Raw genomic sequence first — 144,179 nt, forward strand, 5'->3', positions numbered from 1 at the left:
GTGGCACCGGAGCAATCCTGGAAGTGGAACGTTGTGGATATAGACTAGTAGCGCCTAAACTATATAATACTCTGCCTCTTCCGTTACGCTCTGCTGTTTCTCTGGATTCTTTTAAAAATTAGATAAAGACACACGTTTTGACAGGCATTTGGTTAACGCCTTGTGTGTAATATTGATTATGTATTGTGTCTTTATTATCTATTGTGTTCTCGTGTATGCTGTTTTATGCCCTTGTGAAGCACTTTGTGATATCTGTCTGAAATGCACTCCACAAATACATTTTACTTTAGAATGACTGAGGCTCTGTTGTCTCTGATTAGCTGTTTGTGCTGTGGGAGTGGTGGGAGGCTTGGAAGGGGTTGGTCCCCCCCCGGGACCACCGGCCACCATCTGCTGGTAAGGTAACACCAGCGGCGGGGGCCAAGTGTCCAGCTGGGGGGACACTGGAGAGGACAGAAAGCCATTACACTTCATCAATAAAAGCCTGCACACTTCCAGCAGTGTGATTCAAAGGATAATTGAAAAGTAAATTACTGCTTGGGTTTATTATATATTTTTATTTTAAGTTATCAGGTTAATTTGAGTGTAAAAGCTAAAAAAAGGTCAAAAGAGATTAATAAATGAATGATTTGTGGAGAATTTGCTCTTGCAAAAATTCAAATAAATCCAATTTATTCATTTCACTTCTACAAGCTGTTGAAAGCTGATAGAGCTGATCGTTTCAGCTGATCTCTAAATGTCTCTAAAACCACTTTACACATTTCTCACACTTTGTTTGTGTGAGTGTTAGAAAAAGGGGCTAAAGGAATTCATTGCTGCAGATGTGACTAAAAGGTCTTTAGGGTTTTAGCCACTATAAATCAGCATTGTGTAAACCAAGCATCTGAACAGAAATGAATGTGCGGCTTATTCCCTGGAGATAATAAATGTGCATGTTGTAAAAACCAAGGTAAATCAGTATACACAAACTCTCTGTCTCTTGGTGCTCAGCAGTATGTTTGTCATAACTTAGGGTTGGTATGTTTATGCCCTTTATATTCATATTAAAATGTGTTTTGATATATAGGATCTTTGCATAACTTTCTTTTTTATTGGCACATAGACATCAGTGTATGTGTGGTACTCTGTTATGACTTTAATTTCCTGTAATACCACATCAGGGTTTAGGTAGTCTATATCGACAACGTTCCACTTCCAGGATTGCTGTGGTCCCGCCGGAAATTCCGCTGGATGTCCCTCATTTATGGCCGGATGTCCGTCCCCTTCCTCTTTCTTTGTGTTGGCGTTCTAAACTCTGGTGGATTTATGAGGATAAATCTGAGTTTTCTGTTGCATGACTAAAACTACTTTTGAACATACACATGTTCCACCAAAACAAGTTCCTTCCAGAGACTATTCAGCAGAGCACGTTTTTCTCCCATCCCAGAATGCTGTGTGGACTAGCCAGACCTTCCTCCGCAGCGCTGTGAAAGAAGGTCCATTTACCTTGGAACTCAGAAGCCAGAGCTGGGAATGACGTCACTCCCGAGATGAATGCGGTCCATTTACAAGTCAGATTTTTCATTGTGGGTTACCCCTAGCCAGGTTAGCCTTTGTTAGCAATGCCAGTTGATAACAAGGCATTAGGCTTTTTTTTTTTTTTTTTTGGTTTTGTGCATACAAACAGCGTAGCAACATTGTCCACAGATAGAAGATGAACAGGACTGTATGTATGACTGATTCAGTAAGACACAAGTGCCTATAACTGTATGTTACTAAAGCTTTCACTGCTGTTGATGCACAGAGCAGCCATGTTGGATTTTGAGCTCGGAGTACTCGTGGTTGTCCGACAGCAACTGTGTGGAGGAGGGCTCGGGATGAAGCGCGATCATGTAAGGCTTGTGTCATGTGGATGCGCTTACAGTTTTGTTGTCATTACTTTGAATTCTTCATGGGAGAGACAGAAACTACGCACTATAGCTTTAAGGTTTTCTTTCAGTTTAGCTCCCCCTGTGCAGGTGGTAGGGTCCAGTTAGTTGAGGTTGAGGGATTAAAAGTGCCTTCAGAAGAAGGGCAAGAGAGAAAGGACTTGGATGCTTGCTGTGAGGTTGCCGTTTGGTTTGTTTGATGTTATTTTGCCTTAGTTTAATTTAGTTTTTGTATTTCTCTGGGTTCCGTTTGTACGGAGCCCCAGACATGACATCCGGAAAAAATAAAATAAATCGTGGCCACAATCTACTAACTTGTTACCACTAAAAACTAATTTGTTTGTTCAAAATAGATGTAGCCTAACTATAATTTGGGCATGTTCTGGATATTTTGGCCTACTTCCCAGTAAGCACATTGCCTCGACGTGTGCTTATTGGCGATATAATCAAATCAAATCCAATCAAAAGAGAAAATGCAAATAACACATTAATATTAGAAATGATAGACATTTTAGTGCTCTTAGCACAAGTTGTCTGAGAAAATCTGCAGCTTCCTACTGTGGGACAGTCTATCATAATAGGTCAAAATCACCTTGAGTAATGCAGAATAGTAAAAAAAAGTTAGTTAGGTCTATAGCGGATGTCTGGATGATGTATAAATATGAGTATAGCATCTACACGATGTATAGCAGATGTCTGGATGATGTATAAATATGTTACACTTCTTAGAATGAAGGGACGTTCACTCTGGAGCAACACATTTATTTCTGTAAAACCGACAATACGGTCAGGATCGCTCTCTCTAGCGTACACACTTAAACTCGTTCATCATGTACTGACGATTACTTCTACTGCCCATGCACATTATATGTTACCTTGTACTCCTATACACCATAACCCAGTACCACATACTAGTGCCCCTGCCCAAATTAATGGAAACTCATACACAATGCCACAGACACACATTCATCTCTGTACCACTTTTCATCCTCTTTTCACAGATTTCCAAATTTACATTTCTCTCTTATGCTCACAGGGTTTACATGTAAGTAACAGTAAGTAACATTAACTGTAGAATCCCCCTTTAGCATCTAATTACTCTCTTTTGAAACACAAACATGCAAGTAATGCATAAACTTAGATTACATGAAAAACACCAGGAAAAATAACAAGTATCTTAATCTTACTCCAGTCGATACTTGTATGAACTAAACTTATCACTGTTCCTAAACCCCAACGATTTATGTTTATGAGCTGACTTAATGTAATGAAGGTGTTTTAAATCACAAATTCCGTCACTGTTATTCTCTCATTGCTCACACACAAACTTCAATAAAACACATTTAAACATACAAGACTTATGCAAACTCATTACCAAATTATCAGAAATGATCCTTTAAACAATCTGACTTGACCATGATAACACAGGCTACAGCATTAGCATATCAGCTGTAGTTAGCATTGGTATGTCGACTCTTATACGTTTTTATCTGAGTTCTACCACATTCTTGGAACCAATGCCTTGCGATGAATGCCTTGCGACATGAAAAGATAACATAAAAGTACACTGTATAATTAGTGTAAGCGCACTAGCAATGATTAGCTTTATAATCATCGTGATAGCAGGCAAGAAGAATATCCTTCAGGCAAGTGTTATTTAAATATACTTCTGGTGTAGTTACAAACGTTCTAATGCCTCGTACAGAAACTATTTGTACTATTGTAGAAGTTTGGTATCATTCAGGGCATTATTAGTGGGGTAATTTACGAGATACAAACGTGGGTCCATTAGCGCCTGCATTAAGCTAACCAGCTGATAACTCTAACTCGACCAACGTTATAACAAGCTTCTGGGGGGTTGTTTGGCTCGAGGTCATGGTGCAAAGCAGCCTAGGGTGAAATTACTCCAAACCATCACTTTAAACTCATTCATCACTTACTGACAATTACTTCTACTGCCAGCGTCAGCTACGGCTGCGCAGTGTAATGTAAAGCCTAGAGCGCCCTCTGCTGACAATGCTTAGCAGGAACAACCTCACCCATTCAAACACATTTACTCAGAATGTGACAGACACTGATAAAGATAAGTGATGTAGTAGTTTTATGTTTTCAGTCCTTAGCTTCTACGCAAATTTGCTGTCTTGTAAGACACACCTTGCCACATATAGCATCTACAGGACGTATAGCAGATGTCTGGACGATGTATAAATATGAGTATAGCATCTACAGGACGTACAGCAGACGTCTGGACAATATATAAATATGCATAGCATCTACAGGACGTATAGCATCTGGATGATGTATAAATATGAGTATAGCATCTACAGTGAAGGTAAGGTACTTTATTTGTCACATACACGTACATGTAGCGAAATTCATTCTCAGCATTTAACCCATCCCTCAAGGGAGCAGTGGGCAGCCAATGCGCCTGGGGACCAACTCCAGATCTGAGCCAGTGCTTTGATCAAGGGCACTGACTGGAGAACCTAGTACATGTTTTTGACGGTGGGTGAAACCGGAGCACCCGGAGGAAACCCATGCAAACATGGGAAGAACATGCAAACTCCACACAGAAAGGCCCCGGAACAACCTGGATTCAAACACGCAACCTTATTGCTGTGAGGCCACAGTGCTAACCATTGGGCCACCATGCTGCCCAATTAGGACTGGATGAAGTATAAATATGAGTATAGCATCTACAGGACGTATAGCAGATGTCTGGACGATGTATAAATATGAGTATAGCATCTACTGGACGTACAGCAGACGTCTGGACAATATATAAATATGAGTATAGCATCTACAGGACGTATAGCATCTGGATGATGTATAAATATGAGTATAGCATCTACAGTGAAGGTAAGGTACTTTATTTGTCACATACACGAACCTGGACGATGTTTAGGCCGGAGCGACGTCTTGGGGACGTTGTTCCAAGGGGGTAAGCTTCGCTTCAGAACGCGAACCTCCGATGGCGCCATTTTGTTGCTACGAAGCGATCACCTCTTGTTAGCATTACACTGACCGCCATTTTTTTTTTACTTCACTTGACTGCAAATAACTTTACATCTGAAGCGTTTAAAGACTCTATTTGTCCATTGTTTATTTATAAAGAAACACGACAATGTATAAAAGGCTCCATTACCTTGTACCTCACGTTATAATAATAATAATAATATAATAATATAATAAGCTAACGATTGTGTCATAACCACGAGACTTACTGTCACACAGTAGAGGAATTACCGTATAGTACAGGAGAAGCTCGCAGGCAGTTTCGACTTACATTAGCTGTTTAGGTTTAATTACTAATGTTAACTAGCATGTTAGTTAGCAATAATTAGCCTGTGCTTATGTTATCTCCTTACATATACCTACGCTCTCCGTCTCTGTAAGATTGGAAATGATTGAGATTTCTCTTGTCACAGTTACCAGAAGACTTACAACTTTCAGACACGTTGCTCACGTCACATTTACGTTGTCTCTGTCAGTTGGAGGCTGCGCAGTAAAGGAAGAGATCACCGGAAAAGTGCTTCTAATAGCCTTCACTGGTCTCCGTCCAGAGCAACGGGGTCTATTGATCCATTGTATATATGTCAATGCGTTGTTCCAGTGAGCAAACGATCCATATACAACATCCTCCCAACGCATTTTGATTACGTCGCCAATAAGCCTACGTCGAGGCTTACTGGAAAGTAGGCCAAAATAGCCAGAACATGCCCACATTATAGTTAGGCTACTTTGTTGCCACAAAATACTATTTTGTGTAAACAAATTATCATTTCGTGGCCACAAATTAGTGTATTGCGGCCACAATTTCTTTGATGTTTTTTGGATGTCATGTCTGGTGTTCTGTACGTTTGTGCCCTTTGTTTGAGTATGTTTCTTTGTTGTTTTGTTAATAAACGCCACAGTTTTTGCACGTATCCAGCTCCCTGTCCGGCATGTTAAAAATCACTTCTTAAAAGTTCCCGGGCACCCCAGCACTTCGTCCTTGGAGGTGGGGGTTTGACAGTCCCTTTGAATGACAAACTTGAATCTGTCCCATGTGACTAAATGTGTGAAAGTGCAATGCTAAATCACTGGAGTGACCCTTTAAAGTCCGCAGTTTAAAACGATTTACAAGTTTGTATTGGGCTATGATCATCATTGCCGTTTTCCTTCATAGCAGTCATTAAATAACATTACAATAAAGTACAATGAATTAGAAAAAAAAGCAATTGTTTACTCCCATACTGACCGCACCATATGCATCTTTGTTTTTCAATAGTAGGCCTATGTCTAATGTCGTAAATTGCAATGCTATCACAGTACATTACAACATAGGGTAGGCTATAGTGTTTATTTGTGGCGACCGTCCTTTGTGATAAAGGAGAGAGAAAGGGGGTAGCCTATTGCTGCTCCCCCCCTCTCAATAGTCGCTTCACCAACAAGGAAGCGCACAGTCAACGCTTTTTATGATCCGCGCGCACCGACGGACCGGCCCCCATGCTCTCTCTCTCTCTCTCTCTCTCTCTCTCTCTCTCTTTCTCTCTCTTTCTCCGTATTCATCATTCGGTACCGGCTCTGCTGTGGTTAGATGTAGCCGGTAACCGGAGCTCACAGCGGGAGACTCTGTTGTCGCCGTTGCGCCATGGAGGACTGCTGTTCCCCGGAAAGCGAGAGGATGGAAGCGTGGCTGGACGACCACTTGGAGTTCACCCACTCCTACTTTACCAGGAAGGCGTCAAGGTATAAAGATGGGAGGGGGGGTCATTAAACCTGATTTACTTTGTTTCTGTTCAGCCTATAGCGGAGGTGAATGTGATTGTAGTTTCCAGTGGGAATCTGTACAACAAAACCCCTCACTTTGCTTTTGTGTGCAGCCCCACAGTTTCATTTCCTCTGTTAGTTCAAATTGTTTTGTTAGTAATCACTTTACCTCTGTATTACAGTAAAAACAGGAGAGCTATATGAGCCTGCCTTGATCATATCTAACAGGAAACCTCCTCTCAAGGGATTGTGGGTCTTTCAGGTGCATTGTGTCCCTGCTCAGGTAGTGTACCTGCACAGCTGCTGGAATGCACTCTGCTGGATTCACTGAGCGTCTCTCTGCGCTGCCAGTTCCTCTCACAGCTCAGCTCCTTTTCATTTCACCATTCACTCCACAATCAGTAACAGCTCTGAGAGTTGCACAGGGCCCTTAAATGATTAACTTTTACTGCTGCCAATTATTCTGTTTAATTCTCAGCGTGTACTGTTGTATACTGGGTCCTTGGTGATAATTATACAAGCCGTCCACATAGGTGCCTTGAATTAAATTACTTTTTTTTCTGTGGCAGCCTCATTTTAGACCCCAGAGAGCGTGACTCAGAGCAAATTAGCCATCTAATTTGTTACGCAAACACAGATTCTAAATCAGCCTTTCTCAGGCTACTGCAGCTTTACTGTATAAGGCTTTTTTTTTTTTTTTTTTTTGCAGTAGGCATATCTGTGAATTTCATCAGCCTGGCACTTCATCTGAATCAAACGGTCAAATCGGAACATTGCTCTGTGTTTGTTGGTTTGTGAGTGTATCACTGCGAGAGGTTTGCACACATCAGCCTTTATGGTTGAGAGGCATTTCTTCGAGAAGTATTGATTCAGCCACACCTCCCCTGGATACATTAGGGTCGGCTCTGTGGGGAGGCAGGCAGTTCGAAGCCTCTTACACACTGTAGTCAGATAACAGCCACAACCATTCTCTGTGGCTTTCCAAGTTTTATTTGCCTGGCTCGGGGCCCAAGGAACCATGGCTATTTTCTTCCCTTACACTCAGGTGAACAGTTCCTCTGGCTGCGGTGTAAGAAGAATGACTCACATGACCCTTAGCGTGTTTGAAAACTAGAGCCGAAGCAGAGAAGAGCATGCTTGAACACTTGTGTGTATGTGTGTGTGTGTGTGTGTATGTGCGCACGTTTGCATTGTTGAATTTGATTGGGCAAGCAATGAAAAACGAACTAGAGTTTGGTCCACATGAACTGCTGCTGTGCAGACTGTGGTTAGAGTTTTGCACGTTACTCCAGTTGTGCCGTCTGTCATTTAGCAATCGAAAACTGTAATATATTGGCTCATCCAGCCACCACTTGCTATTCATGTCAGTCTTCTCCACCTAATCCTTTCCTCTGAAGAAACAGATTTGTCTTTGCCTTACTTGTTCTGCACATTTTATGCGTCATAAGGATTTTACAAAATCACCACAGAACAGAACAGTAAGCTGTAAGCAATATTGACAGCAAGAACACAGTAAATGTGGGCACTGATAACACATTTTTGTAGATGAATTATGAGTGAGCATGGATAACAGAAAGTGAATGCAGGCGTAGTGGATATCAAGTGATGAACTGTTTCATTTAGCCTGTGTACACTGAGGTGTCTAATGTGGACATTTGCTGGAACAAATCTAATGTGAGCATGTGTGTGTGTATGTGTGTGTGTGTGTGTGTGAGCGTGTGTTTGTGTGTGTGTGTGTGTGTGTGTGTGTGTGTGTGTGTGTGTGTGTGTGTGTGTGAGTGAGCATGTGTGTGAGCTTGTGTGTGTGTGTGTGTGTGTGTGTGTGTGTTTGCATTGTTGAAGTTGATTGGGCTATGTGTTGGCTCATTAGAGAGCATCTCATGGCAACCGTATTGTCAATTTTGGCAACCAAAAGCTGATGCCTGGTGGCCAAGCCGGCTACCACTTTAAAAAGTTAGCGTTGAGCTCTGCTTAAGGTCATTTTGTTATTCCCTAACCATGGGTAGGCCTATATCTTTGGCCTAAGCCCCAGATGCAGTGACGGAGCCCTTGCAAAATAGATAGCGGAGATAACAGAAGGGGAGGGACAGATGTCAGGCTTTATTCCAACACTATACATCTGCTGAACTGGTCTGGTGTGACCCGTAGCTTATGGTGGCTTATGTTTGCAAACTTAAGATAGCTATTGCTGTGTGACTGACACAGCACTGTGTTTATCGGTGTTTTTTGCCCCCAACGGTCAGGCGGTGCCTTCCAGGCAGCGCTGCCTGGAAGGCACTGTTGGGAGGCACTGGTTATGGTTAGGGTTAGGGTTAGGGTTAAGGTTAAGGTTAGGGTTAGGTGCCTTGAAGGCAGCGGTTGCAGTGCTGCCTGTAAGGACTAGTTGGGGGCAAAAAACACCATAGAGCGACATTAGTGTTTGTAGTAGCCTTTAATTGCCAGCTCTATCTCCACAGAGCTGTGGAGTAAGGTCTGGCTACACCCCAGATGCATTCTAGGATAGGAGAAAAAAACACTCTGAGTTGTTTGCATTTCTTTAAACCAATGACAATCGTCTTGGGCAGCACTAAGCTCCAGACGCAGCGACAGTGGCTCTGCAGAATAGTCTCAGGAAGGAACTTGTTTCGGTGGAACACAAAAAATGCCACATGCAATATTAAATGACGTTAACTGTTGACACAATACAGTAACGTGAGCTATTTAAATTTGCTGGATACATAGTTAAATCTCATTGGCTCTTACCAGTGTATCTCCGTGTGTACTTCGTCCACAGCAATCCCACCAATCGGTCCCAAAACGTCCCAGTTAGAGAGGAAATGCCATAAACATATTCTTTGTAAATCTTTACAATCGTTCACAGAAAGATCCAAGCAGGCCTGCCCTGTTGCACCATCCAAATTTTCTTTTCAGCGCGTAGCTTGTTAGTTTGTTGTTTCACAAAGTGCAAGGTGAAGGACAAATGTACTTCCGTTGATCCAGACTTGTTTATAGTGATAATAGTGTTTGCTGACTTTATTACTCTTCTTTTCTTCTGATGCTGTTACACTGTGTCACATAATACATTTCAGTGGTTTAACACAAACAAGTAAACACTCTATTAGAGACATGCTTATTGTTTCCTGCTTTTGGCTACTTTGGGGGAGTGCAACAAGCTGTAAACTCAATATTGACCCTGGCAAACATGGGAGCATTAGCAGCTATTTGTCATGTACCCTAAACCCTATTGCTGACCTCATCAAACTACTTTCAAAGCCAAATCACATTGAAAACCTTTACAATTTAGAAAGTATTGAAACACCCTTTTCCGGATGCACCTGGTCTGGTTGGTTTTGGTTGGGTACAAACATAATCTACGCATGGACTGTGTCCAGGTAATTCTACTGTCACATGGCTCTTTCCTTTTTGCAATAAGGATCGGACATGCATTAGGATTGCTGTGCTGAATATAGTTAACTGTAGTTGAAATGACTGATTGGACCAAGTGGCCATTGTTAGAATGAATTGTTAAGAATTGTAACCCACTTGTTTGCTGTTGGAGTCATTCTCATTAAGATTCATTTTAAGTATGTGAAATATTTACAACTGGATTAGGGACCATTGACATCAAGTGTGTAAGCATGGAAAAAATAGATTTTTGAAAATGAAAATGGCAAGCAGGCAGAAAAAACAATTATTTCATAATCCAGTCATCCACAGCTGATTTGCCCCCTGCTGTCTCTACAGTGGTTACACATGTCTCTCTAGCCACCATCTCATCCAAATGTGTAATTTTCCCCTGTGTTTTTTGTGCGCATTGCAGCATAAATTAGCTACACAAATGGTTTTGGATATCCATCCATCCATCTTCATCCGCTTATCCGGTGTCGGGTCGCGGGGGGAGCAGCTCCAGCAGGGGACCCCAAACTTCCCTTTCCCGAGCCACATTAACCAGCTCTGACTGGGGGATTCCAAGGCGTTCCCAGGCCAGGTTGGAGATATAATCCCTCCACCTAGTCCTGGGTCTTCCCCGAGGCCTCCTCCCAGCTGGACGTGCCTGGAACACCTCCCTAGGGAGGCTCCCAGGGGGCATCCTTACCAGATGCCCGAACCACCTCACCTTGCTCCTTTTGACGTGAAGGAGCAGCAGCTCTACTCCGAGCTCCTCACGGATGACTGAGCTTCTCACCCTATCTCTAAGGGAGAGGCCAGCCACCCTCCTGAGGAAACCCATTTCGGCCATTTCGGTCATGACCCAGCCTTCATGACCATAGGTGAGGGTAGGAACGAAAACTAACTGGTAGATCGAGAGCTTTGCCTTCTGGCTCAGCTCTCTTTTCATCACAACGGTGCAATAGATTGAATGTAATACCGCACCCGACCAATCTCCCGCTCCATTGTCCCCTCACTCGCGAACAAAACCCCAAGGTACTTGAACTCCTTCACTTGGGGTAAGGACTCATTCCCTACCTGGAGAAGGCATTCCATCGGTTTCCTGCTGAGAACCATGGCCTCAGATTTAGAGGTGCTGATCCTCATCCCAGCCGCTTCACACTCGGCTGCGAACCGATCCAGTGAGTGCTGAAGGTCACAGGCCGATGATGCCATCAGGACCACGTCATCTGCAAAGAGCAGCGATAAGATCCCCAGCCCACCAAACTGCAACCCCTCCCCACCCCTACTACGCCTTGATATCCTGTCCATAAATACTACAAACAGGATTGGTGACAAAACGCAGCCCTGGCTGAGACCAACCCTCACCTGAAACGAGTCTGACTTACTGCCAAGAACCCGGACACAGCTCTCACTTTGGTTGTACAGAGATTGGATAGCCCTGAGAAGAGACCCCCTCACCCCATACTCCCGCAGCACCTCCCACAGTATCTCCCGGGGAACCCGTTCATACGCCTTCTCCAGATCCATAAAACACATGTAGGCTGGTTGGGCATACTCCCGGGCTCCCTCCAGGATCCTTGCGAGAGTAAAGATCTGGTCCGTTGTTCCACGACCAGGACGGATACCCCTGTAATTTGCACACACCCTCTGGTCCCCCTTTTTAAAAAGGGGAACCACCACCCCAGTCTGCCACTCCTTTGGCACTGTCCCAGACTTCCACACAATCTTGAAGAGATGTGTCAACCAGGACAGCCCCTCCACACCCAGAGCCTTGAGCATTTCTGGACGGATCTCATCAATCCCCGGGGCTTTGCCACTGTGGAGTTGTTTGACTACATCAGTGACTTCCGCCTGGGAAATTGACGACAATCCCCCATCATCCTCCAGCTGTGCCTCTAACATGGAGGGCGTATTAGTCAGATTCAGGAGTTCCTCAAAGTGCTCCTTCCACCGCCCTATTACCTCCTCAGTTGACGTCAACAGTGTCCCCTCCTTCCTGTACACAGCTTGGATGGTTCCCCGCTTCCCCCTCCTGAGGTGGCGAACAGTTTTCCAGAAGCACAGCTCAGATCAGATGAAACGATTATAAAATCGATCATTGACCGTTGACCTAGGGTGCTCTGGCACCAAGTACACTTATGAGCATCCCTATGTTCAAACATGGTGTTTGTTATAGACAATCCATGACTAGCACAGAAGTCCAACAACAAACAACCACTCTGGTTTAGATCAGGGAGGCCGTTCCTCCCAATCACGCCTCTCCATGTGTCTCCATCATTGTCCACGTGTGCGTTGAAGTCCCCCAGCAGAACAGTGGAGTCCCCCACTGGAGCCCCATGCAGCACTCCACTCAAGGTCTCCAAGAAGGCCGAATACTCCGAACTCCTGTTTGCTGCATATGCACAAACAACAGTCAGAGTTTTCCCCCCCACCATCCACAGGCGTAGGGAGGCGACCCTCTCGTCCACCGGAGTAAACTCCAACTTAGTGGCGCTCAGCCAGGGGGCTTGTGAGTATCCCCACACTCGCCCGGGGCCTCACACCCTGGGCAACTCCGGATAAGAAAAGAGTCCAACTCCTATCCAGGAGTATGGTTGCAGAACTGAGACTGTGCGTAGAGGTAAGCCCCACCAGATCTAACCGGTAGCGCTCCACCTCCCGCACCAGTTCCGGTGCCTTCGCTCCACAGAGAGGTGACGTTCCACGTCCCCAGAGCCAACATCTGCTGTCCGGGTCTGGTCAGTCTCATCTTTATCCAATTCAGTTTAATTATAATTCATCATAATATTTTCTATTATTAATCTGACTCTACAAAGTAACTAAAATTATAAAATGAATAGTGAAATAAAAAGTACAATATGCCTACTTGACTCTGAATTGTAGTGGAGTAAAAGTATAAAGTAGAAGAAAATGGAGGTAAGTATGGTATAGTTACTTTCCACTGCTGATAAAATGTAATCCTATTATTTACGTGTAGCAAGCCTAAACGTTAATTCCTGACATATTTATATTTATATCTACATACATGTCTATATACATTTATATCTATCAGATGCTCGGAGACACTGCTGTCCTTGCTGACGTACCATTACCTGTTGGGACACAGATGTTGTCCATACCATTACCTGTTGGAACACAGATGTTGTCCGTATGTTACCTGCTGGGACACAGATGTTGTCCGTACAATTACCTGCTGTGACACAGATGTTGTCTGTATGTTACCTGCTGTGACACAGATGTTGTCCGTAAGTTACCTGCTGGGACACAGATGTTGTCCGTACCGTTACCTGTAGGGACACAGATGTTGTCTGTACTGATACCTGCTGGGATACAGATGTTTTCCGTACCATTACCTGTTGTAACACAGATGTAGTGCATACCGTTACCTGTTGGGACACAGATGTTGTCTGAACCGTTACCTGTTGGGACACAGATGTTGTCTGTTACGTTACCTGTCGGGACACAGATGTTGTCCCTAACATTACCTCTAGGAACACAGACGTTGTCTGTACCGTTACCTGTTGGGACACAGATGTTGTTCCTTATTTACCTGTTGGGACATAGATGTTGTCCGTACTGATACCTGTTGGGACACAGCTGTTGTTCCTAAGTTACCTGTCGGGACATAGATGTTGTCCGTACCTTTACCTGTTGAAACACAGATGTTGACCTTGCTTCAATGCAATGTAATAACTCTTGAAAATAATAATGGGAGTATGTCCATCCCGCAAATGTAGAATCAGTCTCAGCAGTCATCTCAACCATCGAATTCCAGCAACAGGAAATAACAGTACCCTTTTACTCAAAACATTTTTTTCTCTATCCCTCCCGTTAACCTCAAATTTATAAACATTTACTAACTTTTATGTTGATAGCCTAAACTGGCAACTGGAAAATGTTGACATTTATCATCTCAAGTATATCTTTTTCAACTGATGGTGTCATGACAAGCTCAAATGCTAATTTTATGTCATGGACATGGCTGACAGCATATCTGGTGGGGCCTGGAATCACATTAGCAGCACTAAGTCTACCCTGTCGTTCAAGTGGGAAGAGGGACCATAATAATTTTCCATTTTTGGAAAGTAATGTGTCTGTTGGTAGTTGAGAGACAACAGAAGGGTCAACCCCAAGAGTCTCATTTTCTTCAGAGGAGGATGCCTCATAATCAGGGTCTTCCTCAACATTATCCTCAGTCTCGGATACATTCTCCTCTATGTCACTTTCAGTGTTAAAGAGCTGTGACAAAACTTCACTGACAGAAAACCTTTTCTTGTAGGCCATTTTCAAATGAGAGTGAGTGTACAGAGAGAGCACATCGAGCACCAAGAGAAATGGTTTAGAAGGCCGCGGTGCCTGCGTGTGAGCTTTTATATGTTTGCCCCTCCCCTGTGTATCATGTGATGCAAACCATCCATGCAAGAAACATATTTTCCCTCCCTCAGAGTGCGGGAACAATATTTTCCCTTTCTCAGAGTGCGGGAATCATATTTTCCCTCTCTCAGAGTGCGGGGACAATATTTCCCTCCCTCACAGAGGGTGGATGCGTGTGTGGGATTGGGGGAGTGGAATTGAAGATTGTGAAATTGCAACAACCTACATGTAAAAGTGACCTCAATATCAGCCAAAACAATCTCAGCAAATTTGTGTAAATTTTCACATTTTCTATGTTTTATACAGCTAAAACAACCTGGGGTCAAATTGACCCCAAGGAACACCGAAGCGTACAAAATGCATACAGGACATTGAAAATATATCATTATGTTAATTCTATGTTTACCCATTTGTCCCCATTAAATTAGGAGCAAATATGAAGCAAAAAAAATGATGTCAAGCAATTTTTTAGAGATGTTAAACATTGAATGGGGTCAAATTGACCCCAAGGATAACAGTGCCAAAATGTTTTGCCGTGTTGCTAATTTCTTAAAAAACACTTAATTTTGGGTTAAAATGCATTACACCTTGCTTTACTAAGATTGTAACAGGTATAATATTACCAACATTTTATTAGTAATGCATTATGTTACTGCGTTACATGAAAAAGCAATACACTACTGTAATTGTGCTACTTTTGTAACGCGTTTGTCCCAACACTACCTCTCAACAGTGTGTGGTCTTGTGTATTTACTCATACTTTCCATATGTGCTCTCTTCCGACTGTCAGGAATGTAGTTCTGTGTATGTTTGCTTAAAAAGTAATTATGTAAGGAGTGTCAAGTCTTAAATAATATGGTCTGTTCGTCTTCCAGGTGGTATTATCATTCCTGACACTTTAACCTACGGTTAGTCCTCTTGGCCCCATTGGAAGCATAGGGCGTCCGCCATGGATCTCCACCTCACTCTCCTCTGCGCTAAGGTCTTTACTTCTTGCCAGGAGGTCCCCGTCTTGGACAGTTCATCAAGTGTGGTCTGCCTCCAGTTGGATTTAGGTCTCCCTAGCTTCCTCTTGCCTTGGGGATTATAGTCCAAAGCTTGTCTTGCTATGTTCCTCGGATCCTTCCTAAGTGTATGACCAATCAATCCCCACTTTCTGGATTTGATTTCAACGTGGATTTGCTCCTGGTTCATGCGTCTCCACAGGTCTACATTTGATATCTTGTTGGGCCGCCAAATCCTCAGTATGTATCTGAGACAGTTGTTTATGAACACTTGTAGTTTATTGATGATTGATTTGGTGGTTTTCCAGGTTTCACAGTCATATAGAAGGACAGATTTTATGTTTGTATTGGAGATTCTGATTTTGGTGTTTCTAGAGAGCTGGGAAAAGAGCCATACTGGTCGGAGTGTTCTAAAGGCATGTCTTGCGTTGCTGATGCGCAGCTCGACATCTTTATCAGCTCCTCCATCTGTGCTGATGTTGCTGGGTATACTTTAACCTACAGTAAATCTAAAAGAGACTCTGAAAGAGTTACTGTAGCAGCTGTACGGATACAGTACCTTCTGTTACAATACGGCAAAGTGTCTAATCCACTTTCTTCTCTATTTCTGCAGGGAGATGGTGAATGCCTGGTTTGCTGAGCGTGTCCACTCCATCCAGACATCTGCCTCTAAAGAAAATCCTGCACAGCAGCGAGCCCCCCAGTCCTCCACAGACTCCAGCCCCCAATCTGCCTCAACTATCCTCCCACCTAACATAAGCCACCTGGATAACTGCTGCCCATCCCCAGTCCCCAGCCCAGCCCCCGGCACCCCGACTCGCAAAATCTCTGCATCCGAGTTCGACCGCCCACTCAGACCCATCGTGGTTAAAGACTCTGAGGGCTCTCTGACATTTCTGAGCGACGCTGACCGTGAAAGTGTCCCTCTGCGGGGCTCAGTGATGGGTGACGGTACTGTTGGTGAGGGAGGTAATGGAGGTGGCAGTGGCAGCGGGGGGGGACCGCTGCGCCAGGCTGCTGGAGCTGGTGAAGGACGTGTCAAGTCATCTGGATGTGACAGCACTCTGCCACAAGATCTTTCTCCACATCAATGAGCTGATCGCTGCAGACCGCTACTCACTCTTCCTGGTAGGAACGCAAAGGGCTGTGGCTCAAACTATCATTCTAACTGCTTCACCTGGAGCAGCCACAGCAGCAGGAAGTAGGGCTGTGCAATATATCAATGTTATATCGACATCGATATACAAGTATGAGGCTAGATATCATCTTAGATTTTAGATATTGTAATATCGTGGGGTACACAAGTAAAACAAGACATGACACATCTGACTTTTAATTCAGAATCCTGACTTTAAAGTCAGAACTCAAATATATTTCTTCACATGTGGCCCTAATCCTCTTCCGTAGATGAGAGCAGATTTGGCGGGTCAGAAAACCAAAGCAGTTAAAAAGTTCAAAGAAACTAAAAACGTTCCATGGAGCTGAGGAGAACTGCAGAGTTGGGTGATAGTGTCCTGTGGATTTGTCACTATGCGTGATCCCCTTTACATAACTCATAGTCATTTGATCCATTGTCAATATAACAATATGGATTAGTGCAGCTTTAATTTACTTTATACTACTTTTACTACTACTTATTTCTGTACAAAGGAATAACAAATTCTCTAGTTCTAGTTCCATTAGATTTGTTGTGAATAGTACTATTCTGGATTATCAACTTATTCTCTATTTTTTCATCTATTTTCTTTTTTTAAATCCTTTGTGTGAGCCCATCCTGTGTGTGTTTGGTCCCAGGTAGGCGAGGACAGCTCCAACAGGAAGTTCTTGGTCAGCCGTCTGTTTGACGTTGCGGAGGGATCCACGCTGGAGGAGTCCTCCAGTAGCTGCATTCGGCTGGAGTGGAACAAAGGCATTGTGGGACATGTAGCCGCCACGGGACAACCGCTCAATATCAGGAACGCTTACGAGGTTAGGATTTCACACAATTTTGTCTCTTTTTTTTTTTACTTTACAGGGTCAGCGTGGATACTGGGGAAGCCTGTAAAGTGATGGTTTTCCGTCTGGCCTGTGTTTGCTTTGGGCTTCCTGTGATGGTTCCTTCTGACAGAGCAAGGGGGGGGGTGAAGAAGGGCAAGTAGGTCTTCTGGAGGATTAATCTTCACCACACACACACACACACACACACACACACACACACACACACACACACACACACACACACACACACACACACACAAACACAGTTTCCGTGTACTGACCTTATGTGTGATCACGTTTCAACTCAATATCACTTTCCCACTTCAATCAATGATCAAACTGACCTGACTTTGAAATCCCTCACCAGTGATATGGTTTATACTCTGTAGGAGCCACATACTGTTGGTTGTTTATGGTCTCATTTATATTATTCATTGATTATTATATTGTGCACTTATATTGTAGGTGGTGGGTGTGTTCATCGCGACTTGAGCGGAAGTGATAACATTATATTTGTGAGCCTGGGAGCGAACACTTTCTGTTGACCGCCGCACTACCGCACCTATTTCGACTCACAAAGTAACTTTTACATTTGGTAACTGCAGTACTAGTTGTATTTTACGTGTGGAGGAATAAATCATTGCGATACAATCTTGAGCTTGTCACAGTGTGTTCTGGTGACGGTCAAATGAAGCTTCGTGAACCATTTGCTCACTAGATGGCGCTCTCTGTTCAAAGAAAAAGGTTAAAGTTAAAAGGTTAAAAGTGTGATTTCAACCCTTTGTTGAAGGGAGAGCCCCATCTAATGGGCTCAGAAAAAAGGTTCACGAAGCTTCATTTGGCCATCACTAGTGTGTTTATGCATCGCTCAGTGTTTAGTCCCACGCGGCAGCGCTTTGTTGGACTGCTTACAGCCGCAACGTACCCCTGTTCTACGGGGACTTGTGTGCCAGAACTATGTCTTGGAGAACGACAGCAGGGCGGATGAGTTACTGTTCACAATATTTATTAAAGGCATATTATGTTGTTAAACCATTCTGAATTAAGTATTATGGTGCTGCAGAGACGTCCCAGCCTACAAGTCTTAAGAAGAATCTTTCAAAATATTTGTTTTGTACAGATCCCATTATAATCATTTAAATCTTTTACATTTTAATATTTTTCAATGAAAATGGGAATATCAGTACAAACATGATCAATATTGAGAATCATATTGCAATCGCAATATCAGTCAAAGAATCACATTTAGATATGTTTCTCATGTTGTGCAGCCCTAGTTTAAATGAATGTGCATCTGATTTCTTTGAAGATGGGATGGAATGGACAGGAATGTATGTAATGCATGTGTGTGTGTGTGTGTGTGTGTGTGTGTGTGTGTGTGTGTGTGTGTGTGTGTGTGTGTGTGTGTGCCTTCCTCTGAAAGAGTTATGAGTGTCTTAAAAAAGAAACAGATGTGTGTGTAATGTTTGTGTGTGTGGGTGGTAGAGAGAGAGAGAGAGAGAGAGAGAGAGAGAGAGAGAGAAATATAGGACTGTGATTTAATGCATAGGTTGTGTGTGTACTTGCATAAGTGACCTCATCTGAACTGTCAAATATGTCTTTCTCTACAATGAATTTCAATGTAAATGGCCTATCCTCAGCAGAGAACACTGCCAAAGATCAATCAAGACTCATTCTACCATAGCCTTATAGATGTATATATCTCCTATTATAAGATATATCTATCTTATAATATTTCAAACTAAGTTTCTTTGGACAAAGGAATTTCACAGTTCCACTTTTCCAGTGTAAATCAACTCAGTGAAAAAGGGGTTTTCTGTTCTGTTTTTGAACTTGACTGTGCAGAAGTGCACAAGTAGCAGTTACGGTGCATTCAGACCAAAAAAAGCAATCCGGTGATTCGCTGCAGGGTGGTGCGGTGGGGGAGTATCCCATCTGTGTTACGTCCTGTTGTGTCCTTTAACCCCCCAATGTAGCACTATTACTGTTTTCCGTCAGATGTTTTTTAGATCTCGGTTTTTCCGAGAGCACATGAAGGCAGCTTCATTTCCCGGAGAAAGAGAGAAAGAAAAGAGACGGAGGGAGTGAGGAAACAGTCAGCTGTTCCACAAACTCCCGGGCAGTTCAGAGCTTGTGTTTGGTGTTTTAAAACTTTCTCATGGCAGAGATAGAGGCAGTGCTGTTTCCTGTTTCCTGTAGGGGACTCTCACACCGCCTCAAAACACACCCACAAGTCTGATCCACGCTTACATGACTGGCCACCGCAGCGAGACGTGGGGTTGCGTTTCTCCAAAAGTTGAGTCGGTCTCAGCTTTTTGCCCCACCACAGCCTAAACACACTACCCCCATTCAACATGGATGGAAAGTGCTGCGTTTCTGCTGGACCGTCTGACGGCTGATGCAGGCCGTCTGAATGACAGTCTTTCCAGAAAAATACAGAAGATGATGATTTCTTAAAAAATGTGATGGAATATGCATAAGATTGCATAATTTAATTTATGCAATCTTATGCGATGAAATTGCGGGAACTTGCAAAAACTGCGGTTTGATGAAAAAGAAAAAAAGAAGTGATTTGATGACATAATTACTTCACTTCATAACGTTCCCATGGCAACAGGGGGAAATGGCTGCTCTTGTGTGAAGTAAACACAACATTTTTCAACTTTCTGCTAAGATATATATGACTTTTTTGCAACAAAAATGCGGGGATTATGAAATCATGCAAGCCCCGCATACTTAGCGCGGAAATCGGCAATTTATGCGGCGAAAGTGCGACGTATTTGAAAAAATGCGGCCCCCGCATAAATATGCGGACTTTGGCTGATTATGTATTGAATTATGCGATCGCATAATTGCGTTTTTCTGGAGGGACTGGAATGAGCCCTTTAATGTCATTTCTCAATCCTATGAGCACGTTAAATGAAATTCTGTTCACCTTCATCGTATTGGGGTGAAGGCAAAAATCAGAGACACAATTTCAGATTTTTACCACATTTTATCTCTTAGTAACTTTGTCATATTACACAATGCATTTTGCATTATACATTGTTATAAGTAGGACAAATATTCAGTCATCTTTAACCTTCATATCAACTATAAAAATTACAAACAGTTATAACAAGATTCATTATACGTGACAAGGATTTAGTTTCTACACAAAGATTTTTCGTTTTGACAAGAATATTTTTTTATCAATTATATAATTTATACTCCTATTTAAAAAAAACATTTTTTCAATACCTTTGCCAATTGGACTTTGATATGAATTGCTCTTTGTAAATGAGTATGTTTAAATACAATAAATAAATACTTCACTGTTAGGAAAAACAGAGGAACAATGATCGCAGAGCGCTACCCAACATGACAGAATTTTCTGTTGTTATTTAGATCTCATAACAGTATCATGATTTCTGAATCAGGGTATGGTGTTCTGGTGTGGTGTAAAATGTTATGGTCCCTTATGCTCCTGTACTTCTGTGTGACACAGGTCACAAAAAATAGACCAGTGGTTCTCAAATACTTTTTAATAATGTACCCCCTAAAGTACCCTTGACCAGCTCAAAAAAATGTTGGTAGAAAAAAGCCTAGGAATAATAGTGGAATATTGGTGTGTATGTAAATGTACTGAATTAGATTACATTTTCTAATTCTGTACATGAAGAATCATCCAGATGTTTGACTCTCTGTGGTCTGTACATGAAGAATCATACAGATGTTTGACTATCTGTGGTCTGTACATGAAGAATCATCCAGATGTTTGACTATCTGTGCTCTGTACATGAAGAATCATCCAGATGTTTGACTATCTGTGGTCTGTACATGAAGAATCATACAGATGTTTGACTATCTGTGGTCTGTACATGAAGAATCATACAGATGTTTGACTCTATGTCGTCTGTACATGAAGAATCATACAGATGTTTGACTCCCTGTGGTCTGTACATGAAGAATCATCCAGATGTTTGACCATCTGTGGTCTGTACATGAAGAATCATCCAGATGTTTGACTCTCTGTGGTCTGTACATGAAGAATCATCCAGATGTTTGACTCTCTGTGGTCTGTACATGAAGAATCATACAGATGTTTGACTCTCTGTGGTCTGTACATGAAGAATCATACAGATGTTTGACCATCTGTGGTCTGTACATGAAGAATCATCCAGATGTTTGACTCTCTGTGGTCTGTACATGAAGAATCATCCAGATGTTTGACTCTCTGTGGTCTGTACATGAAGAATCATACAGATGTTTGACTCTCTGTGGTCTGTAGATGAAGAATCATACAGATGTTTGACTCTCTGTGGTCTGTAGATGAAGAATCATACAGATGTTTTTACAGATGAACCTGCTCTTCCCAGCCGACCATGTTGAACTGAAAGCGCAGCGCGTACAGTGGGCGTGTAGTTCCAAAAATTCAGAGGTGCACGACCACGCCCCGCAACAGCTGCGGAGCCTTTGCGCTGGAAATGACAGCCGGGGGGTGACATTGTGTTTTATGGCGCACGCACCTTGCGCCCGGAACATCACCGCTGCCATAAACATAGCTTGATGTGGCCCAGGAAGAGGGAAGTTTGGGGTCCCCTGCTGGAGCTGCTGCCCCCGCGACCTGACCCTGGATAATCTCATGTACCCCTGCAGTACTCCAAAGTACCCCTAGGGCTAAGCGTACCCCCATTTGAGAAACACTGAAATATGTAGACCTTTCATTGAATCAAAACTAATTGATTTTTGTCATGGAAATGTAATCTAAATAGCTTTAAAACTTATTGTGAAACATCATTCAGTACATTTTCATGCATACCAATATTCCACTATTATTCCGAATAAAACAATATTCAGAATTTGATACAGGTCATGTAAACAGCATATTCCGGTTGGATATTCAGAATAAGGCCTTTTTCCGAACATAGCATTTTCCGATTAAGACATGTGGGATATTCCGCTATTATTCAGATTTAGAAGAATTCTTTGGACATGTACATTCGGATAATGCGTCTCAATCGGGGTTTTTACTGCAGCTCTGTGCGTTGCTATGGTTTCTGTACACAAACCAACCAGAGAGAGAAAGGTAGAGTGAGATTCATAGACAGTATATAATGGACCAATAGACCCCGTGTCTCTGGACGGAGACCAGTGAAGGCTATTAGAAGCACTTTTCCGGTGATCTCTTCCTTTACTGCGCAGCCTCCAACTGACAGAGACAACGTAAATGTGACGTGAGCAACGTGTCTGAAAGTGTGAAGTCTTCTGGTAACTGTGCCAAGAGAAATCTCAATCATTCCCAATCTTACAGAGACGGAGAGCGTAGGTATATGTAAGGAGATAACATAAGCACAGGCTAATTATTGCTAACTAACATGCTAGTTAACATTAGTAATTAAACCTAAACAGCTAATGTAAGTCGAAACTGCCTGCGAGCTTCTCCTGTACTATACGGTAATTCCTCTACTATGTGACAGTAAGTCACTTGGTTATGACACAATCGTTAGCCTATTTTTACAAAAACGTTTGCTACGGAGCCATAACGTGAGGTACAAGGTAATGGAGCCTTTTATACATTGTCGTGTTTCTTTAGAAATAAACAATGGACAAATAGAGTCTTTAAACGCTTCAGATGTAAAGTTATTCGCAGTCAAGTGACGTAAAAAAAAAATGGCGGTCAGTGTAATGCTAACAAGAGGTGATCGCTTCGTAGCAACAAAATGGCGCCATCGGAGGTTCGCGTTCTGAAGCGAAGCTTACCCCCTTGGTGAGATTTCCTACCTTCCTCCTTTGATAGCTGTCATCTGGTTGCCTGCCAACCACAAGACACAGATGATGATGATGACGATGATGTGTGTGTGTGAGAGAGAGAGAGATTGTGAAATGACAAATAGAGAACAAGTGTGGCTGATGGGATGGTCCACCTGCATCCAATTAGCTTGCTGTGTGTGTGTGTGTGTGTGTGTATGTGTGTGTATGAGCGAGTGCCCTTGAGGTGGTTCAAGTGTGGTTGAGAGCAAATGTCTTTGTGCATGAAGGTGTGTAATTAATACTTGTAAGTACATATGAATATAAATATAAAGTTTGAGTGTGTGTGTGTGTGCGTATAATTCTGTTTGTGTGCTTAGTGGTGTGTGTGCACATAAAAATGCATGTGTATGAGTGTGTGTGTGTGTATGTGTGTATCATGATGTGCACTAGCCAATTTATAGACAATGTTACTTCAGATAATCTCAACATGCTGTATTTTGTGTGTTTGTGTGTGTTTGTGTGTGTGTGTGTGTGTGTGTGTGTGTGTGTGTGTGTGTGTGTGTGTTTGTGTGTGTGTGTGTGTGTGTGTGTGTGTGTGTGTGTGTGCGTGTGCTACTTCAACCTGATACTGCTTCCAGGAAGTTAATCTGCAGCATCTGAGGGACTCCCAAGCTCTCTGATTGGATCTTTAACTTCCCATTAGTCTGCTCAGGATTACAATCATTTCAGCAGTGCGATGAGAAAACAAACCCTCGTCTCCCTGTTTACATTACGACAACCTGGGCCAAACCAATCTACAGAGAGGCTGGGGGGCGTGGGTGGGTGGTGGAGCCAGGATGGATTCCTCAATGCCTGCACTGTGCTGTATCCAAAATGTAATCTTCGGTGGAAAGCCTGCAAGATTTTCTTTATTTTAATTTATTTTTGAAAGTAACACACACACACATTTAAACAAAAGATTGGAAGAATGATAAAATAATTAAATATGATTACAAACTAGGACTATACAAGAAATAAATAGCATTATAGCAATTTATTTTTTTTGTCTATTAAACCAAAGACAAGGAAGTCAGAGTCTCTGCAGGAAGGAATGCAACAGTCTCCAAAGTCTCCAGAATTTTCCCGAATTTTGATTGAGGTCATAAGTCAGTTTTTCCAAAGGGAGAAGAGTTAAAATCTGGGATCAACCCTGACAGCTTGCAGCGGATCCCGTTCTTGCTTTAAAGAGATTACACAAAATGGCCAATTTGGAGAAATTTGAAAAAGTCCTTAACCTGCACGATGGATCTCTTATTCACTGAGTTTTGTCTCGATTTCAGTTGATCCTGTTACATTTCTTGGATTTCAAATGATAATTCTTCATGTAAACATTGTGGGCAGATAGTTTTCTTGCTCTGGAGTAACTTTGCTTCATTGAAAGGCTTTTGTGGCTTGCAGTGGTGGAAGAAGTATTCAGATCCTTTACTTAAGTAAAAATACTAATACCACACTGTAAAAGTCCTGCATTGAAAATGTTACTAACTGTATGTAAGTATCATCAGGAAAAGTATTACAAGTAAAAGTACTCAATGCAGAAAAAGTCCTTCCATTTTAGAAAATGTAAAGGATCCAAACAGTTGTGTGTTTAATGGTCTACTCATTTCATTTATTGTTAGCTAATTTCATGTAACACATCAGATTTCTTTTTTAAGATTTTTTTGGGCTTTTTCTTTTTTGGTGTCACCATTAGACTGGGCTAAAGGTGCATTGCTCTCTGTAATTCTTTCAATGCACTAGTAAAGGAAGCCCGTACTTGAGTAAATGTACTTAGTTACATTCCACCACTGGTGGCTTGTGTCAAAGTGAGTCATCTTGAAACAGGAAGTAGTAGGTGTAGGTTGTACGGCTGCCCCCTCTGAGTCAATTAAATGACTAACTGGTCGTTGTGGTCTTAGTCGACAAAGATTTCCTTTATGCCCATTAGTCATTTTCATGCTTTTTTCATTTTAAATGAATAAAAGAAATGTATGAGTGCATCTTCACTAAACACAATATTTAAATTGATGCTTTTGCATGATTCATTGTGTGAAACTCAGTTTTACAGATCTATTGATTAAGTCAACTAATCAATTAGCCGTCAAAAGCGTATGAGTGTAACGCTGTGGCTGCACTGCACTGCACGCATAACGTATGCGGACCGTTTGCAGAGTGGATGGGCCGCGTAATGTATCTTTTACCCATCTACACCTGCAGTACACACACTGTGTAGGTCACAGGCGAGACTGCCTGTGACTGGCAGCGCTGCCTGGAAGGCACCGTTGGGAGGCACTGGTTATGGTTAGGTTTGGGTTAAAACGCAAAAAGGGGGTTAGGGTTAAGGTTAAGGTTAGGGTTAGGGTTAGGTGTCTTGAAGGCAGTGGTCGCAGCGCTGCCTGGAAGGAGCAGTTGGGGGCAAAAAACACCTTAGAGCGTGGTTGAATTACAGTATATTTTAGGATTTATGAGGATTTGAATACAGATGAGGTATGTACTGAAGCTGCGGATGGTCAAATGTTTAGTCTCTCTTAATTGACAGTTTGTGCAAATGCTACGCCTGCTTCCTGCACATATGCAGTTTACAATGATAATAGTAGCAGTTTTACCATTCAAAATCTGATAGTCATTTTTTAACCAATTCGCCTTGATTTCAGACAAAGGAAGATTTCTAGCTGTCCATTTTGTCAAACCATCTCTGCAGCCCTGCGCAGAAGTATAAATTAGGCATTAGACAACTCTGTAATAATCCCACAACTGAGGTGCTGACGGATAACATGGTATCCATGCCATTCAACATTTCAAGATGTTGTCGACAGGGTTCCCCTCTTCCCCTTTTTTTGCAATGGCAGTTTAAAAGGCGTATAGGTCTGTCTGGTATTACAATTGGTCAAGTGGAACATAGAATGGCTTCATTTGCAGATGATATTATCCTTTGTCTGAAACATCTCGATACATCTATACCTGCTTTACTGGAGTTTACCCAGTATACATTTGGGAAAATCTCTGCTGACAAGGTCAATCATTTGTAATGCAGTCTTAATTTACTTAATATGTCACACAGATAACAGTCACTAGAGCTATTGAGAACATTGTAATATGCACAAAAATCATGTTGTGATAAAAACATAAGGAGTCATGTTATCATACCACACCAAACCTGTTGGTGTAGTTACCTTGTGTAGTTCTATTCTGAAATTGGGGTTCTTCCTCTTTACACACGCACACACACACACACACACACACACACACACACACACACACACACACAGCCACCTTGAGTTTAGAGGATAATGGTTTTGACAGAGAGAAGCCGAGTGTTTAAAGGTCAGCGGTGGGTGGGAGAGTTTCCAACAAGAGAATAGTCCTCTAAACAAAACATCTCTCAATCCAATGGTCCTTAACATGCCTTCAGAAGCCACTTCTCTCTGTTGAACTCCACATGTACACACCAAAGAAGGTTTTTGCCTCCTTATGATTGAAACCAAGCACTAACAAAGCTATTTATGTGGGGCCTTTGTTTTGGAGAAGAATTTTGTGTTGCATAATGCTGACAGCTGCATGTGTGCAGCTCCTACAGAAAATATTTTTTTTTAATGCAAATTGTTGCTGTAGTTCCTACAAGTGTAGCTGGTTGAATTTATTTTAGGATTTGATTACAGATATCATTTAATTTAATAAAACCAGATATCAGTCCCAATATGTAAGTCAGACCCAATTGTAAACAGTATTGCTTTAAAGATGGGATCAAATTCTCTTCATATGCTTTGCCTCCCCAGGACCCAAGGTTCAATGCTGAGGTGGACCTGGTCACAGGTTACAAAACCCAGAGTATCCTTTGCCTTCCCATCAAGAACCACAGAGATGAGGTAAGACAATACACACAAAAGCTGTACATACTGCATACAGTACAGCTTGTGTTTAACTACCTAACTACTAGAAGTTAACCATAAACCAGAAGGATAGAGGTCCACCTAAGGGTCGAGTCCATCTGCATTTTTGTCCAGGTTTTTCTATTGGAAACGCTACCTCAAAAAGCAATGACGGATGTTACCATAGTACGCTAATCAATAAGGTTATGAATAATGTGAATACTAGCACTGCCTGAGTCAACTTTACCCATGCTAAGTTTGGAATTGGAATTAACGGCACAGAAGCTATGCAATGTAAGGTTACTGCTGTGGCTGACATGTTAGGCACTTTTTTTAATAGAACTGTGTTTGACCCTGCTGCACAACTTTACTTTCTGATGTGAAGCTGGGACAACTTGACTTTAAATGTATTTTTGGCAACACAGATTTCCAAAAAACAAGTCAAAAAAAGTTATGTTCCTAAGTCCTTTTTTCACTACGGTAGGGAACTAATTCTCCTTGTCAACTTTTTCTGTTGTGTTTTCTCCATTCTATCTATCACAGGTAGTTGGAGTGGCTCAGGCTATTAATAAAAAATGTGGGGAGGACAGTGCCTTCACTGAACAGGATGAAAAGGTTAGTAAAATTCAATTGTGGCAGGATATTTTGCTGATGAAGAAGGTGTTGGGCACATTATCAGGGTTCCCACATGACCTGGAAAACCTGGACATTTAGAAGAGTAGTTTTTCAGTCATGGAAACTTGATAGAAATGACCAGATATATATACGTGCGTATTTTGTTTGAAACACGACTGTTAGTAGAATAAGCTGCCTGATATGAAACTTAAAAGCAGGTTTATTGGACCCAAAGTGTAGCGCTCCCTTTTCATTTTGGTTCCCATGTCAGTCAATCTAGCTGTTTACCAAACCTTGTTTACACCCCCACCTCCGGTCTTACCAGAGTCATCAGCTGTTCTATCAGCTGATGATAAAGCTTGAACCACTGAGCTTCCGATTGGTAGCCGACCATTCTACCCTGGACTGTTAACAGAAGCTGTCCTGACCTGTGTCAAAAGGTCTCCCGGATACAGTGAATATAAAAATGTCCAGTTCCTCAGTCCATCTTTCTCCACCTGTGTGTGTCCTTCCTTATATCATCATTTTGCATTATGTCATTTTCCTTTGTCCTCTCCAACAGGACTTCTCAGCTTATTTGGCCTTTTCAGGCATTGTCCTGCACAACGCTCAGCTCTATGAGACATCGCAGCTGGAAAACAGACGCAATCAGGTGGGTGTCAAAGTGCGCCTCTGAAAGTGTGAGTATGCATAGACACAACTCTGAACATGATGAATATTTCTGTGTGTGAAGGTGCTGTTGGACCTGGCCAGTCTGATATTTGAGGAGCAGCAATGTCTGGAGGTTTTACTGAGAAAGATAGCAGGAACTATGCTGTCCTTTATGCAGGCCCAGGCCTGTACAGTCTTCATCGCTGATGACGACTCCATGGTCAGTACACACACACACACACACACACACACACACACACACACACACACACACACACACACACACACACAAACACACACACACACGCAATTTTAACAACTTTAGTCCACTTGAAATGAATGATATACAGGGATATAAATATTATAGATGCAGTTAAATATATATGCAGTACAGGCCAAAAGTTTGGACACACCTTCTCATTCAATGTGTTTCTTTATTTTCATGACTATTTACATTGTAGATTCTCACTGAAGACATCAAAACTATGAATGAACACATATGGAATGATGTACTTAACAAAAAAGTGTGAAATAACTGAAAACATGTCTTATATTTTAGATTCCTCAAAGTAGCCACCCATAGGTATAAGTAACAGCGTCTTTGCCATATACTGTATGGCGGCTGCCTGTGATAGCCAAATAGCCAAATATGAAAACAAATAGTCAGCACCCATAGCCTAGCTCTGAGATGGTATTTAGGAGTGGTTGGTATTTAATGACCTTGGTCTAAAAAGCTTCCTCCATGCTAGGATCAAAGGTGCATGCAACCTCTATAATGAACACCTCACTGGACTCCTCATTGATCACAACAACATCTGGTGTATTAGCAAGCAGCTGTGAGAAGGTACCAGAGTTACTATTGCAGTGCTAAAACATTAATGGTTTTACCTGAGAATTTTTGCACATTCTTACTGAAGGTGAGAAATGGTTTGTTCAGTATTTCAGTATTAGCTCCACTATTCTGTTATGACGTGCTATGTACATTCCCCTGTAAGCATGGCAGCCTTTCAGGATGTGTGCTAATGTTTCAGTGATCTGTTCTGTAGTGTGATGCAAACAATGAGTGACCTGAGTTGTGGGAAACCAGATAGAAAGGTTGAGTCTAGTAGGAAGAACTTGTAATCTGGCTTTTACTGTGTAATATGACAATGTCCTCGCAGAGTGCAGTATTCTTAAGAAATGAGTGAGAAATGAAAGAAGCAGAGGGAAGACATGCAAGTTTTCCCTGAAGTTGACACATCCACTTTAGCCATTGGTTGATGGCAATTATAAAATGAATTGCACTCCAAGGACAGCCAGTTAACACAGAAACACACACACACACACACACACACACACACACACACACACACACACACACACACACACACACACGATTGTTTGTAACTAATTTAGTTGAACTAAGTGAATTTCAAGTTTCATTCATTCGTTGATAACTTGTAAATTCAGCCAGTTTTACTACAAGAAATTTGGGGATTGATTGATAACTTGCAAACATTGCACCAGGTTACTGTAATGCTAAGTATATCTTTATAATGTTCAGTTCTCTACTTGATTCCAACAGCCTATGTTGAACATGTCCTGGCTGCTTACAGTGGAGTCAATGTGTTGCTTCTGACATCTCATAGTGGCGTTTTCATTGGTTTAGTTCACGTGATGGATTAACCAGTGGCTATACAAACACTTGGTCACAGGATGAATTTTACAAAATGTAGTTTATATCCATGACCTTCCACTTTCTTTGTGTTGGCGTTCTAAACTCCGGTGGGTTTATGAGGACTATGGTTAACTGCTCCTCAGATCTCTGCAGGGCAAATCATTGGTTTATATAAATATCCATCCATCCATCTTCTTCGTCCGCTTATCCGGTGTCGGGTCGCGGGGGGAGCAGCTCCAGCAGGGGACCCCAAACTTCCCTTTCCCGAGCAACATTAACCAGCTCCGACTGGGGATCGAGGCGTTCCCAGGCCAGGTTGGAGATATAATCCCTCCACCTAGTCCTGGGTCTTCCCGAGGCCTCCTCCCAGCTGGACGTGCCTGGAACACCTCCCTAGGGGAGGCGCCCAGGGGCATCCTTACCAGATGCCCGAACCACCTCAACTGGCTCCTTTCGGCGCAAAGGAGCAGCGGCTCTACTCCGAGCTCCTCACGGATGACTGAGCTTCTCACCCTATCTCTAAGGGAGACGCCAGCCACCCTCCTGAGGAAACCCATTTCGGCCGCTTGTACCCTGGATCTCGTTCTTTCGGTCATGACCCAGCCTTCATGACCATAGGTGAGGGTAGGAACGAAAACTGACCGGTAGATCGAGAGCTTTGCCTTCTGGCTCAGCTCTCTTTTCGTCCTGGCGGTGCGATAGATTGAATGCAATACCGCACCCGCTGCCCGATTCTCCGACCAATCTCCGCTCCATCGTCCCCTCACTCGCGAACAAAACCCCAAGGTACTTGAACTCCTTCACTTGGGGTAAGGACTCATTCCCTACCTGGAGAAGGCATTCCATCGGTTTCCTGCTGAGAACCATGGCCTCAGATTTAGAGGTGCTGATCCTCATCCCAGCCGCTTCACACTCGGCTGCGAACCGATCCAGTGAGTGCTGAAGGTCACAGGCCGATGATGCCATCAGGACCACGTCATCTGCAAAGAGCAGCGATAAGATCCCCAGCCCACCAAACTGCAACCCCTCCCCACCCCTACTACGCCTTGATATCCTGTCCATAAATACTACAAACAGGATTGGTGACAAAACGCAGCCCTGGCTGAGACCAACCCTCACCTGAAACGAGTCTGACTTACTGCCAAGAACCCGGACACAGCTCTCACTTTGGTTGTACAGAGATTGGATAGCCCTGAGAAGAGACCCCCTCACCCCATACTCCCGCAGCTCCTTCCACAGTATTTCCCGGGGAACCCGTTCATACGCCTTCTCCAGATCCATAAAACACATGTAGGCTGGTTGGGCATACTCCCAGGCTCCCTCCAGGATCCTTGCGAGAGTAAAGATCTGGTCCGTTGTTCCACGACCAGGACGGAATCCGCATTGTTCCTCTTCAACCCGAGGTTTGACTATAGGCCGAACCCTCTTTTCCAGCACCTTGGAGTACACTTTACCAGGGAGGCTGAGAAGCATGATACCCCTGTAATTTGCACACACCCTCTGGTCCCCCTTTTTAAAAAGGGGAACCACCACCCCAGTCTGCCACTCCTTTGGCACCGTCCCAGACTTCCACGCAATGTTGAAGAGGCGTGTCAACCAGGACAGCCCCTCCACACCCAGAGCCTTGAGCATTTCTGGACGGATCTCATCAATCCCCGGGGCTTTGCCACTGTGTAGTTGTTTGACTACATCAGTGACTTCCGCCTGGGAAATCGACGACAATCCCCGTTATCCTCCAGCTCTGCCTCTAACATAGAGGGGTGTATTAGTCGGATTCAGGAGTTCCTCAAAGTGCTCCTTCCACCGCCCTATTACCTCCTCAGTTGAGGTCAACAGTGTCCCATCCTTACTGTACACAGCTTGGATGGTTCCCCCCCCCCCTCCTGAGGTGGCGAACAGTTTTCCAGAAGCACTTTGGTGCCGACCGAAAAGTCCTTCTCCATGTCTTCTCCAAACTTCTCCCACACCCGCTGCTTTGCCTCTTTCACGGCAGAGGCTGCAGCCCTTCGCCCCGCCGGTACCCTGCAACTGCCTCCCGAGTCCTCCGGGATAACATATCCCGGAAAGACTCCTTCTTCAGTCGGACGGCTTCCCTGACCACGGTGTCCACCACGGTGTTCGTGGGTTACCGCCCCTTGAGGCACCTAAGACCCTAAGACCACAGCTCCTCGCCGCAGCTTCAGCAATGGAAACTTTGAACATTGTCCACTCGGGTTCAATGCCCCAGCCTCCACAGGGATGCACGAAAAGCTCCGCCCGGAGGTGTGAGTTGAAAGTCTGTCGGACAGGGGCCTCCTCCAGACGCGTTCCCAATTTACCCGCACTACACGTTTGGGCTTACCAGGTCTGTCCAGAGTCTTCCCCCACCCCTGACCCAACTCACCACCAGATGGTGATCGGTTGACAGCTCTGCCCCTCTCTTCACCCGAGTGTCCAAAACATACAGCCTCAGATCAGATGAAACGATTATGAAATCGATCATTGACCTTCGGCCTAGGGTGCTCTGGTACCAGGTACACTTATGAGCATCCCTATGTTCGAACATGGTGTTCGTTATAGACAATCCATGACTAGCACAGAAGTCCAACAACAAACAACCACTCTGGTTTAGATCAGGAGGCCGTTCCTCCCAATCACGCCTCCAGGTGTCTCCATCATTGCCCACGTGTGCGTTGAAGTCCCCCAGCAGAACAATGGAGTCCCCCACTGGAGCCCCATGCAGGACTCAGTCAAGGTCTCAAGAAGGCCGAATACTCCGAACTCCTGTTTGGTGCATATGCACAAACAACAGTCAGAGTTTTCCCCCCACAACCCGCAGGCGTGGGGAGGCGACCCTCTCGTCCACGGGGTAAACTCCAACACAGCGGGCGCTCAGCCGGGGCTTGTGAGTATCCCCACACCCGCCCGGCGCCTCACACCCTGGGCAACTCCGGAGAAGAAAAGAGTCCAACCCCTATCCAGGAGTATGGTTCCAGAACCGAGACTGTGCGTAGAGGTAAGCCCCACCAGATCTAACCGGTAGCGCTCCACCACCCGCACCAGTTCCGGCTCCTTCCCCCACAGAGAGGTGACGTTCCACGTCCCCAGAGCCAGCGTCTGCCGCCCGGGTCTGGTCCGTCGAGGCCCCTGACCTTCACTGCCACCCATGTGGCATTGCACCCGACCCCAACGGTTTATATAAAATGCAACAGTCCTCCAGTTATAATGTTATACATTAATTGGTTGAAAACATAAGCTCCTCCAGTTTGAATGATATGAAATTGCCAGACTAGAAGGTTTTAAATCCTCCTTGTTTCCAATTTGTTTGTTTTTTTACGCTTCTGGGCTTCCTCAGCTAATCCCCTGTTTTAACATTGTAATACTATGAATTATGGGAATTTGTCTCAGCCAAAGACTGCAGAAATGCGGATCAATGGAAAGTGTTCAGAAAGGGCTCAAAATGTCTGCGAGAGTGCTTTCATGCACTTGATTTTTTGACAGTCCAGAACCCTCACAGTCTTGCCGCGAATGCGCCTCAAAGTCTGTGAGTGCGTAACTGGGAAGATTGGGATTTACAGTTTTTTCCAACTGCTTACACACGTTTTCAAAACTATGTCTCCTTTTTTCAAAACTCTACACACAATTCCTAAAACTGCACACACAAAATGCTAAATGCCTCACATCTCCTTCAAAATGAAACACTGCATTCAAAATACCATAAACACATCTCAAAATGAAGCATTTGCATCAAATGGCAAACACTTTTTTCATAATAGTAAATATATGGATATACCATGTACACACTGTTGTTCTAAATCTACAGCTCTTTTGTCTTTCATAGGTTTATATCTACATTTACAATGTTCTTGAGTGAAAGTAAATCAGCTGAAAGTGGTTGAAAAGTGCACCTGTAAAAAACAATGTAATGTTACAGTAAAAGCATTGTATGCACTTTGTGCAAAACAAAGTCTGATTGATTTGTAATGCTGAAATAGTCATTAGATAGTTGCATGCAGTATGGACGCCACCTTAAAGCTACTCAAGATGGGCTTCTCTCCCTGATCTCATCAGGCTCTCCTTCTTCCTCTTCTTCCCTCCTCCTCCTCTTCATTGTTATCCCCTGTCTCTCCCTCCTACTCCCCTTGCTCTCTGTCTATTGTTGGCATCCATTGTTCAAAACAGGTAATCTGACCTTTGACCTTTGTATAGGCCATACTGTAATGTGTTTGCAAATTTGAGGAGTGTGTGTGTGCCCTGGTAAATATGTGTAGCATTTTGATTGGTTGTGTTTATAAATGGATAGCAAGTCACTTCCTGTTAGATTTTTGTGTTTTAGGTAGAGAATTGTGTGTAATGTTTTGAAAAAAGTGTTTTATGCAATTGAAAGCTGAGTGAAAGGCTGAGAAATAGCTTATGGTTTTGGAGATTTTCTGGGTAGTTTTGCACTTTGAGTGAGAAGTTTCAAAAATCGTGTGACGTGAAAAGATTTTGTGTGTAAGCAGTTGGAAAAAACTGTAATATTAGGGACTCCTACATGTAAAAGTCCTGGATTCTAACAATGTCATTGTGTTTAACCTCACGTGCTGGAAAATAAAGGCTCACAAAAACATCCCCTTCTAAGTGGGATCAAAATAAAAAATAAATTCATACAAACAATAAAGTGTGAGAGAAACTGTGATTGCTCAATGTGCAACGTAAGGCACCTGCTCCAACAGGAGAGTCCTGGCCGCTGCAGTCATGCTGCGTGCTCTGATCTGTGGTCGGTGGGCTGACTTTGTTATCCCACTGACTGGCTACTTGCAGAAAGTGCTCAGTGCACACATCGGCTAAATACCTCTCTTTCTTCATAACAGTCAAAGCATGCGACAGAAGTTCTCACTGTGGGTCAAAATAATGTGCTTTGACCCCGAGGTAACTGGGATTACTGATTGCTGCATCACTTCTGGATTTCCCAGACTCCAGATCGGTGGGAGGCCCAAATCACAGAATGTCGGTGCGTCAAATAAATTACTGCTGTTGAAAGGAAATTGCGTTAACTCGTTATTATCTTGTTTATTTTGACAGCCCTCGTTGAAACTAGTTAGTTTGATACTAAAGAGACGTAAGGTTCATCTTAGTTACTCTGGCGTTAAAGTCCACACAAACCAAAATATTGTTCCAGAACATGACGTTTCGCTTCTGTGGCCAATCAGTGAAGAACACTACTACTGTTATAATATAATTATTATTACAAGGTTGTCTCTTGCCGAATGGTCTTTGAGCATTTTGCTTAGCAATACATGGCTAACATTGGTAACGTTAATCAGCACACAAAAGAAAGGAACATAAACTAGTAGAAAGCATTATGATTAGGTGATAATGTACAACCATAACCTACAGCTAGTGCAAAATAACAATTGGGACATTGAGTGTTTAGATGTCAAACATAACATGGGGTAATATAACGGTACCCTATTATTGTTAGGAAGATGAAATTGTAACAGTATAACAATAGTGCTGCACGATATGAGGAAAATATGCGATATACGATATTACCTGCGATAAATTAACAAATATTAAAGTGTTCTCAGTTCTTCTGCTTTCAGTATTTTGCTAAAATACAACAAACTGCTTGTTGAATTTAAAACAAATAAAGGAAATCATTTCCAACATTCTTTTATTGAACAAATTAGACTGAAAATAACCCTTTTTTGCATTTGTAGAAATTTCACATATTGTGCAAAAACATTCACATTTTTTTATAATCAGCATTATTTATTTGATTTACCACCCAGCCCTATATTTACTGTTGTACAACGGAATATGCAGAAAACAACATTACACTTTCAACTGTGAAGACATTTCAGTGAGGACAACCTGGCTGGCAACCTTGGCCAAAAATACGTTAAAAGAGTGCTGAAAATATTATATAAAAGGCAGTTTGTTTAAACACAATGAATACATCTGTCACAATTCCACAGGAAAATGACAAGATCCTGTCTGGTGTGGAATTTTCCAGCTCATGCTATGTAAGTTGAGACAGATACCCATGTGTGGGACTGGGTATCATTCAAAAATTGATACCTATGCAGTGACTTTGATACCGGTTCCTAAACCAGGTGAGCTACCCAGGCGCTGCCTGCCTAAATTCTTTCCTTGATTGAGTGTTCATTAAATGCTCCTCAAGGTCTCCCGAACATTCTTCACACATTTGAGAAGAGTTGTGTGCCCTGTGTTTTTCCTTAACACTGTCCAGTCCAATACATTTGATCATCTTTTGACTTATTTTCTTACCTTTTTATGTGCTTTACAGTAAAACAGTGGAAAAGACATGAAGCCGTTGTTACCGAGGTAACCATCATCATGTTCAAATAAGCATCTGCTCAAAAAGCTTTAGAGCGGATGAGTACGAGGCTTTTTTGTTTCCCTTGAAATAATGATGCATAATGAGTTATGTCAGACAGACCTCTGACTCTTCTGACAGCAAGTGGGAACGTAGAGTTTCTGTTCTGCAAATCAAGACGTTTCATATACAGAGCAGATAGAACAGTAGCGCGCCAGGTTTTAATGTAAATGCGGTCTCTTTCACTTTACTGAATCACACACACACACACACCAAACACACACACACATACTGAACACTATGATAGTCCTCTGTGGGCTTTAACATTTGTTTTGGCTTGTCCTCTCAGGGGTGTCCAGTGCCTGAAAAACACACTGACACGCTTCACACTTGCACACGGAAAACAAGCGCCAGAGGAAAAGGAAGCAAATTAACTGTCAGACACTGAGGGAGATTGATAGACGAGCTTGATTACAGTATTCCCACGTCTCTATAGGTGCAAGGACTCTAAAAACCCGTGCCTGCGCAGCAACTCTAATCTACAGTTTATATTGAGCCAGTATTTTGATCCAAACATTACGAACTATCTAAAAAGTATGTAACAATACACGTGCAGTACCTAGATGCAACTCGGCTATTAAGTTGTGGGGTGTCCGACTGTTTTGACTTCTTAGTCGGTGACAATGCTCTAATACAAAGTTCTAGGTGTTCGGCTACACCAGGTAAACAAATTAGGAAGAGAGGGAAACGGGGCGGAGTGCGGCAACGTTTAAGGAAATTAATGAAAAAGAAACGTCTTCCCTTACCATCGATACTGCTGGCTAATGTTCAGTCCTTAAGGAATAAAACTGATGAACTGCAAACGTGTGTGGCCTTTTGCGCGAGTTTAGGGATACTTGTGTGATGGCTTTCACCGAGACGTGGCTGACTGACACTGACCTTGATTCTACTGTGGACATTGATGGATTTGGGGTTCCGATTCGCTTGGATTGTGACCCGGAGGTGACGGGGAAGCACCACGGCGGGGGTGTCTGCCCCTGTACATCAATCCAAAGTGGTGCAACGGCGCTACTGTGCGCGAACGGATTTGTTTACCGGACATCGAGCTGTTGTCGGTGTCTGTTAGACCATTTTATCTGCCTAGGGAATTCCCCCAAATATTTTTAACAGTAGTGTACATCCATCCCAGAGCAGATATAAAATCTGCTTCTGATGTCATCTTTTCAGTAGCTCAAAGACTACAATCAATCTCTCCCGATGCCCCGTGCTTCTTCCTGGGTGATTTTAATCATGTCAGCTGTAAAAAATCGCTGAGCAGTTTCACCCAGTACGTCACTTGTCCCACTCGGGGGAACAGAATATTGGATCTCTGCTATGGCTCTATCAACGGAGCCTATAAGTCCGTTGCAGGTCCTCCTACAGGATTTTCTGACCATAATGTGGTGCATCTTCTCCCCACATACAGACCTGTGCTGCATAGAGGCAAAGTGCAGGCGTGTGTGGTCCAGGTGTGGAATGAGGAGAGCACTTTGGCCTTGCAGGGCTGTTTTGACTGTACTGACTGGTCCGTTTTTCAAGATTCATCCAACAGCATTGATGAACTGACTGATGCAGTATGCAGTTACATCTCTTTCTGTGTGGACAGTGTGATCCCAACTAAGACCTTTGTTTCCTATCCTAACAACAAGCCCTGGATATCTAAAAAACTGAAACATATGTTAAGGGAAAAGAGGACTGTTTTTAATAGTGGTGACAAAAGTGCATATGCTGAAATTAGGAATGTTGTTCGAGTTGAAATAGTAAAGGCTAAACTTCAGTATAAAAGAAAAATTGAGTCCAAATTTAGTGAGTCTGATCTCAGATCTGTGTGGAATGGTATGAAAATAATGACAGGACTACGCAAAGGCACTAGTACAGTTTCCTTAAATGGTTTTGATTCTGATGAGCAGTTAGCAAATGAATTAAATAGTTTTTATATGAGATTTTCTAATAATGATTTTAGTGCGGTCACATGAGAGAGGATTTGGTCAGTGATTCCTCTGTTTTTGATTTTGATATTGATGAAAACATTATTTAAACAAACTAAGGTTAGGAAAAGTCCTGACCCTGACAACATCAGTGGTCGAGTCCTTAAGTCTTGTGCTGGTCAGTTAAGTGAGATTTTTAAAGTGATTTTTACTCAATCACTCCAGACGCAAACAGTGCCAAAGATTTGGAAACATTCTACAATCATTCCTGTGGCTAAGTGTAAGAATCCCAAGGTCTTAAATGACTTTCGGCCTGTTGCTCTCACCTCATTGGTGATGAAGACTTTTGAGAAGCTGGTTAAGCAGGAGGTACTGAAGCAGGTGTAAGAACAGCTAGACCCTCTTCAGTTTGCTTATAGGGCTAGCAGAGGTGTTGAGGATGTAATACTTACATTGCTAAATTCCCTTTATCAACATCTGGAAACCTCAAAGACTCATGCAAGGCTCCTTTTTATAGACTTCTCTTCAGCATTCAATACTATTCAGCCGTACTTGTTGGCTGAGAAACTTCAGTCTATTTTTAACTTGAACCCTAACTTAAATGGCTGGATACTGGATTTTTTGTTGAACAGGTCGCAGTGTGTAAGGGTCAATGGTGTTTTATCCTCAAAAGTCCTTACTTCCACAGGCTCTCCTCAGGGCTGTGTTCTTTCTCCATTGCTTTTCATTTTATACACAAATGACTGTAGGAGTAAGTATGAGAAAAGGCACTGTGTGAAATTGGCAGATGACACTGTTATAGTGAGCCTTTTGAATAATGATGAGGTGGGGCATGGCCCTGTAGTTGATGGTTTCATTGCGTGGTGTGAAAACTCCTATTTGTCTATTAACGTTTCTAAGACCAAGGATATGATTATTGATTTCTGTAGATCACAGCATAATGTTTCACAAACTGTTATCCAGAACATGAACGTTGAGACAGTAGACAAATATAAATATTTAGGAACCATCATTGACAGTAAATTATCCTTTGAGAGCAACACAGATGCAGCCTGTAAAAAGGCCCAACAAAGACTTTTCTTCTTGAGGAAGAAGAAATCATTTAGCGTGTGCAGGACTCTGATGACTTTGTTTTACCAGTGTTTTATTGAATCAGTCTTGACATTTTGTATCGTGGTGTGGTACAGTGGTCTTCCGATGACCAATAAGCGTAAGCTAACAAAGCTGGTAAATGTAGCGTCTAAGGTGGTTGGGGTACAGTTATCACAGCTGCAACACATATATGATAGACGGGTCAGGGGTAAGGCTAACCACATTTTAAAATGCCCTGATCACCCACTCTTTGGGGAGTTTAATTTGCTCCCCTCAGGTCGCCGTTTTAGGCTGCCTATGTTAAGAACTAAACGAGCCAGGAATTCTTTTATTCCTGTGGCTATTAGGAACCTGAATTCACTTGAATGACATCATTGAATTTTTTATATAGAAATGTTCTTATTTATTATCTTATTTTCATTACTGTTCATTATGACATATTGACCTGTGTACTGTCCAATTGGATCTTGTCACTGGTTTTGGGGAAGGTGTCTCTATTGAAGGTGTTGATGTGTGTCCTGTGCTGTGTTTATAATGTTGCTTACACATGTATGTGTGTGTTTTTGAATATCCTGCTGCAAATCAAATTTCCTTTTCTAAGGATAAATAAAGTGGAACTTGAACTTGAACTTGAGTACACATGTAGACAGAAAGCATTGAAATACCACAGCGAGTAAACATTTTTCTGTCAGTAAGCATTTCAAGACTAAAGTATATTGGGCAACACTTTATTTAAATGGGGTGTTCATAAGAGTGACATGACACTGTCATTATTATGACATGACATCTGTCATGAACATAAAGTAGTCATTTTGAATAGAGGTCGACCGATAGTGGATTTTACCGATACCGATAGTTAGGTTTGGCCGTATTTGCCGATTACCGATTAATCGACCGATAGTATTTAGAATTGATACTGGATAAAACAGTTGACAAAATACATACATTTTTTCAAAAAAAGTCCAGACACTTTTGCCAATAATCAAAATAATAATGTCATATTTATTGATATTACACCCACGTCAATGCTACACAAGCATGTGTGTTGTCTAAAACAGTTCTCCTACATATTTGGAGTCATCCAGTGCAAAAATAAACATAATGAGCATTATAATTCATATAAAGGACAAACTATTTACATTTCTTCAAAAAAGGCCCAAATGTATGCCAAATCTCAAAACAGTGACGCCATTCTTCTCTGTAGACCTAGCTTGACGTGGTCCTACTCAGATTCTAGTCAGAATGTGAGTCTGAAACCGATCCATTGGGCTGTCATAATGCTTCTGCATTCATTGGATAGACCTACAACCAATCAGAGCAATGGAACTCAAAACTGTGTATTGTCTCCATAGCAACCACTCTTTGCACAATGCATTCATTCTAACTTCCGACTTTTAGACTTTTTTGAAGCTGGATATATCATTTGTTGCGTGTAAATATAAATGTGGATAACGTTAATGATAGTGACATGTTTGCTACAGTCACATTTCTAGAGATGAATCGGCGAAAACACGTTTTATTTCTCTGATTCACGGCTTTGTTCTAGCGCCGGCGCTCCCTCTCTTCAGTCTCTCTCTATGTCTCTCCACCATATAACGCTCTCTCTCTCCAGTCTCTCTCTATCTCGCTCCACCATATAACGCTCCCTCACTTCTGTCTCTCTCTATGTCTCTCCACCATATAACGCTCCCTCACTTCAGTCTCTCTCTATGTCTCTCCACCATATAACGCTCTCTCTCTCCAGTCTCTTTCGGGCAGTTGTTGATGCTCCTCCTCTGAGGATTTTAAAATGAATGCGCTGTCGATTCTACACATCTCAATTCTCCGGCGGCAGCCACTAGACGGATCGTGGACGATTTGGGTCGGACTTGCGTTCATTTTTGTCAGTGTTTTAACCGCTTGAGGTTAGTTAGCCTACTGCTAATGTTTAGCATCATCTCAGCCTCGAAAGCAAACAAACAAACAAACATACTGTTGTGCTGTTCTTTCTCTACTAATGCAGCATCTATTCAACAAATGAATACCTTTATAATGATATAACAAACCTTTTTGCTGTCGATGCTTTAAACGCGCATCTGATGTCAGCCTTCTCCACACAGCGTGTGCTCTCCGTGCAGCGCGCAGTAACACGTGTCGAAAATAAACAACACGAGGCATCAGTGATAGTTTTTATTTCGCCTCTAGAGGAGCTATTGTAATGCATGATGCCAGCAGACCCTTCTCAGCTCTGTGTACTGTGGAATGAATGACAGCGTGCGCTTCTCAGCCGCTCCAGCAACGGACGCAACCAGAAAAAACTATCGGCATGGATTTTTGCCGATAACGTTAATTCCACCAATCAACTATCGGTGCCGATTAATCGGCAAAACCGATGAATCGGTCGACCTCTAATTTTTAGTGTTCATGACTGTCATTAAGTGTAATTCGGTAAATTATGACACTTTTAATGCAAAGTAAGCATTGTCCGAGATGTCTTTGTCATGACAACTTGACATTAACCTAGACAACATAACCTGCCATAAATATGTCATGACAGGCCCAATTATTAAACTTTAATAAACACTTTAGCTTCATGTGTTAACATTACATTAAAATGTCATTAAGAGGTTGGTTTTTACATTGGCTGTCATAGAGCATTATAATAGTGTTATGAATATTTTTCATTGACCTCAAGTAAAGTCAAACAATTTGGACCTGTCATGAAGTTTGATTTCATCATCAAATGCTTAGCTATATGACGATGTCATGAATGATATCCATAACCTTAAGTAAAGTGGAACCATTTGGACTTGTCATTAAGATGTCTTAAAAGTTATAAGACCAGTTTGACGACAGGGAATGCAGTACCGACGTGATTCAATGAATTTTGAACAGATAACGTTAGCTTTAGGCTAACATTTCTTGTTGCTAAAACTATCTTACAGCAGCTTAATAAAGTAACCGCTAACTGTAGTTAGCTGCCGTTAGCTAGTAAATTCAGTTAGCTGTACAGCTGTTAAATTAGCTGACTCAGCCCAGGGCTGCTAAGAGCCAAACCTGGAAGGAAAACCCTCTCGGTAGTGTATTCTCAGTCGAAAAACCGGTCTCTGCTGTGTTTAGTCCGATCCATCTAGCCGACATCAAAAGCTCTGTTAACGGCTAATGCCGAGCAAATTTGATGGGGAAGACATGTTCCGCCCTACTCTGCCTCGAGTGGCCAACCCTGGTATTCTTACCCTAACCAGTGCCTAAACCTAACCAATCAAACCAACAAAGGCAATAAAGGCATTTGAGGCCTTTATTTTTATAGGACAGATGGAGACATAAAAGGGGAGAGAGAGGGGGAAATGACATGCAGCCACAGGTCGAATCCACAGCCGCTGTGTCGAGGAGTAAACCTCTATATATGGGCGCATGCTCTACCAGGTGAGCTACCCAGGCGCTGCCTGCCTAAATTCTTTCCTCGATTGAGTGTTCATTAAATGCTCCTCAAGGTCTCCCGAACATTCTTCACACATTTGAGAAGAGTTGTGTGCCCTGTGTTTTTCCTTAACACTGTCCAGTCCAATACATTTGATCATCTTTTGACTTATTTTCTTACCTTTTTATGTGCTTTACAGTAAAACATTTGAAAAGACATGAAGCCGTTGTTACCGAGGTAACCATCATCATGTTCAAATAAGCATCTGCTCAAAAAGCTTTAGAGCGGATGGGTACGAGGCTTTTTTGTTTCCCTTGAAATTCACTGAAATGAAGTTTGACTAAACTTTAAATGAATAGCCGCTTTCAAGAGCATAATGAGTTATGTCAGACAGACTTCTGACAGCAAGTAGAGTTTCTGTTCTGCAAGTCAAGACGTTTCATATACAGAGCAGATAGAACAGTAGCACGCCAGGTTTTAATGCAAATGCGGTCTCTTTCACTTTACTGAATCACACACACACACACACACACACACACACACACACACACACACACACACACACACACACACACACACACACACCAAACACACACACACATAAAGAACACTATTAGAGTCCTCTGTGGGCTTTAACATTTGTTTTGGCTTGTCCTCTCAGGGGTGTCCAGTGCCTGAAAAACACACTGACACGCTTCACACTTGCACACGGAAAACAAGCGCCAGAGGAAAAGGAAGCAAATTAACTGTCATACACTGAGGGAGATTGATAGACGAGCTTGATTACAGTATTCCCACGTCTCTATAGGTGGAAAAACTTGTGCCTGCAAAGCAACTCCAATCCACAGTTTATATTGAGCCAGTATTTTGATCCAAACATTATGAAATATCTAAAAAGTATGTACCAATACACATGCAGTACACATGTAGACAGAAAGCATTGAAATACCACAGCGAATAAACATGTTTCTGTCAGTAAGCATTTCAAGACTAAAGTATATTGTAACAGTGTGTCTCAGGGAGCACCCTAGCTGTTTCTAGCTTATGTTGGTTATGATCAATGATACAGCTCCTTCTGGTTTTCAAAGCTCTCTGTTTTCCCATGCTAAAACAGGCCACATGAGCAAAACATCAGATTAGGCTTTTGGTGGGGCAGCAGATTTTGACTTTCTGCATTTTCTGGGTGGGTATAGGAGGTTTATTCATAATCTGTCTTAAATTAGGTACCTACTAGAGCGAGTGAGCAGCTATTTTAGTGAAATGTTAGCTCTACTGTTGTCTCTCTACATACTACTCTCTACCGTTGTCTCTCTACATACTACTCTCTACTGTTGTCTCTCTACATACTACTCTCTACTGTTGTCTCTCTACATACTACTCTCTACTGTTGTCTCTCTACATACTATTCTCTACCGTTGTCTCTCTACATACTACTCTCTACTGTTGTCTCTCTACATACTACTCTCTACCGTTGTCTCTCTACATACTACTCTCTACCGTTGTCTCTCTACATACTACTCTCTACCGTTGTCTCTCTACATACTACTCTCTACCGTTGTCTCTCTACATACTACTCTCTACCGTTGTCTCTCTACATACTACTCTCTACCGTTGTCTCTCTACATACTACTCTCTACTGTTGTCTCTCTACATACTACTCTCTACTGTTGTCTCTCTACATACTACTCTCTACCGTTGTCTCTCTACATACTACTCTCTACTGTTGTCTCTCTACATACTACTCTCTACTGATGTCTCTCTACATACTACTCTCTACCGTTGTCTCTCTACATACTACTCTCTACTGTTGTCTCTCTACATACTGCTCTCTACCGTTGTCTATCTACATACTACTCTCTACTGTTGTCTCTCTACATACTGCTCTCTACCGTTGTCTCTCTACATACTGCTCTCTACCGTTGTCTATCTACATACTACTCTCTACCGTTGTCTATCTACATACTACTCTCTACCGTTGTCTCTCTACATACTACTCTCTACCGTTGTCTCTCTACATACTACTCTCTACTGTTGTCTCTCTACATACTACTCTCTACTGTTGTCTCTCTACATACTACTCTCTACTGTTGTCTCTCTACATACTGCTCTCTACCGTTGTCTATCTACATACTACTCTCTACTGTTGTCTATCTACATACTACTCTCTACTGTGGTCTATCTACATACTACATCATCTTACAGTGCAGTGGTCGAGCTGCTGCTCTGCCTGCTAAAGGGGGATTTTTGCGCCAGTATCTGACACTGAGTGACACTGTGTCAGTATTTTATGAGTTGGGAGAGAGAACTGGTTGGTTTTCCGAGGATCTCCCAGCCGAATCATCGATGCTGCTTGGATTCTTTGAGATCTTCCCCACAGAGCACAGTCTTTCCCACCAAATCTGTAAAACCATTTGCTATAAATTGTCTGAAGAAAGTGTCTTTGACTGAAATGCAGCTTTTGCAGGTTCAGACGACACCTTGACACCCCATGCTAACACCTCCGGTTTTTAATGACATGTAGCTCTTGTTCAAGGTTAATTTAGTACCTTCTCCCATGAGCTTTCAACCACATCTCACAGACTACATCAGCAAATTATGACAACTGCACCATGTTTCAGTCTTCTCATTTCTGTTAAAGGGTTATTTTGTCAAATGCTTTTAGTTGTTGGCAGGGCTTGACATTAAAATGTTTGCTCACACTGTGGCTAGTGGTTTTCCAAAGCTACTAGCCATTCAGCATTTTCAGTAGCCGCTATTTTGTGGCAAATTAGGTTTTATGCAGGCTTTATGCCCTGGTTGTTGGTTGTTTCCCATTCTTGGAAAAACTCAAAAATCTGTTTTTTCACTGACTAATTTTTTAATTAGTCAGTCTGCGGAGGAATGTCTGACTATAGTCCACATAGCATTCTGGGATGGGAGAAAAATGTGCTCTGGTTTATTGGCATTTCTTTAAACCAATCACAATCATAATGGGCGGCGCTAAGCTCAGCCCGGAGCCGCTGCCAAATAGTCTCAGGAAGGAACTTGTTTTGGTGGAACATGTACGTTCAAAAGTAGTTTTAATCATGCAACAGAAAACTCAGATTGGACAGATAGTCTAGCTAGCTGTCTCAATTTACCCTGCAGAGATCTGAGGAGCAGTTAACAATAGTCCTCAAATTAATCCACTGGAGTTTAATATTCCAACACAAAGAAAGAGGAAGGAAATGGACATCGGCAAAAAGACATGCATTCGACCTTTCTTGGTCATACATTGGTGGGTCCAAAGACCCAACAATGATGGTGTTCAATATTTGAATATGCTATTATTAAACAGCGTTTTAAAAATGTTATGGATGACTAATGATCTTATAAAGAATGGGTGTGGCCTTGGATTTGGAAAGAGGCACACCAACTGAGGCTTACCGCGAGGGTTTGGACTGGGACGACTAGGGTTTTCGGCTGCTCTCAAGTAGAGACCCACGACCATGAGCCTTTTATCAAAAAATTATGCATGTGACTGGTCTGGTGTTGTGACGCTCAAGTTACTCCCAATACTTTTAGTAAATGTTATGTTACTGTATATACTTTAAGGCACATAATTGCCCATTTAGCAGCTGATGTGTGGGTGCTGGGTAGACATGCTATGTAGTTAAAATCATTTTAAAATTCAGGAATTTAACTTTATCAATCTTTTATCCAGTAAAGATCCAAACATGCAGGATGCCTTACTTCTCTCCCATTAGTCATATTTTCCAAGAAACATTTCAGATCACTTCCAACCTCCCCACCAATCCCAACAACAGGGTTTCAGTTGTATAATGCATTTCACTGGGCTGATGGCTAACTGTACTGACATGTGTCAAGTTATTCTAAATATTGTTTCACAAAGTATCAACTACATAGCCACTTCACCATTCAGTATAAATGTTTAGGTGTGGGGTAACTGGATGGGGAAGTTCATTAGCATGCATTGCTGTTTAACGTTCTCTGGTTTTTATTATGACCAGTAGGGGTGGGAATCACCAGAGGTACCACGATACGATATTATCACGATACTTAGGTCACGATACGATATTATTGCGATTTTAAACATATTGCGATATTCTGCAATATATTGCAATTTATTACCTTTTTTCCAACTTCATTATTATGTCCCCAAAGGAAAACTTTGTCAACATCTGTTTGTTCATCTCACATGAATTTTATTGCTGTAAAATGTGACTGTCAAGCTGACTAACTAACCAGCACTTTAATGAATATGTTATAAATGTTGTATACACCTGGCAAACTGAACTGTTTGCATTTTTAATTAAGGTGGACTAGACTGTAATACCAACAGGTATGCACTGCTGTGCTACTACAGGTATTTTTTACAATTAAAATGAGTACAAAAGCGGCGCGACGGAGTCACGTACCTCGGTTCGGTGTTTTTAGCAAGTGACAAAATCCTTCATTTTCCACAACGTTGTATGGACGCAGGTCTTTGCACATGAAGTAGGCGATGGCTTGAGTTATTTTCTTAGCTCGCTCTGAATTGGGAGGTAGCTTTGTCAAGCTAAGTGTGTCCAGTGTTGGTTGGTTTTTCGGCGGAGCTGGTTTAGCATTAGCTTTACCGTCCTCGGCTAACGCTAACTCTGGATGGTGGCGTGTGAGATGAGCCCTCATGTTTGTGGTATTCCCTGAGTATTTTATTTGCATACGACACTCCTTGCAAATCCCATGTCTCATGTCCATCTCAGTTGTCCCCTCCTTGTTAAAAAATCCGAAAAAAGTCCAAACACTTGATTTAAACGCAGATGGTGCATTTCTGATTTCTTTCTCTGACGCTGCCATGTTTATTTTATCTACATCCTCCTGCACGCTGACAGTCACCCCGCTGACCTCACCAGAAAACAAACAGCGCCATCTGGTGGACTGAATAAGCAATTGATTTCATTATTATACTACCAAAAAGTTAAATTCTGATGTGCAATTTAAATAATAAAAGATCGATACTTGGCGCCTGTGTATCGATACAGTATTGCCACGAGAAATATCGCGATACTATGCTGTATCGATTTTTTCCCCCACCCCTAATGACCAGGTTATGAAGGTGAATGTAGATGTTTCTGTGTGTGGTTGTGTTTGGCCTTCTGCATGACTCTTCTGCAAATATTAGCTACTTTATGAGAGCTGCAATGGCGATTGTGTAAGCCCGGCCTGTTGGCTGGTATTTAAAAAATGTGTGCGGTAGGCTAATCAGAGTTTCATGGTGGTGTTGTATAGGTTAACGTTAGTGCAAAAAACATCTCTCCCTCTCTTTTGCTTGCTCGATTAGTGGACTGTGTATGTGTGTGGGTGGAAACCTAACCCTAACCTACTAGTGTTCGGGCAGTTTTTGTAATAGAATATTGCCGGCGTCACTGCATGTGTGTCTGTGTGTCTGTGTGTGTGTGTTTGTCCCTATCATGACCTCAGAGATGCCAGACCTGCTGTCTCCCTTTCTTTTATATCCCTCCATCCTTCTCTCTCTTTCCTTACTAAACATTTACTCTGAGATTAAGGACTTTTACCGGCCTTTTACTGGCCTTATCTGCCAGATGGACAACTGTATGTATATAGGTGTCAGTGTCAGATGTCTGTTGTTTCTCAGGCAGGAACCACAGCTCTTTGGATTTTGCTGTAACCTGTCCTTTCAGAAAAGGAGCTTTCCTGTAGGATGTCCAATAAATGAGAGTGCTGGTCTTGAACGCTCAACCATACCAACATAACAGAGGAGTTTTCGAATGTTGGCCTGAGTTGGCTCAGTATATTTTACTGCATTGTGTGGCACCGTTTTAAAAACAGTGGTGTGAGTGTGTGTTGCATGTGTGTGCTTGTCAAGTCAAGTTCATTGTATTCAAATAGCATCAATTATAACAGAAGTTATAATAAGACACTTTTCATATAGAGCAGGTCTAGACCATACTCTTTATATCATAGAGACCCAACATTCCCCCATGAGCAACAGGCGCAGAGAACACAGAAATAGCATAAGTAAATATAATAGAATATTATTGGAAGCAATAATATCAGTAATCATACTAGAAATATGACTAATAATAATAATAATAATAATAATAATAATAATAATAGTAGCAGTCGGTGTCAAGCAGGTTTCAAGCATGTTCAGAAGGACCTGGAATTGTCAGAGTGGATTATTATGGGGGAATTCAAACAATGCATTCTCATGATATTGTACGAAAACTTGTCCTACAAAATTAAGCAACCGATGGCTGGTCACCTGATGGCCGGTGACATGATAGTTAAGTTTAGGGGTGCCCTGGTTGCACACCTGGTTGAGCGATAGCCCTGTTTTCTAAGACTCTGTCCTTACCGTAGCCGGCCAAGTTCGATTCCGACTTGCAGTCCTTTGCTGCATGTCGTCCCCCTCTCTTAGCCCTTTCCTGTCTTCAGCTGTCATATCGAATAGAAGACCAAAACATTTCTAAAGGAAAAAAAAAAAAAAAAAAAGCATTTTTTCAGCGGTCTTTAAAGTTAACTGACTGACTGACCTGCCTGTTCTGCCTACACTGTACAAACACTACAGATCTTGCATCCATACATGGCCCCCCTATATTGTATCAAGTTCACATTATTGGCTATATATATATATACATACATACAAAAAAATAAATAAAAATAGACCACACTCTATAATTTACAAAGGCCCAACAATTTCCCACGAGCAAGCATTCATGGTGTGATGGGATGATCCTAATGACTTCCCAGATTCACTGACTTTCATTTAGCGCCACCAGCAGGTCAAACTTATCCAGTGAAATATCTCAACATCTGCCAGATGATTTGGAGCAGACATTCACAGTTCCCAGACAATTAATCATACTGCCTTTGGTGATCCCCTGACTAGTGTCACCATATGGGTCACATTTGTTGTTTTGAGGGAAATGTCTCCACTATCAGACAGATTACCATACAATTTGGTACACGTTGTAATAACTCTACCATCATCATGAGTTAAAATTTTGAATTTGTCTAATACTGTAGTTAAGGACCAAATATTTGCAAACTAGTCTCGTTTTGCCAGCTCTACATCCACTGCGCTGTGGAGGAGGAACTGGCTAGTCCACACAGCATTCCTGGATGGGAGAAAAACGTGCTCTGGTTTATTGGCATTTATTTAAACCAATCACAATCGTCTTGCTAACGGTGCCTCTGCAAAATAGCCTCGGGAAGAAACTGGTTTTGGAACAACGTTCAAAAGTTGTTTTAGTCGTGCAACAGAAAACTCAGATTGGACAGATAGTCTAGCTAGCTGTCTGGATTTACCCTGCAGAGATCTGAGGAGTAGTTAACCATAGTCACACTGCTACGTTTTCATTTTTAAGTGGCGCTTTGAGACAAAAACGATCTCCGTCTAGACGGAACAGTTTTAGCTCCAGTAGCAGAACTAATCTTCGTCCATATTAACACGTCTGACAATGCATGTCACATGACCATTCACCATAGACTGGGCATGTGCGTGCCGGTGTAAACGTGATGTTACTCTGCGGTTGAAAATACAGAAAATCCTTTGGATCAAGAACAACAATGGTGAAAAATAAGAGCAGGGGTTTATTATCTTCGAGTTAGGACGACGGTGGAACTTTTACTGAAAGGTAAGTAAGCCTACCAAACCAATAAGACTCTCAGTCTGGGTTCAGTGGCAAAGAGGATGATGGGTAAAATTAAAGCCATCCTAGACCCGGCCCCTGTACTTGGCTCAAAGTCACCTTTTGCCAGCTAAACTCAACTAGCAATGACCTATGAAACGACCAACAGCTCACAGTGCTCTGTACCCGGCTCCCAGTAACCTTTTCTTGGCTATAACAGTTACTTTATTTTGTAAATAAATCACGTAACACTGATATATGTAACTAATTACTCCCCAACACTGCTACTTCCATATATAAGACGTTTTGTTTTCTCCTGGAAATACGTCTGAAAAAAATGGGGTCGTCTAATAATCGGGGTCTAGACTTTCAGCTGTTCAAGTCGCAGAGGCTGGTTTTAGAAAGTAGAAGAAATCTCCTGTTTCAACAGCCAATAGAGAAGTCAGCTGGTAAAGTCAGTTATAAACTATAGAAATGAAATGAACCATTATCAATTTTATTTTTATGTTTCAAACAGCTGGTCGAAATAGTTTTAGATGGAGCCTCAAAGCACGGTAAGGTTATATGGTGGAGAGAGATAGAGACTGACTGAAGAGAGGGAGCACCCAGCGTTGTTAGAACAAAGCCGTGACTCAGAGAAATAAAACGTGTTTTTGCTGATTCATCACTAGAAACTGTAGCAAGCATCTCACTATCACTAATGTTATCCACATTCATATTTAGACGCAACAAATGATATATCCAGCTACAAAATCGGGATCGTCTTATAATGAGGGTCCTCTTATATTCGGACCAATACAGTATATTGCAGGAGGTCACTTGTTGACAGTCTCAGATTTCTTTCTTTTTGTTTTCATTCTCCAATGCTCGGCTCCACTATGAAACACATAAATCACACAGTGATGTGTTGTGGTATGGATTGAGAAAATGGCTGGAGGTCCATGGTATAACATGAGCATACTGCATGAGATTGATGTATCTGCCACTGCTGATAATTGCATGTGAAAACCCTCACAGGCATGACCAAGGAACCATTCCTTTGCCTTTCCCTTGTCATGTAAATTCTTGACTGGTTGAAGAATAAAAGAAGACAAGCTTGATTTATTTCAATATTCCTACATGTAGGGGGAAAAAATCCATTATCCTGTGTCATAAATGTTCCAGCTTGCCAGAGACCCCAGTAAATGTCATAACATTGCCAGGTCCTTTTTCTGTTTAAAACAGCTTTATTACCCTCACCTATACAGATCAGTGTGAACTAATGCCACAGCGGGAAGGTGTGTGTATGTGAACGCAAGGGTAGGGGGGCACATTTTTCCGAAACCAAGAAGCCTTGTCTATTTTTAACATCCTGTCCCCACCTCTTAGAAATGGAAACATTATCCTTTGCGAGGGTTTTGGAGTGCAGGTTAAGCAAAAAGAAGTCCCTATAAGGTGGGGAAAGGCGAAAGGAGCACTGGAATGTCGGAATAAAATCTCCTCCTGGCAAGGCTGATGGGTAATAGATCAAAGTCCCTTTTTTCATCCTCAGAGATGTTATTTGGATGTTGAGTTTAGCCTTAATGGCTTAATTGGAGGGAATGAGGAAGTTGATATGGCTAGAATACACACAGGATGGACCTGCAGCAAAGCACGTAAGACCTTTTTTAAAGGTAAGAATCTTGACTAAACTAAGACTCTGTATGTATTTGTGTTGTCACCTGATCCTAATGACATTATGCCAAGCACATGTCACCCCCAGCAAGTCCTAGCCACGTCACTCAGACAAATAAACATATTTTTATTCTTTTTGCAGAACTCCTTCTCCAGTGTCTTTCACATGGAATATGAAGAGCTGGGGGAAGTCCTAGACACCCCCAAAAGGTAAGGTGATTGCCCTCAACTGAAACCTGTTATTTAGTTAAAAGTCCTGCAGATTTGCCTTGAGGCTACTCCAGCTGTTTCCACCAGTTATTGCCGCTAATGTTTCCTTGAATTTGCAAACTACCTTTTTCCTTACCATAGAGGCCCTGATGTTTGTGTAACAGGCACTTGCACGAGGATTCATTATCAACATATAGTACACGTTCACAGAAGGAAAAGCAGAAAAATAGCGATGTTAAGGCAAGTATTTGGCAGTAGTTAAAGTCTCATTGTGACGAATCAGTCACTTTGAATTCCAATTCCTATAATCGTCTGTCGAGGTCGGTGACTTAAGTCTGTTCGGTGTGTTCCGTACCGACATCAGTCGTTGGCCTTCATTTGGGTCGATTTGACATGATTGGTGGAATGCTAACCCGGAAATAATGAGCGGGATGAGCCTGACTAACGGCTCTCAAAATCTGACCTTTGTCGATCTGACTTGAAGACAGATTCAGCAACTGCATGGCCGATTTCTTGCTTAAAATGTTTTCAGAAACACGTTTCGGTGAACTATCTTCGTAAAATATTAGAGTGTATTCCGAACAAAGCCACCATTATGCTCGGTTGTTAAATCCGGGAGCAGCCAGACCAATGTGACGCGTTCCTCCAATCAGCTGCCGGTTTTCATTTTTTGGGCGACAATACAGATAAGTGCCACCTGCTGTTATGGAGACGCAGAACGTATGCTCAAGTCGACGTCGCTTTGGTGTGTTCCGAGGCACTTTTTTGACCAACTCGGGGAGGCAGTCAGTCTTTTCTGCTGAAGGTCGTCCGTCGGGTTGGTGTGTCAGAGCCTGGAGTCCAATAATCATAGGTTTGCAGAGCTGATTTGCAGCCCCATGGGAGCTTCTTAAGGTAATCAGCCTTCTTCACCTGTCAAATACCCAGAAATTTGATCGCCGGCTTCGGCTCACAGCTCTTGTTCTCATTAGCCGGGCTCTTCTGGCCTGTCTTCAGGGTTGATTTGACAGCTCCTCCATCACCCTTTTACTGTCTTGGAAGCGGTCCAAAGCCTTTCCTCGACGGTCTAAAAATCAACCGTCACACAAACAGCGGTTTTGAGGTCAACATGAAATCTTATTGCATGTGGCAGCTATACTAGTTGTATATGTGGTGTAGTAGTTCTACTACAGTGGATGGAGATGTGAGGCAAAACAGTGTTACCTGTTTGTATGTTTTCAAGAAAAGATAAGATAAACCTAGGCTGGAAATTCAGTTGTTGCAGCAGCACAAGAACAGTAATATGTACAGATTAATAGAGAATGTAAAAGTAATAAATACTGTATATTTCAGCTGACAAAGCCAATTAAAGTAGCTGTGTGTGAAGGATCAATGAAACATTGTCACATTATAGTGCTACCTTTATGTCATGCCCATTAACAAATGAGACCATTGTGGCATTGACAGTGCATTTTTCCAAATTAAGGCCACATTTCCAGTAAACTTTCTTAAATCTTTCTTGTTCTGGAACAATGCTTCTCCTACCCCAGCTAAGTTTTTCATCTCTTTCTTCACACCGATATAGTTATAGATTATTGTGACTACATTTTTTTCTGTTGTTTCATCAACCCCCACTAACTATGTTGATATACCCATCCTTACCAGTGGAAGGTTTTTTGTAAATGTAATAGGTTACCGATTACAAGTTACCCTTTTTAAAATGTAATAGTAGTGTAACTATTTCAATTACTTTATCAAAAGTATAGAAGTGTTAAGGAATGTAACTTGTTACATTTAATTACTTTTAATTACTTTTTTAAATTTCCAACTGTTAACCAACTAACTGTTAACCTGGCAGTGTTAACCTTACAGCAGTACTCAACACTGACTACTGTCAAACTTCTTTTTAAAATCCTTCATCACATGAATTAAGACATTGTCTAACAACAGGACCCGCTAAACCAACTGAAGCCTTTCAATTTAAATGTCATGGTCAACGGTGTCAAAGACAGCAGTGATATCAAGCAGTATTAAAATCAAAATTCTCTGTGAGTCACTTTTGATCTAAAGATCATTAATTACTCTTATGAGAGCTGTTTCTGGGCTCTAATTGGCTCTGAATCAGAGGTATCATGCATATTGTGAATTAAAAGATTTTCATCTGGTTGTTTGTATACAATTTTTTTTTAAGTATTTTGCTTGTGAAATGGAGATCTGAAATTGGTCTGTAGTAGTAATAACTATACCGGGATCTAATGTATATTATTTTTCTTCAGCACGCCTGAGAGAAGCAGGGAAAATGCCAGTCCATTGTATTTATAAAGCAATAAAAGACAGATATGAACAGTTTGGTAGGGATGGAATTAAGAGAACAAGTGCAATACTTTAGGCACTCATTTACTCTCTCCAGATCTGTGGAGTTGACAAGGGGAGAATGTCGAAAAAAGGACACAGCGAAATGAAAAAAATGAGCGGCAGGATGATTAGATGGTCAGGATGAGAAGAAAATGATTGGAGGAGGCTACAGCTGCAGAGCTTCCTGACATCAACTCGCGCTCCAGCCAGGAGGAGCGAATAAGATGTAATCTAATTTAAGATGCAATGAGATAGAACCCCACCCCCCTCCAGCCCCCCTCATCTCCAGGGTGGCCTGGCCTCCCCAGTTGCTACGCAGCATCTAAAATTCAATCTTAATCTCAGTCAAGCAACAGAACTGGACTGTGTATGTGTACAGTTGTGTTTGCTGTATACTGTAACTCACCAATATATGGGGCCGGTATTAGTACAGTATTTTATTAGGTTTTAGGCATCAGTATGGTCTACCTGGAAGAATAGATAGGCTACATCTTGATATATTACATAATTATACTAGAATTAATGAAGAATATGCCATGTGTGCCACAACCCCTCAACCTGTTTTTTTAAAGTGCCCAAATTATGAAAAAAAATCACTTTTTCTGGGATTTGGGGTGTTATTTTGTGTCTCTGGTGCTTCCACACGCATACAAAAAAACAAACATCCATGCTGTTTTGAGTGAAATATGGGTTTCTGAATGTATCCTGCCTTCAGTCTCCAGGTGAGCTGGTAAAAATCGGCAGGACCGTCTACGTCCGAAACCACTTTAGCTAATACCACATTAGCTAGCTGTTTCTCCAACTTCGGTCAGTACAAGGCAGGATTAGCCGGGAGACTTCTTCTAAACGATTGCGCACTTCCAACTTTGCGTGGCATACCTGCAGACGAGGGATATGTAGGTAGTTCTATACAATTTATTTTGTAGATTAGGGTGTGTTGTAGCAGTGTTTTGCCATTGAGAACGAGGTGGCTAACCGCTAGCAGCGCTAGTGTCTAGCTAGTAGTCCTTACCTACCTGCACATGTGACTCCTAACAAAGATGGGATGGAAGTGTGATGCCTCACTCTGTAGCTAAAACAGAGAGCTCAACACACAGGGTCAAAAAATTAGCTGCAGCAATGTGCAGTACAAGCAAAATATGGTGTTTTTTGAAAATTAAACCATGTAAACTTATTCTTACAACCTCAAAATACAATTATATTAGGCATTTTAATACCAGATCAGATTTCACTTTAGTATGCATGCGCTTCAGCTACAATTGCTATGTAGGTTTCCGAGACTGTCCTCCCCCAAAAATCAACCCACATAGGTTGTTTGTTCGAGCATCAATTTCAAGCTATATTTAGGTTTCTAGTGACAGGGCCCTCTAGTGGCTTTAGTAGTTTTGAAAGGGAGCAAAGCAGGAAGTAAGGTGAGAAAGTTTAAGAGTGCCAAATGGAGACAGGTTGGGGAAGTGGATGGCTCAAACAAACACAGGACTTTCACCCAGGAGACCGGGGTCATGTCCCATTTGAAAAGTCAATATGTTTGTTTTTTTTACTTTACTTTACAAAAGCTGCGTCACATTCTTCTTCATGTGTGTAACCGGAAGTGAAGTAGCATAATTCAATTCAATTTTATTTATAGTATCAAATCATAACAGAGTTATTCAGAGTTATCTTATCTGACACTACAGATAGAGTAGGTCTAGACCACACTCAAAGAAGACCAACAATTCCAATAATTCCCCCAAGAGCAAGCATTTGGTGCAACAGTGGCGATGAAAAACTTCCTTTTAGGAAGAAACCTCGGGTGGTGAGGAAAATTTCCTTTTAATGAGAAACCTCGGACAGACCCAGGATCTTGGTGTGCGGTTGTCTGACGGTTCCGGTTGGGGGTGTGATGAACAAAGGCAGTTATAGTCACAATATAGATAATGGCCCTCATTTACGAAACAAAAGTACACCAGAAAACAAGCATAAAACCGGCGTACGGTCATTTCCATGCAAAGCTCGGCATTTATCAATATGGACGTGAGCGGAGGTTACGATCAAATCTCACGTCAAGTTTACACTCGGTAAGCAAGTTTTTGAGTCAGTGTGGACTTGCGGTGCAGCATATAATCAGTTTAACAGGAGAAGGAGAAGTCATCAGTTGATCACTTATCAGCAATGGCAGATCTGGTACAACAGTGCACATGTACGCACATGGGCCAGGTGGAGCGCTGCATCGGATTGATTAAGGGCAGATGTCTTGCATCATACACGCCAGAAAAAGTCTGCACAACATCTTGCAGGAAAACAGGGTGCCATAAATGTAGAGATGGAGCCAGATGAGTCGATGCCCAGAGAGCAGTGTCCAGCACAGCCCCAACTGGGGCTTTACCAAGGAGAAAGGATATTATTCCTCGCTTTTAAAAGGTATAATGTTATGTTTGGCAATGATATTCAGTATAGGAAACATGACAATGCACGACACTTTTATTTATTCTTCAGGTTTTCGTCTCTCTTTTAAAGTGTCATTAATGGCCACAAGTGAAGGATTTATTTCTGCCATTGACCGAGGTATTTCGGCTTGTTATTCCAGCCCCTCTGCTGTCAGGAGACAGGGTCGGGGTGGTGGTCAAGCACGGGGGGGCGGAGGACACGCGCTCTCCCTCACAGCTCACAGTTGCCTGGCTCTGACTCATGAAAAAAACACGAGTAAAATAAAAGACACTGCATGAACTCCGCTACTGTGTGATTATTTAAATATAGGTACACCATGTAGGCCTAAGAGATTGCAATATAAGCCTGTATAGTACTGTTAGGACTATAGCACATATACATACATATGTCAAGGATGTATTTGTATGATTTACTACGGCAACACTGTTGACCACATCAGTGATCTCTTTCCGTTCCGCATTCTTTCTCCAGCCTTTAATATCAGTTTTCAGGCTGCCAATTAGTACACACGTTAGTGCAAATGAACCTGAGATATCAGGGCTTCAATCTCCACCTCTTGAAAGTGCTCCTTCTTAGCCGGGGCATAGCAGGACGTACGTAGCAGGGCACTGCAAGGCATAGCAGGACGTATGAACTACTACAACTACTATTTATAGTCATAGTTCCATTATCTTTATTGTGACTATAATTGCCACTGTTCATCACACCCCCAACCGGCACCGTCACACACCGCCTACCAAGAGCCTGGGTCTGTCCATGGTTTCTCCCTAAAAGGGAGTTTTTCCTCACCAATGTCACACTAAATGCTTGCTCTTTGGGAAATTACTGGAATTGTTGACAGCTAGGGCGCGTTCAGACCAAAGAAAGCGATCTGGTGATTCGCCACAGAGTGGTGCGGTGGCGGGAGTGTCACTTAAAAAGCTAATTTGTGTGACATCCTGTTTTGTTCTTTCACCCCCCAATGTACCACAAGTAGACTTATATTTCATAGTTATTGTTTTTAGTCTTTTTAGACCGCGAGCCCACTAGCGTGCAATACTGGGGAAGCGGGGCGATCCCTGCCGTGAAAACAACACGTATATGGACACATACCATTATACTTGGTACTAAAAACAGGGTCACAAACGTTCAGGTTTTATTGAAAGCAAATTTTCGCACCAATACCTGCTCCTGGCCAGAGATATAGTAAGGACAATAAATAAAACTTGTTTAACAAACCTTTCAACAAAAGATAGACTTGTCAGCTTTCTGTTTGGAAATGGAGATTTAATACAGTTGGGTGAGTGGTTATTCTCCAAATCAAAGCGCTTATATCTGTGTGTGCAAACAGAGCTCAGTATGTAGGTGACCAAGGAAAAGAAAGGGAAAATGGGCAGTTGTGAAAATCCCAACACTGTCAGGGATGACACAAACCAGATGTCCCATCTCGTCTTGTCTTCCATAACGTCTCGTTTTTTAGTTTTTAGTTTTGTATAACTTGCTCTCATGGCTGTCTGTCCACTGTTTAGATCTGATAACGTCCTTTAAATACGCCTGTGTGTTTGTGCTGGATTTCCTCTGGGAGGACTGTGATGTTGCAAACGGGGCAGCTCCAACTGGGCCAACGCGTTAGGGGAGGGGCCCTGCAGCTTTTTGCTTTGACCAGCTGGAACCAGGAGGCTTTTTATAGTGACATTAACCCGGAGCTGCGGCTTTACAGCGATACAGCGTCTGTATGGCAGAAGCAGGAAGTTCAGTCTAGCTGAACCGATATTGAGCCAGCTTGCAGGATCTGCAGGCAGAGCATTATGAGTTGACAAAGTAGGGCAGTTGACTTTTCCTGGATCTAGACTGTAATCGTGGCCGTGAATGGAAAGCCAACACAGCCCTGTCATGGTTTTTAGTGGTGCTGGTAGCTATTCTGCGGCCTCATTTAAGTCAATCACAGAGAGAGAGAAAGGAAATGTGGATTTTAGTGTGTTTGGGTAATTAAACTCGAGCACAGATGCACGTACTGTGCAGTATGTCTATCTGAAGCATGTGTGTGTGTGTGTGTGTGTGTGTGAGAGAGAGAGAGAGAGAGAGAGAGAGAGAGAGAGAGAGAGAAAGAGGGAGATATTTGAGGCCAGTCTGGACCGAACACATTGTTATAATTAACCATTCATGAATAGGATGTTGCAAACCAAGCAAAACACACAGACACACTTATATTATTATCTGCAGTGATAGAGGTATTCAGATTGTTTACTAAAAAGTATCAAGTCTAATAATTCTCCATTAAAATGTCTTGCATTCAAGTACGTAATTGTAGCAAAAGTAAAAGTATTTATTATTCAGAAACCCTCCTTTCAGAGTGTTATATTGTTGGGTATTAGTATTACATGTTGTAATTTGTCTATGTGGAGCCAATGCTAGGTACACACCGCTGGTTAGTTTAATAGTAAAGCACTGCATCATGTAATATAAGATCCTCATTTGTTTTACTTATAAATTCTTTATCTGAAAAGTAACTAACGTTGCCAAATAAGTGTAGTGGAGTAAAACGTTCTACATTCCCCACTGAAATGTAGTGAACTAGAAGAAGCATCAAATTTAAATTGTAAAGTAAAGTACAAGTCTCTCTCTCTCTCTCTCTCTCTCTCTCTCTCTCTCTCTCTCTCTCTCTCTCTCTCTCTCTCTTTATCATACACACACACACACGCACACACCCCGTCTCGCCATAGCGCTATGGCCAAAATCTACTGGCTTGAGCCTTAAACCTCATGTTATGTTTATATATCCATTTTCCATCATTACAGTATCACAGTATTATAGCTGACTCTGTGGCTGAACTTGGAGCGAATAAAAATAACAAACAGGATTATAAAGCACTGACAGGCATGACTGAGGGCTTTAGCTTTCAGACCTGGGCCAGGGTGCGGGGTGGACTTATTAACCAGCACATGTTTTATAATTCAGTGCTGTAAAGGAATACGTCACCGTTTTTTGAAATAAGGTTATTCACCGTCTCCCCTAGATGTAGATAGGTGGGCAAACTTATTTTTGTCTCAGTGCATGCATTGCCTTAGTCTGGCAACGCTGCCGCTAGCTTAGCTTAGTGTAGTGAATGGAAAATAGACTGTTAATATTAATGGACAGAGTATGTGTGACGTCACCCGTTGCCGCCATCCTGGTTGCGGATGTGATGATTTTAGACGCGAGGGAGGAGCGAGGGAGGAGCCACGTTACGTTACACACTTTCACTGGCAATCACATCATAGCCACGCCCTAAAACACCCCCTGCTTTATCGCCGATTTTAAAATCAACAAGACCATAATTAAAAAAATTAACATCATTCTGTTATTAAAATTAACATCATTCACAGACTTAAAACTAGCGATTGAGACCATAAACTCATTATGAAAATGTTTACTGAGGTAATAAATCAATTGAGAAGTGGGTCACTTTCTCATAGACTTCTACAGAAACCGAACTTCTTTTTCAACTGCACGTGTCGCCGTCTGCTGGAATTCAGATAGAATGCAGGTTTAAGGCACTTCTGCATTTGCAGCACTTCGCCGAACCGGATGCATTGTCCATTAATATTTACAGTTAATGGTTGCCGGTTAGCATGTCATGAGTAAAAGTGAGCCAACAACAACAAAAAACTAATTGAACTAATTACTTCTTGTGGCCTGTGTATTCACAATGAGTACAAATAGCAATGCAGATTAAGACTAGACGATTTCCTAGGCAGATATTGACTATATTGGGTGGAAGTACAGCCGAAGCACTGCTACTTGGGTGCAGAGATATCACACAGCACCTGAAACCCCCCAACTTCCGTCAACATACCGCTGTGAATATTAGCTAGCTATTTTTCCTAAAGTACATTTTGTGAGAGACAAAGAGGATGACTTCTCAGACAGTCAAGATCCAGAGCCATACCTCTACAAACAAGAGTTTTCAGAAGAGGAGCTGCGTGCTTTGGAAATAGAACGACAGGAGGAGGAGGTTGCAAGGACGTGAGGATGAGAGCCAACACGAACTGCTGGTGTCAGTGTGGAGGAATATGCCAACCTATGCTGACTGAAATAGACTGTCTGTGCTGTGGCGAGTGGGACAAGGTACTGCCATTGATGACCAGGCTCAATGTGTCAGCTCAAGATGAGCGTGCCCGCAGCTGTGTCACTACCGAGGATTTCTTGCCGTTGATCCATCCTGCAGTGCTCAACTTTTTTTTCGGTCGGTTTTTAAAGTCAACTGGGAAAAACGCTGAATGGACCCAATAAACAGCTGTCCACAGAGTAAGTGATTGTTGTAAACCTGACGCATGGTTATTATACGGGATAGATCAACCCTTATTAGACATGTACTCACACAGAGTTGCTGCGTGATATCTCTGCGCCCAAGTAGCAGTGCTTCGGCTGTACTTCCACCCAATATAGTCCCAAATCAATATCTGCCTAGGAATTGTCTAGTGTTAATCTGCATTGCTATTTGTACTCGTTGTTTTTTGTTGTTGTTGGCTCACTTTTACTCACGATATTCTAACCGGCAACAAACGATTCCATTCACTACACTAAGCTAAGCTAGCGGCGCGCTGCCGGACTAAGGCGATGCATGCACTGAGAAAAAAAATACGTTTGCCCACCTATCTACATCTAGGGGAGACGGTGAATAACCCTATTTCAAAAAATGGCGGCGTGTTCCTTTAAGGACGCAGGTTCAGGTTTAGTGTAAGAAGGTATGCTTTGATTGATTCGAAAGAGCCGCTGGGCAAAGCTGTGTGAAGGAATAGTCAAAATATATCTTTGAAGTGTCTCTTAGAAAGTTACTTACTACAATGAGTCATTTATAACTCACCAACCCACAAGTAACAACTCCTTCTGACGTTAACTCTACATACAATAATTTGCTTCATTTTTCAATGAAAAAATCTGAAGGATTAGGCAAACTGTCAGTGCTTCCTCAGTAAAGATAAATAACATGTCTCAGCAACTAATCTGGCAAAGATGACTGATATTGATGTCATAAATCTTATATTTACATCTTACTCACGTAGAGCTCACGTCTGTCCATCCCATTCTTGTGAACGTGAGAAATATCTCCAAATTTCACATTTTTACGCTAATTATGGCATTTCACAGAAATGGCGAATAGAGTATAAAATTATGAAGTGATGACCTTTTATATTCAAAAGGTCAAAGGTAAACTTCACTGTGACATCATATTGTACAGTAAAAACACTTTTTTGGCCATTATTCAGCGCCATAACTATGTAACAGAAGGGGAGACTTTTGGTTGGAGACTGAACTGGTGACATTTATCTTGAAACTGTGGTGATTGTATAGATCTTCTGTGCTGCCGGGGTGAAGATGTCTGTGAAGCATCCACGATTTGCCCAAAAAAAAAACTTAATACCTTTTATTAATGTAGTGCTTCAAAGTCTTCAATACATATATTATATGAGTCTGGACAGACATTGATGTAAACTCCAACTTGACTGGTTGGTGGAGGCAAGCAATCGCAAGGCATAATTTTGGTTTGAAAAAGTTTTGTGTTGCCTGGCAACAGACTTATCACAGAAAGTTAAGTTTAATGCTTTTAGGCGTCTTCCCAAAGCCCTGAAGACTGCATTAAGTAAGCCACTAGCCACAAAAAAATCTAATCAGGATGCATCTGTACTAAAGCCCATATCCAACCTACCATTTATTAGTACAATTATTGAGAAAGTTGTCTTTAGGCAACTCAGAAACTTTCTGGCATCAAATAACTACCTTGACATTTTCTAGTCTGGATTTAGGACCCACCACAGTACCATAACTGCTCTTGTCAAGGTTCTGAATGACATTAAACTCAGCATAGATTCTGGTAAAGTCTCTGTCCTCGTGTTATTAGAGCTTACTGCTGCTTTTGATATGGTTGACTGTAATATATTAATAGAAAGACTTGAACACTGGTTTGGTCTTTCTAACACATTTCTGAATTGGTTCAAGTCCTACTTTCAAGATAGACACTATTTTGTATCAGTTGGTAGCTGCTACATCAGAGAATTTCACAACTATGTGTGGAGTTCCGCAGGGGTCGATTCTTGGACCACTGTTATTTAATCTTTACATGCAAAATACAAAACCTTAAAGGTCCAATGTGTAGGAAAGTCTCCCATCTAGCTCATAGAGATCATATATCGCAATCAAGTCTCTTGCACCACGTACTTTGTTTGGTTCAAAGTACGTATTACAGCTACGGTAGCCTTCACGCTTAAAAAATTGGTCTCTTGCTCTTATCAATATCCTTTTTCTTTTTATGGGCAAAGAAGAAGACTCCTGTTCCTGAAATTTGGATTTTGAATTTGTGTGGTTCTCCATGTTTCCTTCTTCAAACTTGCTGGGGCTGGGAAGCTACGATACCCATTAGCAGCATTAGCAGCACCTTTGAGTTTATCATTTGACAGCGAAAATGCGAAAGGTGGAGCAGTATGTCCTGTATGTCCCTTACCGGCTAACGTATTTCAAGGCGCATGAATATGGGGCGTCTTGCGAAGTTCATGCGAATGCAAATGTAAAATTTCAAGCCAAAAGGAATACTTGGAATGGATCCATCCATCCATCCATCTTCGTCCGCTTATCCGGTGTCGGGTCGCGGGGGGAGCAGCTCCAGCAGGGGACCCCAAACTTCCCTTTCCCGAGCAACATTAACCAGCTCCGACTGGGGGATCCCAAGGCGTTCCCAGGCCAGGTTGGAGATATAATCCCTCCACCTAGTCCTGGGTCTTCCCCGAGGCCTCCTCCCAGCTGGACGTGCCTGGAACACCTCACTAGGGAGGCGCCCAGGGGGCATCCTTACCAGATGCCCGAACCACCTCAACTGGCTCCTTTCGACGCAAAGGAGCAGCGGCTCTACTCCGAGCTCCTCACGGATGACTGAGCTTCTCACCCTATCTCTAAGGGAGACGCCAGCCACCCTCCTGAGGAAACCCATTTCGGCCGCTTGTACCCTGGATCTCGTTCTTTCGGTCATGACCCAGCCTTCATGACCATAGGTGAGGGTAGGAACAAAAACTGACCGGTAGATCGAGAGCTTTGCCTTCTGGCTAAGCTCTCTTTTTGTCAAAACGGTGCGATAGATTGAATGCAATACCGCACCCGCTGCGCCGATTCTCCGACCAATCTCCCGCTCCATTGTCCCCTCACTCGCGAACAAAACCCCAAGGTACTTGAACTCCTTCACTTGGGGTAAGGACTCATTCCCTACCTGGAGAAGGCATTCCATCGGTTTCCTGCTGAGAACCATGGCCTCAGATTTAGAGGTGCTGATCCTCATCCCAACCGCTTCACACTCGGTTGCGAACCGATCCAGTGAGTGCTGAAGGTCGCAGGCCGATGATGCCATCAGGACCACATCATCTGCAAAGAGCAGCGATGAGATCCCCAGCCCACCAAACTGCAACCCCTCCCCACCCCGACTACGCCTCGATATCCTGTCAATAAATATTACAAACAGGATTGGTGACAAAGCACAGCCCTGGCGGAGGCCAACCCTCACCTGAAACGAGTCCGACTTACTACCGAGAACCCGGACACAGCTCTCACTTTGGTCATACAGAGATTGGATGGCCCTGAGTAGAGACCCCCTCACCCCATACTCCCGCAGCACCTCCCACAGTATCTCCCGGGGGACCCGGTCATACGCCTTCTCCAAATCCACAAAACACATGTAGACCGGTTGGGCATACTCTCAGGCTCCCTCCAGGATCCTTGCGAGAGTGAAGAGCTGGTCCGTTGTTCCACGACCAGGACGGAATCCGCATTGTTCCTCCTCAACCCGAGGTTCGACTATCGGCCGAACCCTCCTTTCCAGCACCTTGGAGTAGACTTTACCAGGGAGGCTGAGAAGTGTGATACCCCTATAATTGGCACACACCCTCTGGTCCCCCTTTTTAAAAAGGGGAACCACCACCCCAGTCTGCCACTCCTTTGGCACCGTCCCAGACTTCCACGCAATGTTGAAGAGGCGTGTCAACCAGGACAGCCCCTCCACACCCAGAGCCTTGAGCATTTCTGGACGGATCTCATCAATCCCCGGGGCTTTGCCACTGTGTAGTTGTTTGACTACTGTACATCAGTGACTTCCGCCTGGGAAATCGACGACAATCCCCCATTATCCTCCAGCTCTGCCTCTAACATAGAGGGCGTATTAGTCGGATTCAGGAGTTCCTCAAAGTGCTCCTTCCACCGCCCTATTACCTCCTCAGTTGAGGTCAACAGTGTCCCATCCTTACTGTACACAGCTTGGATGGTTCCCCGCTTCCCCCTCCTGAGGTGGCGAACAGTTTTCCAGAAGCACTTTGGTGCCGACCGAAAGTCCTTCTCCATGTCTTCTCCAAACTTCTCCCACACCCGCTGCTTTGCCTCTTTCACGGCAGAGGCTGCAGCCCTTCGGGCCCTTCGGTACCCTGCAACTGCCTCCGGAGTCCTCCGGGATAACATATCCCGGAAAGACTCCTTCTTCAGTCGGACGGCTTCCCTGACCACCGGTGTCCACCACGGTGTTCGTGGGTTACCGCCCCTTGAGGCACAGCTCCTCGCCGCAGCTTCAGCAATGGAAACTTTGAACATTGTCCACTCGGGTTCAATGCCCCCAGCCTCCACAGGGATGCATGAAAAGCTCCGCCGGAGGTGTGAGTTGAAAGTCTGTTGGACAGGGGCCTCCTCCAGACGTTCCCAATTTACCCGCACTACACGTTTGGGCTTACCAGGTCTGTCCAGAGTCTTCCCCCACCCTCTGACCCAACTCACCACCAGATGGTGATCGGTTGACAGCTCTGCCCCTCTCTTCACCCGAGTGTCCAAAACATACGGCCTCAGATCAGATGAAACGATTATGAAATTGATCATTGACCTTCGGCCTAGGGTGCTCTGGTACCAGGTACACTTATGAGCATCCCTATGTTCGAACATGGTGTTCGTTATAGACAATCCATGACTAGCACAGAAGTCCAACAACAAACAACCACTCTGGTTTAGATCAGGAGGCCATTCCTCCCAATCACGCCTCTCCAGGTGTCTCCATCATTGCCCGTGTGCGTTGAAGTCCCCCAGCAGAACAATGGAGTCCCCCACTGGAGCCCCATGCAGGACTCCAGTCAAGGTCTCCAAGAAGGCCGAATACTCCAAACTCCTGTTTGGTGCATATGCACAAACAACAGTCAGAGTTTTCCCCCCCACAACCCGCAGGCGTAGGGAGGCGACCCTCTCGTCCCACGGGGTAAACTCCAACACAGCGGGGCTCAGCCGGGGCTTGTGAGTATCCCCACACCCGCCCGGCGCCTCACACCCTGGGCAACTCCGGAGAAGAAAAGAGTCCAACCCCTATCCAGGAGTACGGTTCCAGAACCGAGACTGTGCGTAGAGGTAAGCCCCACCAGATCTAACCGGTAGCGCTCCACCTCCCGCACCAGTTCCGGCTCCTTCCCCCACAGAGGTGACGTTCCACGTCCACAGAGCCAGCGTCTGCCGCCCGGGTCTGGTCCGTTGAGGCCCCTGACCTTCACTGCCACCCATGTGGCATCGCACCCGACCCCAACGGTTCCTCCCACAGGTGGTGGGCCCATGGGCTGGAGAGATGGGAGCCACGTAGCTTGTTCGGGCTGTGCCCGGCCGGGCTCCGTGGCAAACCCGGCCACCAGGCGCTCGCAGACGAGCCCGCCGTCTGGGCCTGGCTCCAGACGGGGGCCCCGGGCTTCCTCCGGGCAGGGTCACTCCATCTCTGCCTAGCTTATTCATTGGGGTTTTTGAACCATTCTTTGTCTGGCCCCTCACCTGAGACCAATTTGCCTTGGGAGACCCTACCAGGAGCACAAAGCTCCAGACAACACAGCCCTCAGGTTCACAGAGACACACAAACCTCTCCACCACGATAAGGTGATGGTTCACGGAGAGGTACTTGGAATGGATGGTGGTGGTAAATATTCATGAAAAAGGACAAGTTTGTGAACGGGCAACACAGATTTTGATAGTGAACAACTAAACACGATACACACTGGACCTTTAAGGTCTTATACCACAGGTACACATAATTTGTCCTTGAACAGTACATATTAAGCTACTCTCTGTGTTTTATCCTATATTCTGACCTACATTTTAGTAATCATTAAAAGGAGTGTACATATTAGAAACTTTTTGGGGGTTTAAACAATACATGGCCATATATTACATAACATTCATTTGGCAATCACTTTTGTCCAAAGTGACTTACAGTTCAGTGCTTCAAACTCCATAGAAACATGAGATATCATCGGAACTCTGAGTTAGGTGCATCCCTCCAAACAAAACAATTAAAGGTGTGTTCCCCCACTGGTCCTGCCGAGTTTAAGAGGTTAATCCAGGTGTGCTTGGTGCATCATCTCATTATGCATGGATTGTTATGAAGTTGTTTGTGCTGTTTTGTGTCTCCTCAGGGACTGTGATGTCAGTCAGATTAACTACATGTACGCCCAGTATGTTAAAAACACCATGCAGCCTCTCAACATTGCAGACGTCACCAAGGACCAACGGTTCCCTTGGACAGTCAGTATATAATTTCTTTTCTTTTCTTATCTTTTCTTTGCTTTTTTCCCCAAAGTGAGTAATTTTTCCTTTTGTCCTCTGACAGAGGGAAAACCCAGATCACACCTGCAACCAGATAAAGAGTTTGCTCTGCACTCCCATCAGAAATGGCAAGAAGGACAAAGTCATAGGTAGGATTGATCTCTATCTCTCGCTCTCTGCTGAAGCACCCCTTGAAGTACTAAACCTTGGCTTCAACCACTTCTTTTTCATCTGTTAATGACAGTAGCTTAGCTGCAGTAAGATATGTTGGGAGAAAACAAGCATGATGCGCCAATTTAAAAGATAAGACAACAGCAATATGTTAGGTGTAGACCACCAGCACAGACAGACAAGAAGTATGTGTAGTTAGTGGCAAAATGTTCCTTAGAATTGTATTTTTGTTACTGAAAAGGCTGGTGTCAGCCTCACATATCGCCAAACACATACATTGGTCAAACCCAGAGAGAGGTGAGCACTGTGAACATTATTACCAGATTGATTCAGTACTTAAACTGTCTCTGGTTCCTTTTTACTTTTCAAGGCAGTGATGTAACACCATTGCCAGGGTTTAGATGCTTTAACAATCTCAAATCAAAGGCCTGAGAACACATTAAGCCAGCATAGCATTACCACTTTTATTGTCCATCCATGAATAGTCCTGCCACTCCACCCATCACTGTGATTATCATCAGCATAATTAGCTGATAGCAGCTCCATTAGTTTGCTATAAAGATGACTAATGACCGTGGATGTCCCTCAATGATCAAATAAAACAGATCCACAGAGCCTCTCTCCAACCTTTAAGAGTCCTGGTGATGAGCCAGATCAAAACAGCTTCATTTATTACAATGAAATGTTCTGCGTCCTTCTCCTCTAACACATTAATTCAGACTAGCTCTTTTTTGCTTCATGAATACATAAATAGCATTAGAGATGCAGTATTCTGTTCTGTTTCTGTATAAGGCACAGATTTGTGTCCAGAATCAGAATCAGAAACAGAATCATATTTATTACCGAAGTAAGTTTTAACTTGCGGGAATTTGCCTTGGTGTATTTGGTGCATACAATAAATATATTAAAAAGGAAATAAATAATAAGGCACAGTACTGCTACAGTCATAAACATAAATACAGAATAGATTTATTACAATGTAAATTATGTTAAAAGACTGTTATAATAACTGTTTTAGAAAGGGCAAGAAGGAAGGCTGTACAGTTTAGTGCAGGGTGTACAAAGATATTGATCAGGGGATGTGCAAAAGTTCAAAGTATGTATAATAGTGCATAGCATTGCATAGTGCAATGGTCATTGGTAATAGTTTACAATGTGTGTTCATGTAACGTGTAGTGACTGTGGGTGGGGGGTTAAGGGTCAGTCAGAGATGGTCAGTTGTGTCCCGGGCCTTGTTGATGAGGCCCACTGTAGTCTGGAAGAAACTGTTTTTGTGGTATAAGGTTTTGGTCCTGCTGGACCGTAGCCTCCTGCCAGAGGGGAGGGGCTCAAAAGGTTTGTGTCCTGGGAGGCGGCGGAAGCAGGTACAGTGCCTCTGCAAAACAGCCTCGGGAAGGAACTTGTTTTGGTGGAACATGTGTACGTAGGGAGGCAAGCTCTGGAACTGAAATGGCTTCCCATTACACTAAGAGTTTTACAACAACAAAAAAGGTAAACATAATTTGATTGTCAGTTCTAGCTTGGAGGATGTTTCCCAAATGGACCAGAGTTTAGAATGCCAACACAAAGAAAGCGAAAGGTGAGGGACATCTGACGGAACCTCCGGCGGCATGAACCACTCAGCATGCTCAACATGAGCATGCCTCATGTTTTCTTTTTTCTTTTTAGCTCAGAGTTCATGATGTATGCTAACATTTTGAAAAAAATATCCTTTTTGTTTTTTATTTGCTTCTCATTCCTAATTTTTGAAATACAAAAAAACACACAAAAACAGTGACTGTGTTAGAAAAGGAAACTTTTATCTCTGTTATCAGTCACATAGCAACAGTGTTTTCACGTTAACCACTTGGACACCAAGCATAATGTGTACTGTGTACTGAACGCCCCATGTCAAAAATATGACCTATATGTCTGTTTCTGTGTGTGTCTGTGTAGGTGTATGTCAGTTGGTGAACAAGATGGAGGAAGCATCAGGCAGTGTGAAAGCCTTCAACAGGAACGATGAGCAGTTCCTGGAGGCATTTGCCATCTTCTGTGGTCTCGGCATCCAGAACACACAGATGTACGAAACAGTGGAGAGAGCCATGGCCAAGCAAGAAGTCACTCTGGAGGTCAGCCTTACAGACACACACACACACACACACCAGGTTTGAAAATTTCATTTTCTGTCCCGGGAGCAGAAGCACACTATCTGGGGAAATTGAATTGTTTTTAAGGTATAATTTCAGCTGCAGTCCAAACACCATCTTTTCATCTTTTAAGCAACACTAAATGCAATAAGAAGACAGATCGCTTTATTATATTATTTGGTGGTATTACTGTAAAACATAGCCTATTACTGTAATACAATATAAGGTAATTTATGTTAATCAGCATTATTCCGTCATACAGTATGCTGCCACCTCTGCCAGTATTTAGCCCAGGAAATTGTTTTGGATAGAGTATGAATCCAGTGTTCTTGCATGCTTTGGTGGGCTTTCATGCATTGTTCAATCTTTTAAAGTATTTCCACTCAAAGCTGGTGGCAGACATCGTGTTAGCCTAATTTAGATGGTAGGGCCTAGATGAATCAGGTGGGCTAAAAGGAAAGTTAGCCTTTATTTAACTGAAATGAAAAAAGAAAGCCTATTTATTGTTGTAGATTTTGTCATACAGTATTTTAGGGAGAGGCTGCTCAGTGTGTGCCCAGACTATAAAGACTGATATGCCTATTTAATAGAGATGTGTGAAACTTATTTATAGTTTTTCTTGGATTTTTTATGGGATTAGCATCAGGATGGGCAAAGCCATCACAACACAGAACATGTTTGCCCTAAAAACATACAGCATAATCAAATTTAACCTAAAAACCTAATCACAGCTCCCTGACTTATAATAAACAGGATAAAGCAACTTAACTTAACTGGCAGCCTACCACTACAACTCTACGACGAATAACTGCTACCAGCATGGCAGATCCCTCACCTTACTAATCATTCAGAAGACACTTACTGTTCAGTAATTTCCCAGTTTGGGATTAATAAAGTCCATCTATCGATCAATCTAGTTAGTCAATGTTGCTGAGTTGGGGGATTTAATGTAAAACATCAGAAAGTGAGTTTGGCTTCTAAGATTGATAAAAACACAACACAATCTAAAATCAAATAAGACCTTAATGCTAAAAGAAAAAGTCTAATTGGTGACTTTAAGTGAAGCAATGTCTAAAATAATACTATATTGCGCAATATATATCATGTTACCTGTTAAATGTTAAAGCCGTACTGAGTTAGAAGTTTATTAATAATTAATGAATAATGAATAGGCCTGTGTGAACTTTGCAACATATACTGTACTTAGGTTAATGATAATTAAGCAATAGTGTACAACAGGCCATTGTATGTTGTGATTACATCAAGTATGGCAATATGAAAGTTATAGTCACATTGGGCTGGGCTTACATATCCGAGGTGGTTAAATGCTAAACGCTAAAAAAATGCAGACAGTAACAAAAACTAACTAACCAATGTTTTTGTCAAAGTAGTTTGGTGGCTTTAAGGAGAGCATATATAAGGGCTTTTGTTACTTGTAGTAAAAGGCTGTCTGACTGCACGTTAAAGCCGTGAAAATACTGTAAATATAGCATCCACTTAAAGGAACAAGCCGACTTATTGGGAATTTAGCTTATTCACCGTAACCCCCAGAGTTAGATAAGTCGATACATACCCTTCTCATCTCCGTGCGTGATGTAAGGCTGTCTGACGGCTCCAGCGGCATCAGGCCAGCACAGAACATCAGGTGAATGGTTCCAGCAATCCTACTGCTCCCAATAAGTGACAAAATAACTCCAACATATTCCTATTTACATGTTGTGATTTGTAGAGTGACAGCGTATACAAAAAACAACATAACATGAGACACAGCCACCTTCTATCCCTAAACAAACCAGGAACTATATTCTCAGGCGAAAGAATATAGTACTTTGGCGGAGTGATATGCTCGCAGCAAGCCTGTCTGAGAATATAGTTCCCGGCTTGTTTACTGTTAGAAGATGGCTGTGTCTCATGTTACGTTGTTTTGTGTACACGCTGTGACTCTACAAATCACAACATGTAAATAGGAACATGTTGGCGTTATTTTGTCACTTTTGTCACAATTTGGAGCAGTAGGATTACTGGAACCATTCACCTGCAGGATCTGTGCTAGGCTAAGCTAATGCTGGAGCCGTCAGGCAGCGTTACAGCACGCACGGAGATGAGAAGGGTATGTATGGACTTGTCTAACTCTAGGGGTTACGGTGAATAAGCTAAAGTCCCAATAAGTCGGCGTGTTCCTTTAAAGGGATACTTTGCTGATTTCTAGTGTGTCATGGCAGTGTGTGTGCAGATGCATGGCTTCCCTCCGTAGCGCCAGCTATCAGTTCGTTTATATTTTTTTTCCCAAACGCAGAATGATAAGTGCAAAGGAATTAGATGTCATAGCCAATGTAATCAATGAACCATTCAGATTGCTTGTTTTGAGCTAACAAAATCAAATGATCAGAAACTGATGTTCACCACAAAGCCAGAAGAATTTGAGATGCATGTTAGATGGCAGGTGATTAGGTCTTATTAATACAGAGAACCTGATATGACCCAAAGTCTGCATGCCTTATCTTTTTTATATGTGTTCCAGGTCTTGTCATATCACGCCTCCGCTGCAGACGAAGAATCGCAGGAACTCCAGGTAACCACGGTAAATTAAATTTTATTCATTTAACGATGTACACTTTCATGCCCACATGACCTTTAATTCAACTGAATTTCAATTCATTTTTATTTATAGTGTCAAATCACAACTGGAGTTATCTCAGGACAGGGCTGGACTGGAACAAAAAATTGGCCCTGGCATTTTTGGCCCAGGCGGCCCACACCCACCGTGATTGGTCAGACACCTTCCCTGCAGACAGTCCTCTTAAAATATGCGTGCATTCTATGATATGAGTTGCCTAGTGTTCAGCGTTCATGTGATCGTTTTGGATCCTTCAAGAGGGGTCTCAAGACTAATCTGTTGATCTTATACTTAAATAATGAATTCATTCTTAGAGTTATGATTTGTATATTTATGGTATTTTTTATAATTTTTTATTATTGATATTTGATATTGTATTGTCATTATTGTTATTATTACTATTTTGCTTAATATTGGCTTAGCAACTTTAAAAACAGTTTACTGTTAATTTTAACTATTGTAGGATTCATATTTTGTCACTTTGGACACAAGTGTCTGCTAAATACAATAACCATATAACCAAAACCTTTCCCAAATGCTACAATAAAGCTGAGAGTAGTATATGCCCTGGAAAAGAGCACCAATACAAGACTTTTCAGCTACCCAACAGGCTAACCGCCAGTACTGACACAACTATTACAGCTCATGTCTCAGGGCCGGGAGGCGTGGCCTTAGTGGGATTCGTAAATTTGCGGCCCGGAGTGTGGAAGGGGGTTCCTGGATTTGATTGGGTCAGGCCAGTGCCAATAAAGAAAATTAACCAATGGGCTGCAGTGATTTCTTTATGGGCCAGCCAGGCCAAAAAATTAAATAATAATTTTATATCTGCGATTCAGATGGCCAGTCCAGCCCTGTCTCAGGACATTTTACAGAAAGAGAAGGTCTAAACCACACTCTATAATTTACCAAGACCCAGCAATTCCTTTAAACATGCAGAAACCTCAGACAGACCCAGACTCTTGGTAGGCGGCCATCTGCTGCTGCCGGTTGGGACACAGAGACACAGATATACAGATATGGAGAAATATAATTCATAATAATTGTAGCAGTTGAATGATGAAGATTCATGCATGGAATATTCAATAAGTAGCCATAACCACACATAGTGACACACACGCACACACAGCCGTATCCTTGAGAAGCAGTCATGTAACACAACACCACACTGCTGAATCAGCAAGAAAGCTCCAGGATAGCCAGTCTATATGGCTGCTTACCTCATATAAACACACATGCACACACACTTGTAGTGGAAATAATTGGCCAATATAGCACTAAATGCATTTAGTTAGCATTTAATTACTTTGAATTGCCTTGTTTCCAGTCATGGTTATGACTCGGATCATGATATGAACGGTTATTACAAGTAGAAAGAAGAAGTTTGAGAGGGGCAAGTGTGATTTTAAGGACAAGGTGCAAAACATACCATTTCAAAAAATGAATATAAATTCATTTTTAGATTATTTTGAAGAAAGCTAAATTGCAACAATGTTTTTATATATATAATAAAGAAGCAGAAAACACTATTTTTCAACACATTTCATTTGAGTAAAAACTTTAAGAAGACTTCTCATTTCAGAAAACAAAACTGCATTTTTAAGATTTTTAATTAAAAACACCAGACGTTTTTTTTGTTTTCTGAAATGCACTTCAGGACCTCCACAGAATGAACATTTTTCAGAGATGACGTAGACAGTGTGACCAGAGTATATAATATATATATGCTGCTGTCACTGATGCATGAAAATCACAGAGTCAGACGGTGTTGCATTGGCACTATTTTGATACAATCACACACATCCCATCTTTAACTGATGTTTGCAAAGTTTCTAACAGTGACCACATGGTGTTGTAATTTGTCTCTGAGTTTAGAGGCCACTTGTAGGCATTCTTTTAGGTGTTTCAAAGCTCTCCTCAGGTTGAAGGAGCAGGGGAGGTGGTCAGGTTGTTGTAAATGGTGTCATAGGCACCATTTACAACAACCTGACATTTTCTTCCGTGTGTGCTCACAGGGGCACGCCCTTTAAAAAAAAATAAAAGTAGTCAAAAATTGTTTGCATTTCAGTACCTTAGGAAATGTACAGCGGCTGACGCGAACACACACTCCTATTAACTCAATAATTTAGCCGTAAAGTTGGCTTTCAACTCAGGACTGTGCCAATTCTCACAAATACAGATAGGATTGGAGATGAAAATTTTAACTGACACGTAACCGCGATCAGCTTCGTGGGAAATTAAGAATCAATGCCACCAACATAACCAATCACACTATGACAGACGATCCACTTAGCACCAAATGCAATGTTTAATTTTAAATGAATGTAGCCTACTGGTAGTCTGGCACACGTGGGTGGTCAGTATTTTCCGTGGGTGCTCAAGCTCCGGAGCACCCATGGATTTCTAATGTGTGATGTGTAATGTGGCAGTTAAAGACAAAAAAACATTATAGCGCCAGCTAGTGATCCACATGTGTGATTTTTGGTAGGTGTGGTCCATGACCGATTGTCCGTCTACCCTGTAAATATAAAGTTGTTCACATTAGTATAAGTGCTTAATTTAGACATGGGTCCCATAGGCCACGCCCACTTTGACCCCTCGGTACCCCACTCTAGAGTTGGCCTCAGGATTGGCCCTAAATGTTACCTATCAAATTTTGTATAAATCGGATGAGCCATTCATGAGATATAAACTTTTTGTACTTGTAGCGCCCCCCTAGTGAACAAATTTCATACAACACGTGGAGAACCTCCAGAGCAGGGGTCACCAACCTTTTTGAAACTGAGAGCTACTTCATGGGTATTGAGTCATACGAAGGGCTACCAGTTTGATACACTCTTCTGAAATGACAAATGTGCTCAGTTTGCCTTTAGTTATATATGATTATTAATGATTAATGACACTCATCTATGTGAAGACACTGATCATGTTAATGATTTCTCACAATAATTATCAACAATGACTTAACAAGATGGGAAACAGATAATATCAATATTCAATTTTCATTTTTAGAACAGGCCTGAGGGCTACTCATGTGGTCCTTGGGGGCTACCTGGTGCCCGCGGGCACCGTGTTGGTGACCCCTGCTCCAGAGGGTCATGACTAAGAAGAATCTAAAGTTTGGCGTTGATAGCTTTTATTTTGGCCGAGATATGGCAAAGTTGGTGTTTTCATAGTTAGCTACACAAATTAGTTTGTGCGTTATATGCACAATTTTTATCGTATAAAAATTCTTTTTACAACTTTTTGTCAGGTCAATCTGGAGATGCTACGGTCCAAGTTTCGTGCAGATCGGTCGCACAGTCTAGGAGGAGTTCGAAAAAGTAGGGTTTTGATAAATCGCGATTTTTCACGCATAAAAGTCTAGGCGGAAATGGCTGTGGCCTATATCACGTGATTCAGTTGGATCCAGGGAATGCGTAGATGTATGGTTTTTGAATGTCCGGTGTATGGTGTGGGAGTTATAGGGCCAAACGCGTTTTTTCTGCTATAGCACCACGTAGTAGTGGAAGTGGGTCTTTGCGGAGTTCTGGACCAGTCCTGAAAATGGCAACTCCCCACCATGTACGGTTAAGGCTGTAGTCGGAGTTTTAGGCGGAGAAGAATAAAAATAATCCTTAGAAAAAACAATAGGGTTCCATGCTCCGTTGGAGATGTGAACCGCGATGCCTTGCATTACGCGGTTCTCATGCTCCCTCGGGCTTGGACCCCTAACAAGAGTAACGTATGTAACTATGTTTCTCTAGCTCACTTCTAAGTATCTAACTGGTTTTCTGACAGTACTGCAAGGCAGCTTTTCAAAAATCAATCAGTACAGCCAGTTTTCACACCGGTCACAGCCTTAAACAATGACAGCACATGACCATCTCAAAAGGTCTGGTTCCGTTATCCTCCTCTCGTGGAAAGGTGGCTGAACTAACAGCATAACCTAATTAAGAGGCCTGCCTCGGGTGCTAGGGAGAGGATGTATTTAGGACACAGACTTGATTTTTTTGGGTGTCTACCCAAGAGAAATACAGTATGTGTTACACATCACAGGGTAAAACCCTCTCAAAATGATGCAGTTTAAGCTGCTACTCTAACTGCAGCAGCAGTTTTATGTCAGTTTTGTCATATAAAATGAAATAACGAATTAAGATTAAGATTACCAGTGATTAGTCCAATTAAATAATGCATGACACTTTTATATTCATGTGTGTATATCATTGAATCCACATTTCCTGTGTGTGTGTGTATATGTGTGTGTGTGTGTGTGTGTGTGTGTGTGTGTGTGTGTGTGTGTGTGTGTGTGTGTGTGTGTGTGTGTGTGTGTGTGTGTGTGTGTGCGTGCGCGTGTGTTTGAAGGTAGCCACAGTGCCGTCAGCACAGTCATTGCGTCTCCTGGACTTCAGCTTCAGTGACTTTGACTTGTCCGACACGGAAACCACGCTGGGTACTATTCGTATGTTTGTCGACCTCAACCTGGTCCAAAACTTTCAGATGAAGTACACGGTAAGAACTGACCTGGAATGTTATTGAAGTAGATTATAGGTAAGCATTTTCCATTGACACTTTGGTCCACAGGAGGATTCATTAAAATGATTTGTGGTCCCCACAGGATGAACCTAATGGTCACTTCAACACTAGAAATACTAGAATACTGAAATTAACTAAGCACTGTCATACTCCCCAGAGGTTGAAACTTTTTCACTTTGGGCACTTCATAACTTTTCCTCCAGCACCACCCTCATATCAAGATATTGAATTGTTTGTTGTAACATTTGGTGAGCATGCTTCTTAGTTAGTAAACTGTTAACCACATGACCTTTTCCTCTGGAGCCACTCTGCAGGACAAACTTCTGGTCAGTGTTTAAGAATAGAATTATCATCCATCTGTTCATTATTATCCAATAATATGTATATGTGGTGTAATCAACATTGCAGCCTTCATGGGGCTGCAAGCAAAGCTTTAGACATTGACTTGTTATTTGTGTATGATTATATTGTGATTACAGTATAGTGTAAGTGAAAATCTACATTATTCTGATGGCCTACATTTTCGTTTGGTTGACATCTGTGCATTAAAGGTGCCCTGTAGAGTTTTCTTGTACACAAACATTGGCTGTCCTGGATAACTGGCATCACTCCAGCTGGTTATCAACTGGCTCAGTTAACTCTCGCTTTTCACATCAAGCTATGGGCGCGCCCATGTGAAAGAGGGGGAGTTGTTCATACAACATTAACGGAACCATGAATAAAGTACTTAATATGAAATTAATTGAAGCAGTGATAAAATGTGGTTATCGCAACAGCAAAAGTGATATCCAACAAGCTTAAATGTCCAATATAATAACTAGAATATAATAAGAAGTGGTAGAAACACTAGACACTAATTAAAGTAGTATTAGCAAATATGTAAATTTCAGTTTGTTTTGATTCTAGCGGCCCCTTTAGACTAAAGTGGTAGTGTTTTTACCACACCTGCTGTCCTAAAGCTCTTTTCTTTATGGTACTTTATTTCCCACTATAGATTACTGGGAGGTCATATAGTTGCGATGAATATTTTCCTCAGACAGAAAATCATTCATGTACAATAAGAGAATAAGTTACAGATGCATCGCTGCATTTCAAGTGTTACATACGGTAACTTAGCCTACTTTAGATGTCTCGTGAGATAAACCAGTTGTTACTGTCACTGTGTCACGAGCAAATCATTAAGAGATTGTTGTAGCAACCAACATAATAATAATTTAGATTAATATAGCACATTTCATGAAACCCACGGACACTTTACACAGGAACAGGGGGGACAAGGGAAAAGAAAATAGTAGACCAACACAAACATGGAGTAAAAGGAATAAAACGTCTTCACTAAATGGAAGGGGGACGTAATTTAATGTTGGCTACTGACGTACAACCACATCACGCAATCTAAATTTTATGTATAAAATAGACATACTTGAGAGCCAATTTGGGGATGTTTTTGAATCATTTATAATCCAGTAAATGTCTCCATCTGTTGAAAGCCCGACCGAGTATGACTCGGTTTCACCCGTCGTCAGATAGTTAATGCCGGATAGGATTTATCCATTTATATTTAATGATGCATTAATAATCATGGAAGCTCATTAATTGTGTAAATTATTTTTCTAATAAAAGAAAAACCGAGGGTTTAGTTTTTAATATTTATTGCTCTTTATTAATCGTCACCTTAATGTAATGTCAGCACTTTTGTCCCATTCAGGATCCTATAGGAATGAAGACTCAGTTTCCCAGTGATCTAGTTGTTCAGTATTGGGGCTGTGGACAGGTTAGCCGTGCAGCATAGGTTGCCTACCCATGTTCAAAGTGCCTAAAGATAGCTGAACAACATACTATTCTGGGTTTGTGGTACAGGTCCCTGTTTGCAAAAGCAAAAATAAAAGCTCATACATACATTATGAACAAAATGAGGTGAATGGTCATTTAATTATATGAAAATGTGACCCGTTACTACATAACCACAGGGAATATTTCTGAACACACATACCCAAAGTGGAGACTAAGCCTGCATTACATTACAAAAAATACAAAAGCTTTATTATGTTGTATATTATATATAATATACACACACACACACACACACACACCCGCTCACTGCTGGCTTTGGCTTACGTCCTCAGCACACTTTCCATGTGAAGAGGTCCTTGTGTGTTGGTGGCTGACCTGTGGAGTGCCTGCGGAGAGAGGCCTCATAAAGAGAGCCTTTGATTGGAGGAGAGCTGACACACTGACCACCCCGAGCATAACAGCCTGGCTGGGGGTTAACGATCCCTCTAGAGAAAATTTTAGTTTAGTTTTACTCATGTCGTGTAGCAAAGACGAACGAAGCATAGAGCATTGATTTTCTGGCAGAGTGCTGAGTCTTCACTTTCAGAAAAGGCAAACATCTTGTTTATAACCAGTGGAGTGACAGAGGTATTTATACTCTAGACCAGTTATTCAATTATGAAGGTATGTTAAGTTTTGAAAACCTGAGAGCTAGCGTTGAGGTCCCTAGGACATCCTTCTTCCTTTATCTTCGCTTAAGATCAGCCCTAAAATGTTATGGAGTACCATGGGGGAACAGTCTTGAGATGCACCCAATCATTAAATGGCTTGTTGATTCTCCGGTGAGAGGATTAGTGTCCAGGATTTATGCTAAACTGATGCAAGTATCCGTAGGAGAACTCCCATAGTAAAGAAATGGGAGCGAGAGTTTAGCCCGGAGGGGAACGTAATTAATTGGGAGGCAGTTTGGGACAATATTTCCCACTGTTCCAAGAACCCAAATCACCAGCAGATCCACTTCAACATATGCCATAGGACATATTGGACTCCTCAGAAGAGATATGTCTCTAAAGGCATTCCTACTCCCTATTGCACGTGTTGCCAACCTGAACAAACTGGAACTTTCCTGCACATGGTCTGGGAGTGTGAACAGGTGCATGAATGTTGGAATAAAACAAGATCAATAATATCTGATGTGATAGGATGTTGAATTCCTACTGACCCGATTGTTTTGTTACTTAAAGGTCCCATGGCATGATAATTTCACTTTATGAGGTTTTTTAGCATTAATGTGAGTTCCCCCAGCCTGCATATGGTCCGCCAGTGGGTAGAAATGGCGATAGGTGTAAACCGAGCCCTGGGTATCCTGCTCTGCCTTTGAGAAAATGAAAGCTCACATGGGCCCATCTGGAATCTTTACGTCTTTAAGGTTACCTCCCCTTTCTCTGCTTTGCCAGCCCAGAGAATTTGGCCCACCCATGAGAGAGTGACATCATGGCATTCAAACGAGAAAAGTGGCAGTTGGTCAAGTCATAGTTATGCTTGAGCTCTCTACAGCAAGGATTAACAAAGCCAAGTCATCAACTATAGACAGATGGAAAAACGCAACAGCACAAGTGTCAGTCCTAATGACCTCAGCATCACAAGAATTATAGGAGAGTGACTAGGCAAGGTGTGATCCCTGATTCCTGTTTTTTTTGTTTATTTGTTTTTCTTTCCTCGAGACAGCAGAGTGTGGTTTGTGGGAGAGGGTTGTTGTTCTTGTTCAATTGTGTTTCTGTTCTGTATGTTCAAAAATGTACTGAAAAAAACATTCTGACAGTCAAGCCCCTTTGCTCATCACATTTGCTTTTACATTCTTGTTTTTCTTTAGTCACACATTGAATCTCAAAGCTAAAATCAAATCCGAACAATTAAAAATCAAAGTTCAATTATAGCACAGTAATAGTTACAAGAACTGAATTCAAGGCTGGGAAAAACATGGCTAACTGCCCTGATTCCCCCAAAACTATGGGCCAGATTAGCTGGCTGCTGTAACATGTGTATGTAACATGTTGCCTGATTAAGCACAACTTACATACATCATGTTAGCTTAATATAAAATACACTAATGAATGCTCTTAAAACTTGATTTTGAGACAGAAACATGAAACAGACATAGTTTGGACAATATTGTCTTTATGGTGGCAAATGTCCTAAAAATTAGTCAAATTACCAAAACCAGTTGACATGCAGTGAACCTAGGGCCCCTTGGGATGTGGGGCCTCAGGGTGTTTAATGGAAGCACTGTTAAATGGCATAGTTGAGAGGTCTAGTTCTTTGCATTGTTTTTGTTCAATATCTGACAGTGTTCGGTGGGATGGATCCATTTGGTTAGGATTTGCAAGTGTTTATAAAAGTTTGGTGCATCGAGAATAAAATGTTGTTATTGTTGAATTTAGAGGGTTGAACCTTGTGGTGGGTGGGTGTAATGAAATCATTGAGAAAAGGTAATTTATTTTGGGTAGTTGTTATCTTGGTGAATGCTATTCTTCTGATTAATGAGACTGGTAGGTTCATCCATCTGTTTGTGTCATCTTTAATTGTTTTGATGAGTGGGTTGAGATGTAAGTGTGGTTCCTAAGTATCTTATGTGGAGGGAGGGTTTGGTGATTACAGGGCAGCAGGATTTCTCCTTTTGGAAAGTTATAAGATAAGATAAAACTTTATTGTCTTTTCACACAGAATTTCTTCTTGCATTGTCCACTCCAACAATCAACAGATAACAATAAAAACACAAACATAAAAAAAAAAAAAAACTGTATGGTCACCCAACAAACATCTGACACATCTTTCCGTCATGCACACACACACACACACACACACACACACACACACACACACACACACACACACACACACAGGTAACAGTGTTGATTATGACCTGTGAATAGGTTTATGGTTCCTTGTAGTGAGTCTTGTGTTTTCTGTTAGTAGAGTATGATATCGTCTGCGTATAAGCTTATTTTATGGTTTATCGTAGTGGACAGTACACCGGTGATGCAATATTTCTGATGGACGTATTGCAGCAAGTGGTTGGATGCATGTCTTCCTTTGATGGGACCTGTTTGATCAATATGTTTTATAGATGGATAAGATAACTCTTTGCTGATTATTTTTATGTCTGTGTTGATAAGATACGTAGGGCCATGGCTGGACGAAGGCTCTATCTTGTAAAGGAGCACTGAGTTCAAATGGAGTTTATTGGCCTTTCTTATATCAATAAATATTGTGCTTGTGTGGTGCACATCCAGCTCTGGAAAAGTCACTCACAAGGGATGAATAAATCCTTTCCTGCTCTTTCTCTTTTTTTCTTCTTTTATTTTTTAGAATTTACTCAAGTGGATTCTAAGTGTGAAGAAGAACTACAGGAAGAATGTGGCTTATCACAACTGGAGGCATGCCTTCAACACTGCCCAGAGCATGTTCACCCTCCTCAAGTCAGGACGCTTACAGGTCAGTGTAGCCAATCACTGCCTAGGACCAGGTGATTTGTTAAATTGCCTTTTACTAAAATCCTGTTAGGGGGTTGTCTGCAAGTGGACCCACACGAAGAACAGAGAACTGAGGCCTGTACTGTGAAGCAGGATTTGGGGTGACCCTGGGTGGTTCATTTCTTACCAGGCTGCATCGCAATGGTAACTTAAGCAGGCTAGGTTCGAGATAGTCTATATAAAGACATGTTAAGTCAGTTCTTAAAAAGCACAGGCACATTCCACAGTCAGATCAGACCCATTCGGAGTTCTGAATGGGATGATGCTGTGAATATTAGTTGATTAACAAGAGGACTGAAGTCTCCCTTATTTCCCAAATGGCTTCCCTGAATGCCCCACAATTCCTGCTTACATCCGCATTACCATGCAATAACTTTGAACAAAAAGTAAGAATAAATCCATTAAGTCATAAGTCTCTGTAGGTTGTTTCTCATTGTGAAGTACTGTAACATTAATTGAAACAACTGGCTCCACAGAATGTAAGTAATCAACCTAAAAACCTATAGTGTCTTTGGAGCCTCTGGACAATGGTTGGAACCTGGCAATAATGTTGAATGGACATTTGATCTGTAGCTAATGGGCTAAATTAAACAACACCTATGGGGGAACTGGTAAACATTCAAATTGTCTCTTACACCACTAAGAATAAAACAAGTTTGGAATACCTGGAATACAAGAGGTTTCTGTGACACAAAATCTGTATTTTGTATACATGTATATATGTGTGCATGTATGTAATGTAGTACATTATATTAAATGTACATATACAGTATTACAGTATGCAGTACATAGTTTTCTTTTCTATTTTTTTCTTTTTTTCCTTTCTTTCTTTCTTTTCTTTACGTGTGTATGGTATGTATATGTATATGTATTAGTAAACGTGTGTGTGTGTGTGTGTGTGTGTGTGTGTGTGTGTGTGTGTGTGTGTGTGTGTGTGTGTGTGTGTGTGTGTGTGTACTGTATTTATATACTTTTTTGTGTATATGTTTGCTTTGAGCATCACTGGGATTTCTTATGAAATGCAATAATTGCAATATATATATATATATATATATATATATATATATATATAAAAATCAGTATTTTCTGCAAAAAAATATTGTCAACTATCAGCAGCTGCAGTCTGAAATATCAGTGTTGACAGCTCTGGTGTTAAAGCTGCTGCGTCATGCGCCTTGCTGTCCACTCCAGGCTGCGTGCTGAGCATCCACACTGCCAACACTGTGTGGACAGTTACAACAGTACTAAGTGTACACAGACATGAGGCTTTAGTTTGGTTTAATTGTGGCAAAAGATGATCATCTGTTAACCAGCTGCCATTATGTGCATGTGGTTTTTGTGTGTGTGTGTGTGTGTGTTTTTTCACTCCCATTCTTTTCTTTGACTTGATTCACTGGTCCATCCCTTGACAGAATAACCTGAGCGATCTGGAGGTCTTGGCTCTGATGATTGCTACTCTCTGCCACGATCTGGACCACAGAGGTGTCAACAACTCCTACATACAGAGGTACAGTAGGAGAGCCTCAGTCACAGGAGTGTATGTATGATTGAATAGAGCTCAACAGTGTGGTTCTGAAAATGTTTACCGTACCTGCAAACCAGAGAACGGCTAGAGCGAGCTGCTACCATAGAAGTCTCTGATAGTTTCTGTTCACAGTGTTGTACCTTTGGCTTTTTTGTCGTTTTCAAATTTTGTTTGTGCCGAATCAAATGTTTTATGCTCACGATTTATCTCGGGGCTGGTTGGCTTGGTTCCACACGTAAAAACTCTTTGTATCAGCATTTAATGAAACGTCAATGGAGATATTGAACGGGGAAAAACACTTCCAGAACCATAACCTTTAAAAAAGTGGGCGGTCATTGTTGAGCTCTATATACTATGGAATGCCGTTTTATTCACAATTAAATAAATGAATGAATACATAAATAAATAAATAAATACATCATGAAATAAATAAATCAGGCAATAAATACATAAATAATTAAATAACTGTAATTATTTCATGGTACTTTTATTTCATAAGTCCATATTTATTTATTTCAAGAGACTTTTATTTTCCTAATGCCTTATTTATTTATTTCAAGAGACTTTTATTTTCCTAATGCCACATTTATTTATTTCCCTCTGTATTTATTTCCAGTTCTTATATGCAAATCAGGGGACGTGGCTATCTCTCACATTCAGAACAAGGTGAATGGGACTTCTTTGGCAGACCAACAACAAGACAATTTTAACAATTTTCGCCGTCTTATTCATCACTAAATTCACTTCTGACAACGTTTTAAGCGACAAATTAACTGTTTAGATTTCAAATATAGGCAGTCTTGCAAAAATCGACTGTCCGGCTCGTCGCTTGGACAGTCTCGCTCGGACACACCGCTGTAAACCGGAGGTGTCTCAGACCGCTCTCGTAAATAATGGCGTTTTTCCATTACATGGTACCTACTCGCATAGACAGTATATAATGGACCAACAGATCCCGTTGCTCTGAACGGAGACCAGTGAAGGCTATTAGAAGCACTTTTCCGGTGATGGCCAGCTTTACTGCGCAGCCTCCAACTGAGAGAATGTGACGTGAGCAACGTGTCTGAAAGTTGTAAGTCTTCTGGTAGCTGTGCCAAGAGAAATCTCAATCATTCCCAATCTTACAGATACGGAGAGTGTAGGTATATGTAAGGAGTTAACATGGGCACAGGCTAATTATTGCTAACTAACATGCTAGTTAACATTAGTAATTAAACCTAAACAGCTCATGTAAGTCGAAACTGCCTGCGAGCTTCTCCTGTACTATACGGTAATTCCTCTACTATGTGACAGTAAGTCACTTGGTTATGACACAATCGTTAGCTTATTTTTACAAAAACGTCTGCTACGGAGCCATAACGTGAGGTACAAGGTAATGAAGCCTTTTATACATTGTCGTGTTTCTTTGGAACTAAACAATGGACAAATAGAGTCTTTAAACATTTCTGATGTAAAGTTATTCGCAATCAAGTGACGTAAAAAAAAAATGGCGGTCAGCGGAATGCTAACAGGAGGTGATGGCCAGTTAGCAACAAAATGGCGCCATAGATGGCTCGAGTTCTGAAGCGAAGCTTACCCCCTTGCCTACTCGACTCGCCTCGACTCTACTGTGCGTCCCTTTTCCATTGCAGATTTTAGTATCGCCTCAGCGTGGCTGGTCGTCATAGCGACTGCCGTGGGCGTGGCTTGGTAGCGTAGCATTTCCCCCGACTCATTTCCTGGTTCTCGTTCTCCGTAAACAACATGAAATCAACAAGATAGTTAACTTTTCCTGATCCAAATTTCCCACCGTGGTCAGGAAGAACAGGGGAGACTCTTTGTTTCTCTCACTATATGACTCTAGAGTCACTACTCGCTGCCGAGCTAATCGCGTCACTCTCTCACTTCTCCCTCGCTCACCAGCTACACACACACACACGGCGATGGCCGGCACTCTCTCACTTCTCCCTCGCTCACCAGCTCCCCACACACACACGGCGACTCGACACACACACCAGCGCACCAGTATAACCATCAGGCCACTTGTATTCTACGGAGAAAGCTCTGCGAGCCTCCGGCAGCAAAAAAACACCGCTGGCTCAACTATTTAAAAATGCCGTCTGTCGCTAACAATGCAGTGATCAGTGACAATTCTTTCCGACCAATCAGCAGCCTGCAGGGTTTCCCGTCACCTTCTCGGCTCGCCTCAGCTCGCTTGGAACCTCGACTGAGGAGGTACTAAAAAAAGTACCTGTTAGCAGGTACCAGGTACTTTTTTTCGTAATGGAAAACCAAAAAATGCGAGTAGAGTCGAGGCGAGGCAAGTAGGTACCATGTAATGGAAAAGTGCCATAAGAGGCTTTTATTTCGCCGTTGACGGATGGTTTGTTTAAATATCACAACACATGTCCATCATAAGATTAATGGGAACCTGGGGTTAACTGTCTTTTCGGAGTTAAACTCAACAAGCACCTGACAACCTCGCTGGCCAGCCGTCTTTCACACACACACACCACCACACACACACACACACACACACACACACACACACACACACAGAGCCACAGCGCAGCAGCAGAGGAGTGGGTCCCAGAGGCAGCAGTAAAATCAGCCCACTTCGTAGCCACTAACCTCACCCAGGCACGTATCAGCCGTTTCTCCTAGTGGACCCTCTACCCTGTTTCTGATGTATCGTACATCCTGCACAAACACAATAGTTCACCATTTTCGCTAGGTCTCCAATATAACTGCTAGCCTACCCGTGGTTAGACTAACGGTAACTCTAGTCTTAGTGGAAGGGAGGGGGGGAGTGCTTAAAACCACTGTAAAAAGTTCCAACTTTTCATATTATATTCAGCAATTTGTTATAAAAAGCAATACAAAACAATGGTCTAATCTTTATGTTTAATAAGCACATTGCTTAACTTCATGAAAAATGTGACCTGCAATTTACACTTTAACAATGCCTCAGCTGTCGTGTCAACCTGCAGTGGACAGAGTACCACGAGCTGCCTGTTGTGGTGCTCTGTCAGGTCAACGCTCGTTGGTCATCTAGTTACCCCAGAATAGGTGACTGTGGGCTGGGCACACAGCACCGCAAACTGCCGGTCGTGGTGCTCCGTAAGGTCAGCGCTAGTTGGTGGTCTAATTACCCCAGAATAGGTGACTGTGCGCTGGGTAAAGACTACAGTGTTGCACTCTCACTTCACCAGCCTTTTTTTACCCACGGCTATGTTCTGAATGTGAAAGATAGCCTCGCCCCCTGATTTGCATATAAGAATTGGAAATAAATAGAGAGGGAAATAAATAAATGTGGCATTAGGAAAATAAAAGTCTCTTGAAATAAATAAATATGGTATTAGGAAAATAAAAGTTTCTTGAAATATATAAATGTGGACTTATGAAATAAAAGTCTCTTGAAATAAATGAATATGGACTTATGAAATAAAAGTAACATGAAATAATTACATTTATTTAATTATTTATGTATTTATTGCTTCATTTATTTATTTCATGATGTATTTATTTATTTATTCATTTATTTATTTATGTAATAATTTATTTATTTATGTATTTATTCATTTATTTATTTATGTATTTATTCATTTATTTAATTGTGAATAAATTGGCATTCCATAATATACAAGTTTGAGAAAGCACTGTGTGTTTCTCACATGTGTGTGTGTGTGTGTGTGTGTGTGTATGTGTGTGTGTGTGTCCAGGAGTGACCATCCACTGGCCCAGCTCTACTGCCACTCCACCATGGAGCATCACCACTTCGACCAGTGCCTCATGATCCTCAACAGCTCTGTAGGTGCACTCCCTCACACATATACAGTCAACCCATCATTCTTTTCTTTGCACCACCCCTCTACCCACCAACTACCACATTAAAGAAAACTAGTGCTGTCAAACAATTAAAATATTTAAACACGATTAATCACATTAATGTCATTGTTAACTCGCAATTAATCGGAAATTTTTTTCTATTCTAAATGTCCCTTGATTTCTTTTTTTCCCATTATTTTTTCTCATTTTAATGCTCTTATCAACATGGAAAAGTGGATCGGCTTGCTTTGTGCAAATGTTTTTTTATTGCAAACAACATTGGCATATACTGTAGTGTTCAATTTCACACTAACATTCTCACTTGGACCCATTTAGCTGTGGCTGCAGTAAGTTTGTTCTTAGTTGTGGTATCCATGTGCTTCTGTCTGAAGTCATCCATTATCGCCATCAAGTGGTATTTCAGACTAGACATGCTAAGATGATCAGTTCACAACGACAAAACACACAGATCACTTTGGTCTTGTCACTGGAACCATTTGGCAACTTTTTAAAAGTAAACTTTTCATTCAGAATCTTATTGGCGTCCATTTTGGCGTCTCGCGCTCGCCATCCACTCAAAACGTAACGTTAGCCTGCTACTCTTTGGCCGGCTCGCAAGCCCAAACAAGTGTGTGCGGCGTGCCTGTTGTTTTGTTTCTGGTCTAGCTAGATCCGGTGTGGTGTTGTAGTTTTTCTAACGCAGATGGATTTTATTGTCCATGTTTGTTGCATGGCGACATACCTGTGTTATCGGTTCAGAGCCCCAAAAACAGAACAGATCAGAAGAGAAATATAGATAATCCAGGGAGATGTCACCTTATTGCAGATATATCAGTATTGGCAGTGGTGGGATGTAACTAATTTAAGGAGACATTTTCTACTTTCTACTTCTACCCCGCTACATTTCAGAGAGAAAAATTGTACTTTTTACTCCACTACATTAATCTGACAGCTTTAGGTACTAGTTACTTTACACATTAAGATTTCTGGGGGGGGTTATATAGTCGTGATGAATGTTTTGCTCAGACAGAAAATCATTCATGTACAATAAGAGAATAAGTTACAGATGCATCACTGCATTTCAAGTGTTGCATACAGTAACTTTAAATGTCTCATGAGATAAACCAGGTATTACTGTCACTGTGTCACAAGCCAAAGCATTAAGAGATTGTTGTAGCAACTAACGTAATAACAAAGATTATTATAACACATTTCATGAAACCCACGGACGCTTTACACAGGAACAGGGGGACAAGGGAATCTAAAGTTATTTTATGAATGAAATAGACATATTACATACCTGAGGGCCAATTCGGGGACGTTTTTGAATCATTTACAATCCCGTTATTGTCTCCATCTGTTGAAAGCCCGACCGAGTGTGACTCGCGTTATCGCCGTTGTCTTTCACTTTCCCTTTTAACTTTTAGTTGTTCTTTGTTTAATTTCCTTCTTTCCTGTGATGGCCCTGCCCCAGTATCAGCCATAACTACGGCAGATAACTTCTAAAATAACATTAAAATAAAATTAGGCCAAAATAAAGAAATCTCCTGCTACCTTTTACCTGGCTCCGCTGGCTGGATACTAACACAGGCTTTTCCGTTGTAACAAAGAAATCTGTGACCCGTCAGAATGTGTTACTGTAGCGCCGTCTACCTGCTACAAATCATTCTGTGACTGTGCGTAAAAAAATCAGACCTGGGCAGAGGCATTAATAAAAACTATATAAACATAGCTAGTTTTTCACTGTTAGTTTCGTTTGCTGTTACAGGTCATTTAAGACTATTGTATGAAAAATGACAGAGCTTCAGAAACATTAAAAAGTTATATACTGTATAGTCACTTAAAGTAAAGGATGTGAATACTTCTTTCACCACTGAGTATTGATATACATTTTGGCCGAAAGGTAATAGCAGGGCAGAAGAAGCAGGGATGTGTGGTCTGAGGGAGAGGGCTTTGTAAACGCCAGGTGGTCCAGGGTCCAGGGCCAACACGGTCCAGAGTATTGTTTCCCCTGGTAAGAGTGTGGACATGCTTGTAGAAGTTTTGAAAAAAATAAAATTGCACACCAATTCCCTCACTACGCTGACCAGAGCGCTTGGTAACACTTTATAATTATGATGTTCATGTCTTCTGTAAAAAACTGAACTCTACATACTGTATATTCTGAAGAATTGTAGTGTTGTAATCATAATTAACTAAACATGACTTCTTCATTACTTCATCATGTTTGTGGCCCTTCAAATAAAGTGCTGACCTGCTCTATCTTTAACATTGATAAATAAGATATGATATGATTAATGGTGGCATACAATTAAATGTATTAAGAATTGAAGGAGCAAAATGATACAGAGGTCACTACATTGACACAACATACTGCAGATGCATTTTTATAGTTGCTTTATTTATAATGACATGAGGTGTGTCTGAACACCAGACATGTCTTGACATTTTTTCATTTTCCATTTGAGGGGTCACAAAGAGGATTGCTGCATATGGCACTGTTAATCATATCTTATTTATCAATGTTAAAGATGGAGCAGGTCAGCACTTTATTTGAAGGGCCACAAACATGATGAAGTAATGAAGAACTCATGTTTAGTTAATCATGATTACAACACTACAATTCAGTTTCTTTAGCCTGTCACTTTAACTACTGATTTACCAATGAAGAAAACATGAACATCATTAATAAATCAGAAATCATGAAGATTGAAAAACCTTCATGATGCATGAATTAACATATTGTTCCTGCATTAAGTCATGCATGAGATACTATTAATCCTTGTACATGAAATGTCCAAAATCTAAGTTTTAATAGACTTTTACTTTTGTGAAAGGTAGTTCCAAAGACAACTGTGCACTCTTTAAACAGGATTTTTCTGTATTAGGGTAGTCTATATCCACGACGTTCCACTTCTGGGATTGCTCTGGTGCCGCCGGAAATTCCGCCGGATGTCCCTCATTTTTGGCCGGATGTCCGTCAGCTTCCTCTTTCTTTGTGTTGTTGTTCTAACCTCTGGAGGATTTATGAGGACCATGGTTAAATGTAAATGGACTGTATTTATATCGCGCTTTTCTAGTCTTAACGACTACTCAAAGCGCCTTGACATAGTACAGGAACTTTTCACCTTTCACACACTGTAGTCGAGGATGCCGTACAAGGTGCCACCTGCTCATCAGATAAACATTCACACACATTTACACAGTGCGTGGCTGGCTAGTGCAATGCCAAACTAATATTAGGGTGAAGGTAGTAATCTCTGAGATTTATGTCTCTAAACCTGGTTAGATAAAACCTTGTACACAGAGCCTTGAAACCTTAAAACAATGGATTTATAACGTAAGCCTTTACATAAACAATGTGATCCTTGATGTGTATGTCACATAAAACTATATTCAGGCTGAAAGCACTTTGAATGGTCATCCTCAAACTGGTCACTGTTCAAATCATTTCAACCTGAGACTGCCAACAGTTTCTGCACAGGGAAAGAATGGCGTGCTAGTGGATGTTCACAGGCCTTAAAGCCCATGTTGCAGGTTAACCACCACTGTTGATTAATAGGTAGGGCCTACATATAGCACTCAATATATGTATATCATTGTTAAAAATGTCTCCAAATAGTGTTAAAGGCCAGTTTTTGTCAGGTTTTTGTCGTTTTTGGTATTAGTGGTTTTTTTCCCGCAATTCGGTGATGACGTCACGTTGGGGAGACGTGTATCAGCCTACTAGAACTATGGTGACTGACTGGGATGAGGAAGAGGGTTTTTTACTGTCCGTGAATAGCACCAAGTGAAAGTCAGTTTTATTTATATCTAGTGACAGTGATCATGTCGTTAGTTCAGCTAAGTACCGGTAAACGTATCTAGATCTAGAAAATACAAGGCATCATGCTAGCTATGTGATAACTTGCCAGTCCCACCTGTGAATTCCCTGATGGTTGTAAACACATAGATATGATTGATATCATGATTATATATCTCACGTTTTGATGGTAGCCTACTAGCTCCAGTAACAACATATTTGCCTGGTGTTTATTTATTACTTGGATGGGGATGCTGTTCAGCTTTTCACAAGTTTAGACAACTAGCTAACGCTACGCCCACGTTTCGCTAACATTAGCGCAAAAGCGTTAGCATAGCCGGCTAGGTAAATATTACAACTTCCTTCGGAGTTTCCTATATCTGCGTCCACGTTGTCAACATAAGATTTGTGGCGTTAGTGCTCCTTTTGTACCATAACTTTATTGAATGAAACGTTAAACTTCGCTCCCACGAAATGGTTTTTGTTAGTTACACACAAAGGTAACTGGCTATAGTTAGCCTGTACGTATGCTAGCGGACATTAGCTAACGTTGCATAGCCAGCAAGCAGCTTCGGCGAGCTAACACATACATGTGTCTCCATTTCAAAACATCACTGCAGATTGACTGCTTTTAACAGCAGAGGTTGATTGTGGGCAACATACTGTCGCGGTTAGCTCGCCGAAACTACTGCCAATTGCCGAAGTTGCTGGCTGGCTACGCAACGTTGGCCAATCCCGCTAGCATACGTACAGGCTAACTATAGCCAGTTAGCTTTGTGTGTAATGTTACAAAAAAACACCTATTTCGTAGGAGCGAAGCTTAATATTTCATTCAATAAAAGTATGGTACAAAAAGAGCACTAACGCCACATGTCTTGTGTTGACAAAGTGGACGTAGCGCCGAAGGCAGTCTGCCTGCCGAAATACGACTGCACGCCGCTAGAGGGCAATGTTGGTCAGTCTAAATAGTTATGTGCACCAATATTAACCAGGTCACTTTTGAAGGGCTTCAGCCCCAAATGTTTTTATTGTAGCCCCGAATGTCATTAGCCTAGTTGTTTTAAGCAACACAAAGTTTAAGTTCCCGTGTTGCCGTGACGTTAACAGTCTACATGGTTCAGGCTCAAACTCACGGAGCTCTGGAGCAGACCCGCAAGGCCGCTTTGTGTGTGTGTTCTGTATTTAAAATGTAGGCCTAATAATGTAAATGTAATAAATGTGACTGAGGTCTACTAAAAGTCCTGAAAAGTTTGAAAAAAATACAGAAGCCAATTGTGTGATTGTCAGACGTTGCTGTCCTGAGTTAGGGGGGGGCAATCACATTTCGGCAGGTCCCATATAGGCTACCCTTGCCAAAAAAGGACTGCACCCCCATAACTCAGGATTGCAAAGGCTGACAAAGACAAACTTTTCGGGACTTTTAGTAGACCTCATAACATGCAAGTATAGCAAATTGTGTGATTGTCAGACGTTGCTGTCCTGAGTTAGGGGGGCAGTCGTATTTCGGCAGGCAGTCTTTTTTCGGCACAACACCGGTATTTAACTACCAGTCTAAGCTAACGCTGTTGCGCTAACGTTAGCAAACGTCTGCGTAGCGTTAGCTAGCTGTTTAAACTTGTGAAAAGCCGAACAGCATCCCCGTCCAAGCTGCCTTTCACTTCCCCTCTAATATTATTATACACATAATAAAGACACATTGACTCGGTCGAGACCAAAAACCATATTTTGCCAGAGCAGTGGCAGAAACCGTGACCGGGGCAGTGAACCAAGACGGGGCTTTCGCCTGTCGTCTCCCCAATGTGACGTCATGCAATGCATTGTGGGGGAAAGGAGAAACCACTGTAAAAAAGTACTACTTTTTCGTATTTTATTCCGTTTTGTGATATCCATTGTATTTGATGTTGTTGGGTAACAGTTTAAATGTTTATTACCAACAAGCAAATTGCAAAAAATTGTTAGAAAATAAACCCTGCAACATGGGCTTTAATGTTGTTGCCTGCTTGCTACAGGATGCTGAATCTATTTTTTATTACATATGTATAAAGCCTACCCAGAACCCTCTGACGGCACAATAAAATCTAGTGACTTACAGCCTGCCCTGATCTTTATGGCCTCTAAACAAACTCTAAATGCACTCTGAACTCCACAGCACCACCTCACCCCATTGCTGCAGGACACTTTCAGACATATTCACACAGATGTAAGCGAGCGCACTCACGCACGCACACACACACACACACACACACACACACACACACACACACACACACACACACACAGTCAAATCCTCATGTATGTAAGTGTAAATCATTAAATAAAATACTGAGCTGTTTGTGTTGTTTTCTTACTCTCTCTCCAGGGAAACCAGATCCTGAGCGGTCTCTCCCTGGACGAGTACAAAGCCACTCTGAAGATGATCGAAAGGGCTATTCTGGCCACTGACCTGGCCCTGTATATGAAGTAGGTACCAAACGTCAAACCCAGATGGAAATCTTACTGGAGAGGGGTGGAGAGGGGGAAGACAGAGGAAGAAAAGTCCATTTGGGCAGAGGAGAGAGAAGGGAAACTGTTTTGGAGTATTTGGACTGGGGGTGATTACATGCAATCAGCACTTCACAGAGCTGTTGCAATCTCGCTTTTTCATCTCCAGAATACAGGAAAGCATCCTGTGTCGTCATTCCAGAATGCATATATGTCTTTATTACTTCAGTCACATATTGCTATTATACAGAAATTCCCTTTTTACTTGAAATACTTCAGCTTTTTAGGGCCCGAGTGCCGACAGCGGCAAAGGCCCTATTGTAGGAATTCTTTTCTGTAAATGAATTGCCTTTTTGAGGTGCTTAACATACTCAAAAACTCACCAAAATTGGCCTGGTGAAAATCTACGCGTCCAAAAATGGCTCAATAGCGCTCCCTAAAAAACAAAAAACAGAGATTTCATCCGATCGACTTCAAATTTGGTCTGTGTCATCTTAAGACGTTAAAGATGAAAAGTTATTAAAAGAAAAACTTTTTGTCATAGGGCATGGCCGTGGCGGGGCGGCCATTTTGCGCATTTAGCCAACGAAACAGGAAGTGTGTGTAACTCAAGTGTAAATTGCCCAATCATCAAAAATGTTCAGGAGTCCAACCCTGAGGACATCTAGAGACAGATATTTACTCAAAGTCATAGCGCCCCCTAGTGGCAACAGGAAGTAGACCTAAAAGTCAAGGTGCTATTCTTTAACGAACTGCTCCTAGAGATTTCATCCGATCAACTTCAAATTAGGTGTTTGCTATCTCAAGACCTCAACCATGAAACGTTATTAAAATCAAGACTTTTCGTCGAACGGTGTGGGCCATTTTGAGGGTTTAGCAATGAACGAGAAAGCTGTTCTAACTCGATTGTACATTTTCCAATCTGGACGAAATTTGTCATGATTGACAAGAGTCCAGGCCTGAGGACATCTGCAGGCCAATAGTGACTTTTGGTCATAGCGCCCCCTGCTGGCAACAGGAAATTAGCCTTAAATGACAAACATCATCCGATTACATGAAACTTAGATTGTGTGGTCTACATGTGATATTGAGCTGGCCCCTATACTCTAGCCATGCCCATGTACTCAGACCACGCCCCCTTTCATAACTTGTGAACCATTTAAGGTAGACTCTTGTGTGAGGTGTCATTGAACTCAGCAAAGAGTTCCTTTTTCATTGGTGACGGTTTGCCCCAGCCCCTATACTTGGTATATTGCAATACACCATCTTAAACGCTGAAAACTCCACCGTGCGCACTGGTCTGACGGTTGAGCAAATGCAGGGTAGCGTGGAGCGGCATCCGCCAGTAACCCCAACGCGCAAGGAGGGCCTGTCCAATGCTGCTTGCAGCTTCAATTTAAACAGTATTTTTTGTAAGTGATATTCCTGTTTTAATCATTTTATGATTAACAGCAATATCACTTATTTTAATTTACATCTGGAGTCCCTTTGCAGCTCGCAATGAAAACACAATTCTGATGCATAGCAGTTCATTAACTACATATGATTAAGAAATGCACAGTATGTTAAACAAATTAAAAACAAGAGAATATGCGTGCATTGCCAAAAACAATTAAAATGCAGAATCAGTGGTTATAGAGTTGTGGAGCTATTAGCTAAAGTTTTACTTTGGCTTTAAAACTACTGATTGAACTGCAGCTCAAAGTTGTTTTAAGAGGCTTTAAAAGAGAACGCTGACTGCCCAATGCAGTACCATCATAGACTGTATGTATGTGTATATGTAGGATCATAGACTGTATGTATATGTATATGGACATAGTCTCTTAAAGCCCAAATGAAGCTCACAGTGGGCGGCTCTAGGGCTCTAGGGCTGTGACAGTACAGACTTTTACTTGCTGCCGTGAAGAAGCAACGGAGGTTAAGGGAGTGTCACCAGTGCCTGGAGAGCGAACGGTGAGAGTAGCGTATAATAATAATAATATATACTTTATTAATCACGCAAGGGAAGTTACAATGTTTCACCCCGTCTTTTTTGACTTCTTTACATTCATCTACCTCAGTGATTTCAGCTCTGATCTAATCTCTATTTCAGTCTAGACAGTGGGTGGTAGAGGAGGTAAATAATAAATACTGAATGAGGATAATTATTACACGTGTGTGTGTGTGTGTGTGTGTGTGTGTGTGTGTGTGTGTGTGTGTGTGTGTGTGTGTGGGAGGCGTGGTGAGTTCTTTGAGCTCACCAAGAACAGCCAGTTTGTTTGGGAGGACGAAAATCACAGAGAGTTACTGAGGTGCGTACCAATCCTTCAAAACTCAAAACATGTGCCAACTAAGTGACTTTCTAGCCAGCTCTCTAAAATGAAAGTTCATATTTCTTTTTTTTTTTTAAATAAACTGTTCTATATTAAGCAGTAAATACATCATAAAGCAAAGTATTACATTTTAAAGGTTTGTGCGTTAGATGCAGCTTTACTTTCGCAGAATTCTCTTCACCCAGAAATGAGTTGTTGTTTCTGAGAGGCAGTTAGTGATTTTAAGCACACAAGTTATGCTAATGTTTCACTTCCAGAACCATAAATTGACTCATAATGCTTAGACGTGGCCGTATGCATTGAGGAGCTACTGTTGATTGAATCATCTGTAGGGCGTGGCTCTGTGAAGATCAACGTGTGTCAATGTATCTCTCTCTTCAGGTCAATGCTGATGACTGCATGTGACATCTCAGCCATCACCAAGCCTTGGCCAGTGCAAAAAAGGGTAAAACTTCCCATAATTATCTATCTATGTGTTGGTTGATCACCAATGTTTGGTCTTCTCTGGTATGGAATTTCATTCCCCTTGACTTCTGGTTGCTGTAGTCCAGTAGTTTCAAACTCAACTTCAGTAAGGGCCACACTGGAAAAAGAGAATCACATCTCAAAGGCCAGACGTATAGTTTATTGACATGCTTTTATTTTTAAAAAGTCAAATATTTTTGACTGTATTATTGCATGTCTTATAAAGTCTTCTCACTTACAGTTTGGTCAACATAAAACCCCTAAAAAAGTTGGTTAACAATGAAAATACAACTCCCATAATTCCATGCAATTTCCCAACGTCATTGATTACCATCCATTGTTATGATTGAGAGATGCCTAGCAGCAGAAAATTACATAAGGTACGTTTAAGAGCAGTGCATCACTTAGTGTCTTTGTCTCACACTCTATTTACTTCTTAACACTGTCCCTCCCTCTCTTTTTCTCTCTTTAACTCCCACACACACGCACACAGACACACACACACACACACACACAAGGGAGTGCTCATTAATAAAAACAGCTGTGCCCCTGTCCTCAGATGACACATTCAGGGAGTAAACATGCAAATATGTTCACACTCTATTTACCCCCCACATGCAAATATGTTCTCTCGCTTAAACGCACTCTCATCTGTCACAACTGAAGGGAAATGCATTTCCTCTTTGTCCTCTGAATGGATGAACATTGGAGTTCCATTTTAGTTTTCAGATGAGATTTTAACCCTTAGTTTAAGAATGGTGATGATTAAAGTACATGATTATCTACCATAATCAGTAGCCATGTTTATGTCCACGTGATAATGCTCTAATATTATCAACACATTCTCATGAAGGGGTTCGTATGATATTAAACGAAAACCTATGCATAACAATTTGTATGATGTCCTATGAAATTACGGCAACCACTGGCCGGTCTTTACAGTTAAATTTCGCTGAGAAAAGGTGGCTGTGAGTCGGGTACAGAGCACCGTGATGTTTCGGTCTTTTCAGAGGTTGTTACAGTTACATTTAGCCTACAAAAAGTTGACTGTCCTGCGTCTACGACAGTTAAGTTTAGACACTAAAACGACAAGTTAAGATTAGAAAAAATATTGTGGTTTGGGTTAAAACTAGGGCTGAACGATTTTTGAAAATAATCTAATTGCGATTTTTTTTCCCAAATATTGCGATTGCGATTCGATATTCGATTATTTTTTTAAGCTCTTTGTCTTCTGTATTATTCAACAAAGACAAACAATAAATCATTGTATAGTATGAACAACACACAATTACACACTAGACAGTTAAATAAGTAAAAATATAGTTTATTATATATATATATATATATATATATATATATATACACACACACACACACACACGCAAGTAGTTTTTTACAGTGCACTGAGGAGCTGCCTCCAGCCCCTTCCCCTCGTGAAGTTGCGTGCCGTGTGCATGACACCGTCAACACTGCACCAGCTCAGTGAGGCTATCGTTACGTTAGCTGCTGCTGGTCTTGCCGTGGGATTAACTGTACTAATAAAACCGTTGAAACACCGCGGCCACGCTGCTGTGAAAGCTCCCCGAACCGTCATTTATCAGTCTGGTTGTTACCCCTCTCAGTGGCAGCTCCTCCACTCATATCTTTATAACGGAGCTAACCGCTAACCGGAGCTAACCGCTAATCAGAGCTAGCTCGTTGCCAACCGAGCCTTCAGTTCTGTGTGCCTGTATCCGTTAACTGCATGTATGGACTCGAGCCCTAACAAAACCCTTCATTTTATTAAACTGGCTGTAAAAGATTTAAACTTCAACTCAGAATTGTTTGAATGACAGAGATCAGCTCAAGGTACAGTGTAGCGTTAGCCTGCTAAGTTGATGCTTTCTCTGCGGAGTGCAGACTGATTTGCTCTCGTGAGTCACAAAATCGAGACCAAATTGCAGCCTTTGCGATTAGGAAATCGCGTTTTAACATATCGCGATATTATCGCAAATGCAATTAATCGTTCAGCCCTAGTTAAAACACAAGTCCCCTTAAATAGTACTCCTGGGACACGAACACCCATTTCCTAGGTGGGTGAAGGTCTTATGTTTTCCCCTTAAAGAGCAGCTATTATACTACTTTTCTGGTCTTAGATTTTTATTCAGGAATCCTATAGACCAGCCCGACATGATTCACGGCACAATAAACTATAAATCGTCGTGAACTGCAGCTCCTCTGAAAGCTTGGTTTAGGTTCCAAACATCCACCCTGACCTCCTTACACGGACCTGAGCGGTCTTATACAGCAGCCGTCAATGTGCTTCTTACAGTAATAAATACGTGGAATACATAAAACTACAGTGCATGAAATAAAAACACAATATTCTATTTAAAAAAAGTGTATATATATATATATATAATGGCAAAGGTCAAAGGTGCTCACTACTGCCCCAGCTGTTTTTGATGAGTAGAAAGCATGTTTCGGGCCCTTTTGTTATTTGGCTGCGAACAACTTAGATGTCTCTTTCCAAACCAAAATAGAAAAGCGGATGATGAACATCAGACAGCTTCAAGAAAGACGGACATTGCAGCCAGAGTTTTGAATACTGAATACTCTGTGGTGCTTGACAAAAGCACGGACAAAACTAAAGTGTTCTCTACTGCATTATACACCAACAGACACTGTGCAGCAGATGCTTGAAATATGAATGTGTCTTGTCTATTGTCCTGCAATGTGTCAATTACATCCAGGGAACAGCAGCTGTGAGACAAACCTTTCTGGTTGTTTCTGTGTCCCTTTGATCAGACATTGGGATAACTAACATACCCATGTTACTTTACATGTAAACATCAGTGTCTTTGGTTCGAGATTAGAATTCTCCAGTTGTGTCCTCTGACAATGTCTATACTTTTCTGGAAGGTAAGACCTCAGCAGATCTCAGGGTGTTGGGAGTTAAAGGGGTCATAAAGTGGAACTCCTGTCCTTAGACTTTCAATACTGTCATCTTGAAGTCTTTAACAGACTTGCCATGGTCAAGTTCAGGATGACTTCAGGAACTCACAGAAAGTCATCAAGATACACAGCTACAGTGAAGAGATTCATGGAAGATTGGATGTTCCCGAGGCTACAGTTACACTGCTACGTTTTGAACAAATACTGTATATCTTTTGTTACATTTCCCCCTATCATTCCCCCTGCTCTGGCGTTTCCACCTCTCATTCCTAGCCTGGGTAAACCCTGACGAACTTCCGGCAAATTTGAGATTTACTCTGCAAGTCAGTCTGGCCAAGAGCCCAGTCAAGCCCATTTCCAATGTTTCCAAATTGAGGCACCAATCACAACCGTTGAGGCGGGTTAGCATACGATGACGATAGCGCAGCAACGGCGAGCAGCTTTTTGTTTACATTCAACATGACGGCCACTGAAGCGCAGCAACCTGTTGATGCCGCTGTCGCTGCTACGTCACCCGGATCGTTGGTCTGATTGGTTGAAGGACTATCCAATTGGGCCCAGAGGCATTTGAGCGGCGTCCGTTAGTGATCCCTTTGGAGATGAGCTGTGAATGAACCTTGCCCAGTTGTAACCTTGCCCAGTTACAACTGAGAAGGGTCTGGTGTCAACCAGGCTATCTCATTCCCCGTGCTCTGGCGTTTCCGAGCCCCTAAACCGGAGACATTTGGAAACACTGACCCGTTTTGGTTTGGAATCTGCGGGGTTGTGTTGCAGTCTCAACAGCCTCAAACGGAGACCTTTGGCAACACCAACACTGCCAATGCTTCGACTGATCATGACGTCTCTTTCTCTGAGACAAAGCTACTAATGGCAACTACCAGCAGCAGGCGGAGTCTCCACGCTGCCTCCTGTTTATGCCCAGTATACCAGAATTTTGATGAGATATGAGGTTTGGGCGTGTTGGTTTAAACGGAGATTAGTTCTTCTACTGGAGCTAAAAACACTTGTGTGCATGGAGATCGCTTTTGGCTCAAAACTCTGCTTAAAAAACAAAATGTAGCAATGTAGCCTGAGATGGTGATCCAAAATGGGTCATGGACATTGTATTCCACAGGAGCTGAACATCCTTAACTTGAATATGCAGGGCAGCTTGTGGAAGTGTAAAAGCCTTCTTCACAAAACTGAGATTGTGGCAAACTCAGCTTTCTGCACAAAAAACCTCAGTCATTTCACAGCTTGCAGGTGTCTTGTAGAGGAGGGCACAGCATTCAGTGGTGATGATCATTGGGAACCGACTGCAGGAAGTTGAGGCTGATGCTGTGTGACACTTTACAGCTGTTTGCAGAGCCCTTCTGGGCATCAATCCGATTCCATCACAGAACAAAAAAGAATGAGTTTGAGAAGGAGCAGGCTGAAGCATAATGCTTATAACGTCCTGCCTCTACTTCACAATATATATATATATATATATATATATAACAAAATAGCATACAAAAATTGAAAGTCATAAAATAACTTACAGTAATACAACAACATACAACTATACACCGTGTGTACATTCCAATTCATATATTCAGGTCACCTCTGTGTAATGGTCAATTGTTTTCTTGAATCTATTTTTGAACTGTATAATATTATGGCTCTGTTTGATTATTGATAAGTCCATTCCATAAGGTCACCCCACAAACTGAAATACACATGCTTTTAAGAGTAGTAGTAGTAGTTTTAGTTCCCACAAGTGGTTGTTTAAACATAAATGTACCTCTTAAATAATATCCCCCTTCTCTATCCTTAAACATTAGAAATAAATCTGTAAAATAACATAATAGAAAGTTCTGGCCGCTCGTTACCCTCGTCTTTCCCCCGTAATTACAAAACAGCAATTTTTTGTGTAGCTACAGTTAAAATACAAAACATTAAGCCCAGTGTTGGGAGTAACGCGCTACAAAGTAACGCGTTACTGTAATTCCACTACTTGTAGCGGCAACAAGCATGTAACAAAAATATTTTTTTAATCAAGTAATGCAATTACAGTTACTGAAATTTAAATGAGTTTGTCACTCTCTTTTGTGAAAAATGAATGCTTGCAGACAAGAAGACAGATATAATGAGCTTTCTAAACATAAAAAAAGTGACAAATGTAAAAGAAAAGCCACAATGTAGACTTCTATAATCTTCCAAAACCAACATTTGTGGCCGGCAAAAGTTGTTGGAGAACAAAGTATGCAATTCAAAATGAAAAAAACTAAAATACAACTGTGAATACACAGCTATTTCTTAGAGTGTATCACTTGGTTTTGATTCAGGTTTCCTTAAATAACTTGACCCTAACAGTTTACTTGCTTGACCATACTGATCATGAACATATGGCTTAAGTGTGCCAGCTCCAAAATCAGCAGTTTAAAATGCTTTCATACACCCAGTAGAAGGTCTTTCTTGCTGTTGTTGGAAGTCTAATGAAGTGGCCCCTGACCACTCAAGTTATTCTCAGAGCAAACTTGCTCTGCAGACAAATGTTTTGCTGTTCTGACTGACATTAGTAAAGTAAATAAAGACAAAGTTACTTAGCCTCACTGGTTAAAATTTCCCTCATGTTTTGTGTTGGTTTTAGTCAGCTCTAATAAGCTGTCTCACTGACTGAATCCCCCTGCATCTCTATAGTACTGAGCCTTTATTACAGAGTCATCAGTGAGCGCCAGATGGCTTCAACACACACATACTCACAGAGTGAAACTGATATGAGCCCGAGGCTGCAGTCAGATCTCATTGACCTCTCTGTAAACAGACGGAGACTATTAACTTAGAGTGACTACCTCTCTCTCTCTATCTTACTCTATTTTACTTTGTTTTGTTCCTGACTTGCCTTCATACATACCTACTTTTTTTTTTTCTTACGATCCTTCAGTCTTGGTGTTTCTTGCATGCTTTTATTTTTCTTGTTTCTTCAAGTTCTTGCATTTGTTCTTTCTTGCTTTCTTTGTATATATATATATATATATATATATATATATATATATATATATATATATATACGCTTCAAAAGCATTGGTGTGACTTGATGTGAATGTGAACAAAAATCAGAACAAGTATTGAGCGAGAATGATATAACCGGCAGCTGTGAACCAAACTGCAATTTAACCCTATTTTGCCAAATGCGCATCATCAATTTCCATCAACTAAAAGTTCAGTGTTTGCTGCTGACAGGCTCAGATTATTATTCTAAGTGTCTGACAACATTATGGAAAGGATATCTACAGAGATAGACTTTTTTTGTTAAAGAGGAAGATCTTTTTTAACCAGAAACAGCCCCAAAATCATTATCGCCAAACTCACCAGACTCGTAAATAAACAGTACTTTTATTATTTATTGTGTATAGAGCCAACATAGTTTCACATGTAAATGGGTAAATTAAGGGTTTATTTTAACCAAAACAGAGACGGCTTTTCATAGTTTTATTTTTGTTTCTGTCAACTTTGAATACAGTGTGTTTTATGCTGATAAAATGTTTATTTAAATAGAATCTGGTGAGTTTGGCGATACCAATTTCAGGGATATTTCTGTTTAAATAATTAGGATCTTACTCTTTAACTGTTACGAGCGGCTAAGCTACCAGGCTCCTTAAACAACAAAACACCGCTGCTAAAGGTCAACTCTGCGGTATCAACCTCACAACTTTTTTTTCAATTTGTATTCTTTAGACATTTTCTTTTTTTGCTGTTTCTCGGCCATCTCTTCTTCTTGATGACTCCTGGAGTGTAGCATGCTGGCATGCTTAGCATCGCTTACTGCAACTTTAACAACCTGTGATGTGTTTTGCTTGTTGTGATACATTAATAGTTTGCTTCTGTTCTGTCCTTGGTCTAACTTCTGGATATAGGAAGAAAACCACTTTCGCCAGTTTATGCTTGTAGTAAAATGCTTTTGGAATGAAAATTGTTAATATTGTCAATAGTGTAAATATAGAAGTTCTTGATGTGTTCTCTTTTGTCATGTTCTAAGTTTTTCATTACCTGAAAGTCCATTGTATTTTCAAATCAACAATGCTTTAGGTTAACAATGTTATTTGAACTCATCTGTGTCTTCTCTCTGCAGATTGCGGAGCTAGTAGCCACTGAGTTCTTCGAACAGGGGGATAAGGAGAGACAAGAGCTGAACATTGAGCCCAGTGTAAGTGCATTGTGTCCCCTCTGTATGACAAAAACCTCTTTAAGAAGTACACAAGCTGTGGTGTGCCTCAGGGATCCGTTATTGGTCCACTTTTTAATTTATTTTTTATTTTTATAATACACATTGATCAACAATACAGTAAATGTTCCATTGTTGGGCAAAATGCTCATTCATCAACTGTTGTCCCTCAGTCTGATGTTAAATTAGCCAATAACAAAAACACACACACACAACATGACAAGTTAGAACCAGAGAGAGCAAAACATGAACAGCTATAGAAAGCTTAGGACATATAAAAATTAAGTAGGTAGACAATCAGCACAGTAAGCACAAGTTAAACATTAAAACATAAATTGACATTATATAACAGAAGACAGGTGAAACCAGAAGGAAAACAGGCAAGCAAGCAGGTGCGATGGCAGTTCTGGTAGTTTTTAAGCCAAGTTTTAAAGTTATGTTCAAAGGAATGATAAGATTCACTATGTCATATATTTAATAAAAGGATGTTCCAAAACTGTAATTGCTGTCTGGCCGAAATATGTTTTCCTCCATGGGACAGCTACTGTATGTCTCCTCTTACTCTAGATCTTGTTAATCTATCCCCAACATTTTTCTGATTGTGGTAAATGGAGGAGGTGGTAATCCATTGTAAATTTTGAATATTGAACCAAGCATTGTTTTTCTGGTTGTGAGATATGGCATCTATTTTAAAAGCTATACTGACATAACTGTATGTTTTTGTGTTACCTGACAACTTTAGGACTATTGATGCCCTAATTGATGGCATATTCCAAAAGTCTTATGCCAGACTTTCTAGTGGGATTAGAAGGAGTCATTGTAAAGAAATGGCTGCATCAGTTGCAGCTATTGTTTCTAAAATTATGTTCTTAGTTTTTAGATTAATTGTTTGGGAACATGTCACTGTTGAGAGCTGAAACAATTAGTTGATTCATCAATTGGAAGCAAATGAAATAATAATAATCAACATTTGCTGGTTCCAGCTTCTCAAATGTGAGAATGTGCTGCTTTTATTTGTCATACATGATGTGTCTGCTCAATCATTAATTTCAGTATAATGTTTTAGTTTATTTGACACAGTAGTAAATGCCATTGCTATGCTAATTGTCATGGGCATCCAAATATATATATATATATATATATATATATATATATATATATATATATATATATATATATATATATATATATATATATATATATATATATATATATATATATATATATTAGCACCATGACAAATATTACCCCAAATATTAAAAAAAAATATATATATATATGTGTGTATATATATATATATATATATATATATATGGTATTGTCAGCAGTAACTGATCTCTGTAAATTTAATGATATTTTCTGGATCTAGAGTGTTAATGTTGCTCTTTCAGTTCAACTCACTCTAGACTTACCTGGGCAGGTGGTAGGGTCCAGTAATTTTTTGTTATTCCTGGGTTTCATTTTGTGCATGAGATGGTGGTGTGACACATGAATAAATGAAAAATCTTTGTGATTTGGCCTTTTGACAAAGCAAGCAATTTGAAGACGTCACTATATGATGAGACATTTATTTAACAAACAACAAAAACAACAACAACTGTGTTTAGACTGATTGATTGCCATCTCTCTGAACCTCTTGTTAGCTTTGTTGCACTTGTTACGGCAGGACAAATAGCACCTTTATCATTCTTATTGGTAGAAAAGATTTGTGACCTAATAAATTCCCATCTAAACTCCAGCCCTCCTTAAACCTGAGCAGAGGTCTAATCAGCCAGAATAAGTGAAACTGTGTGGGTGTTCAGAGGCTTTAAAGTGTCATAATTTTTGCACTCTTTTCATGCAATTTCTTTTTTTTATCCCTTTACTTCAGGACCTGATGAATCGTGAGAAAAGAGATAAGATTCCCAGCATGCAGGTGTCCTTCATTGATGCTATCTGCATTCAGTTATATGAGGTAATTCAACCCATATAACTTGCGGTGACTAGTTTTTTTCTGGAAACCACTGTACTAAATGAATAGCTGCCAATGGTGGACATTCATCTTATTATTTCCCGCTTGCTGGAAAGATGAATTAATTTTGTATTTAAAAACAATTCTCATTGAATTTCCCCTTGTTAATTGAAATATTTTCTTCACTCTCACAGACGTTGGCTGGCATGTCGGAGTATTGCTCCCCGTTGTTGGAAGGATGTCAGATAAACCGGCAGCACTGGAAGCGTTTGGCTGAGGAGTGTGAGAAAGGGGCTGGTTAATGGCATGGTGTGATCCCAACCAACACAAATGTCCAACCTGGTCTCTCAAAATTTGATGAAAATAGCACGATATCTAAATTGGCAAATAAGAAGATTTGTGTATGTATAGTGGCCAAAAAAAATAATTTCCCTACTAAGAAAAGATTTTCTGATGAAAAAAACACTAGATTTGGTTTAACAGTAAAAGGCATCTTCACATGCCATCAAGTATAATTACTAACACATTAACAATAATTCCAGTTTTCTTACAACTTTGGTCTTATTTTCATAGGTTTGTCTGTCCTTACTATCTGTATTGTAATTAGGTTGTACTCACCAAGTTAATTATTCAGACCTGAGAATGTGGCGGCCATGGGCGGATTAAGGTGGTCAGCCCCCCTTTGTGTGAGCAGAGGTGTAAGTGGAAAGAATACCAGATATTATCCTCTGCCACCACAGCCCCAAAACAATTACAATGGAAATGTAACTATAAACAGCAAAGCAACAGAATACCCTGGATTCACAGTTCAACAGCAAGCTGGTAATCACTTTTAGCTTTATAAACCAACAGGTAGGCTACAGCATCTGCAGCAGTGCAGAACACCTGGTTTTACTGATGCAAAATCACAACATCACTACCAGTGGTGGAAGAAGTATTCAGATCTTTTACTTCAGTAAAAGTACTAATACCATACTGTCCTGCATTGAAAATGGTACATAAGTAAAAGTATGTAAGTATCATAAGGAAAATGTTCTTGAGGTATTAAAAGTGAGAACACTGAATGTGGAAAAATCCTCAATTTTTTTAAACAAACCAAACAGTTCTGTCAATCAACTAACCACTAAACATTTCAGGTGGACTTTTAGGCCAAAATATTGTTGGGTAGTTTAATTTATTATAAAACATTGTATTGTTTAAACTAGACCTACATGTGTTTGTCTGCAGAAATCTTAATGTGTAAAGTAACTAGTAACTAAAGCTTTCAGATTAATGTAGTGGAGTAAAAAGTACAACATTTTTCTCCAAAATGTAGCGGAGTAGAAGTAGAAAGTGGCATATAAAAAAAGACTTAAGTAAAGTACCTCAAATTTGTACAGTACTTGAGTACTTAGTTACATTCCACCACTGATCATTACTGGGACACAAATCACTGTGCAATACACTAAACTGTGAATAAAATTATAAAAACTACTGCAGCAGCACATAATAACACTGTTATTAACAGCAATAAGGAAACAGCAGCACAATAATACATATGTACATATTGTAGCATAATCCTACCTTTAGAATTTTTTCTTTCTTGATTTTCACCACCACAACCACCCTCTTTAAAACCTCGGTCCAATATTCGCATTCATTGTCAACTTGTCAAGTCTTTTTTTTAGTTCTAAATCTATCCGCCCACCGTCAGCACAACGCGTAACATACGCAAACATTGTCTATCTGTGACACTCGGATCCCTCATGTTCAGCTAGGCGTACAGCTGCATTTTTCCAGTCACTTGAATATGACTGTTCCCAAATAATTTGTGCGACATAACACAATGCCTTTTGAGGGGGAATACAACAGCCATTCTCTTGGCTGTGTTTCACCATTTGCCAGTTTCCTTTTAAACAGGGTTTTGTAAAAGTAGCCTACCTCTTTTGGTGTTTATTGTCTTTCAGAGGCAGCAACATCTGCGTCTTTGTTCTGGCAACTTTTAGGTCCTATTTTAATCCAACATGCCCTCATGTATTCATCAATTTTATCCCAACATGCAGGATCTGAGCTATAGGCGGCAGGATTTTTCGGCCTTTTTTTGTGTCCTCTCCTCCGCAGCAACAAGTGGGGGGGGGTATTCCCTCCATCTCTGCCGGGGGTGCGGTTGACCCACGAGCAGGTGAACTGTGTCTGCAGCATGACCCAAGTCACGTCTATCCAATCACCCACTTGTTTTTAAAAAAAGGTTTCTTATGGGCCAGTTAGGGTCTTTTTTTTGTTCGCGCTGAAGTAAATTTAAAATAATAATAAATTGTCTGGCCAAACCAAAAAAGTTCCTGCGTGGCACAAAAGTGGTGCAGTCAGTTGACCGGTTCGCATTTGACTGTGTTGTTAGCTAACCGTAAAGGCTAGCAAATCTACATGTTAGTCAACCTGTTTTGGAAGAATATAACAAAGGTGAAAAAAATGATTAGCCAAAATGTAAACATCAATCACAGTTAGACTTACCCTACTTGCTGTAAGTTAATGAGGGCGCTATGAGGGATTATATGTGATCACAAGTTATTTAAATTTAAAATCAGCAAAGTATCTCTTTAACTGTTAGCTAACTCCCATGACAAACTGGTGAGAATGATGTTCAATTCTGTGCTCATGACACATAATCCTTGATTCAGAGGTCATGCTCATTTCGTCAAACTTTGTGAGACTTGACTTCCTATCCTCACGATTCTTTCATGTCTATCATTCACCAGAGAAAATAACAGTCAGCACTAAGCTATATTTATTACAATAGCCATTTTTATTTTTGCACAGAGGCTTTCATCTTAAAGTCTCACTTACAATATCTCTCACAAGTAGTGAATTTTAGGGGAACACTGAATGGTGGGACACAGATCCCTGGGGATCAGCACCAGTATACAGATATATTGTACTTACTATAAACTTTACATATTGTCACAATAATCTGATAAGATGTTAAATATGTCTTCATCCACAGCACACACACTAGTTTGACATTTTTTCACTCATTGTCTTAACTATTATATATTTATTTGTGTTTTATATATTTATTAGAGTCTCTATATTGTAAGGTCATTTTGTCAAGAGCCCACAATTCTTTATAAAGGAAATGTAGTTTTCATACTTTCAAAAATCATACATCTGCTTTTATGAAGGACCTTTCTTAGGAACAACTCTTTCAGATGAGCTTTGGAAATGTACTGTTTTGTGTTGTTTGAAATATTTTGATTTTTTTTTTTCAAAATGTAAAAGAGCCAAACTAGGCCTAATTTCAAAGGGAAATAGGTCAACATTTCCCACTGCCTTGTTGTGATAAAATAGGACAAATTCACAATTAAAAGAAAAAAAAATTTGGATTTGTCACCTCTCTGCATCTGTTCATACTTTTCCACTGTTTTACATTTAGTAATGTTTGCATTAAATTGTGGGCAGATAGTGTTATGATTTAGTACTTTTACGTCTCTTGCATTTCAGCCAACAATAGAACATCACAGAATTTTGCTGTTGCCTAGCTCTGGTACACAGTAATTTATTTAAAAAAACAACCTTGTATCAATTACTAAGCTCGTCAAATTGAATTGATGTACAAGAAATTCACAGAGGAAAAATTTGAATGGAAAGGCACACACCTTTCTATTCAAGGTCTCACAGCTGACAATGCATATCAGAGTAAAAACCGAGCCATGAGGTGGCAGCAACTGCCTGCAGAGTTCAGAGACAGGAGTGCTCTCCAGTCTGAAATGTTATTTTAATTTCATATCGTTTTTGAATTTTTTTTCTCCACGACCAACCCATGGAAATGATCTTGCAACCCAGCAGTGTGTTGTAAAAAATACCATAAATGAGTTGTCGTAGTTCCCCAATATCACCAACTGCGGATTGAGGATTTTGTGAACTTCAACTCAACATTGCACCCATTAAACTAAACATAAAAAGCCCCCTGGAGAAATGGAATGGTTGTCAGGCAGGACGACAAGAGAAAGACAAATCTGCAAGGATAAACTAATGACTACAACAAAGAAATTTAACAGGCCAGACAGTCTTTCTTCTATAAAATCAGCAATGATAATAACAACGGTAAAGTGCTCCTTTCTACAACAGATTGACTAATTAATTCAGCATCTTAAACCCCATCAGATTTGCTGTCCACTGAAAAATGTGAACAATTTGCCACACACTTCAATGACATGATGATGATGATATTCATCTTTGGATGTCAGAGAACTCTCTTTTTTGCCATCATTAGTGCAAAGGCTCAGAGAAAGAGAATTGCAGATCCTGCCAGATCTCTGTCTCTAAAGAACAGAGGAGAAGCTAAAAATCTGGGTGGGATTTTAGGCAGTGATTTATATTTCAAGAGCCATATCAATCCTTTGACAAGATCAGTTTTTTGGTAGATTTTGCGGATGATCTGTATCTGTGTGAAGTTTGTGCAATATACGATAAAGTTAATGAATTAAAAAGTGGTCTACTTTGGCTCGGCTACAGCTCTGTGTCTGTCCCTCTGCTTCAGTTTCACTCACCACTGAGTCTGACTTAGGCTCGCGGGTGAAAACGACAAAATTTTATCAGATGTTTTATTTTATCAGTTTTATTTTATCAGATGGGCTTAAAAACGCAAAAAAGTGAAACCACCCTCCAGAGTGAAAATCTTAAAAACGCTCCACCGTTGCGTTCCTGTCTAAAGGGTAAAAGTTGTCACGACCCACCCCAGATTTTGTTAGATAAATCAAAATGTAGAGTGATTAATCGCCCATGGCCACGTTGGGTATCCACAGCCTGCCTATACCTTTCTCGTGTGGATAAGATGTCCCTCCAGGTACAGGATACCTCTGAAGAAATTCGGTCCATAGGTCTATATATCTTGACTGTCAGGACTCCCAGTCCACGTCCTGTTGTGCCACCTCCTCGTCTGTCCAAAATTGTCAGCTTTTGTTGTTCCCTTCGCCATGTTTTGGTTTGGCGCTAATAGGGAGAGAAGTAGAAGGAACGTCTACCATCTAGCCTGCATACTACATCGAATTTCACACACTTTTGCATCACCATATGCACACAGATTTCCCCCAAAAAATGCTTGTCTAAACAATATACTAAAAAGTGAGAGCGCAACACCGCTTTTGCGTTTTCTCTTCAGACAACATGGCATCATGACTTTGCGTAAAAATTATTAAAATTATATATTATTAAATTACGATTATGCGTCTTGATAACACGCCAAAACGGCATACGAATTGGCGTGTCAAACATACGCCACTTTATGAGATCAGTCTGCTTCGGATGGTTTCCGTCTAAACATAGCCTTAATGTCCCGCCCACAACACTATCTGACTCTCTGGTACTGGGTAATATGTTGAGTTAAGTTTCTTATTCATGAAATAATTGCTTAAAGCATTTAAACAAAGTTTTGTGTATGTAACATTCCAAAATCTTAATTTTGACATCAAGAATTTCATTTTCACTGTAAATTCATATCGGTTCCAGTATGGGTCGATGGCTACTTTTAACCATCCCAGGTACTAACTCTAAAGCAGGAGAGGCTGCCTTCTGGAGGTAGATGGAACACTGTCTGGACCGGAGAGAGGCCTCCACGCTGACACCAACACTTTCAAAAGCTGGTTGTCTTCAAAAAATAGTCCATTGCTAACCTCTTGGTACGTGGTGTGTCTCGTATATCTTGGCATTTGTATACTCTGCACCGATTGATTTTGTACTTGTTTTATTGTCAATTTTATCTAAAGCATTGTGTTGCATTTTATTATGTATGAAATGTGCTGTATAAATAAATCAAGTTGCAGCAACTGAAAGGTTTCTATACAAAGCAAAGCAAGGTCCTGACTGAAGTGCAGTGTGTGCCCAGGCCCTTTTACACTGGGAAGGGTGTTAACAGATTAGTATTCAGTCACACAGTAACAGGTGTCACGGCCACATCGGTGCATTTTATTAGCAGCAACAAACAAGCTTGATAGTCTGTCCTAACTAAAGCCATTTTGTAGACGCAACATGCTCAGAAGGCTCATTTTTCTATTGCCGGTTGTGTCTCGTACCTTTAATAAGTCTCCATCATCATCCATTTTTATTACCTTTTAAAGACTTATGAATGAAGACCTATATAACAATAAAAAAAATACTTAAACAAGCCCTAAAATCGATTTTTTTTTTTTTCAAGATAAGTATTGCTAATACTTGTACCTGCCCGTAGCTAAATAATGAAATTGGTTTTTATATCTGGTGCAATTGTGCCAATAACACAAAAGCGGATTGGCTACAATATAAGTTGCATGTTGGTAGTCATAATACAGCAAATTATATTTGGACTAGTGAAATAAACTACAACACCACAGAATAAAGAGGGAGCATTTCAATGAGCATAACAGGTAGCATTACATGGACGTGGGAAAATTAAGAAACTATTTAAGACCTAGAACACAATACTTCAGCAAATTTAAGACTTTATAAGGCCTAAAATTTAGATTTTGAAACTTGAGACTTTTTAAGACCCTGTCTATCACTGTAGTACATGTGCTGCCTGCTGTCTAAGCTCTGTCCTCCTTCAGAAAACTAAACATCTATGTGCTTACTGCTTCAGGCTCTGGGTTGTTTCAGAACCCAGTTCAAACCATTCTGGTGTCCATTCATGTACATGTGGACATTACACCAGTGTCTACTGCAGGTGAGACAATGTAATATTCGGATACGGTCCGTTATGAGAAAGGTGTATTATTACATATACAACTGTCACTGAACACTGTCAGCCAAAGTAAATGCTATGTCCCATTGAAGAAGAATGTTTATTTTCTGTGTCCTGTATTGTTCTATAACTTGACATACTGTTACACACTACAAACCCACAGAATAATGTGTAACCAACCAGTGACTATGTTGTACTGCCACCTTCTGGTCAAAAGCAGTTAAACCACAAAAACAAACTTAGCGAAAGACATTTATTTATGGCATTTTATAAAAGTTTAACATATAAACCACTAGCTTCTAAAACAGAGGTTGACAACTTGAGAGAAAGGGGAAAAAATACTAAAGAAAACAGACAAATCACTGCTTATGAGAAATATTTACATCAGTGTAGACGGAGCAGGTTGCTGTCAGTCGTCAAAAAGACAAGTGAGACAAAGTGAAGTTTAGAATACTGGACAGAGATGCAGACAGTGAGGTAGGACAGGGCACTGTAAAACCTAATCTATAAAGGGGCAGCGCTTGGTTGTATATACAGCTCATAGGGGGGGGGGGGCATGGTTTATCTAAACTGAGTCCGTCTTCTTGTACGCCACCATGCTGTTCACCCTGTGGATGGAGGTGGTGAAGGAGCGCAAACGCACCTCCTCCGATTGGTCGATGATCTGCGGCCCGGACTCCTCCCACTTATCAGGAACTACCAGGTCTTTGTCTGTGTAGACAAGGAGGTCAAATGCACCTGGAGAGGGGGGGGGGCAAAGGATGAGTCAACTGCCCATTATCCAAAAGTGACCTGAGACAACCAGTTTGTTGGTAGAAAAGGGTCTTGTTACTCACATGGCGTCTCCAGCAGCGGCAGGAAAGTAACAGTGGCTGTTATCTGTCTGATAACTGAGCGGATCTCATCCTGAATGGTCTTAATGGACTTCTCTCTGGGAGCACTGGGTCACAAGAGAACAGAGTTAACATGCATGATCTAAAGGAACAGGATTTCTTCAAACATTATCTGTCTACGTGTGCTTCTGTCAGGATATAGTAGTCTGGCTCAAAGGATGTACACTGCTGGGATACAGCACAGCTCCAGGTGGCCCCGCTATGGCAGCTTAGCGCCACCCAGGACGGTTGTGATTGGTTTAAAGAAATATAAACAAGCCAGAGCGTCTAGTCTGAAAATCCTATGAAACTAAATGAACTATTGTAACTGAGACTGTTCAGGGACAAGTGAAGAGAAGCTGACCTGCTCTCCTTGGCTGATTTGTCACACTCAATGTCAAACTGCCATCTCTCCAGCACCTCGTTGGTCTCCAGGCATGTGATCACCAACACCAGCTTCTGCACAGTGCACTCAAACAGCCACTCTGCAACACAGAGAACACACACGTTTACTGACTTATTAGTGTGAGGGTGCACCCTGGCACTGAATAGTCTGAATGGGACCTAATGCAATACAACCCTGTATACATATATGCATTTATCTTCAGTCAACTCAGAACTAACTTGAATTTGAGTTGCTACAGTCGCTAACTGGAGGCTAACTGTAGCTGCTGTCTTCCTGGCGAAGTCTCCTAGCGTAGGGGACAGAGCCAGGGGTAGCGGGATGTGCTAGCTAGCTAACTTAGCGTTAGATGCACCGACTAACATTGCCCATACAGCTACTGTAGCTAGCGTTAGGTGGCGAATTCAATCATGGTATAGCCTAGCGTTATTTGTAGGGCTGGGTATCGTTCTAATATATTCAATATTGGCACTGATACCGGTTCCTAAACAATACTTTTTTCAATACCAATTTTATAAAAACAAAAAGACAACATTACCAAACAAATCTTATTCTTTCCGGCTCCGACTACATGAGCCCCGTCTCTGTGTAACGTAGAGTTTTGCTTGTCTCTACGACGTGTAACGTTAGACAGCCAATCACCTCCTCCTTCTTCAAGCAAATGGGACGTTTTTCAATACAACTAAAGCTATTTTCCCGGTACATTTTGTGTCTCTTTGTAGTCGTGTTGCATCTCGTTTTGGTCATTTTAGTTTTCTTTGGGGTCGTTTTGTGTCTTTGTGGTCATTTGGCGTCTTTTTGTAGTCTGGGTTGCTTTGTGGTAGTTTTGAGTCTCTTCTCTCAACATAATTTTGGAGCGGTATTATCACCATATCTGTGTCTAAAACGTTGGAAAAGCTAGAGCAGATAATAAATAAATAAATAACACTCAAAAGGCTTGAAAAACAAAAGTTCCTAAAGAAGTCCGTCTACAATCATAAGGTCTGAAAAAAGTCTTTCAGTTACATTCATTTGGCTTAGGTGCTGCACCAAAACCTTATTATGGCAGGGAAAACCCTGATATGTAATATTTCCGCATTACAATTGTCTCTTTAAAAGTGAACCGACAACATGAGGCTCTTCTTACAGAGTTCACTTCTCCCATTGTTATGTTGCGTACTTTAGTGAAAGTCATCCTGGGAAAAAGGCTGCAGAAAGACAAAATGTGAATCATCCAAGGTAGACAGAAGCACTCGGCCGAGGCTACCTTTGAGTTGAGACACCACATTGGTCAGGTAGTTCTTCAGTTTGGGATCAGTGGTAAGTTGAAGGCTCATGTCATAGTTGGTCACCCTGCTGAAAGTCTCTGGAGGATATATGCCCCGCTGGTACAGGATGCTGTTGATGCCAAATGCTGTGGTGGAAAGAGGGAAGCAAATTTGCTCAGACAGACGAAAACTGGGTAGTCATAATAAGTGACACAGCCAAGCTGCTCAGTTAAACTAGATTCAAATTAGAAATATGCTAACATTACAGCACAGGCAAGTATCAAAGTATGACTGAGAAGTATAAAAAGGCATTGGGTTGATTAAAAATACAAGAAAATAGGCTTATGCCTAAATATGCTATGTGAAAATTACTGGAATGGTTGGGTCTTTGTAAATTATAGTCTAGACTTACTCTATCTGTAAAGTGTCTTGAGACAACTGTTGTTATGATTTGATACTATTAAAAAAAAATTTAAAATCTATAAAATGTATTGGAATGAATGGACATATACTGTAGGACAAATTCACAAATAATTAAAACTAGAGCTGCACGATATGAGGAAAATATGCAATAACGTTGTTAAATTTCGTACTAACGATATTACTTGCTATATACAGATATTAAAATGTACTTAGTTCTACTGCTTTTAGTATTCTGCTTAACAAATTGAACATTAAATTGAATAACAAAGGCAGCACTAAAAAAATAACATTTTAAGTGCAGTTTTCTACTGATATTTTCTTTCAACTAATAAAAAGATCTGAGTGTCTTCCGTCATGTGATTATTCGCCCTAATTAAAACACATTTAATTACAGGTCTAGACGAGTATGAATAGATAATGCATACAGATAAGTCAAGTTATGCACGGTGCCATATTTCCGTTGTCATACTGTTACTTTGAAAGTGCTAGTTCATTTAGCCTTGTGATTAGAAACATATGGCATTGTTACCGCTGCAGTGGCTCTGCTTTTCAATGTAGCATTGGAAACGCAGTAAGCCAACAGTAACCGACTAACGTTAACGTTAAGTAACGTTATGTTATGCTGCCATGCTCACTAGCAACAACTCGTAACGTTAACGTTAAACGGAGACCAACATCCCTCTCGAAAGGTTGACGTTAGCTAGTCTCTGGTGAATTTGTCTTCACGTTATAACGTTATGAGTACAACGTAACGTGAACATAACACTTTTAACAGTAAACGGAAGTCTTTCTCCTGTATAGCTAGCTAGTTTCCAAAATGTAAAGTTCACTTGCTTCTATTCTTAAAATAGCTTTACAGGCTAAAACGTTAACGCTTAATTTTTTTTTTACTTTATCTATTTGTACTTATGGATCTCTGTCTGTCTGAGTCATTGATGTCTGTGTAATAAGAATAATAAGGTCCGAGTGCTGCTGCAAAAACCCAAATTTCCCGGTAACGTTACGTTTGTTACGCTCGACATTTTCACCGTAACGTAAGCTAAGTAAAGTCCGGAGTGGGCAGTACACTTCAATGCGAACACGTTCTAGCATTCACATTTAAAAAAAAAAAATGAATAAAACTAATTGAGTTTGGTTGGTTGTGTGCTCAAATGAAGAGTGGCGCTCCAAACTCCATTTTCAGATATTTTAATGGAGCTCCGACTGCCGTGCTGAGGGGACTAAACTACACCCAGGCCAGTAACGTCAGCATATTAGCACTGCGTGTCTGCGTGTCGAAAGCTCTCAAAACGAGCTGAAAACAACCATAAATATAAATACTTACAGAAGAACTCGGCTACTAGCTCGGCGCTTCCCTTGAGAGTAATTCCTTTCAACGTGCTAGTCATTTTCTTACACTTTTGGCGATATTCGTGACAATGAACCTTTGTTTTTTTCGGTCTATGCTTCAACTACCCGCCGTCCAGTTTGAAATTTCTTAACTCCACACTTTTGCGCATGCGTGCACGATTTCGGCGCACTGTTGATGACGTGTCAAATAACGCTTACATTTTCTTTGCACTAGATGGCAGTGCATTATAACTATAACTTAACGTAATGTCCGGTGTCACTCAGAAATTTTGATTGTATTCCTTTTTCAATATTACTTTCCTTTTTGTCATTCCGTTGGATGTAACAGACTGTAACATCTCACTGCACAATGTTAACAACTGACTTTCCCCTAATTTGGTAAACAGTCTAGGTAGCAGTTCCCAGTGTATGTAGGCAGCTGTTCTCCAGGGTCTAAACTGGTGCACTGCCATCTTCCACAGCAAAACAAAGCTTTTACATATATTAACTAATAAGTTAAATGCTCAACTGAAGTGGTGAAAGTAGCCCAAAAAGTGTACAGTAGGCTACATTAGCTACAGTAGCCATTCAGCCAAATACAAGTGAGTAGGAAATACGTGCTGTTTTTTTTTTATTCTCTCTCTTAGTTCACTTCCCAGAAATCTATAGGGTTTGCTGAAATTTCAAATTTGACAAATTCTTTTCATCACTGTGTTTATCACAGAAAGCCTACATTTTCTTTCATTTCTCCATATTTTGTCTAAAGCTTGAACATAAAGAACTGAAAGTGTTTGCGGAAACTCGCGGATTACTTTTTCACAGACTTTTTCATTACATGCAAACCTGTAATGAAATGACTGTGCTGAAGCTGTTGCAGAGTGTGTTTTTTTGGGGAAGGTTGGCAGTTTTTATGGCTTCAGTGTTTGAGCTAAATTTGGGCCTAAACACTTCCTGATCCATATGCAATCCGAATGCAAAGACTTGAAAATGGTTTCAATCTTGTCTTCAACACTTGTTTCTACTTATACTTCTTTGTGATCATGGGGCTCACAAAAATGCTGGAAGGCTGGTAAAATGCCAACAGAGAAGGAGAAGTAAGGAGCTTTGCCAGCTCACAATGATGGTGCTTAGAACCAAAATGAACAGATGCTATTTGGACAGACTGACGCCCATCCCAGAAAATCAAATTGTTGTTTGGATGGTGCAAAGTGGCAAGACATTAACACACAGCACCACAAGTCACCGCAGTTGTGACCTGCCCTGGACCTGCAATGCCATTCCTTAAAGCTTTAGTGTGTATTTTTGTGAATCCGTTGTGAGTCAGCTAAAAACTTGTACATTTTAATTTGCATATTAACAGGGTCGGAATTTCATGGGAGCCATGAAGGCCTTGGCCGCCGTACCCCCTTAATTTGGCCTTATGCCCCTCAAAAATATGCCCTATGGCCACAGTGGCCTTGATGCCCCGCCCGCACTGCCCCAGCTGATTTTGCCATTTTCTCCTCTGTGGTTTTTGATTTCTTATTGGGCAACATCAAGTGGAACGCTGCACACATAACCATTCGCCAAGTCTTACCTGCTTAACGGATATTATAGCCAAATGTTTGTAACATTAATGTTATGAACTTAACGTTAGTTCCTTATTTCCATGGACTTGTAATCATTGTTTTATGTGATGGCCTTGCTCCTCTTGTATCTGGCCTTTGTGCCCGTAAAAATTGCCCTAAAATAATGAAATTCCAGGCCTGATGTTAGCAATGAAAAAAATGCACATAGTCAAGGTTATATACTTGCATGCAAGGGCGTATGTTTCAAAGTGAGGAGACACCAGCGCAAAGTGCAAACAAAGAATTTGCTTCTCATGAAATCTCAAGTGTGTTTAAGAGGCTCCTCTCACATAATACAGCTAATTGAATCCTGGGTCTGATATTAGTAGAAGTGTTCTGCCTCTGTGAATACTCCAGTACACTAAATGTGTGCTGACTTGTCAGCTGGTCCAGTAGTTTCCAAGAGAGATATTGGCTTCATATGCATATTTGGCTCTACTCTCACACTATAACGTGCAAAAGACTTCTTCAATCAGCACTCATAGCTTGGGAAGGTGTGTCTGTGTTATTGCTAAGTTCCTATCGACAGCACAGAATATGATTGAGTTGTGTCTCGTTACAGTGTAGTGAGGTGTTTGCCACACATTCCTGTCCTGTAGGTGCTGTGTTTGTCCTACTTGGAGCTGCAGTGATGGGTGTCATCACTCAGCTGGCTGGACCTGGCGCTCCTATGCAACAGCTGGAGCTCTGCAAAAGACTTTTCATGTATCATTCACACACAAGCACACACACACACACACATTCCTGCATTTTTGTTGATACACAAACCAAATGTGAGTATATTGTGTACACACAAAACACGCATACACACACACACACACGCACACACATACACACACACACATACACACACTGTGTTCAGGATGTTATTGTTAAAGATATGACCTTTCCTTTGACTGTAAGTGTGTTTCTGTCTAGTGACAAATGGTTACACCAGTTTGTGTCATCTTGATGAACACATTATTTAGTTATTTTGTCTTTCATTAAAACCTTCCTGCCAGAGTGGAGACATTGCTTTCAGCATGTGTATTTATTGTTGTTTATTGCACCTCAAGTTCATCATTTTAAACCTCTAAAAAGACTCTCCTTGTAAAGTCCCTGCTTGTGTTTGTGTCATAAAGACCCAGAGTTCCTTCCTTTTACTAGTGAGTTTATATGACGGCCTACAGCCCCATTAGAGACTATCTAAACATGAAGGCCCCAACCACAGACACATAGCCCTGCAGAGTAAACACGGTCTAATTGATGGCGGGAGGGATGAGAGCATACAGTTACTCAGTCATTGTCAAGCCACCTACACTATATACCAATGCAATAACTCCACCCTGCACATGTCCAGATGTCTCCAAGGATTGTTGGAATCCACAAAAATACTGCAAGCTATAGCATTACAGTAACAAATAGCACACACGGCAGTAGGGGAAGGAAATGGTTTTACTGTTTTCTGCAAGGACAGTGATTTGGTCTTAAAGCTGCACTATGCATCTATCTATAAATTGCAGGAACGTCTACGTCTGTCTGTGTGTCTGTTTTATGCGCATATCTCTCAAATCGTTAGTCTGATGGATTCCAAACTTGACATTTGTCTTGCTACGGGCATGAATAAGTGCAGTGCCCATGCATACGTTTGGATTAGAAATGCAAAAGATACCGTTAAATATATATTGGTAAAAGAAGCACAGACTTTTGCTGCTCTAGCCGTTGGCCACTCCCCTTCTCACACTGCACACTGAGTGAGCCAACCCGGTCTCACGCCAGGTCGTTATATAGTCACGTTATTGTAATCTATTAAGTCGTGGACAGGTTACGTAAAAGCCGTTTTTTTCGTGTATATGCAACGACTTTTGAACGTGTACAGGTCACGCTTTTCGAACCTTCTGCTCTGGGGGACGCGACAACGGGGAAATGAGGCGCCACACGCCGGCCAAAACAACGGGACGGGCCGCCACTCGCGATCGGGGAAATGAGGCGCCACACGCCGGCCAAAACAAGGGGACGGGCCGCCACTCGCGATCGGGGAAATGAGGCGCCAACGGGACGGGCCGCCACGCGGGGAAATGAGGCGCCACACGCCAAAACAACGGGACGGGCCGCGCGATCGGGAAATGAGGCGCCACACGCCGGCCAAAACAACGGGACGGGCCGCCACTCGCGACCCACGCAGGGGCACACAACAACGGGGAAATGAAAAACCACAACGGGGAAATGAAACGCCACAATATCAAGACGGTTGGGGTTAGGAAAAAAAAAGAACGGGGAAAGGAACTGTCACACACGGGACACGCTGACAAAGGTACTGCCACATGCAGGGCGCGATCCCTGGTCTCCGGGGTGAAAGTCCTGTGTTTTCTGACCCATCCACCACCCCGACCAACCTTTGCCTTATCAACTACTCACTACTCGCTTTCGTTCTGGGATCACGAAATATGCTTCCCATTAAAATGCATTGCTTTCAATTTCGTAATGGCAACACGAAAAAAACGGCATTTACGTAACCTGTCCACGACTTAATAGATTACAATAACGTGACTATATAACGATCTGGCATGAGACTGGGCTGGAGTGAGCACAGCGCAGGACCAGAGACAGAGAGGGTCGAAGAAAGCAATGGAGCTTTGGCAGCTAAAATGTGAAATACACCTCAGACCCACAAAAATGTGCAAAGTAGCACTACGTTTTGTTTCTGCCTTTGACTCTTTTCCTGCTTCCAACATTAGCTACATGATTGCTGGATATACCAAACTTACTTTTCTTCACTTTCCTGGAGCACGAGCGGATAGCTGAGAGGACCTGAGAGGAAACTCAATAAAAAGCCATTTGCCAACATTAAATATCAAACAAAAGCCAGACACTATATAGTAATAACTTGCTGTGAGCTGTAGCCTACATTCACCACTTCTAACCAGAGGCAGAACATAACCTAATCTGAGATTATTCCTACACAAAGCTGTGCAATGCAAGAAAATCTCAGAGCTGAACCGGGCAGACACAGCACTTTTCATCAGGTTAATTAAGTCTACTGCTAACTAATAACAATTACCTTCACCAAAATACCCCCGTGAATCAATTCCCAATTAATTGTCAAGCCTAGTGGCCACCTGTATGGAAATGAACACCTCTGCTGAATCTTGTTAACGACACCAACACCATCTCTCTCTCTCTCTCTCTCTCTCTCTCTCTCTCTCTCTCTCTCTCTCTCTCTCTCTCTCTCTCTCTCTCTCTGCACACACACACACACACACACACACACACACACACACACACACACACACACACAGGCCTGAGGCCTTTTTTAGGCTAAAATTGACTTTTGGTCATAGCGCCCCCCCCGCTGGCAACAGGAAATCTGCCTTATATGACAAACATAATTGGATTTACATGAAACTTATAATGTGTGGTCTACATATGATACTGAGCCGCCCCCTATACTTACTCAGACCACGCCCCCTTTCATAACATTTGAACCGTTTAAGGCAGAGTCTTGTGTGAGGTATCATTGAACTCCGCAGAGACTTCCTTCTTCCTTGGTGATGGTTTGGCCCGCCCCCTATGCTTAAGCCACGCCCCTTTCATAACATTTGAACCGTTTAAGGTAAACCCTTGTGTGAGGTATCATTGTACTTGGCAAAGACTTCCTTTTTCATTGGTCATGGTTTGGCCTGCCCCTATGCTTTAACCACGCCCCCTTTCATAACATTTGAACCGTTTAAGGTAGACCGTTAAGACCCAGGGGAGCTTCATATGAAGTGGTTTGTGGTCCTTCTTTAAGTAATTTTGGGGTACGATTTGGTTTTGATGAATTCTACAAGCAGCAATACCACCGGCCAAGCAATTGGCCCGTTCCAAACAGGCACATTTTCAACGGGCACTGCACTAGTTTTTTAAATAATAATTCCTGCCCAAGTCTCAGTTAAAGGATATTATCCTTTTCCGTATTTTCTTTCATATCTATATTGTTATAATATCGAATTTTCATGTTAAACGTAGTTCACATCAGATAATGAGGTATTTCAGAGAAATCGCTGTGAGCTAAAACGATCAGATTACCAACTGTTCCAAATGCTCCAGTTACAACAGTTTTTTCTACTCTCGACTGAGTGTTACGCAACTCTAAGCCAGCCTTCTCCAGCCTTCTATGATTGGTCATCTGCTCAAGACAGACAGGACTGGAGTGTTGTTGTTTCTTTTACGATACTGCGGAATTAACATTGTCACATGTAGCTACATGCTAACTGCAGTAAAATATGTCATTTTGGCTGCCAATTCCGGGTCGCATTACTCCTGAAACATTATCGGTTATGTAGTATTTGGTTTAAAAGCCTATATTCTATTATCCACTGCTAACTATAGTAGCTACATGGTAACGGCAGTAAAAGATGTAATCTTGACTGCCAATGTTATTAAATTCACCCCAATTCCTTGGAATGTCACATTCCTGCTGAAACATGTCCGATTGGGTAGTGTTTGGTTCAGAAGCCTTTATCTTTATTTTTTTGACGGTAGAAAGTGCTGCTTCGTTCCACTACAGTCTAACGTTAGCATGCTGCTAATTATTAATTAGCTGCCTAGAATGATAAAAATGTTTGCACTGGGTGAAACCAACTATTACTTCCACATTTCTTTGTACAATATCTGTGATATAACTATTGTATAGTTAAAGGTCCCATATTGTAAAACGTGAGATTTCCATGTCTTTTTTTATAAAACAGGTTGAGGTGCTATATAAATACTGTGAAAGTATTGAAAAGCTCAATCCACAGAGAAATGCCCACAGACCGTATTCAGAAACTGTGCCTTTAACAAGTCGTCAGGACTTCTGTACGGTTGTGATGTCATAACTATACTATATATAGATAGAAACTGCCACCACAATGCCGCTACAGTCATTCCATGGCTGCAAGGACTCCAAAGGCGTAGATGCAGAAGACTCGGATATGCTGACCAATCAAAGCACAGTGTGCTTTTTCTGGGATGGGGGCTTAAAGAGACAGGCGCTTTTTAGACAAAGGGTGAATAGGTATATTCAGACAGACAGTATGAGAAAAACGATTTGTTTTTGAACATTAAAGCATGTAAACATGTTCTAGTAGAAACCCAAAATACAAGTATAAACCTGAAAATGAGCATGATATGGGAGCTTTACGGTAAGGGAAAGATTGTGGTTATGGCAAATATAGCATGGTGTATTCTTCCTGCACTGGGGTCCTACTTTAGTTAGAAGGAATCCAGATGGCTGAGATCCATCATTCTAACCTTTTGCAGAACCCAGTCTCCCATCCCCTATAACGTACATTTTCTTCCAGGTACTGTGGTTCCAAGTGGGAGACCCTTTTGATTTGCTGTCTTTTGAATTTATACTCATCATTTAGAGTTTAAGGTTGTGACCAGGGAAGCAAATAATGTAGACTTTAAATTTGACCAATACAGACAATATTTGGTCCAACCGAGGCTGATATGAATGGTGAATTTTTAGATCCTACAAATCTTGCCTAATGTAGCAAGTATTGTTTTCAACCATATATATTTATACAGGAAGTCAGCTGGGCATTATGTGTGCCTCAGACTTGAATGAAAACAGAATTTCCATGAGGTGGAAAGAAAGTATGGAAAGCCATGTATACAACAATATAATCAGTTTAGGTGCAGTAGACACTATTTGTCTATTCAACATTCAACTCTAAGACTTCTCTATTCCCCATCTGCCCCCCGCCCACAACATGAGCCCTACACTGCAAGGTTCCAGATCCACTTGTCCTCAGCCACGTTGTGTCTTGACCTGGCCTTTCCTGTCCGCCTGCTCTGCTCTCTTTTGGCAACGGAAAGCCAAGACCTTGCAGATTCATTGGACAGCTGTCATTTATTCTACATGTGTGTACGAGAGTGTGTGTGTGCACTGTTCTTCTATCCACGGACCAAATGAGCAAAAAGATAGAAAGTCAAGAAGATCCTCCAAAATGAAGACCTTTCTGCTTATTCTTACTTCATCAAGGAGTTAGTTTTGGGAACCAAGCCAACATTTACACAATATTATGCCAAAAAGTTTAGGTATTAAGCATTAAGGGTTAGGGTTGGGGGGGTCAGTATGCTTTAATGTGTCATCTAAAAGTGATAGGCAAAAGTTTTTGTGAATATTCAGAAATGCCACGCTCAAAGGCATGAAAAGCCTACTGTCATGAAGTGAGTTTCCATTCACCTTTGTTTATGTGCATTTTTAATTGTGGAAAAAAGTTATTTAACAGTCTCAAAGGTATAATATCAAGGGCCTTGTGGCCTACTGCAGCGAGAGGGTGATACTTCATTTATTGTTTCTTTACTCGCTCATCTCTCTTATTGTCTTATTGTATATTTGTTGTCGTTTTTTGCAGGAGAATCTCCTTTCTTTTGTAGGAATATTTTCCTATTTAGATCTCCTTCTCTCTCTCCGAATGGAGCTATTCATTTGTACATCTTGGCGTTGGAGGACTTTTCCACCAGCCCGGTAGTCATATTTCCCATGCATGGTCATACTTTTATATGTGCACCTTCCTGGGGCTAACAAAACTGATTTACGCATGCAGCCCTTGTTTCTGTTGACCACCCCAATAAATGTTTCATGACAAACACATCTGCTGAGCTCTGAGGTTATGGACGGACGGACGGACAGAGAAGGGCCGATGGACAGACAAAGGGGGGAGGAACAGAAGGAGTTTTTCACCTCATCTGGCACATCTGTCCTTCTTCCGTCCCTGGAGTGCTGATGCAATCACGGGGGCACACAAACACATACTCACAAAAACACTTACAGCTGGCTCGGTTTAGCCACACTGCCTGCATGAGGATCAGTGGATCTCGTATTGCGCTGCCTTTATTTAATAGCAGCTTTGCTGCAATATGAAGTAATGTTTCTGTGGCTGAGCTTCAGACAGCTAAATGTGGCCCTTAACAGAAATCAATGTATCGAAAAATGTCAACGTACAGTAAATAGCTGTCATATTAATTGTCATGTGGCTTATTGTTTAAGGTTTTGACAGTGTGAGGATGACTACAGAGTCATATTTAAGTTTGTCCCCAGTTTTTACCACTACATCACTGGACATAATGCTCAACATCTGGTTCCACAACTGCACACATTTTTAGCATTAGCTGCCCACAGAAGAATTAACCCACTAGCTCTTGCAGACCATTAAGGCCATCTGAGCTACAACTTCGTGTTTTTCTTGTCTCATTGAGCGTGTGTTCATGCAGTTTATCTCGCCTCCAGTTGTGGCTTCGCTCTGCAACTTAACCCAAACACCTGTATCAAGAAGATCTGAGACTTTACATTTTCATGTTTGGAAATTCTTTAATAATAATACATAAGTTTTATATAGCGCTTTACATGGAACTCAAGGACGCTTTACAAAGAAAGAAAGAAAGAAACAAACAAACAAACAAACAAACAAGATAAGTAAATTATGGATAGGCCAATTGAAACAAGTGAGTTTTGAGCAGTTTTTTATAGGTGTCCAGTGAGTCCGAGTTTTTGATGTGGATGGGGAGTGAGTTCCAGAGGGTGGGGGCAGCTATTGCAAAGGCTCGGTCCCCCAGAGTTCGGTGGGTTGATTTGGTGATGGGTTTGAGGAGGTTTAAGTCTGCTGAGCGAAGGCATCTGGAGGGGCGATGGTGCTGTAAGAGGTCTGTGAGGTATGGAGGGGCCAGATTATTGAGAGCTTTGTAGGTGATGAGTAGAACTTTGTAATGGATGCGTTGTTGTACAGGGAGCCAGTGAAGCTGTTGAAGGACAGGGGTGATGTGTTGTCTTGAACCGGTGTGGGTGAGGAGGCGAGCAACAGAGCAGTAGAGCAGAGTTTTGAATGTCTTGGAGTTTTTGTAAGACAGATGAAGGGAGACCATATAGGAGCCTGTTGCAGTAGTCAAGTCTTGATGTAATGAATGCATGGATGAGAGTTTCAGCAGCAGATGTCGAGAAGGTGGGACGAAGACGAGCAATGTTATGTAGGTGGAAGAAGGCAGTTTTGGTGATATGACGGATATGGGGCTTAAAAGTGAGTGTGGGGTCAAAAATGATACCAAGATTTCGGATCTGGAGTGAGGTGTTGACTGTATGTCCAGCGATGGAGAGAGCAAAATCTTGGGAGGAGGGGAGTAGTGATTTTGGACCAATGATGATTTCAGATTTGTTGTAGTTGAGTTTAAGGAAATTGGCAGTCATCCAGGTTTTTATTGCAGAGAGGCATTTTGTGGTTGATACTGTGGCAGGAGTGATGGATCTAGAGCTGAGGTATAGTTGTGTGTCGTCTGCGTAACTGTGGAATTTGAGTCCGTGATTTTGAATGATAAGTCCAAGGGGAAGCATATACAGAATAAACAGAAGAGGACCTAGCAATGAACCTTGAGGGACTCCATGATTGACTGGTATGGTATGGGACGTACAGTTGTTGATGGATATGAATTGAGATCTGTTGGTGAGGTATGAGGTGAACCAGGAGAGGGCTGAACCGGAGATGCCCAGATTTTTTAGACGTTGTAGAAGGATGGAGTGGTCGAAAGCGGCAGAGAGGTCAAGTAGGAGGAGAATAGAGAGGGAACCAGAGTCAGAAGCAAGCAGGAGGTCATTTGTTACTTTGAGTAGTGCAGTTTCAGTAGAGTGATGAGAGCGGAATCCAGACTGAAAGGTTTCGTAGAGCTGATTGGAAAGAAGGTGATGTTTTAGTTGAGAGGCAACAGAGCGTTCCAGGATTTTTGATAGGAAAGGTAGGTTAGAGATGGGCCGGAAATTGTTGGGGTTGTCAGGATCCAAGCCAGGTTTTTTGAGTATAGGTGTAATGGCGGCGACTTTGAAGGAGGAGGGAACTGTTCCAGACGTGAGAGAGGAGTTTATGATCACCATAATAAGTGGGCTGAGGCAGGGGAGGCAGTGCTTGACCAATGCTGATGGAATGGGGTCCAGTGGGCAGGTTGTGAGGTGGATTTTGTTGAGATGATCTATGAGATCAGTTTCTGTGATGCCTGATAGGGAGGGGAGAGTGAAGTGAAATGGAAGTATAAGTCCAGTTGAGGGTCTGTACTAGGAGAGATATTCGCAAAGAGTTCTTGGTGAATGCTGTCAATTTTGTATTTAAAGAAATCAATGAAATTATTGCATTTGTCCATGATGAATAAGCGGGTGATATTGTCAATGGGTTTCAGTAGTTTATTGACTGTGGCAAACAGTGTCCGGGGGTTGGAGGATCCAGAGTGAATGATACCAGAGTAATAAGCTGTGCGGGCTGATGTGAGTGCTGATCTATAGTGTTGGCTGTGATCCTTGTAGGCTTGTAGGTGTACAGTGAGTCCATTTTTCTTATGTAAGTGTTCTAGTTGTCTGCGTTCTTTTTTAAGTTTGTGCAGTTTTGGGTTGAACCAGGGAGCAGAGGATTTCAAAAACATGATGGACTCTTCAGAAGTGTTCAAGTCTTCACATGAGTTTCTGCACGCCACAATCTTCTGTACATAGTTCTACTGAGAAATCCAGAGAGAGTTGTGTGGAGCTGATAGTCTTAATTAGCTTTGTAGCAACTCATTTGGATGTAATGGATGTTTATTAATAGAGAAAGGTACGCACTAAAGCTTTAAATCAAATCAAGTTTATTTGAAAGTGTAATATTGCAAATGTATTTGCGGTTCTGATCAAAATTTTTTCACCTCCCAAAAATCACTGCTGGGATCACTCTCACCTGTGGACATCAGCTCCCATTCCCACTTATGTTTGTGTCCATCAGGTAAATATGAGTCCGATATTCTCTCTCCTTTTAGCTTTGGTTGGGTCTCCACCAACTCCTGAGAAAAATAGCTCGATCTTTAGTGGCAAAATCCTTCACTGTGTTGTCCAGCTAGTCTCTTGCTGTGTCTGTCAGCTGTTTGCTGCTGAGCTGCTCAATATGAATCGACTAGCTTAAGATCTAATTATGTCATGTATGGAGATCTACCTTTACTTTGAATTGATGGATTTTGAAAGTTTCCCATCATTAAATCGATTCAAAATTGCCAGAGTATGCAGAGTCTTCTTTAGTTAAGTTTATTGTTGGCAAAATAAACCACAAGAAACACAGAACATGTAGTTTTATTATTGATATAAAGACAACTTTCCATGTGTCTATATGTGTTTATTCACATCCAGTGCTGTGTGTGTTTTCAGGGATATGTTAGACTAATGTCCACACTCACATACACACACACGCAAAGTCACACACTCACAGACACACAAAGCCATGTTATCATTGCAGCGTCGTGGATCCAATGAGAGCGAGTGTGCAACGGTGAAAAAGCTCTTTTCAACACAGTTAATGTATAGTGAAAGAAAGTCAGTGTGCCGCGCAGAACCACTGCTCATTTGTTTGTGTCAGGTTAACCTGGCTGACACACACACACACACACACACACACACACACACACACACACACACACACACACACACACACACACACTGCAGCCTAAAGCCCACCTCACACACCTCAAACCTGGACCAGCATGCACTGGGGTGGCTAAAAATAGCTCAGCGAGTGTACTGTGGACGTCCTTTGTGTGAGGTTGGTTGGGACGTTATTAAAAAGAGGGGAGATGTAATCACCGCCCCCCTAACCATGCACCCCCACATTTAGACCATCAGCCAGCCATGCAAATTCACAGAGACATTTAAGGCCTGTAGGCATATAGACAGATAAATACAGATGTTGACCTTAATTTTGATTTCTTCAACCCACTGTTTTTTTCATTCTCTATTATTCCATTTGTTTTGTATTCAAGTCAAGGCAATTTGTATTTATATAGCGCCAAATCCCAACAGAAGTTATCTTAACACTTTTTAAATAACCATACTCTTTTATTTACAGAGACCTAACATTCCCTCACAGTGTTGGTTTTACAATAAATTACACCACATAATCACATATCCTTCACCATACCTAGAGATTGGCATGGTTTTATTTCAGTTAGCCTAATAGCTGGTTTGATTTAGATTGAGAGATGGTTTTATGGAAAGTACCCCATGCCAATCTCTAGGTATGGTGAAGGGTATGTGATGATGGGGGGCTATTTTAATTCCAAAGGCCAAGGGGAACTTTATCAGGATGCATAGTATCCTGGATCCATGAAATAACTGGCCTTTAAAAATAAAGATCTGCCTGCCTCTATGGGAATTTAACATAGGAGTGTACTGACTTATGTCCCCTGTATTTTAAGGAAGAACATTTATTTATTTACGATACATTATTCATTCACAAAAAAAATTGGTGTCCTTAAAGATTGGATTTTTCCTCATTTTTTTAATAAAGGCATTATTAAAGAATTTTTTTATTCCTCTTTTTAGTCAACCTTAGCATGGGTGTCCTAATTTTTTCACATGACTGTATGTTATATATGAAATGACCAAAGCTGTCTCTTCATACTTTCCAACATTCCTAAGCCCATTTATTTCTACTGAAAACGTCAATCTTTAACATGTGTATAGGATGTGTGTTGGCGGTCTGGGGGTTAAAGAATCGATTTAAAAATGTTCAAGTCAGTCTTAAAATAATTTGTAGTAAATGAATGCACCTTGACTTACATATTTACATGCATTGTAGCTACCTGTAGTATGTACAGTATGACCTGTGCACTAATAGCTAATCACTTCCTAAAAACATGCTGCCCCTTGATGTGTTTTTAACAAGATGTTGCTCATTGATGTGTTTTTAACACAGGTTGCTCATTGATGTGTTTTTGGAGGAAGAAGATTTATCAGGCTGTGGTTTGGGTCTTTAATGGGATTTATTGATTAAAAAATACAGACTATCACCAGCCTTAACCTTTAATTGATTAGTAGTTTTTTAAAGACAGAAAATACAGTATACAAATACATTACTTTGTTGCTGCATTATGACATCACAATCACTTTTCACTCGGGTTCAATGCCCCAAGCCTCCACAGGGATGTACGAAAAGCTCCGCCGGAGGTGTGAGTTGAAAGTCTGTCGGACAGGGGCCTCCTCCAGACGTTCCCAATTTACCCACACTACCCGTTTGGGCTTACCAGGTCTGTCCAGAGTCTTCCCCCACCCCCTGACCCAACTCACCACCAGATGGTGATCAGTTGACAGCTCCACCCCTCTCTTCACCCGAGTGTCCAAAACACACGGCCTCAGATCAGATGAAACGATTATAAAATCGAATCGTTGACCTTTGGCCTAGGGTGCTCTGGTACCAAGTAAACTTATGAGCATCCCTATGTTCCAACATCACCGAGTGGACAATGTTCAAAGTTTCCCTTGCTGAAGCTGCGGCAAGGAGCTGTGGTCTTAGGGTCTTAGGTGCCTCAAGGGGCGGTAACCCACGAACACCCTGGTGGACACCGGTGGTCAGGGAAGCCGTCCGACTGAAGAAGGAGTCTTTCCGGGATATGTTATCCCAGAGGACTCCGGAGGCGGTTGCAGGGTACCGAAGGGCCGAAGGGCTGCAGCCTCTGCCGTGAAAGAGGCAAAGCAGCGGGTGTGGGAGAAGTTTGGAGAAGACATGGAGAAGGACTTTCGGTCGGCACCAAAGTGCTTCTGGAAAACTGTTCGCCACCTCAGGAGGGGGAAGCGGGGAACCATCCAAGCTGTGTACAGTAAGGATGGGATACTGTTGACCTCAACTGAGGAGGTAATAGAGCAGTGGAAGGAGCACTTTGAGGAACTCCTGAATCCGACTATTACGCCCTCTATGTTAGAGGTAGAGCTGGAGGATGATGGGGGATCATTGTCAATTTCCCAGGCGGAGGTCACTGATGTAGTCAAACAACTCCACAGTGGCAAAGCCCCAGGGATTGATGAGATCCGTCGAGAAATGCTCAAGGCTCTGGGTGTGGAGGGGCTGTCCTGGTTGACACGCCTCTTCAACATTGCGTGGAAGTCTGGGACGGTGCCAAAGGAGTGGCAGACCGGGGTGGTGGTTCCCCTTTTTAAAAAGGGGGACCAGAGGGTGTGTGCCAATTACAGGGGTATCACACTTCTCAGCCTCCCTGGTAAAGTCTACTCCAAGGTACTGGAAAGGAGGGTTCGGCCGATAGTCGAACCTCGGGTTGAGGAGGAACAATGCGGATTCCGTCCTGGTCGTGGAACAACGGACCAGATCTTTACTCTCGCAAGGATCCTGGAGGGAACCTGGGAGTATGCCCAACCAGTCTACATGTGTTTTGTGGATCTGGAAAAGGCGTATGACCGGGTCCCCCGGGAGATACTGTGGGAGGTGACATCAACCCGAACATGAGGGATATTTGGCCAAATACCCGGCGGCACATGAACAAACCTGGAAATGAAACGTCGTCAATAAAGACTACATGGTCTGTAAACAGCAGACTTTACTCTCTTCTCTTTACCCAGATTCAACTCTCTATATATTTCTGTCCTCTCACCTTTCTGCACTGTTGGAGCTGGAACTGCAGGACTTGTTTTGCTGCGACACAACAGAGTCTCTGTGCAGCTCTGGCAGGAGTGGAGGAGGAGGGGAAAATGGATGCTTCCCAGAGGAACAGGCCATGGCTCTGGGCACCATGATCTCTAATGTCAGCGCTGAGATGCACCAGGCTGAACAGTCCCAACCAGCTCTGAATAAGCCAGTGAAACCGTTGTAGCAACAAATGCTGTGGAGTAGGGCTGAACGATTAATCGCATTTGCAATAATATCACGATATGTTAAAACGCGATTTCCTACACAGAGCGTCTGTTTAGCACTGGATAGATAGATTTGATGTGAGTATGAAGTACACTGACTGGAGCTGGATCGGAGCGGGAGTTGCTATTGGTGAGAAATTGCTTCCTGTGTGATCAGTATCACTATGGCTGGTAGTGCCATACTCACTGCACTTTAGTCTGTGTTGTGTGTTGCTGTTACTGACTAGAGATAATTACGATTAATATTTAGATATTAATGTTGAATATTTTCAAAGAGGTACAGGCAGATATTTCTCTCCTTTTATTTTCTGCATTTTTGTTTTGTCACTGACTGGAGATCAGTAATATATATATATATATATATATATATATATACAATCCTTTAGGTGATTGTATATATATATATATATATATATATATATACAATCACCTAAAGGATTATTATCACCTAAAGGATTATTAGGAACACCATATTAATACCGTGTTTGACCCTATCCTATCAATATGGGCCAACATTTCTAAAGAATGCTTTGAATCAATGACACAAAGACTTAAGGCAGTTCTGAAGGCGAAAGGGATCCCCCACACCATTACACCCCCACCACCACCAGCCTGCCCAGTGGTAACAAGGCATGACAGATGTTCTCATTCTGTTTACGCCAAATTCTGACTCTACCATCTGAATGTCTCAACAGAAATCGAGACTCATCAGACAAGGCAACATTTTTACAGTCTTCAACTGTCCAATTTTGGTGATCTTGTGCAAACTGTAGCCTCATTTTCCTATTTTTAGTGGAGATGGTGGGGTCTTCTGCTGGTTTAGCCTATCTGCATCAAGCTTCACAAATGCTTTGCTGCATACCTCGGTTGTAATGAGTGGTTATTTGATTGGTTGATTAGATAATTTCATTAACGTGAAATTTAGCAGGTGTTCCTAATAATCCTTTAGGTGAGTGTACTATATTTTTACTTATTTAACTGTCTATTAAAGTTCAAAGACAGTTTAAAAAGTGCAATCCACATGTTTATTACAGTAAATAATAATCTCAATACTACTATGTGTGGTAAAGCCACATATATGTTTTTATATTTCTGCAAACTGAACTTTAGTTTGTGTGATTTGTTTCTGACTTTCATATGAATGTTTACACCAGGCTTGGTCAGTGCTCAATATACTACTGTGATTGAAGTAGTTAAATAAAAGATGCCATTCATATCAATTCATGCATCATATAATTTCATCATCACATACCTCCAGGAAAGAACAGTTTGTTTAATCTATCTAATCTTGTGTCGTTCATACTATACAATGATTTACTGCTTGTCTTCAAAAATAATCGCATATTAAATCGCAATTGCAATATTGGCAAAACATATCGCAATTAGATCATTTTCCAAAATTGTTCAGCCCTATTGTGGAGTACAGTATGTGTGGTTATTATAAGCTTCAACCCTAAAACTTCTGTAATCCGTTTTAAGAGCAGTACAGTGGGAAATTATTGTAAAAATTGTTGATTTGCATGGTTGCAAAACTTAAACTGCAGCACAAAGGTATTGGTATTTAAGGTATTGTAAGTCTTGTCTAAGTCTTATATTAAAGTAAAGCAAAAGAATCCTTTCAGGATTCATAAAATTAAGTTTAAATATATACGTATGTATAGGTAGAGTCTTGAGAGGCTAGAAGCAAACATAAACGTGCAAATGTGCTTATGGCAGCACAAATCTAGGCAAAGAAGCATATGATTGGATTAAACAAAATCAGCTTCGGCAAGAAATATCAAGCTGCCTGTCATGTGTTGCGAATATTCTAAGTCATTGCACTTCACTTAGCTTTATTTGATAAAGGCTTCCAATACAGGAGCAAAAAGGAAAGGGTTCTGGGGGGAAATGAGTGAAACAACTGAGTGTGCGCTGTCTCGTACACACTTATACACACAGGCTAACTCCACAGACAGATGTAAGTACATCTGCAGTCAGGGAACTCATCCACTGACAGATTGTGGCTATTTAACATTGTGTGCAAAACCACTCTAATGTTGTACAAATAAAACAAATGTATTTTGACTTTTCACTGCAACTGCAGTCTCGCATTGCCAGACCTTCCTCCACAGCGCTGCGGAGGAAAGTCTGACGAGTCCACATAGCGTTCTGGGATGGGAGAAAAACGTGCTCTGGTTTATTGCCATTTCTTTAAACCAATCACAATCGTCTTGGGCGGTGCTAAGCTCCGGATGGAGCCACAGTGCCTCTGCTAAATAGCGCCGGGAAGGAACTTGTTTTGGTGGAACATGTGTACGTTCAAAAGTAGTTTTAGTCGTGCAACAGAAAACTCAGATTGGACAGATAGTCTAGCTAGCTGTCTGGATTTACCCTGCAGAGATCTGAGGAGCAGTTAACCATAGTCCTCACAAATCCACCGGAGGTTAGAATGCCAACAGAGCAACGGTGCCTCTGCCATCTTTAATAAGTGACACAACAAAAAACATACAGTATGTGCATACACACAGCCATGTGTGTAGAAGCTGATCTAGTATCAGATGAAGTGAAAGGAAAAGTGTTGCAAATGAAAATGAGGGACATCCGGTGGCACCTGAACAATCCCGGAAGTGACTAGTTGTCGTTATAGACTGGGCCACATCCAACATATTGTAAACTTTTAACGTTGTTATAGTAACATGGAGCAACATAAGCCATCATTCGGATTCATCTTTCTAGCCTCCCAACAAATGCAAGTCTTTGGATGTGTTGTGTTTTGGTCTCCATCAACTCCTGAGGGAACCAATATGTGTCTTTTTGTCTGTTAATGCTCCACCATGTTCACCAGTTAGTCTCTAACTGTGTGTGTCTGCTGCGTGGTGCTGGGCAGCTGACTGCTGCTGCTGGAAACCAGGTTGATTAGAGGAGAGTTTGTGGCGCTAGAAACCAATCAATGAGCTAAACGCTGCTAAAACGCTCCATAGAGGGCCGGCCTCTAGCTCACCTAGTGGCGTGCGTGCTCCATGGAGGGTGAGTCCTCTGCAGTGGCCCGGGTTCAAATCCGATCTTTTACTGTCAATTCAAGGCCATAGAAGCCAAAAAAAATTATCTCCAAAAAAGCTCCATAGAGCTGAAGAGAACTGCAGTGTATGGTGATAATTTTCTGTGGGTTTGTCACTACATTTTGATTTTAAAGATTTAATTGTATTGGTGAAAAGTTGTTTTTTGTGTCATTACCTCTATTGTCTAAATCTTTTTGGTTGACACTTTTCATCTTTTTTGATGGATTAATTATAAGCACTATATTCACATCACATTTGATTAAAAGATTGACTGCTGACTGACTCTACATATGGACCTTTTACTCACATGCTAAGTATAACTGATGAAAATGTAGCTGTATTCTAAGGCGTAAATTCCCCCCCGTGGTCTTGGTGGACGGGCCTCTATTTTAAACAATAAAGAAAGTAACACATCTTTTTCTTATACGTAGTTTAGTACTATTCTTTTCGAAAGAATTTATCATAATAATCAATTTAATTATATATATATAATTTCGTATCATCATAGTCCCTAAAATTATGTAGAAATGCAGGAAATGGGATTAAAATTTTTCTGGCACACGACTCCCAGACCCCCTGTTTTGTGTGTCCTCCCCCCCACTTCTCAAACCAAAGTTACACCCTTGGCTGTATGAGATACATTTTTTTAGGAGCTTTAGTGTGCCGGTGCCTTCTTGATATTGTTAACTGAATAATGAAATAAACCGACTCCACAAGCACAAGATGGTTCATCAACTTACTGTCTCCCTTCGCGCTCTCTTGCCCTGTGGTGGCCATTGTTTTGCAACTGTGTACACTAATCTGTGAGCAGCCATCATACACATGACAGAACGTGCCCCTACAGTGTTTATACTGCAATTTGTGGCCTTAACTGTGGTCGACAAGATATATTTTCACCAGTAAATATTTAAGTTACAACATTATGCAAGCAAAGCAGTTCTTTCCGAACTGCAATGGAGTCTGAGAAGTTTATTTAACATTTTGGTATTGAAAGGCATCTTAGCCACTGGAGCACAGCTGTATGGAAGAGTTTCTGATGCAGTCCTAAAGATTCACATAGTGTTGAGATGTTAACTGGGTCATTTTGCTTTCTTCCCAACCTGTTCTCACTTCCAACTTGGAGGCTTGGCCATTGGCTGTCAGTGTCAGATACCCACGCAAATAGCACCCCTCAGCGTGTGTGTAGAACACACCGGGCAGAGCAGCAGTTCCGCGGCGCTGTAAGATGATGTAATATTGAGAGCGACAATGGCAGTGAGCAGTATTAAACTCCGAAATTCACCGTAGGGAGGTTCAGCCTGTTCTCATGAACCATTCGTTGAAAAAGCTACGACAAGTTAAGCACTGTAATTCGTGAGCATTCCAGTTTAGATTTTTTCTGTTTTCACTACATTTTTGGCTGTTGTATAAGAACGCGGCTGGCCGCTTAGGGAGGTGGTCGGGGTGGATAGGTGGGCGTTAACATACCGGACTTTCAAGCCAGAGAGCGGCGTTCGATTCCCAGGGAAAACTAAAGCCTTTCACCTAGGAAATGCGTGTTCCTTAGGAGTGTTTTAATCCAAACCACGATCATTTTCCTAATCTTAGCTGGTCCTTTTGGTGCCTAATCTTAACTTTCGTTGCGGCAAGACGCTCATATTTTGTGGACTAAATTTAACTGTAATGTCTTCTGAAACAACCGGAAGCTTGCGGTGCTTTGTACCCGGCTCAAAGTCACCTATTTTCGGGTAACTGAACCACCAACTACTGCTGATACAACGGAGGTCTGTAGCCTGGGTCACAAAGCTCTGTAGCGGCTTAAACAACTAGCAACTGCTGCTCGGCGCCACAGAGCTCGTAGCCAGCCGGCGTCACGTGACCAGCCGGTGTCACGTAACCAGCCGCCGATCTCTTAAATTCGTAGGAGAGCGGTTGGGGTGTTGGATGGGTCAAACAACACAGGACTTTACCCCCCGGAGACCGGGGTTCTTGTCCCGCAAGTAACAGAAACTTGCTTTTTTTCCCCCTAAACCCAGTGGTGTAGTCTAATGTAGTGCGCTCAGTGAGGAGCATGTTAGCTTAGTTGCTGTCACATTACTCAACCCCGTATTTGGGAATACAAATATCTGAAGTGAAAGTTCTGTCACAAAAATATGTTGTTGCGTATCATTGCACATGTTTAAGTCAGTATATGGAAATCCTGGAGATTTCTTAGTGGGTATACTGCGTGTACCCAACCGTCCCGTTCTTCTTTCCCTAAAACCATCTGTCCTGTTCTTCTTTTCCTAAACACATCTGTCCCGTTCTTCTTTTCCTAAACCCATCTCTTCCGTTCTTCAATTCAATTCAATTCAATTTTATTTATAGTATCAAATCATAACAAGAGTTATCTCGACACTTTACAGATAGAGTAGGTCTAGACCACACTCTATAATTTACAAAGCCCCAACAATTCCAACAATTACAGTAATTCCCTCAAGAGCAAGCAGTGGCGAGGAAAAACTCCCTTTTGGGAAGATACCTCGGACAGACCCAGGCTCTTGGTAGGCGGTGTCTGATGGGCCAGTTGGGGATATGATGAACAGTGGCAGTAATAGTCACATTAATAATGGAACAGTGACTTCAAATGGTAGTCGTAGTAGTTCATGTCATATCAGGGCGCTGCAGGATGTAGCGTGGCCCAGCAGAGCATGGATGGACATAGCAGGAAGCAGCAGGGTTCAGCAGGAAGCAGCAGGGTTCAGCAGGGTTCAGCAGGAAGCTGCAGGGTTCAGCAGGAAGCAGCAGGGTTCAGCAGGAAGCTGCAGGGTTCAGCAGGAAGCAGCAGGGTTCAGCAGGAAGCAGCAGGGTTCAGCAGGAAGCAGCAGGGCTCAGCAGGAAGCAGCATGACATTGCAGGGCACCGCTGAGCTCAGCAGGGAGTGCAGCAGGACCACGGCGACAGCTGTTCTCCAAGGAAATACGCTGGGGGAAAAAACATAAGGACTCCGGGGAGTAAACTCCCCAGAAGCTAGGATTAGTAACAAGCATTTCTGGGACGGGATGCACACAAATGGTAATAGAAAGGGAGAGGAGAGAGCAGCTCAGTGTGTCAAAGGAAGGAAGGAAGTCCCCCGGCAGTCTAAAACTATAACAGCGTAACTAAGAGAGACAGGACATAAGGAGAGGTAGCCTGTTCGAGCTTTGAACTCTCCCCTGCCGGATCGGGCTTGGCTGGCCTGCCTCCCTCTACTTTTGTTATATGTTATTAATCTAACAATTATGAAGAGAAGCAGGTGGGCCAGTTAGGTGGACACTGCAACTCCTCACTCCCTAACTATAAGCTTTATCAAATAGAAGAGTTTTAAGTTCATTTGACAATGAGGTGACAGTTTCTGCCCTCCGAACCCAGATTGGGAGCTGGTTCCATAGGAGAGGAGCCTGATAACTGAAGGCTCTGGCTCCCATTCTACTTTTTAGGTACCACCAGTAACTCTGCATTCTGGGAGCGCAGTGCTCTAGTGGGACAATAAGGTATTAGGAGCTCTTCTAGATATGATGGTGCTTGACCATTCAGAGCTTTGTAGGTCAAGAGAAGGAGTTCTTCTTTCCCTAAACACATCTGTCCCGTTCTTCTTTTCCTAAACACATCTGTCCCGTTCTTCTTTTCCTAAACCCATCTGTCCGGTTTTTCTTTTCCTCAACCCAACCGTCCGGTTCTTCTTTTTGTAAACACAACTGTCCCGTTCTTCTTTTCCTAAACCCAACCGTCCCGTTCTTCTTTTCCTAAACCCAACCGTCCCGTTCTTCTTTTCCTAAACCCAACTGTCCCGTTCTTCTTTTCCTAAACACAACCATCCCGTTCTTCTTTACCTAAACCCAACTGTCCCATTTTTCTTTTCCTAAACCCAACTGTCCCGTTCTTCTTTTCCTAAACCCATCTCTCGTGTTATTGTCCCACGTGTCACGTAAACATATCTTTTTAAAGCCCACCCACCATGTTTTCCTTAACCTAACTGCATCAAAAGTGACGCCAATAGTCCCGACCCAGCTCATTTAGAAATAGCACGTTTAGCTATGAAGCTCAAAGAGACTTTTAGCGTCAATAACAACGGCAATGGCACCTGACCAAGCATCCGTATTTTACGTGATGGCAGTGAGAATGTGTTGTTCTTCCTCCCTAGTTTTCCATCTGCAGCATGATCTAGTCCCCTGCTGTAAGACCGAGGGAATGTATATGTTTGGGCTCACTGACAGCTGGGGGGGCGGGATGAAGGAAAGTGAAGTAGGAATTTGTGTGTGTGATCGACATCTGTCCAGGGGTGTGACCTTTGACCCACAGAGGGCATTGTGGGTGACTGACAGGAAGTGCGAGGAGGTCAGCAGCGTGAACGGTGGAAACTACAACACATATGCAGCGTTTGAAAATAACATGATGTATATTATACAACTATTATTATTATGTTTTGGAAAATTCCATATCCATAAGAAAAAATGGTCAGGAACCAAGCCAACTTTCCTGCACTTTATTACTGACTTTCAGCAATTTAGCACCCTTTTATTTAATATTAAAAACAAAAAAGCCATTAGACAAGCCAAAAGCCAAGTTATTAAATGAAAATAATATCAAATAATTTAACACATGCTTTGGCATTATGAAATGTAAATGTATTTTTTGGTATTGTCTTTTCTTTTGTTCGTGTTTCGTAATGTCTATTTCATGTATCTGTTTGTACCTTTGTATATGAACTTTTGTACAATGACTTGGGAAAAAAAAACACATATGTAGCAAGCTGTGTTGTTGAGGCTGAACAAACAGAAAGAAAGAAAGAAAAGGTAAGAAATTATAAGCATGGAATGAAATATAAAAAGAAAACAGAGATGAAAGGAAGAAAGAATGAGTAGCTGTAAAAAAAAGTTGCTCCACATCTCAATGCCGTCAACAAGAGTGACATCTGATGACAGGCTGGAAGTACCATGTGCAGCCATGCATTACGGTAGAGCTACGCAGCTTAGCAACTTCTCGCTGGGCCACAGGAATGATTAAAATGTATAATGTGGTAACAACGTTTACACAAGCAAAAACCAATGGGCCTCTATTTTTGCAAGGTTGGGGACCAGGGCCCCCCCTGGCAGATCGCAGTTTTGGTCTTACAAACATTTCACTGCAGCAGAGCAAAAATAATCTCACTGGTTGAGTAAATCCTCCGTGGGCAAAGCCAGAGGACTGTGAAGCTCTACCTCCCCTTCTACAGAAGGCAATGTCATCGTTTCTACTAATACAATCAGCATGACAAAGAATGACATGAGGTTAAGGTTAGATTGTTCAAATGATACATTTTACAAGTTTGCTGCTTAACAGAAGAAAATGCAACTTGAGGATGACTAAAGCGTGATTTATGTTTCCGCGGCCTGAATAAATACAGGAAGCTCTGGCAGACTATCTTGGTGTTATAAGACCAGGGAAGCTCCTTTAAGGAACAGCTCAGTGCTTAGTGTGTACATGAGAGAGAGAGAGAGTGACGGTGAATGCTCTGGATCCAATGTTACAATGTGACAAAAACATGAACCGTGGTTCAGACTTTCAGGAGTGTAAAGGCCTTCTCAGTATGCTTCACACAAACTCCTGTCTTCCAAAGACATCTAAAGGCAAAAGTATTTATTCTTGTTGTAAAAGAATGTGTCATGGTTAGTGAAAGGAGGACCAATATGCAGGAGACCAGTAGACAGGTGGATCCATAATTATAAGATACATTTCACAAACTACTATCCCAGCGCTATTATGTACAAACAAAAGATCTACCTAATGTCCATCAGATATAACAATTACCTCACGCACGTTCATCCTACCAACACTTCCTCATCCCCATTCCTCTTCAATCTTCTTGAGTTGATTCATATTTGGACTTTGCTAAAGTTCAATAGCCAAACCTTTGCAAAGATTCCCCTATTGAAATACACATACGCTTCAATGTTTTTTTCAAATTAAACTTCCCTTCCTCTCTGTGTGAGAACATGTTTTTAGGTAGCCCAGAGGTAAATTATGTCTTGCTTTATACGTTATTTGTGCTGCGTTAAAGTCTACCAGAGTCATGAACTTCAAAGCATGCGACTTTCAGACAGTGTGTTAGTGTTTGTGACAGTCTACATTGTTATCTATCCTCCCAGCTCTTTGTTGTAGTATGCATAATGAGTGTAATGTGTTTTTGTACCCATACCTCCAAACAGTAACTCAGATATGGTAACACGAGTGAACAATACAGAGTGTAATCAGGATAGCACAACATTCTGGGCCCTGTAGAAAGACATTCTGTATGGGCCCCTCCTTGCATCCACAGATATTCATTCTAGCATCTTTTTGGGCCCTCCTCACACGAGGGCCCTGGGTACTCAGTCCCATTTCCACCCCCAGTCCCCTGTGTGTAATGCTTCATGATCCAATAAGTGCCTTGTTTTTGCCAGAACTTCAAACTGCTCATTGCCAACTTTGCTTGCCCATATTTTATATGAGGTTTCCAACAGATTTTGTGGTCCAATGTCACACCCAGATATGTACACAGTGTTGTGCCTGAACGCATTCATTGAACGATTATTATTATTATTATTAGAGTTCATATTTTGGGCACTGAACGTACTGTATTACTGCCTGATGAAGGTTACTGTGAACTCGTTCATTCTGGTGTCTGTGAATGGCACACTCTCTCAGTTTAACTTCGTCCAATAGGGTGCCAGATTTCTATAGAGCCTTCCAGGCGAAATCCCGGCTAAAACACACCGTAAACAGTCCTTCATATGTAGCGGGAAAGTCACCCAATCTGGCAACACCAGCCACCAGTGTCACACCGCCGCATGTGTCATCAAAACAGAAAGCAGCGTGGAGGCTTCGTATGATCATTTAAACCAGTTTTATGACGATGTCGGTGAGGATGGGAAAAATCTGACATTTCTGTGCAAACTTTGCCCGCCGGCTTTCAAAAAGAAAATCCTTACTTCAGTCCCATCCACAGCAGACCTGAAACGGCACGTTGACCTGAAGCACCCGGCTAGCCTTTCAATTTTGAAAAATAATAGCTCGCAGCAACATATGGAAAAAAAGAACTTTGAACTAGTTCATTTTTGGAACTGTGAACTTAGTTAATTTTGAAGTATGAACTGTGAACTGAACATTTTAAAATTTGTGAACTGATCTTTGAACTAGTTCATGTAGAAAGTGAACTTTCCCAACACTGCATGTACATGCATATTTATTAGTTTTTGTAATAATATGATATTGTGAAGTAGGGGCAGTACTATATAAGCATTATGCTTCCGCCTGCTCCTTCTCAAACTTTTTTTGTTCTTTGGTAAATTCAACCTGAGGAAAACACTAACCTGATACCAGAATCATCAACATTTAAGCCTCAAGAGTGAACATTTCACCTGACAATGAGACGTTATCATTTTATATTGCCGTAAGGACATCAACTATCCACAGAGGTTCACTATAGCCCCTGGCCCGGGAATTCTCCGTGGCTTCCCTGTGTGCTGGAGGGACCCGTTTGGGTAAAAGCGGGGGGGGGCACGCTAACTAAAAGTGTGCCGAGCAAAAACAGGTCTTGTTGATACAGTCATCCGAGCCAACTGGATAACACATTAAGCAGCGGCTACGCTAGCTGGGGGCTGCACTGGGCAGCAGCTGTGCACGTGGCCAACAGAAACCACAGTGGAATAACAACAGAAGCTAACGCTAATAGATATCACATTGGCTCACTGGAAGTGATTTACCGGACCGGGGTACCAACTTATTTATTATCCAGTCATCTCGGTTTAAAATGATTTGCGCTGTGCTGCTAGGTCAATGGTTCAGGCTGGTGTTGAGTTGCAGCTGCTTGGTTATGACATAATGTAGCCATGAAAAGTTGTTTGGTAAGAATGTTAGCTCACCTGTGTTTATCTTTGACACAAGTGCACTATTCTCCGTGAACGTCTGGGCAGACATATTGGGGGTCAAAGGTTAGATTTAGGTTGGTTCCTGAATCAGACCGCTGTTGACTTCTGTTGACTCCTCCTTCTTGCTATCTATATTGCACTCATTTCTTCTTCTTCTGCCTATTCTTTTCTCATTCTCATTATGCTAGAAGGTTGGTTCACCCAAAGCATGTTGTCACTCACTAATTATAGGCATTCAGATAATTTGGTTTTGGGTAATTTGTCCATGTTTTGAGATAAATGCCTCTGGGATTCCTCCCCCCTCCTTCTACCTACAATGGAGACAAAGGGAATGGTGTTTGTGCTGCTCACAACATTGAAAAATGAAATTTCTAAAAAAACAACAGCAAAGTGTCTTTTCAGAAACAATGTTCCAGTTCCTCGTGATAATCCACAGACCTTGTTATGAACAGGTTTTCGTTTCAGACCCAAATAATTAGTACATTAGAGAAAAGTAGCTTTTGGATCACACAGTTTATTTTGTGTGCATGTGTGTTTGACTGATCTACTGGAAGAAAAGCTTCTTGAAGAACCTTCTTAAAGTCTCCCTTATCAATATATTTATAATATCAAAGGATCAAATGCTTGTAGTACCGAGAATTCCCCCCACCTATGCAGTTCCCTTCAGATCTACACAACTTTTTAGCATCTTTCAGTTTTTACTGTTGTACCGTATAATCTGCAGCAGCAGCAGGTGTTTTCGGGGAAAACGCTCTGATAAAGCCACTGTACACTACCTAGACAGAAGATCTCCTGGACTGACATCTGGCAGGCTGAACCCCAGTGCATTAGGGTTCACTAGTGCAGTGCCCGTTCAAGACCTGCCTGTTCGGAGCGGGCCAATTGCTTGTCCTCCAGTGTTGCTGCTTGCACAATCCAGAAGAATTGTACCCCATAATAACTTACAGAAGGCCCCCAAATGACTTGATATGCAACCCTCCTTCTCCCAATCAATCAGGGGCGGGTCTATGATCTTGTGCTTTGTTGAAATTTTGATGCCAGTTTAGAAGTAGAAACATATTGAACTCACTGTAGAGCAACTTGTTGCTGTAAGAAATGAATTGTGTATTGCACTTTATTTCTGTTCTGTTTCCTATTATCTGAAACTGTGTACAGCAAGGTTTTCTTTGTTAAGGTTTGACGTAAGTTTATAATAAGTGTATTGCACTTTATTTTTACATGGGTCTGTGAGAAAAAATCTTCCCAGTCCTTGTCACATGACCAATTCATGTTTCCATAATGACTATCCAAATGTTTGCCATAAGAGCCCATAGAAAATGTGTATTGTATTTGGATACACAATTTGTTGAATATAAAAACAAGTGAA

At 41.6% G+C, this 144,179-nt stretch overlaps 2 protein-coding genes and 1 long non-coding RNA gene across 3 annotated transcripts; 1 reads left to right on the forward strand and 2 right to left on the reverse strand.

Annotated features, from left to right (window-relative positions):
* The first annotated feature begins 6,375 nt into the window (after positions 1-6,375).
* Positions 6,376-106,539, forward strand: pde5ab (phosphodiesterase 5A, cGMP-specific, b). Its single transcript, XM_028564407.1, is given in 23 exon segments — positions 6,376-6,638; positions 16,023-16,401; positions 16,403-16,537; positions 17,204-17,377; positions 26,911-27,000; positions 27,547-27,618; positions 28,181-28,270; positions 28,352-28,489; positions 52,095-52,162; positions 67,345-67,453; positions 67,539-67,623; positions 69,581-69,756; positions 72,296-72,355; positions 76,733-76,879; positions 82,046-82,171; positions 83,622-83,716; positions 87,436-87,523; positions 93,703-93,803; positions 96,038-96,115; positions 96,518-96,581; positions 103,629-103,703; positions 105,592-105,675; positions 105,867-106,539. Coding segments are annotated over 23 exon segments (2,640 nt in total). The 5' UTR covers positions 6,376-6,540; the 3' UTR covers positions 105,975-106,539.
* On the reverse strand, positions 105,348-107,925 carry LOC114545851 (uncharacterized). Its single transcript, XR_003690939.1, has 3 exons — positions 107,593-107,925; positions 106,291-106,352; positions 105,348-105,945 (listed from the first exon to the last, which is right to left on the reverse strand). It is a non-coding gene; the product is annotated as an uncharacterized LOC114545851 (long non-coding RNA).
* A 4,677-nt stretch (positions 107,926-112,602) lies between these two features.
* On the reverse strand, positions 112,603-116,841 carry mad2l1 (MAD2 mitotic arrest deficient-like 1 (yeast)). Its single transcript, XM_028564374.1, has 5 exons — positions 116,633-116,841; positions 114,885-115,031; positions 113,600-113,720; positions 113,200-113,303; positions 112,603-113,101 (listed from the first exon to the last, which is right to left on the reverse strand). The coding sequence occupies exons 1-5, from the start codon at positions 116,694-116,696 to the stop codon at positions 112,929-112,931; spliced, it is 609 nt and encodes a 202-aa protein (XP_028420175.1). The 5' UTR covers positions 116,697-116,841; the 3' UTR covers positions 112,603-112,928.
* Between the last annotated feature and the right edge of the window lie 27,338 nt (positions 116,842-144,179).

The sequence above is a fragment of the Perca flavescens genome, chromosome 19 (assembly GCF_004354835.1).
Source record: "Perca flavescens isolate YP-PL-M2 chromosome 19, PFLA_1.0, whole genome shotgun sequence".
Taxonomy (NCBI): domain Eukaryota; kingdom Metazoa; phylum Chordata; class Actinopteri; order Perciformes; family Percidae; genus Perca; species Perca flavescens.

Coding starts and splice junctions, on each gene's coding strand:
- mad2l1 (XM_028564374.1), bottom strand. CDS start 116,696: ATGACTAGCACGTTGAAAGGAATTACTCTCAAGGGAAGCGCCGAGCTA. Junction 115,032..116,632: donor GCTAGTAGCCGAGTTCTTCT/GTAAGTATTTAT, acceptor TTTCCACCACAG/CATTTGGCATCAACAGCATC. Junction 113,721..114,884: donor TGTGGTGTCTCAACTCAAAG/GTAGCCTCGGCC, acceptor TCTGTGTTGCAG/AGTGGCTGTTTGAGTGCACT.